At 41.3% G+C, this 144,179-nt stretch overlaps 2 protein-coding genes and 1 pseudogene across 7 annotated transcripts in view; 1 reads left to right on the forward strand and 2 right to left on the reverse strand.

Annotated features, from left to right (window-relative positions):
• Positions 1–5,548: 5,548 nt before the first annotated feature.
• Positions 5,549–6,930, reverse strand: LOC101595070 (annotated as a pseudogene).
• A 34,473-nt stretch (positions 6,931–41,403) lies between these two features.
• Palmd (palmdelphin) lies at positions 41,404–115,655 on the forward strand. 3 transcript variants are annotated; one of them, XM_045138349.1, is made up of 8 exons: positions 41,404–41,929; positions 61,022–61,102; positions 68,625–68,749; positions 98,015–98,129; positions 98,267–98,300; positions 98,417–98,530; positions 102,740–103,819; positions 115,315–115,655. In XM_045138349.1, exons 1-8 carry the CDS (start codon positions 41,885–41,887, stop codon positions 115,326–115,328), a joined length of 1,608 nt encoding a protein of 535 aa, XP_044994284.1. In that variant the 5' UTR covers positions 41,404–41,884; the 3' UTR covers positions 115,329–115,655. The 3 variants fall into 3 exon arrangements, with proteins under 3 accessions (XP_044994284.1, XP_004664008.2, XP_044994285.1); XM_004663951.3 differs by lacking the exon at positions 115,315–115,655 and adding an exon at positions 109,351–109,465; XM_045138350.1 differs by lacking the exons at positions 98,417–98,530; positions 115,315–115,655 and adding an exon at positions 109,351–109,465.
• Positions 115,656–139,076: 23,421 nt separating this feature from the next.
• Positions 139,077–144,179, reverse strand: part of Frrs1 (ferric chelate reductase 1) — a 73,190-nt gene continuing 68,087 nt past the window's right edge. For all 4 annotated transcript variants that reach the window (XM_045138418.1, XM_045138420.1, XM_045138419.1 and 1 more), the window contains 3 exons: positions 142,377–142,520; positions 140,622–140,683; positions 139,077–140,544 (listed from right to left, as the gene is read on the reverse strand). In XM_045138418.1, the coding sequence (XP_044994353.1) occupies positions 140,452–140,544; positions 140,622–140,683; positions 142,377–142,520 (299 nt within the window). In that variant the 3' untranslated portion in view covers positions 139,077–140,451. The remainder of the gene's footprint in view (positions 140,545–140,621; positions 140,684–142,376; positions 142,521–144,179) is intronic.

Raw genomic sequence — 144,179 nt, forward strand, 5'->3', positions numbered from 1 at the left:
ATACCTCAACAAGGAGGGGTCAAGGGGAGGGTAGGTCACAGATGAGTCTAATAATGGTACCAAACTGACTATGTTCGCTGAGTACAAAACTAATTAATACAAAAATTTAAAAAGTTAAAAAAATCATAGGGACATACTATAAAAACATACTCCACAAAGTTTGAAAATCTGAAAGAAATGGATGGTTTCCTTGATTTATATCATCTACCTAAATTAAATCAAGATGAGATTAACCACTTAAATAGACCTAAAGCAAGTATGGAAATCCAAGTAGTATTCAAAAATTTCCCAACTAAAAAAAGTTCAGGCCCAGATGGATTCACTGGTGAATTTTACCAGACCTTCATGGAATAACTAACACCAATGCTTCTTAAGCTTTTCCATAAAATAGAAAAGGAAGGAATCTTACCAAACTCATTCTACAGAGCCAGTGTCACCCTGATACCAAAACCAGGCAAAGATAGAACAAAAAAAGAAAATTACAGACCAATCTCCCTCATGAACATAGATGCAAAACTTCTCAACAAAATATTAGCAACCAAAATACAAGAATATATCAGAAAGATCATTCACCTGACCAAGTAGGCTTTATCCTGGAGATGCAGGGATGCTTCAACATACAAAATCAATAAATGTAATACATTATATAAATGGACTGAAGGACAAAAATTACATGATCATCTCAGATTCAGAGAAAGCATTTGAAAAAAATCCAACATCCCTTCATGAGAAAAGTCCTACAGAGACTGGACATTGAAGGAACATATCTCAACATAATAAAGGCTACTTATGACAAATCTACAACCAACACAATACTAAATGGGGAAAAACTTGAAGCTTTTCCACTAAAATCAGAAACAGGACAGGGGTATCCACGTCTACACTTTTATTTAAACTAGAAGTTTTAGCCATAGCAATAAGGCAAGAGACACACATAAAAGGGATACAAATTAGAAAGGAAGAGATCAAGTTATCATTATTTGCAGATGATATGATTCTACACATAAGGAACCCTAATGACTCTACCAGCAAACTGTTAGAGCTGATACACATCTATAGCCATGTAGCAGGATACAAAATAAACCCACAGAAATCAGTAGCCTTCCTATATGCTAACAACAAACACACAGGAGATGAAATCAGATAATCACTACCATTTATAATTGCATCAAAAAATAAAATAAAATAAAATACCTTGGAATAAACCTAACCAGGGAAGTGAAGAATCTCTACAATGAAAATGTTAAAAAAAAAAAAAAAAGCCCAAGTTTTTTTGTTGTTGTTGTTTTGGGTTTTGTTTTTTTGGTTTTTTTTTTTTTTTTTTGGTTTTTTGTGGGTTTTTTGCAGAAGAAACTAGGAAATGGAAAGACATGCCTTGTTCTTGGATCAGAAAAATCAATATTGTGAAAATGGCAATCTTACCAAAAGCAATCTACACATTTAATGCAATCCCCATCAAAATTCCAATGGAATTCTTCACAGAATTAGAAAAAAACAAACCAAAAACTCATTTGGAAGCACAGAAAAACCTCGAATATCTAAAACAATTTTGAGCAACAAAAATAAGGCTGGTGGTATCACCATACCTCTACCTATATTGCAGAGCCATAGTAACAAAAACAGCATAGCACTGGCAAAAAAAACAGACATATAGAATAATGGAACAGAATAGAGGACCCAGATGAAAGTCCAGGTAGCTGTAACCATCTGATATTTGTCCAAATGCCAAAAATACTCATTGGAGAAAAGATGGCCTCTTCAGTAAATGGTGTTGGGAAAACTGGGTATGTATCTATAGAAGAATGAAAATAGATCCTTATCTCTCTCCATGCACAAGAATTAAGTCCAGGGCTGGAGAGATGGCTTAGTGGTTAAGCACTTGCCTGTGAAGCCTAAGGACCCCAGTTTGAGGCTCGATTCCCCAGGACCCACATTAGCCAGATGCACAAGGAGGTGCATGTGTCTGGAATTCTTTTACAGTGGCTGGAAGCCCTTATGCCCATCCTCCCTCCCTCCCTCCCTCCCTCCCTCCCTCCCTCCCTCTCTCTCTCCCTCTCTCTCCCTCTCTCTCTCTCTCTCTCTCTCTCTCCCTCTCTCTCTCCCTCTCTCTCCCTCTCTCTCTCTCTGTTGCTCTCAAATAAATAAATTTTTTAAAAAAGTAATTAAGTCCAAATGGATCAAAGACCTTAATATCAGACATGAAACTCTAAAACTCCTAAACAAAAAGTAGGGGAAACCCTTCAACATACTGGTCTTGGCAAAGACTTTCTGAATATAACCCCAATTTTTCAGGAAATAAAACCACAGATCAACAGCTGGCACTTCATGAAATTAGAAAGCTTTTGTACAGCAAAGGACACTGTGAATAGAGCAAAGAGGCAACCTACAGAATGAAAGAAAATTTTTGCCAGCTGTATATCTGACAGATGATCAGTATCGAGGATATACAAAGAAACTCAAAAATTAAATAAAAAGAAATCAAACAACCCAATTAAAAATGGGTTATGGACTGTTGTGATGCCCACACAAGTGCAATAGTGGCACACAGCCATGGTGGGGAACCAAATGCTCTTGATTCGGCTAACTGATCCCCTCAGTGTTACGGGACCCATAGCTGGAGCTGGAAAACAAGTCAGAACCATATCCAAAAATAAGCCCACTCTCCATTATAAAGCTACCATCAATCAATCATGGGCTACAAGAGGGCCTACACCTATTAAATTCTCTATAAAAAAAAAAGTAAGGGTTATCTCATTTGTCCTGGTGCTAACTTACTCTCCGCTGGAGAATCTGCTTCTCTTTTTCAGATAGATGTAGACCCTAAGGAGAGAGCCACCCCATCATACCTCAAAAGGGCCCCGGCTGAAATTAAGAAAAATTGGCGAAACAAGCAAGGGTGCTGTTTTCCTGATGAACCAGATACCAACACAAGAGTGAAGGAGATCAACACAGAGAAAAATCAGCTCCTACCAAATGAGAGAGCCAGAGCCCCACAGGCCCCCACATCTCATCACTGAAGTAGACCAAAAATGAACCCAACATGGCTCAAGGAAATTTTTTGGAAGAGGGGGAGGAAATAATGTCAGAGCCACATGTTGTGTCATGATATGCAGAGATATTTATCTTCCCCATAACTGTGGGCTGACTCCAGAATGTATGACCCATATACCTCAACAAGGAGGGGCTAAGGGGAGGGGGTAGGTCACAGATAAGCCTAATAATGGTACCAAACTGACTGTATTTGCTGAATACAAAACTAATTAATAAAAAATATAAATAGAAAATGGGTTATGGAGCTAAATAGAGAGTTCTCAAAAGAAGAAACACAGATAGCATGTAAACATCTGAAAAAATGTTCTACATCCCTAGACATCAGGAAAATGCAGACTAAAATTACATAGAGATTCCATCTCACTCCTGTCAGATTGCCTACCATCATGAAAACAAATGACTGTAAATGCTGGTGAGGATGTAGAAAAGGTAGAACCCTTCTACACTGTTTGTGGGAATGCAATCTGGTCCAGCCAATGTGGAAATCAGTGTGAAGGTTGCTGAAACAGCTAAAAATAGATTTACCATATGACCCAGCTATAGTTAGGCATAGATCCTAAGGTACTCACTACTTTAGAGATACTTTCTCAAACATATTTATTGCCACTCTATTCATAATAGCTAGGAAATGGATCCTAGATGTCTCTCAACTGATGAGTGGATAATAAGATATGGCATATTTACACAATGGAGTTCTACTCATCAGTAAAGAAAAGTGAAGTTATGAAATTTGTAGGAAAATGGATGGATCTAGAAGGGATCATACTTAGTGAGGTAACCCAGGCCCAGAAAACCAAACATCACATATTTTCTCTTATATGTGGATCCTAGCTACAAATGATTGGACTTTTATGTGAATTGAACTAAAACTCAGTATGACAGGCTAGTAACTTCTAAAGGGGGATATAAATGGAATAGAAGAGGAGGGCAGGAGCACTTAATAGTATGTTATTGTATATGTGTAAGTAGAAGAACCTAAGTGAGGTCAGGGGAAGAGACTGAGTAAAGTAAAGGTGCAGGGAGAGCTAATCAAAATCTAAGAGGGTATGAATACGTCATATGTAAACCTACTTCTTTGGACAATGGAACATCCAGAAGCCATAGTGTTACTAGAAAATTTTCAGTGCCAGAGATGGGATACATTCCAGTGAGTTGTTATCCAGGGAGGTTCTTGATGCTTCCAAAACATTATAGGCCATTGAAGAGGCTCTTGGTTTCCCACCAGGAAGCGGTGGTAAGACCCTACTGCTGAAGAATCCACATACTTGGGCCACAAGGTCACTGAGAGATCCTGCTGGAGCAAAGCTGAAAACGTCCTTCATGTAGACAAGCTGACAGAAAGCTGAAAAATGCTATGTTGCATGTAGTTCAATGGGAGAGAGAGAAATCACCAGTGGTGATACTCAACAGTGGATGCTACAAGCCTTACATTTGGCCAGCCAGGCCAAATGAGCCAACAGGTGCAATAGTGGCATGTCTACTATGGGGAAAACAAACCACTCTATAATTGGAATGGAGGCCTACTCCAAGGAAGGGAATACATGCCTGATAGTGAAAACCTACAACAGGGGTAGTCATGAGCCCTAGGGGTGTAAGGTCTGTTGGTGTCTCCCTAAATGCCTGGTAAGCACTTTTTTTTTTTTAAGGCTAAAATGTATTTTAATAAGGCAATGCTGCATTACTGCTCAATTTCTCAGAAAAACTCCAAATGTAAGGTATCAGAGACAAATCAAACATGGTACACAAATTAAAAAAAAAATGCACAGCAAGGCTAAGAGCTACTGTCAGACCTTCAGTACACAGCAACCCTGTTCTCAAGATTGTAATAGGCCTATCAAGAAAAGCTGCGAACAGCAACATCATAGACACAAAAGGGTCATTCTTGGGTGCTTATCACCCAAGAAAAGGATGGAGGCAAGTTAAAACAAGATTTTTTTAAAGATATACTAAAATGAAAATCTAAGAGAAAATGTCTTCCTTAGGACATGAAGGGGAAATACATGGGAGATAACAGAACCGTGTGTGCTGAAACCTCTGTGGACAGTTGTCTGAATTCTCACCTGGGAGCAAACGGAGGAATGCAGGTAGGTCATGGGAGATGTTGATTTTGTGGCTTATGTGGCAGTGTCTCTGGGGCTCAGGGGTATAAAGATGGAAAAGCAATTAAAACATGGTGGACAAAAAAAGGAATGATTATTATTACTGGGGTTCTGAATCCACTTTGCTATGGTTCCTCAGCCCCTCAACAATGACAAAACTTCAGGAATGCACCACACAGAAGTGATTGAACAGTACCATTGAGCACCATCCAGATCTTGGTTTGTTACATACCACCCTCCATTGCCCTCTGCCTCCAAGCATACTCCTTAGAGTAATACAGGCAGGGAAGACCTATCTATTGGGAGGAATCCCTAGCGTTTTTCCAGGGTAGAATTCTAGATAGTCCAAAGAGGGTCCTTCTTGTAAGGGTTTTGGGAAACTAGACACTGCAACTTTATTAGTATCTGCTACATTTGTTTGGAGCAAATTCGGTTCCCGGAGCTGCACGGTTGAATGCAGGAGGAGTTCCACCAATTGCCCCAATTCCTTCTATTATAGCAGCTTGGCCAAAACATTCAGTTGTTGGTGGAGTCAATCCCAAGGTTCCATCCGGCATCATAGTGGCAGGTCCTGAAGGAGCTGGGGTACCAGTTGGCCCAGGAGCAGGAGGCATAGCGCCTCTATTGTTTATTCCCATAGCACCTCCCATAGCCATCTGGCCCATCCGTATCTTTTGCTGTCTCACATCAGGGAAGGTTCCTTGAATCCTTGCGGCTGTCGTCGCATCATTTCTTCTTGTTGCTGTGGCATTTCTTCCTCAAGGGCCTGCACTCCTCCTCCTGCCTGAGTTCCAGCTGCTTTCGCTTCTGAACTTCTTGGTTATGCAGCTCTTCCATTCTCCTAGGTTCTTGTTGGCGCCTCATCAAGTCCCGCCTCATTAGCATGACCTGGTGCTCATGGCGAGCTGCTTCCATCTTCATCTCCAGCTTCTCACGAGCCTCCTTGATATTGCCGTCCCCCTGGTCCTGCTGCTGCGTCTCCATCTCAGTGAGCGCTGTCCAGGGCAAGGCTACTCATACCCAAAGGAGCCAGGCTGAGCAAATCCGGGTGGCTGCTCTCGCTCCTTGTGAAATTGTTGGTTTTTAATAAGTTTCTCTGGAAGTCCCTCTTCATCATCTTCTGGTCCGTGGGCTCCACAGTCACAGGGCGAGTTCATGTGGTTAGCAGGAAGGAGCTTCACTGCATCTGCCAACAGCTTTCCCAGCAGCTGCCTTCCCTGAGAACTCAACAGTGCCTTTTCCTGAGGGTCTTCCTCAGTCGTCCACAGTAACAACAGCCCTCACGACCTGGCCCAGCACAGAACAGGCTTCTTCCAACAGTTCGCAGGCGCGTGCAGAGGAAGACTGCGCCCTGTGGCCGCAGGGCGCGCACGCCACTGCCTTCCACGAGTGGCGTCTCGTCCAGCTCCACCTTAGCAGCTTCTGCTGGGGTTCTTGTTTCCATGCGAATAAAGGCAAGTCCTTAACCCTTGTGAATGAAACCTTCCCCTGCCTTCCCATATTTCTCAAATAGTTTCATTTCCTCCTCAGTGATGTCAGGGTGAAGATTGCCCACAAACAGACGGCTACGTTGGGTGAAGGTCTTCTCTCCTGGTTTCCTGGAATTCTTGAGGTCCATATTCAAGCCTTCATTTTGGCTGCCGGCCTGCTGCCCATTTGCAGGTATTGCGGGTGGTGGTGGCTGCTGCTGCCGCTGGTGCGGCTGGTGGTGGTGGTGTTGAGGGTGCTTCCTTGGAGTACGGTTCTGCTTTTCCAAGTTAAAAGCCTTATTGCTGTGCATTTTTGCAACCATCAATTGAGTACAACAAAAGTGCCTCCCAGTCCTCTCTAAACTCGCCTTCTCCTACCGACAGTTCTCTGCTCAGAGTAACAGCGACTCTGCGGGCCTCTGCCCTCCCGAGAACCCCGGTAAGCACTTTTCTAAATGTTCATACCCACATATTAATGCTACTCTCACTTTGGGTTAGAATAGCTTCTCTTTTCAGATTGTAGTGACCTTGGGATGACTCAGAAGGCACCATGGTGCTGAGAAGAAGTGACAGAGGAGTGCTCAGCACTGAAATATCTCTATCACATTCCAAGGCTCAGGATCCATGAAAGAGGTGGCAGAAAGAATATAAGAGCCAAAAGAAGGGTAGGACTCCTTACAACGTGCTCCTCCAGACACAAAATGGCCTGGATATCCATGACCTCACAGTACCTGACACTACCTACACAGAACCATCATAATAGGAGGAAAAGATCATGACATCAAAATAAAAAAGAGACTGATTGAGAGGGAGAGGGAATATGATGGAGAGTAGAGTTTCAAAGGGGAAATTGGGGGGAAGGAGGGAATTGCCATGGGTTATTGTCAGCATGATACAAAATAAATACAAGAAATTAGTAGCTTTCTTATATCCTAACAATGAACATGCAAAGGGTGAGATCAAGGAATCATTCCCATTAAAATTTGCCTCAAAATAAATAAATAAATAAATAAAGTACCTTGAAATAGACCTAACCAAGGAAGTGAAGGATCTCTACGAAGAAAACTTTAAAACACTCAAGAGAGAAACTGTAGAAGACACTAGGAAATGGAAAAACATCTCATATTCTTGGATTGGAAGAATCAATATTGTGAAAATGTCAATCTTACCCAAAGAAATCTGCACATTTAATGCAATAGCCATTAAAATTCCAATAGCATTCTTCCCAGAAATAGAAAAAAAAATAACTAAAATTTATTTGGAAGTAAAAAAAAAGGAAAGAAAGAAAGAAGAAAAGCCTTGAATAGCCAAAACGATTTTGAGCAACAAAAATAAGGCTGATGAGCTGGATGTGGTGGTCTACACCTTTAATCCCAGCACTCAGGAGGATGAGATAGGAGAATCACTACAAGTTCTAGGCCACCCTGACACTACATAGTGAATTCCGGGTCATCCTGAGCTACAGTGAAACCCTACCCAGGAAAATAAATAGATAAATAAGGCTGGTGGTAATACCATACCCAGTTATAAGCTCTATTACAAACCCATAGTAGAAAAAAACAGCATGATACTGGAAAAAAGACAGGCACATAGATCAATGGAACAGAACAGAGAACCCAGATGTAAAACCAGACAGCTACAGCCATGAGATTTTCAATGAAAAAATGCCAAAAATATTCACTGGAGAAAAGATAGCCACCAGAAAAGATGGTGCTGAGAAAACTAGGTATCTATATGTAGATGGATGAAAATAAATCTGTGTCTCTCTCCAAGTCCAAATGGATCAAAGACCCTAAAGCTGCTAGAGGAAAAAGTAGGGGAAACACTTCAGAATATTAGTAGAGGTAATATAATCCCAGTTGATCAGGAAATAAAACCATTAATCAAATTACAAATCTTTTTTACAGCAAAAGACACTGTGAGTGGAATAAAGTGGCAACTTACAGAATGGGGAAAAAATCTTTGCCAGCTATACATCTGACAGACAATTAATATCTAGGATATATACAGAACTCAGAAAACTAAATAATAAAGTCAAACAATACAACTAAAAATGGGCTGTGGAAGTAAATAGGGAGTTCTCAAAAGAAGAAATATAGATGGCATATAAACATATAAAAAAATTCTGCATCCTCAGCCCTCAGGAAAATTCAAATTAAGTCTACTTTGTGACTCTATCTCACTCCTGTCAGAATGGCTGTAATTAAGAAAGCAAATGACAATAAATTCTGGTGAGGATGCAGAAAAAGAAGAACCCTTCTACACTCTTCTTGAGAATGCAGTCTGGTACAACCATTGTGGAAATTAGTGTGGAGGTTCCTAAGACAGTTAAAAATAGATTTACCATATGATGCAGCCATAGCACTCCTAGGCAAATATCCTAAGGACTATTCTTATTACCTTAGAGATATTTGCTTAACCATGTTTACTGCAACTCTATTCAGCTAGGAAATGAACCAGCCTAGATGTCCCTCAAGTGATGAGTAGCTAATGAAGGTGTGATACATTTGTTCCATAGAATTCTATTCAACAGTAAAGAAAAATGCAATTTTCAGGGAAATGAATGGATCTGAAAAGGATTATACTAAGTGAGGTAACCCAGGCCCAGAAAGCCAAACATTGCATGTTCTTTCTCGTATGTGGAACCTAGCTACAAGTGTTTAAACTTGTGTGCAAGATGGATTAAAAAACCAGTAGCAGAACCCAGTAAGTTAGAAAAGGATTCTAATGGAGGGAGGACAGGAGAGAATTTAGGGGGATTGTAATGTATACATGTAAGTAGACACACAGATTACTGGGGATGGAATGGCCTAAGTGAGGTCAGGGGAAGAGATTGAGTAACATAAGAGTGAGGGGAGAGTTCATCAAAATTCAAGGTATTGTGAATAAGCCATATGAGAATCTACTTTTATGGATAATGGCACACCCAGAAACCCATAGAATGTTACTAGAAAATTTTCAGTTCCAAGTATTGAATACTTTCCAGTGAGTTGTTGGCCAGGGAGTTTCCTGATACCCCCAAAACATTACAGGCTATTTCCAAGGCTTTTGGTTTCCCACCAAAAATAGATGGCAAGACCCTATTGCTGAAGACTCCACATGCCTGGACAGCAAAGGCACTGAAAAATCAAGCTGGAGCTGAGCTGTAAACCTCCTCCCTATAGACCAGCTGACAGAAATTTGGAAAAAGCTGTACTGCATGCAGCTCTATGGGAAGATGAAGTCATCAGCAGTGAATACAGTGGACACTGCAAACCTCAAGTTTGGCCAGCAAGGCCAAATGACCAATCAGGTGCAATAGTGGCATGTCTGTTATTGGGGAAACCAACTGCTCTACAATTGGACTGGTGGCCTGCTCTATGGGAAGGAATACATACTTGGTACTGAAAACCTAATCAAAAGCCTATGGTGAGGAGGTCATGAGCCTTATAAGCATAACACCTACTCTCGTCTGGCTATATGCATATATTATGCCCACCAAACTTCCCTGTAAGCACTTTACTTAACATTCATACCCATATGTTCATGCTATTCTCACTTTTGGTTAGAGAAGCTTCTCTTTTCACATGGTGGTGACCACTGGGATGACCAAAGTCACTATAGTGCTGAGAAGTGATGGAGGAGTGCTCAGCACTGAAACATCTCTGTTATACCCTCCAAGGCTTAGAGTCTATTGCAGAAGAGGTGGTAAAAAGAATGTTAGTGCCAAAAGGATAGGACTGCTTACAATGCAATTGTCCACGCAGAAACTGGCTTCAATATTCATGAACTCACAGTGCCTAACACTACCTTCATAAGACCCTCATAATAGGAGGAAAATATGATGACATCAAAATAAAATAGAGACTAATGGAGAGCAGGAGAGGATATGATAGAGAGTGGATTTTGTGAAGGGCAAAGTTGGGGACAGGAGGAAATTATGGCTTATTGTCTGTAAGTATGGAAGTTGTCAATAAATTTTTTTAAAAGAAATAGATATTATGGGCTAGAGATATGGCTTTGTGGTTAAAGTGCTTGTCTGCAAATCCTAAGGACCCAAGTTCAATTCCCCAGTACCTATATAAGCCAGATACACAAGGTGGCATATGTGTTTGGAGTTTATTTGCAGTTGCCAAAGGCCCTGGAATGCTCTCTATGTATCTATCACCTATCTAGCTATCTATCTACTGATCTACTTCTTTCTCTCTCTTTCTCAAAATAATGTAAATAAATATTTTTTAAAGAAAAGCAATATATTTAGGCAGGCATGGAGGTGCACACCTTTAATCACAACACTTGGGAGGCAGAGATAGGAGGATTACTGTGAGTTCCAAGCTACTACAGAATGAGTTCCAGGTCATCCTGAGCTAGAGTGAGACCCTACCTCAAAGATGACAAAAAGAAATAAATGGACATTTGAGGTGGCCATGTGGTATCTACAAGACGAGCATTACAGGCAGAGGTCCGAGTCAATAACAGAGATCAGGAACAAGGTGGAATTACTTTTTAATTTCTTTTACCTACTTGAGAATAAAGGAGGAAACATGGGTGCACCATGGCCTCTTGCCACTGCAAACAAACTCCAGATGCATACACCATTTTGTGCATCTGGCTTTATGTTGGCACTGAGGAATCAAACCCTGGCCTGCTGCCTTTCCATGCAAGCACCTTTGACCAATGAGCTATCTTCCCAGTTCCAGACTTCTTTCATTTCGTTAGGGGCAAAGGCCCGAAAGAACCTCAATGCCAACCTGCATATTGTCATGACAAGACTAAAAGAATTTCAGTCTGAACCTAAACCTTATTCAAGATGGCAATAAAGGGCAGCTATTGGTTTTATCCCCTGGTTCTTCCTCCTTCGAGAAATTTTGCACTGGTTTTGTGCCCACTGGTGGGCTCTTCCTGAGTCTTCACTCTTCTCATTAACCACCAGCCAATCAAATCATCCCTATACATTAAATTTTAATTGGTAAAGTTCATCCCAACTCAGTACCCAATTGACATCCCCAAGGTGTTAAGGAAACCCCCGCCTAGTTAACATGTGCATTACTAATTTAGGACCTCTCCCAACTCAGGAGCTTTCTGCTTTTCTTTCTTTCCTAAAATAAATGTCTTAACCTGCTCTTCTTCTTAGTGTGCACTTGTCAATTCTCTGTGAGTTATAAGACACAAAATCAAAGCCACTGGCTTGAGAGGTTTTGTTGCTCTCAAAACCAGTAACATAAAAACCTCAAGGTGGAGCATGCCAGTTTGTGTGAGTGGGAAAGAAAGAACAGTAGAAAGTGAGGTCAGAGATTAATGGGGCCTCTGTCTGCTCTAGGTAGGATTCTGTAGGTCAGTGTTATTTTGGATTTTACAATAAAAAGCTTTCATACAGAGGTGAAATGATATAACTAATGCTTATCATTCCAACTGCTTTGTCAAAAAAGATGGTAGATTCCCTAGTACCCTGCTCAGGAGGGTGCACACAGTAGGCTCAGAAAGGAAGGGGGACTAGAGGAGATAAACTACCCCTGGCACTTCAGCCAAGCCACAGTTGAATCCACAGAGGAATTGGGAAGATGATAAACAGAGCTGCTTCCATGCTGTTCCTGACAATCAGCACCAGGGTGAAGGAGACAGACCCTGAGGATACTCAACACTTACCAAAGCAGAGATCCAGAGACTCCTAAGAGCTTATCACTGAAATAGACTGAAAACTCACACACCACTGCTTAGGGAATTTTGCAGAAGAGGGGACAGAAAGATTGTAAGAGCCACAGGATGAGACATCATGCCCAGAGGCATTCCCTCCCCCCATAATAATTGACTGGTGCTCCCACGACGCATAAACTACAACTCCATGGGGAACACCTGCAACCTCACTGAGGAGCGTCCCCAGCAGAATGGGGGCAGAGATGAAGGAAAGCACATGATGGATCCATACAAAACATCTTGTTAATAATAAACACTTTAAAAAGCTATTATCTGAAAGGTATAAAAGGGGAGGACAGCTATTTAAATACACATAATAAAATTTCATTTCACAAAAAAAAAAAGAAATGTGATAGAATGTTTGCCCAGCATACTCAAGGCCCTGGATTCAGTCTTCATTAATTCAAAAAAGAGAGGGGGAGGGTGAATATGTTTATAAATGTACAGGAAAATTTACAGCTTACTATGGCAAAAAATAAGAAAAACAACACTATCATTTATCATCTTAAAAAAACAGATGGTAAAGGGGCTACAGAATGGCTCAGATGTTAAGGTGCTTGCCTGTAAGGCTAATGACCTGGGTTCCACAATATCCACGTAAACTCAGATGCACAAAGTGGTGCAAGCATCTGGAGTTTGTTTGCAGCAGCTAATGGCCCTGGCAGGCCCATTCTTTCTGTCTTTCTCTCTTCTCTCGATCTCTCTCTGCTTGCAAATAAATACACACACACACACACACACACACACACATGTATATATACCAAAACCAAAGCAGACTAGGAATTGGGAGGGTATATGCAAAGGAGGGGCTGGAATGCTTGAAATAGAACTTGGTCAACATGAAAGGAAGAACATCAGCAAGGTAACAGTGAAAAAGTAGCTAGGTACTACTGAGGAAATTGTTGGGATCATGGCTCTGGGAGGACTGTACTAGAAGCTCAGAAGTTGTGATCACAGAGTGGGGAGAAATTATGGAGTTGTTTCAATTATAGGTAATAACAAAATTCAGATGGTATACTATAGAAAAAAAGCAGTAAGATGTAAGCAGAAGACAATGAGGAATGTTAAGCAGTTCTGTTTGGGCATTTTGTGGGTATAGAGAAAATGATAGGTAGCAGCTAGTATAAGAAAAGGGCACTGCAAAGACCTTATTTCTCAAAAGGGGCTATGTGCAATGATTTTACCAAGTACGGGTTTGTTGAGGTCATTATACTCCTTTTGAAAATATATTTAGCACCAAGGCTCAAGGAAAATTACAGAAAAGGAGGAGAAAGTTAGAGTCAGAGGAGGGGATGAGCGCTTGGAAATACTGTCTTTTGAACATGAAACGGCCACCTGCATAATATTGGGTCCATCATGGATGATAGAGGGGGACAAAAAAAGACATCAAAATCGAAGAGGGACTAGTTGGAAAGAAAGAATGCATTGGAAGGTAGATAGGAGAAGGGGGACAAAAGATTATGGTTAAAGGTGCTTGATTGCAAAGCCTGACAGTCTGAGTTTAATTCCTCAGTGCCTTTGTAAAGCCAGGTACCAGCTGGAGAGATAGCTTAGCAGTTGAGGTGCTTGCCTGCAAAGCCAAAGGACCCAGGTTTGATTCTCTGGGACCCATGTAGGCCAGATGCATAGGGTGGCACATGCGTCTAGAGTTTGTTTGCAATAGTTAGAGGCTCTAGCACCTACATTCTGTCTCTCTCACTCTCTCCTTTATAGGAAATGCTATTCAGGCTGTTGGGGAAGAAAAGTCATCAACAATATTACCCAGCTGTAGACCCTGAGCCAGGTAAGATGTGGATGTGACTACTGATGAAATAGTGTCATGACTGCTATTCGGATAACCAACTATTTTCACTGCTCTCTAATTGAATTTAAGGGCCACACCACAAGAGGGAAATTCATGCCTCGTACTGAGAAATAATGAAAAGCCTATGGTTGGAAAGATCATAGACCCTAGGAGGAAAGCTACTACTGTTGTCTTGCTAAATGGATATGTTGTTTCTAGTTTAAAAGGGAGGCTGGAGAGATGGCTTATCAGCTAAGGTGCTTTTCTGTGAAGCCTAAGGACCCATGTTCAACTCTCCAGATCCCACATAAGCCAGATATACAAAGGTGAGGCAAGCACAAGGTCACACAGCCCACTAGGTGGCACAAGCTTCTAAAGTTTGATTTCAGTGACTGAGGTCCTGTTCCCTCTCTCTCTCTCTCGCTCTCTAAAATAAAAATGATAATTTAAAAAAGAGATAGGATAGGGGAGGGAGAGAGGGAGGGAGGGAGGGAGGGAAGGAGGGAGGAAGGAAGGGTTCATTTAATATATCAGTCACCTACACTGTAGTATGAATTGTGATAGACTCTGAATATTACATTATTCCTAAAATAGACCTGTACAATGAAGAAATAAGAGTTCTCAATAGAAAAAATGAAAATATGGATTGATATTCATATTAGTGTTATTCACAATAGCCAAAATGTAGAAACAACTCAAACGTACATCAACTGATGCACAGCTAAACAAATTATTTAGTAGTAAAATATGTGAAGTTCTGACACATGCTACATGAATGTAACTCTATGCTAAATAAATGATAATGAGCATAAATCAGGCCACAAATTGTGTGGGTTGATTTATGCAAAATGTCAGTGACAAAACTGTAAGACTGTGGGCACAAAGATGGAGAGGGACAGCTAAGGAGCAGGAGGTCCCTTCTGGTGGTAATAAAAATGACCTAGAGTTGGAGGGATGGCTTAGTAGTTAAGGTGCTTTCCTAGAAAGCCTGAGGACCCGGGTTCTATTCCTTAGTACCCACATAAGCCAAATGCACAAGGTGGCACATGAGTCTGGAATTCATTTGCAGAGGATGGGGGCCCTAGCATTCATCCTCTCTCTCTCTCTCTCTCTCTCTCTCTCTCTCTCTCTCTCTCTCTCACTCTCTCTGTCCCTCTCTGTCTCTCTCAAATAAATAAGTAGGATGTTTTCTTTAAGTTCTAAAAATGATTTTGATACAGGTACAGCTCTGAATATACTAAAACAAAGTTAACACACAATTATTTGGGTGGGTTGTATGGAATATGAGTTATATCTCAATAAAACTATTTTTAATAGAAAAGAAGCTTGAAGCTGAGTGTGGGGCTCAGTGGTAATACATGCTTAGCATGCCTGAAAGCCTGAGTTTAATCCCAAGAGCTAAAAGGGAAATAATTGAAGGAAACTGAGTTGAGGTGGGCTTTAGAAGGGTAGCTTTAAAACAGAATACAGGAGGGCTAGAGAGATAGTTCAGTGGTTAAGGTGCTTACTTGCAAAGCCTGATGGCCTGGGTACAGTTTCCCAGTACCCACACAAAGCCAGTTGCACAAAGCAGCACATCTACAGATTCTTTGCAGCAGTAAGAGGCCCTGAAGTACCCATTTTCCCCCTCCCTCCCTCTCTCCCTCCCTCCCTCCCTCCCTCCCTCCCTCCCTCCCTCCCTCCCTCCCTCCCTCCCTCTCTCTCTCTCTCTCTCTCTCTCTCTCTCTCTCTCTCTCTCTCTCTCTCCCTCTCTCTCCCTTCTTGAAAATAAAAATCTTTTTTTTTAAATTATTTATTTATTTATTTGAGAGTGACAGACACAGAGAGAAAGACAGAGAGAGGGAGAGAGAGAGAATGGGTGCGCCAGGGCTTCCAGCCTCTGCAAACGAACTCCAGACGCGTGTGCCCCCTTGTGCATCTGGCTAACGTGGGACCTGGGGAACCGAGCCTCGAACTGGGGTCCTTAGGCTTCATAGGCAAGCATTTAACCGCTAAGCCATCTCTCCAGCCCAAAAAAATCTTTTTTTTAATATTATTCATATATAACACATCATGGAGATATATTTGCACAGTTAAAATTCAAGCAATTCAGAACTATGCAGAGTAAAAGGGAAAGAGCTTCCTTATACTTCCCTTGAAATTCTTCCCAATTTTAACACATGGGACTTCTTCCTTCTATTTGGAAAAGGGGCAGAGATGAGGGAAAGGATGATACCAACATGTGTTGTTTACATACTAAGAATTGCATACTAAGTATGTCCAGAACTAATAAAAATAAATTTAAAAAAAAACAGAATATAGGGATGGAGATTTGGCTTAGCAATTGAAGCACTTGCCTGTAAAACCTAAGGACCCAAGTTCAATGCCTCAGAGCCCATATAAGCCAGATGTACAAGGTGACATATACATCTAGAATTCATCTGCAGTGGCTCTGGTGTACCCATTCTCTCTCTCATTCTCTATCTCTCCTCTCTCTCTCTATCTCTTTCTCAAAGAAAGAAGGGAGGAAATCAAGAAACAGGAAGGAAGGAAGGAAGGAAGGAAGGAAGGAAGGAAGGAAGGAAGGAAGGAAGGAAGGGAATTAAAGAAAAACAGAATACAGGGAAGACCTTGTAAAACACTAGGAGAAGTTGAGCCTTTCTTAAAATTCGACCTAGACCCCAGTCAGAACATCTGCTAAGTGAGCTCCACCACAATCTTGGACCCATAACTTCCAAGGTGACTAATGCTCCCCCAGCAGACACCCCAGACTAGCCTCAAAGTTTCACAGCACAATGTTTACAATGAGGTACCTAGTTTTAGGCAGAAATGAATTGAAATATTGACTCTGCTACAGTCTATGTATGTGATTTTGGGAAAGTCTCCTTATTGCTCTTAGTCTCAATGTCCAGTGGTGCTGGGCAGGGAAATCTAAGTGCCTGTTTTACAGTATCATTGCAAAAATTATACGACAGGAGAAAAGTAAGGCACTTGCTGCAGTAGCTCTCACATAATACCTGTTTAGTCATAGTAATTATTAGTTTTTATGAATTATAGTGAGGTGGTTAGAGATTCAGTGTATTTGAAGGCATCTAGAACAGGAAAATGAAGGAACAAAGAAAGATGAAAGGAGGAAGGAAGAGTAAAGGAAATATGTAAGTAGAAGAACAGTTTAATGGGAGTGGAAAGGCCTAACTGAGATCAGGGGAAGAAATTGAGTAAAGGAAGGGAAAGGGCTATTCAAAATCTAAGAGAGTGTGAATAAATCATATGGAAACCTACTTTTTTGGACAACAGAAAACTCAGAGACCATAGATTATTACTAGAAAATTTTCAGTGCCAGGGATGGGATACCTTCCAGTGAACTGTTGGCCAGGGAGGCCCCTGATGCCCTGAAAACATTACAGGTTGTTGTCAAGGCTCTTGGTTTCCCACCAGGAATAGATGGTAAGAGCCTATTGCTGAAGACTCCATATACTTGGGCTACAAGGTCACTGAGAAATCCTGCTGGATATGAACTTAAAACCTCCTCCATATAGACCAGCTGACAGAAACCTGGAAAAAGCCATGCTGCATGCAGTTCAGTGGGAGAAAGAGAAATCACCAGTGGAGATACTCAACAGTGGACACTGCAAACCTAAAATTTGGCCAGCCAGGCCAAATGAGCCAATGGGTACAATAATGGCATGTCTGTTATGGGGGAAAGCAACAGCTTTCTAATTGAACTGGAGACCCACTCCAAGGGAGGAAATACATGCCTGATACTGAGCACCTATGATAGGGGTAGTTATGAGCCCTAGGGGTGTAAGGTCTGCTGGTGTCTGGTTAAATGTATATACTATGCTTGCCAGACTGCCCAGTAATCACTTCTCTTAATGTTCATACCCATATATTAGTGTTACTCACTTTTGATTAGAAAAGCTTCCCTTTGCAGATGGCAGACACCTTGGGATGACTCAGAAGGCACCATGGTGCTGAGAAGTGACAGAGGAGTGCTCATCACTGAAATATCTCTATCACACCTTTCAAGGCTCAGAGTCCATTACAGAAGAGGTGGCAGAAAGAATGTAAAAGACAAAGGAAGGGCAAGACTCCTTACAATGTGCTCATCCAGACACAAAGTAGCATGGATATCCATGACCTCACAATGCCTGACACAACCTACACAAGACCATCATAATAGAAGGAAAAGATGTTGACATCAAAATAAAAATTGAGAGGGAGAGGGGATATGATGGAGAGTGGAGGGAGGGAGGAAATTACCATGGGTTATTGTCTATAATTTTAGAAGTTGTCAATATAAAAATAAATAAATAGAAGAAAGAAGGAAAGAAAGAAAGGGAGGAAGGAAGGAAAAAGAAAGGAAGGAAGGAAGGAGAAAGAAGAAGGAGGGAGGCAGAGAGCAAAGGAAGAGAGGGATAAGGGAAAGGAAGGGGAAAAGGGAAGGGAAATAGTATGTTCAGTGAAGCCTGATCCCCACCCCTTCCTTCTACACCTACCCAGCGCTTCCCCTGTGATACACATTCTTGTATTTCAGTGTATTTGATACTTACCATCAAGAAGAAATGGTAATGTTACAGGAACCAAATACCCAGATCCAATGCATAACTGTTGTTGTATGAGTTTGATATTAATTTCAGTAGGCCAACAAATATTTGCTGCCAAGTAATTATATCACTTTCAGAACTTGTAGTGGATTTAACAATAAAGACATTGGTTGGGTCATGTTTTCTCAGGAGGCTGGTAACTCTGCTATAAATATAAATTACCTAAATTTCTTTTCACATAACTAATTTCTACAAAAAGCTGAGATGAGTTATATGATAATTTCTTTGAATGAGAGGCCATCATAATAGAATAAGTATATAGAATTACTAAAAACAAATTAGCTTTTCATTGGGGAAATATCTATTATCTCTGAAATAACAATGCTGAGATAGATCAAGGCTATTATAGTCTTGAGTCAGTTTTCTTAACTACCACTCTAAGGAGGTGCTTAGGGTCCAGGAAAGTCCTTGAACACTAAACCCTAGGTTTGCTTCTAATTTTAATCAAATAACTGAATAAAAAATATTTAAAAGGACAATTACTAAATTAGTATATTTATTGAGAAAAGTACAGAGATAGAGATCCCACATGAAGTCCTGGAAAAACTGTGGAAAGAATAAAGAAAAGAAAGTTCAACGAGCTCCTGACATGTTCAGAGCTGTAGAAAGTAAAGGCTAAGGGGATTTCCCTCTGGCTACCCTGGGCTCAGCTGAGGGAAAGCTTACTAGTATCTGGAAGCTCCTGAGTGGTAGACAGCTCAGAAAGCTTGACTTCCCCTCCCAACGGTATTTATAACCTTGTGGTGGTAGACCTTGTCTTCTGGCTCAGGTGAGCCACAGGGACAGCTGATTGGCTAGGGCTAGAGGTTGTCTCAGAAAGAGGCTAGCCAAGTTCTGGGGCCTAAGCTTGACCAACCACAGTGTAAAGACCTCCCTCCCAAGGGGGGCCCAGGTTGCTTGTGGAAAAACAGGTCTAGGGAACTAGCCAAGAGATAAGAATCCAGATCATCCTTTGATCTGTAGCAAATGCAGATTTTCCTGCCTTTTTCTACTTTCAGGGGCTCAGTAACCCCAACTGCCTACTCCCTCTCATTACCAATGTAACAGACAGCTTCAGGATGCTAGAATGAGCTTCCAAACCAGGTACAGTTATGGAGGAAGGGATTTATTGAAGATAGAGGGGAAGTTCCATAATGGCAGAAAAATTTGACCTTCTTTCTCAGGACCAAGCAGAGAGAGAAAATTGAAAAGCCACAAGCCACACCAGATCCATAAGCAAGCACACTTAGGAACTACAGGCAAAGCTCAGGCACTTTACATATCTTCACACTGGAATTCCAAACCCACCCCTACACCTTAGGGCTGGACCCTAGAATCCACCCACAGTGACACCTCTTATAGTCAGGTGGATGCAAATCTAAATTACAACTTTAATAAAATCCTGACTATATTGGAGACCACCCATTCAAACTACCACAACCAATATCCTGGAAATAATCTTCTCTAATTGTGAAATATTTACTGCCATTCTTAAAGGGAAACAAACTCCCTTATGTTCACTTGGCATTCTTTAGGAACTGAGCAGGGGTGAGATTGCCTATATTTGAAAGGCATAAATATATGGAAAGAATTTAAGAGCCAGAGGATGGGGAGGAGTGCTGAGGAACAATGCCCTATGGATATGAAGTAGCCATTGTATTTGTGACCTCACAGTATGACTTGAGCAAGACCTGCCTAATATTTAACTCATTAACATTTCATCCTGCATGATAGAGTAGGTAAAAAGAAAACTTTTAAGATATCAAAATAGAAGAGGGACTATTTGGAAAGAAGAGGTACAGTGAAGGGAGACAAGGGATGGGGACAAAATAAAGTAATAAGGGATTATGATCAAAATACATTATGTACATGTATGAAAATTGACAATAAAAAGTTGTTAAATAAATAATAAAAATCAATTAAATATTTAGATAAGAAGATTCTGGGGCTGGAGAGATGGCTTAGCGGTTAAGCGCTTGCCTGTGAAGCCTAAGGACCCCAGTTCGAGGCTCGGTTCCCCAGGTCCCACGTTAGCCAGATGCACAAGGGGGCGCATGCATCTGGAGTTCGTTTGCAGGCTGGAAGCGCTGGCGTACCCATTCTCTCTCTCTCCCTCTATCTGTCTTTCTCTCTGTGTCTGTCGCTCTCAAATAAATAAATTTTTAAAAAATTTAAAAAAAAAAAAGAAGATTCTGACTCAGAAATAAACCATGATTTTATCTTGATACTATTCAAGAAATATTAACTTCAAAGACACCCTCCTTGGCCTCCCTACTAGATTACATCCTTGCACCATCCCTGCTCCAAGCCATCAACTCTGTCAGGAACTCCTGCTTTGTTTTCTCAATGGCATGCAATTCAATCTAACACTTCATTTGTTTGTTTTTCTCAGGCCTTTTACCACAAAAATCTGAGGTCCAACAGAGCAGAGACAATGGCCTTGTGCTCAGTATTCAAGCACCACCCACTTATCCAGTACCTGCCTAGCTCATGGTATCCTGTACCTGGCTGATGGTATGTGTGCCATAAATATTTGCTGAGTGTATGAAAGCAACCAGTCCACACCAATAATGACTTTACAATGTGTAGCATTGAAAGGTTTCACTTTGTGAACAGGGTTTAAGAACTCAGAAGGCTTTAACATTTGGTCCCCAGTAACATGTTTGAAACCAAAATTATATTTGTTACTTCAGTTACTTTATCCTTTCCAAATAACTACGTGGGACATGAACACATAACTGACACAAGGGTGTTAGGTAGCATGTCCTTGCTGATTTCAAGCTACTTCCTTATGGGGGACCCCTCCTTTTAATATAGGAATTGGCTGCCCAGTAAAGTATGTATGCTTACTTAAGTACACATCTCATTTAGACTACAAGAAGTGTTTTCACCCCTAAATTTGTCATTCAGGTTGGCCTAAGTAGTTGAATACATGGGTAGACTCATAAACATGCCTAGACTCAGTTGTTTGCCCCAGGAATGACAGTTCTGTGGTTAAATGGAGAAAGGGACTTCATGGAAGTAATGAGAACACATATAATTCACTACCAAGGACTCTATGTGCATTTTTATAAAAGGAAATACATGAAACTGGTCATAATATGGGATTGATTATGTATACTGCCTGAATCAGTATGTTAGTTCCAAGCTCAAAATGTCTTAGCACTTTTTCATTTGGCAGAAAGTACAAAGAGCTATTCACAGAAATGTGAATAGAAGCAGTAGTGCTTAATTTACACCTTGATATTGCAAAGTTCATTGTCCACTAAAATATCTTCCTCAGGTCACAGCCCAACAAGCAAGATATTGTAAAGGATCTCATCTGACCTCATAAGCTAATCACAGTCAGGCCTGGTTAGTAATTAGATGAGAGACTAGTAGTTACCTTAGCAATCACCTTAGATGCTCCAGCTCCTAGCCAGTGGGGATACACCACATCTAAATATCCCAAGCCCTTTCTTTTCATCCCAGAGACTCTAACACTCACCTACTCCTTTTGGGGATTTCTCCTTGTCCTCTGGTTATATTTTGTTATAGCTACTGACTCAGTGATTCTGGGCCCTTCTGCTGGACCTTTCTCTGTTCTCCACATAGTTCTACTCAGAGCTCACTGATGGTGGTGCAAAATTCTCACTGCCTTGGTCTTTTCCTTTTCTGTGTGTACATGTGATATAGATGTGTAAATGTGTGCTTATGTGTGTGGTACATATGTGTGCAGGTATATATACACCTGTACACACATAAGTGTGGAAACTGGGTGTCTTCCTCAGTTTCTCCCTGTTATTTTTTTATTGAGACAGTGTCTCACATGAAATCTAGAGAGCTCCCTAATTCTGCTAAGACTAGCTAGCCAGGAAGCCCAAGGTATCCACTAGTCTCCACCTCTCCAAAACTGGGATTATAGGTGTGTACTGCAAATCCTGGTATTTTATGGAGGTACTGAGGATCTGAACTCGGGTTCTCATGTTTGTTTGGGAAGCACTTTATCCACTAACAAACCTCCCTAGCCTGGAGACTGCACTTATTAGTGTCTAATCAGTGCATCATGTATTGGTTTGGTAGCTCTTTTTACTCAAGATCTGAGGACAGGTTCCTGCAGAATAAAATCTGAGGGTCACACACATGGCAGGCTCCTCCCCGGTGGGTAGGTAGTGCTGAGGAGGGACCAGGCCCACTGATTCCTCCCAAGGGGTTGAGAAAGAGGATAAGCATCAGATGACTCAGAACCTAACCTAGTCACCAGAGAAAAACCACACTGAGTTGGGAGTCTTGTGGTAGCAAGAAGTCACAGGAACTCACTTTATTGTTACAAACAGTTGCCTATTGTGGTGGTTTGATTCGGGTGTCCCCCATAAACTTAGGTGTTCTGAATGCTAGGTTCCCAGCTGATGGATATTTGGGAATTAATGCCTCCTGGAGGGAGTGTATTGTTGGGGGCGGGCTTATGGTCTTTATAGCCAATTTCCCCATGCCAGTGTTTGGCACACCCTTCTGTTGCTGTGGTCCATCTTATGTTGGCCAGGGGGTGATGTCCACCCTCTGCTCATGCCATCATTTTCCCCTGCCATCATGAAGCTTCCCCTCGAGCCTGTAAGCCAAAATAAATCTCTTTTTCCCAGAAGCTACTCTTGGTTGGGTGATTTCTACCAGCAATGTGAACTGGACTGCAACACCTATATAATGTTGAGGATGAAGGTGGGGATTTTAGGATGGGGCAAGAGGTAAGGGCCAATAGTAAACTGTGACTATTGAAATGATAATTCCAACTCCTGCACGGAAGTAGCAGGCAAGAAGCCATTAGGCATCTTTCTGAGTCCTACCTGGCCAGAGACAGGTTGCCAAACTTTAGCTAGGCTCAGGAAGTTCCCCTAGGCCTGATGCCTGGGCCAAGGCCCAATATCTCCCCCTTTTGTTTTTGTAAGAGCATTAGTTACCATGGCCCCTGTCTTAAGTTGTCCCCCTCTGGGCATCTTACCCATCACTGGGTACCATGTGTTTAGCTCACTGAGAACTCACTCCATGGCCTGTCTTATGTTGTCTCAGTCAGTCTGAGATCTTACCCATCATTGGTCATATCGAGGGCAGAGGAGGTGGCAGTGGGTCATCTGAGGAACTTAATTCCTGAGTTGCCAGCCTGTGGTAATGTATCTCAACCTGATGGAGTTTTATTGCCTCTAGCCGCTGGTGAATGAATTGTGTGATTTTGTTAATTACACAAGGCCCAACAGTGAGGATAAGGAGGAGGGGAAGGAGGGGCCTAAGCAGAGGGAGAAGGTAGAGTAAGAAGCCACGTAAGCCCGTTCGCAGTGGGCTGTCCTGAAGGTCCCGCCGCCTTCTCGCCAAGTCTTCCTGGAGCCTCTTAATCTTGTCCTGGACGATTCCCAATTTATTGGCATAAAAGCAGCATTTTTCCTGTAAAAACAAGCATATACCTCCCTTTTGGGACATTAGTAGGTCTAGTCCCCTCCTGTTTTGTAGGACTAACTCAGCCAGGGAATCTAGCTTCTAGGAATGATATCTACATCTGGGATTAAGGTGGCTGGGGCACAAAGGCCCACCAATTGGTGGGCAGAAAGTTATAGGCCATCCCACCTCCACAAACATAAACCATTCCAGAAGGCAGGCAGCGTTGAGCACTGGGCTCAGTTGTGTTAAAAGTACATAAGTAAGGATGAATGTACCCCACATCGATACTGGAATTATTAGGGGAAGGTGGGACCCAAATGCAAGTTCCAGAGGAAACACTGGGAAAAGCTGGACAGGGATGGGGAAGGTGGCTGAGCAATTTTTTAAGGTCATATGGGTAACTGTACTGCAATCAGCTGGGGAGGCCCAGATCAGAGGCAAAGCCAGAGCAGGGTGAAGACCATTTTAGGAACAGTCCTCCAGGGTGGGACACTCCCTGGAGAAGTGATTGTCAGTGTCCCCTTGTTGGGACAAATATTTTAGGTCTCTCACTGGTAACCAAATGGGTCTTTTTTCATCTTGAGGGAAGACACATCCAAACCCTCTCCCTGCTGTGAGGAGCGTGTCTGGTCCTCTCCAGGCCCTAGTCAATAGGTTCCTCCATCTTACCCAGACAGAACTGTAGGTAATGGATGAGGACCAATGTTTTTGAAAAGGGGATAATTTTTTATTTTCTTTAGAAATTTTTTAAATATTTAGGGTAAATAATGCCTTTTTTAGTTGGTCATGTGGGGGTAAGGATTCCCCTTTTGTTTTTGTAATTGAGACTTGAGAGTCTGATTATATCTTTCAATGATAGCCTGGCCCCGGGGCGGAGGGGGTGGGGTATGGGATGCCTGTGGAATGTGAGATTTTCCAGGTCCAGAGAAAATCTACAAAGGCCTTGCTTATGAAGCAGGGGCCATTATCTGTTTTAATTGGGTCATGTAGTCCATGGGTGGCAAAGCACTGAAGCATATGGCTAATCGTATGTTTAGATTTTTCCCCAGCATGTGCCGATGCCCAGAAGGTACTGGAGAAGGTATCAACTGAAAGAAAAATATATTTAATCTTTCCAAATGGAGAATAGTGTGTGACATCAATTTGCCAAAGATGATTAGGACAGAGCCCTTGAAGATTGCTTCCTGTAGTTTGAAGCGGGGGAGGGGGTACTTGAAGGAAAGGCTGACAGGACTTACAAGTCCAGACAATTTTTTTAAGGTCCTTGACTGATACCTGTGGAAACCTATGTTTGAGACCCCTCCAGTTGACATGGGTTAATAAGTGGAAGTGTGTAGCTTCTGTAATAGTATAACACTGAGGCATAGAAGCCATTTTATCAGACAAATTGTTTCCTCAAGAGAGAAATCCCAGTAAGTTTTGATGACCTCTGAGATGTTGAAGAAAAATGGGGTTAATTCTTTGTTTGAGTAGGGAACGAGCTTGAATCATCACAAGAAATATAAGGTTGGAGTCCAGTCTAATATGGGCCTCAACCAGGTTGGGTAATAAATTAACAACATAGAGGCTGTCAGAAAACAAGTTAAACAGCTCTTGAATAGTGTCCAAAGCTAGAACAATAGCAAATAGTTCTTTGAATTGTGCTGACCCCTCAACCTCATGGGAGACTGACTTTATGGGCATAGGCTCTTTTTCCTGTTTTAATGGAGGGTAGATGACTAGGGAAGCCCCCAGGTACCCTCCATCAGTAAACATGGTAAGAAATTCAGGGTTAGGTTGAGACAGAAAAAGCCTGGGGAGCTTAAATTCTAACCTGGAGAAAGAACTCATCCATTGGTGGGTGCCATAATGGCATCAGTTTTACCTAGAAACCCCTTGAGAGCCATAGCAACTCTGTTATTATTTCTCTGAAGTCAGGTGAAATCTGTTATCTTAAAGGGAGTGACAATAAGGTGAAGTTCTGTGCCAAACAAACGGACAGAGGTGTCTCTTCCCTTGACAATGCAATCAGCAACCTGGTTAGTGATAGAATAAACTCTGGGGACCCCACCAATTGAGAGGTGGACCCATTGGATGGGCTCACCTTCCTGGGCCAACAGTGCAGTGCATAATGTTTCCCCAGAGAAAATGTAGAGGTAGATGGGCAAATCAGGATTGAACCTCTTTAGGGTCACAGCATTTATAGCCTGTTGTACCTTATGAAAAATTTGTTGATGACAAGAGGACAAAATTACCTGAGAGGAGAAGTTAAGATCCTTTAGGAGGTCAAACAAAGGGGACAGCTCTTCAGTAGTTATGGGTATCCAAGGCCTCATCTAATTAATTTCTCCCAAGATCTTCTGGAGTTGAGGCAAAGTGTAAGAATCCTGAATATAAAGTTGTGGTTTAACAGGTGAAACTGTATCTAGGGTAAGAATCAAGCCCAAGATATTAAAGGGAGGCACAGTTTGAAATTTCTCAGGAGCTACTTTAAAGCTGTGAGTATGAAGGATTGTTAGACATTGGTGGGTAAGGTCCTGGAGTGTGGAGGAATCTAGGCACCCAAGAATAATATCATCCATGTAAATATAAAACAGAGTATTGGGAGATTGATAAGAGAAGAGAAAATGGATGGCAGGTAATATTGACAAATGGGTGGGCTATTAGCCATGCCCTGAGGTAAGACAGTCCAGTCAAATCTCCTATCTGGGCCACAAAAGTTAACGGAGGGTACAGAAAATGCAAATTTTTCCATGTCTTCTGGATGGAGAGGGATAGAGAAGAAGCAATCTTTAATATCAATGATAGTAATATGGTATATATTGGGAATAGCTGGGATCCATGGGAGTCCCCTCTGGGGGGTTCCAAAGCGGATCATGCATTCATTGATCTTCCTTAAATCATGTAAAAATCTCCAGGACCCATTGGGCTTTTTTATGACAAAGACAGGAGAGTTCTAGGGACTAGTGGAGGGACAGATATGTCTGGCCTCCAACTGTTGATCAATGAGTATGTGGAGTTGGTGTAACTTAGAAGAAGGGAGAGGCCACTGCTCAACCCATATAGGATCTCCCAGTCTCCACTGGATTTTAAATGGGGGGGGGGGGCTGGGCAGTGGCGATGTTCATTGGAGTAATTGGGATGACATTCCCTCCCTTCCTCAAACTGTTGTTGATATTCTTCTTCATCTAACAAATCATTATAAAAGGCCTTATGGTCAGTAATGATGAAAGCCTCAGCATCTCCAAGGATGTCTTGCACCAGTAAGTTATCAGTGAGCCCAGTCACCACGAGAGGACGGACTTTTCCCCTGTCCCCACCTAGGTGAGTCCAAGGAAGCCATGTAGCAGTCTCCCAGGAGGTGGACTGCCTGCCAACAACCAGTAGGGGAGGGCCGGGCACAAGCTTCCAGGAGGGGGGCACTTCTTCCTTTCTCAGGACCATTCGGTCCACTCCAGTGTCAATGAGAACTTTGAATTTTTTATTGCCAATATTTAAAATAATTTTGGGTCTAAGGCTGGGGACCAGAGGGATGGTCCAATGGGCTTTGATGGTCTCTTTCCCCTTACTTAATGGGGCTGGGGGGAGCCCCGGGAAGAGTTTAAAGGCTTTCCCTGTATGTCAAACTTCGACCGACACTCCCTAGCCCAATGAAACCCCTTATTGCATTTAGGGCAGCGGGTGCAAGGGGTGTTGGTCATCCCCCCAGAGGGTGGGGGAGGCTTTGTCTCGTTGGGGCACTCCTTTTAAAAGTGGCCCTCTTCCCCGCCCCCAACACACATTGATTTTTAGAATTTAACTGTAATGCACAGATCATAGTGGCCAAATCTCTCTGTTTATTTTTCTGAAGGGTGGCAGCCATAGCCCTAGCCTGATGGGAGATAGTGCCAATGTCCTTGGTGGCTACAATCCAGCTACTCATGGAGTTATCCTTGAGACCCACACAGGCAAGGCAGTGATTGACCATCATCCCAGCCCAGACCAACATTTTAATAAACTGATCTTGTAATGCCCCTGGGGGAAATTTTCTTTGGAGGCTTTTTTCCACCCTATCTATAAATGTAGCCAAGTTCTCAGATGGTTTCTGAGTAATACCCATAAGGGGAGGTTCAGAGGGCCCCTCATCAAGCCTTTTCCATGCTGCCCAGCCTAGTGCCCTGACCTGGTCCCTATATGGGTCAGGGATAGCCACCTGAGAATGACTGTAGCCTACTGATCAGAGATACCGGAGAGCAACCCAAAAGTTATTGGCACAGGGGGCTGTTGACTTTTGTTTCATTCTGCCTGGTATGGCACTCATCTTTAAAAAAGGCACACCACTTAATGTATAGGGGACCCAACAAGACAGCCCTGACTAGAATTTTCCAATCTTGGATTGTACAAGGTTGATGGGCAAGTCCCTGTAATAGGGTCTCAGCCCAAGGAGAGTTGGGTCCATCCTCTGAGATCGCCTTTTTAAGCTTGTTAAGGTCCTGAGCTTCCCACGGATACCATGCAGCAGGGCAATTGCACCCAGGATTTAGATTGATGGGAAATAAAAAAGTAGCTTTATTTTTTGGCGGCTTGGCAGCTGAATATGAAGGAGGGGCCAAGGGGGTTCAGAAAGGGATAATCAATGGAGGAGGTCCCCCAAAAGGCCAGGGAGCACTGTCAAAGGGATCAAGTGAGGAGTATAAAGGTGTACCCTTTTCTGGGGTTTTTAAAGCTGTATCTCCAGGAGGAGGAGCCAAATCAGGCTGTATACTATCTTTTTCCTCTGTCTTGTTTATGATTGGTTGGCCTTGAAGGGAAGCAGTCCTTGAGGGTTGAGATCATAGGGAGGACCCCTGAGGGGAGTGTTTTACCCTTCTCCACATGTGCTTGACAAACAAGGGCCTCTACCCTATCCCACGTGTCCCAATCAAAGAGATTTCCTTCCAGCAGCCATGGTGCCAGCTTAAGAAGGCAATCCCAGGTCTGTCGAGCCTGATTATCAGTTAAATTAAGCCCTGTACTCTTTAGGAGTGCCCTGAGAGATTCTAAGGCAGGATTGGATTTAGAGGTAGACTGTCCCATATTATAAAGTTCAGAGAGAGAAATGTCCATAAAATTAGGGCAATAGCAACCCACAGACACATGAGTACAACACAAGCACAAGGATCCAAAAGATAGGTAAACATGTTGTACAAAACCTGCAGATGCAGCTTGCCTGTGAACCGAAAGTGAAAGGAAAGAGAAAGAGAATGAAGAGATGTTGACAAGCAAGTAGAAGCAAAGTTTAACACATTAAATATGAAGACTGCCTCATAACTCATGAGGGTACGCTCACCAGCACACTGATTGACCTCCTTAATGAATACCTCTCACGGGGCACTAGTCTGCCAGGTTCCTGGAGCCCCATGTTGGGTGCCAGATGGCGGGCTCCTCCCCCAGTGGATAGGTAGTGCTGAGGAGGGACCAGGCCCACTGGTTCCTCCCAAGGGTTGAGAAAGAGGATAAGCATCAGATGACTCAGAACCTATCCTAGTCACTGGAGAAAAACCACACTGAGTCGGGAGTCTTGTGGAAGCAGGAACTCACTTTATTGTTACAAACAGTTGCCTATATAATGTTGGGGATGAAGGTGGGGATTTTAGGATGGGGCAAGAGGTAAGGGCCAATAGTAAACTGTGACTATTGAAATGATAATTCCAACTCTTGCATGGAAGTAGCAGGCAAGAAGCCATTAGGCGTCTTGCTGAGTCCTAGCTGGCCAGAGACAGGTTGCCAAACTTTAGCTAGGCTCAGGAAGTTCCACTAGGTCTCACGCCTGGACCTCTCAAGGCCCAATACACACATAGTAGTGTCCTCCTACCTAACAGCCTATTAGTGTATTCAGCTCACATATGTGTCTTTTCAATAGTCTCTTATATTCAGGTCAGTTTTCTTTTCAGGGTGTTGTTAAATTTCCTAGAGATTCAAGAGTCAAAAGATCCAATCCATGGTTGGCTCCTCATTTCCTAGAAGACTACTGCCAGTCACAGTATCCCTGGGCATTTGCAAATTATATGTTCCCTACTCTTCACTCTGTGTCATCCTTTACTTCTTAAGGAGAAACTAAAGAAGCATGAACTTGATACCTGCAAGGCAAGTGGATATGAGAAGGGTAAAAGCTCAGATTAGTTGCCCAAAGCTCTGTTTATTGAAGAACTTAATATGAAATACAGGGGAAAAAAACCTACTGTTTAAAAAAAATAAGAAATAAACTAAAGTCGGAGGGTGGAGGCTGATTATGAATCAGCTAGTATTTAAGACTTCTTTGTAGGAGTGAATATTTCTCCCAAGTAGAGAGGTCAGTGGGCTGCCATGCAACATCTCTTCTACCAGCTAGAACATTTTGCTCTTTACAATAATGAGGCTTATAAATAAAGCTACATTCTGAGTTGTTTCCCAAGGGAAGATCAAGCAGTGTGATTTGGTGGAATGTCAAGACGTAAGGGGAAAAAAGATCATCAATAAACAAATGCACAGAACTGAATTGTCACATTCTTTTTGTGGACAATTCCCGTCTTTATTTGGAGTGCTGTGTTGGGAAGTCACTGCCTCTTCTCTTTATAAATAACTTGGCATCTGGAAGCTGCCATTTTTAATACTATATAAGGACCTCTCTGTGCATTTCCCCTGCATTACCCATTATGTGCCACTTGTTTGCATTCCGCTTGTCAGCATATACATTTGCCCTTGGCAGGTTTGTGGGAAAAGTGGAACACCCAGTAGTCACACAAAGATTCACACAAAACTGAGAGTGTCTACGTTGCTAGAAAGGCTCCAGTCAATAGCTCCTAAAAACACAATACTCCATTAATCTATAGGAAAACACACTTTCTTGCTTCTTCACACAAATGGATTTGGTAAATTCAAAGAATGACAAATGGGCCTGTCCCACATCCTAAAAAGCTGAGATTTTTATTTCATTTATATCCATTTACAAAAGAGATATGTAAATAAAGAAGGGAGATAAGAATAGAGTTTGATAAGAATGAAACTGTCGCATGCTAATAAAAGCTTAAACAAAAGTAACCAGAGATATTCATCTAGCTTGCCCTCCATTTCCCAAATGAATTACTATTCTTATTCATTCAAGAACTATCTTCAGAGGCTGGTTACAATTTGGTACCATAATAGCTTCAGATTTCATTTTAAGAATATCAAGATCCAAGAAGAGAGCAAAGAAAACTTAGGGGTTTCTGTGGTGGTTTGATTCAGGTGTCGCCCATAAACTTAGGTGTTCTGAATGCTAGGTTCCCAGTTGATGGAGATTTGGAAATTAGTGCCTCCTGGAGGCAGTGTATTGTTGGGGTGGGCTTATGGGTGTTATAGCCAGTTTCCCCATGCCAGTGTTTAGCACACTCTCCTGTTGCTATTGTCCACCTTATGTTGGCCAGGAGATGATGTCCACCCTGTGCTCATGCCATCATTTCCCCCTGCCATCATGGAGCTTCCCCTCGAGTCTGTAAGCCAAAATAAACCTTTTTCCCACAAGCTGCTCTTGGTCAGGTGATTTCTGCCAGCAATGCAAACCTGACTGCAATAGTTTCATTCAGAAGGAAATTTATATTTTGTTTTTAAATTTCCTTTCTGAAGGTATTTTTAAGAGAATAAAATGAAATACACACACAACATACTTTTATAGCTGAGGTTTTCAAGAAGTGAGTGTAAGAACAGGGAGACAGCTCAGTTGGTTAGTGCTTGCCACACAAGCATGAGCACCAGAGTTGAATTCTCAGCACCCACTTAAAAGCGAGTATGATCGCGCACCTATAATCCCAGCACTGAGGAGGAAGAAACAGGAGGATCCCCAGGACTTGTTGGCTAGCTGAATCAGTGAGCTTCAGGTACAATGAGAGACACTGTCTCTAAAAATACGGTGCAGAGCAATTAAAGAAGTCAACTGTGGAAGTCAACCTGTGGCCTTCATGGGCTCATGAAATCATTACACACATACATGCACAGCATGCTCACACCACAAAGTGGGTCATGTACAGGTGACAAGGATATAAAGGAACAGCTACCTCTGTCATGACATTTTAAGCCTTCAAACTCCACAGGGAATAAAGACTATGATTAACCACCATCTCTACAGGAGTTCCTTCAGATCTGTGTGTGACAGCTATATTTCTTAGCTCTGAGTGTTTTTTTGGAAATCCCACCCCACCCACACCACTGCATGACTGCATAATACAATTCTTTCAGTCTCTGCCCTGAGCACACATAAGCAATCTAACTCCTACACTCAGAGTCTCACCAGAAAGAAACAGGAAAGAAACGGATAAGGTGGGGGCAGGGAGAAGAAGGAGGGGAAGGAAGGAAAGCAAAAGTATGGATCCAAAAGAATTTCACTTGGTTTGATAGATGTAATGATGAATTAACAAAGAGATTTAATTCTATGTTAAAACAGTAAAATTTCAAAATGGGAAATGTTAGTACTATTTTTGTGAGGGGTTCTTTTTCAAGGTCTGAGGCATTTAGTAAGCACTGGCAAAGCAGCCAACTCTCCAAAAACAGACCTATTAAATATTTTGGAAGTAAATCTTCAGTTGGCATCTTTCAAAACACTTATTTCCAAAAGTGTTCAAGCTAGAATTACAATTGTCTGGGACACAATCTGTCAATAAGAAAACCTCATAGCCTTCATTCTTAATAGTGAAAAGGGATGAAGGGTAGACATACTGACAGCTGCCCACTTTCTTGCATTGCCATGTAAATCCACTTTAACATAACGGGCTCACACCCTAGCTTTTACAGTGATGGCTCTGCCTCGAAGCTGATCTAATTGGATAAGCTTACAGAATATTTCCATAATGACAAAGGAACAGATTCAGCCATCCAAGACTTCCATAGCTATTCTGATGGACAATCTGTTGGATACCAGTAAATGAACTGGCACCCTGCCCAAATCAACTAGGACATCTGGCCTCAGTTTTCCCACATTGAAAATAAAGATATTTCGTAACTTCTGGGTAATGGGAAATGTTGAGTATGCCCTTTGTCCTGAGCAAGTCAGTTATAGAACTGAGTTATATATGTATGAAGAGGCATTCCACAAGAGTGAAAACACAGAAAGAAATAGCAATACACCTGCATAATAGGATCATTAAATAGTAGCAATGGTGATTGTAAAGTTGCCATTTGTGAGGTACCTGTTATGCTCCATGACCATGGTTATCTGCACATTCATTTGTCTAAATATATATTTGCTATTCTCAACATGTTAAGCAGTCTTCCCAAGTTCATTCATCTAGCAAGAGAAAAAGTTGAAAAATAGAAAGAACTATGTCTGATTCTAAAACCACCTCCATTTATTAATTTTCACATGGAAGAAAACCAAGATTTTGATGTGCATGACTTAGCTAAGGATCATTAATAAACATATAAAGATTAAAGATTAATACATTTATCATAATTATGTATTACATATATGTGTATACACACATACTTTGAACACCACATGCCTTACATAACAAATGGGATTCATAAGGCAGCTTGGTAGCGTGTCAGCCCTAAACCTGCTAAAAAATTTGGAAAGACTATTCAGCTTGTCTACAATGATCTAGAAAACCAAAGGCTCTGATCACAAGATGTCCCCTTTGCATCCCCACCCTCGTGTATGACTCATTCCCTTCAATACACGTATGTGTCCAAGTCTAAACCTTTCAAACACATCTCAGCTGTCCACTCTGCTAGCATGACTTGACTGAAGGTGGCCTTGCCTCCACCCCGACTCTAACTTAATGGTCTTTTCATTTTTCTCAGAGTGTTTACTTATCTTCTGTTTACTCCTGTCTCTCCACTACAATGAGTTCACTGTGTAATCTACCTTTGTTTCTTTCACATAGTGTGTTCTTAGTGACATAGTCCATAGATGTATAACCAGTGTGTGATGTATGAATAGAAGAAAACAGATAATCAGAATTCAATTCCCTGCTTCCATACCTTCACATACCTATACCACATTTCTAAATGGCATGCCTGTGAGATAGACAAACTGTTGTTTGAAACTTCTAAGGGAATACAAGCATTTGAGACCTAAATATTAATACCAGGAATCCCCATGTCCAAATTTGGTAGGCTAGCAGAACCAGCAAATCAAAAATTTGGTCATGGAGATGGCAGCTCCTCAAAGATGCTTTTCAATTTCTCTACTGGCAGTTATGGATCCAAGCACAAAAGCAAGTGTGGTGCTTTTTCTATAGCAACAGAAACTGAGATTCAATCTTAAAAAGAAATTAAGAAGGGAATGTAACAACTTGAGTAAGTAGGAGGGACTTCACCCAGTATCACTTTTTGCAAGTCTAGAGCCAAAACTTCCAAAAATTCAAGTGTCCAAATCTACAATTGAGGATGAAGAGATGGATAAGGTTCACTGAATAAGAGTATTTGTTCTAAGTAGGGTCCTGAGTTCAATCCCCAGAACTCACTTAAAAAGCTGGCATAACTGTACTTGCCTAAAAGCCCAGTGCTGAAGCAGGTAGACAGGAGGATTGCTGGGGCTCTCTGGTCAGTCTAGCTGAAAAATAGCAAACTCCAAGTTCAACAAGACACTCTATTTTGGAAAAATTGGCTGAAGAGCAATAGAAGAAGACAGCTAATATGCACACATGAGGCTCACACTTCCACAGATATACTGTACATATGCTACTTACAAAATAAAACCTTGCAATGAGTAGAAATCACTTTACAAAACAAAAAGCAAAGAAAGACAAAATTTTTCAAGTTCAGAAAAGCAGTTGAGTCCTTAGAAGCAGTCAGGGTCATTTTAAACATATTTTAAACAGTATAAGCTATCATATATTATAGATACTACTTAAAGTACTTTTTTGATTTATGCAACATTTTTGATTGGGATAGTTTAAATGTTATATTGACTTGGCTGGCTAAAAATGAAAGTGCCAAATACAAGTATCAGTGTGGAAAACAGAGTCTCTGAAACAATGCTGAGGGAAGGGCGGCTTCCTTATGCTGTGAACAAAGGAAGGAAAATGAGTAAGGCAATCTGGCCTCAGTGAATGCTCCTTCTCAAGGCAAATACAATTAAAGTTAAGCCCCCATGGTCCTTTGCATCCTCCTTTTTGATGCAAACTGTACAAGAGTATGAACTCAATTAGGTTTGATTGTGAGAGTGGGAACTTTATTGGGGAAAACACGCTCTGCTTAAGTGCATGTCCTCTATCTTTGTAGAATGATGGTTATGGACATTGTTGCTTCCTTCTTTTTCTTTTTTCTTTTTCTTTTTTTTTTTTTTTTTGTTTGTTTGTTTTGTTTTGAGGTAGGGTCTCTCTCTAGCTCAGGCTGACCTGGAAGAATTCACTATGTAGTCTCAGGGTATCTCTGCCTCCCAAGTGCTGGGATTAAAGGCATGCACCACCATGCCCGGCTAACCTTCTTTTTTTAATTTAAAGCTAAAATGATATTTTTATAATGCTGATGATTTTTCCTGTTCACTTGTAAACCAAGAAAAAAGAAACTTCTCCTTTTTTGTTTGAGAGCAAAATCTCAAAGAAGTTAAACATTAACTTCTCATGTGGACATGGGAAGAGAAATAAATTATGGAACATGTTCAATTAGCTTCATGAGTTTGGGAGATTTCTGTGTGTTGATGGTTAATTGGTTATGATTTTTATCTGAGTTTAGTTGGGTAGGGTATTAGTTAACGAAAGCTGTGTCCATCTTTTACCTATACAAAGTCAAACAAGTGGCTTAGCTGAATCTCCTCTTCCATTAAATGAAGCAGTCTGACCTCTAGGACACCGACTTTAAAACACTACATAGATATTCAGAGAAAAGACTCTGCTTAGCCACACTCTATTCTACTATTTGTGGTAGAGTTTATTTTATTGCATAATAGCCTACCTTTGAAATACTTACACAAAAGTTACAGTCTAATCTACAAACAAATTTCAGAGAAAAATGGTCATAGGGCCGGAGGGATGGCTTAGCAGTTAATGCATTTGCCTGCAAAGCCAAAGGACCCAGGTTTGATATCCCAGGACCCATGTTAGTGAGATATACAAGGAGCACACATGTCTGGAGTTTGTTTGCAGTGGCTGGAGATCCTGGAAGCGCCCATTCTCCCCCCCCCCCCCTCTCTCTCTCTCTCTCTCTCTCTCGCTTTCTCTGTCAAATAAATAAATAAATAAAAGTAAAAATATTAAAAATGGCTATAGAGTGTGTCCAACCTTAAAAAAATTCACAAATCACCAAAATGATCAAACCTGCATGCCATGTATAACATATTATTCTCAGCACATGACTTATGTGGTTTAACCTCATGCTGTAAAATCTTATTACTTCAAAATAAAACTAAAATGAGGGATGGGTTGTGGCACTGAGGTGAAGCTTTGGGGATAGAAAGTCCTAGATTTAAATGTTGATTTCACAACTTGGTATATTAATAACCTCTTCATAAGTTAGGTAACCTTTTTACAATTTTTTTAAAAAAATATTTTTGTTTAGTTATTAAGAAAGATAGACAGAGAATGAGAATACCAGGACCTTCAGATGCTTCAAATGAACACCAGATGCATGCACCACTTTGTGTATCTGGCTTTAAATGGGTACTTGGGAATCAAACCTGAGTCATTAGGTTTTGCAAGCCAATGCCTTAACCACTAAACCATCTCTACAGCCATTTTTTAAAAATATTTTTATTCCTTCCCTGCCATCCATAAACTGTGAGCAAAAGTAAAGTTGCTATTGTCAGGTATTTTGTAAGTTACACAAAAAGTACCTGATGCAGGATACAAATTGCATCTTTTTGTTTGTTTGTTTATTTGTTTTGGTTTTTTGAGGTAGAGTCTCACTCTAGTCCAGGCTGACCTGGACAAATTGTATCTTTTAACTGTCTTCATTCCCACTTAAAGTGGTTGGCAACAAAAGATTTAGTAAAACTCACTTAAGATAATTGAGAGCAGCTAGAGTGTAATTGCATACCTGTTTTATAAAGGTTGAATCTGATCATAATCATATAGTTAATACTTGGATGATACTAACTCACTAGACTCTAATGTTTTGTGAAAGAGAATTCTAGGTATCTTTTGATTCAACTTACTTCTAGAGATACAGTAAATATATAAATCCACCTGAGACTTCTTTCCTAAATTCCAAAATCCACACCTAACCACCTAGTTTACAGATCCATGTGGATAACAAATTGATTTGTTGAAAATTAAACTCTTGGTATTTATCTTCACACTTCCCCCTGAAGAAAACTATTTCACCAACTTGCCTATCTCAATTGATAAATGGCACCTTCTATTGGATCAAGTTAAGAAACTCAGACTTAGGAGCTGGGATAATAGCTCAAATTCTAAAGTGCTTGCCTCATGAGCATGAGGACCTCACCTCAGTTCAATTACAGCCCACACAGAAATGGCAGGAGTACTGTTATCTGGCTAAATGGATGGATTATGCCACCAAACTATTTTCTAAACATTTATATCTATGTTAGCAGTTAGTTAGTTAATGCTACTCTCACTTCTGGTTAGAGAAGCTTCTCTTTCATGTGGTGGTGACCACTAGGGCATCTCAAAACTCATCAAAGTGCTGAGGAGAACTTACGGTGGAGTGTGCACTACTAAGTGAGACATCTCTATCACACCCTCTAAGGTTCAGTGACCATTACAGAAGAGGTGGTGGAAAGAATGGAAAAGCCAAAAGAAGGGGAGGAATGCTTTGCAATGCTGTCATCCAGACACAAAGTGACCATGGTACTCATGACCTCAAAGTGTCTGATACTTCCTACACAAGACCCACATAATAGGAAAGGAAAATGGGAAAATGATGACATCAAAATAGAAGAAACCTGAGACTACAGAGTGAATTCCATGTCAGCCTGACCTAGAACAAGATCTTACGTTAAAAAAACAAATAAACAAAAAATACCTAGAAGACCAGTTAGGAAGAAAGGATTCAGTGGAAGGGGGATTGAGGAGAGGGAAAATGGAGGGTTGTGGGGTTGTGGGGGTAGACTATCTATTTACAGAGCTAGTCAATAAAAACATTTTTTAAAAAGATAGCAGGAGCCAGACATGGTGGTGCATGCCTTTAATCCCAGTTCTCAAGAAACTGAGGTAGGAGGATTGCTGTGAGTTCAAGGCCAGCCTGAGACTACATAGTGAATTTCAGATCAGCCTGGGCAACAGCAAGATCCTACCTTAATAAATACAAATCGCAGGAGTAATGGCTTGTGTCTGTATTCCCGACACTGGGAAGGCAGACAGGAGGGTCCCCGAGGATCACTGGCTAGACAGTCTCCCATAATTTGTGAGCTCCAGGTCAGTGAAGGACCTGGTCTCAAAAAGAAGTGGACATAGCTCCTAAGGATGAAAGCTGAGGTTGCCCTCTGGTCTTCACATACATGTTGTACACAATGCATGTGCACCCACACATGCACACATGGACCTGCACATACTGAAACATGTGCACTCATATGCACACACTAAAAAGAGAAAATAAACAAGCTCGAGTTATCCAGAACCTCCTTTTTTCTCTCAAGCCCCATATTAAATCTTAGGAAGTCGCATTAGTTCTACTAAGATTAAAATATATACACAGTTCAAACAATACACACCACCCTCTTTGTCACCACCTTAGAGCCACCATCATCTCTTAGCTTGGTTACTGAGATTGCATTCTACTCACTCTCCCTGTTTCCATCCTAGAAAAATTAATCATATTATGACTGGTCATTCACATCACAGAGTAAATGTTATAGGACTTACAATGTCTTACAAGATACAGCATGGATTGAGATCTGTTATATGTCTACCTCCTTGTTATTTCCTTTCCTTCAGTACCCCTCTCACATCACATTAGCCTAGTCCTACAACATGTATGACCCAGCATGAGGCTTTTGCAGAAGATTTTTATCTTCATGGCTATCTCCTACCTCTACTTAGACCTTCCCCAAATTCTCCTTCATATTGAAGCTTGTTTATGGGCCAATTCTGAATTGAAATATGTATTCTCTTCCCTTGCTCTTTTTCTCTATAAAATTATCACTGTGATTGTCATGAGAAAGTATCTCTTACACATCAAAGTCCAGAAGTACAGCTGACCAACAGTCCCAGATGCTTCACTCTGAACTCAAGCTCCATATCTGCATCCAAGCCACCATTCCCAGGTGCTGCTCCCAGCCAATGACCGGGCATGGCATTTACACTACAGTGAGCTAATCTCTGAGGGACACAGGACCAGTCTGAAGCTTGACTCCAGGACTCTCAGATGGTATGGCCAAAGGCCCTTACACTACACTGCAGATTCCATTGCTTTTGCTCAACTCACCCCCTTCTCCCTTCCCACTTGGGTCTACCAAGCTCTCCCAGCTCCAGCTGTGTCTGTCACCCTCCCTATTGTCTCTCATATGTTCATTTCTCCTGATACAGTTTTTTCCACTGAACCTATCTTGACATTTGTTTCTCAAAGGACCCAGAATAGCATAATCATCTTCTCACATACTGCAGTCTGCTTCCATAGTATGTCTTTTGCTGTTTTCCAGAATAAAGAGGAGAAATTTTCTTCTTTTATATATCCAAACACTTAATGCCAGGTCTGACATGTACTTAATGAATAAACACATGATGAGTGACTAACAAATGTTTTGAAAATATGAACAATGATTAGTAGTATCAATTGTACAAATGGATAAACACATGATAAGACCTATCTACTCTCACCGCTTTGCTCCCTCCTAAATTTCCTGATGCTCTTACTTTCTCCAATCCTTTTCTATGGTAGAAAACCCCATGGGTTGTCCTACAACAGAAATGAAATTTGAGAAATAAATTGAATGAGAGAAAGATCCAGATTAATAACTGTATGTTTGCCCACTTGTCCTGGGTAGAAAATATATAGTTCTGGCTGAGATATTTATCACGACTACTTTCTTGTTGTTAATTTGAGCCAGGATCTGCAAACAAATAATATCAAAAGCTTTGAATATTTGATTTTTTTTTTGAGTTTAAATATCCATCCAGTAATAATCAAACTTGTCCCAGGCATGATTCAGTCTCCTGATCTCTGGTCTCCCTAAATTTCTCTCAAGTATGATTTCATACTCTTGAAAGAGATGAACTACATCTTACAGTGACTGACTCAGCATGTGACCTCTGGTTGGGGACCTACTAGTGACAGTATGGGGCCATCTTATTACACTAAGTCCCCTACTTTCTAGAAAAGAGAATCACAGAGTTTGGCCTGAGGGTCTTACATCCCACTGCAAACATTCTGGGAGCTCCGTGGAGAAGGATTCTGGGGTCTAACTCTCTCATAAAGACTGATTTAAGTTTCAGCCTGTATCTCACCTTGCCTGTGTCCCTGGGCAGGCCTTGATGAATGGCTGTTACAAAGTCAGACAGCTGAGGTTCCAATCCTGGCTTTACTACCTATTAGCCATATGGCAAATTACCTCCCTAAGCCTGTTGCCTCATATTAAAAATAGGAATAACAGCACCAATCACTCAACACCTCCTAAGATTAATGGGATGAAATGCATTTGTCTGTAGAGAGTGCTCAGTAAATATTAGCTATCACAGTTACCAATATCAAAAACACAAAGAACTTTGACACATGTATTCAGGGTTTGGTTTGTCCTTTTAACCTCTTCAGCTGACATGAAGGGGCCGATAGCATCCAAACACATAATGATGAAGTAGACGGTAATTAGTACTGACTACATCAAAATTTAATTAAAGAACTCGTAAGGAAAAGAAAACAAAGTCAATTGCAAAGTTCCCTGGTCTCTGCTGTGACATGAGTTTCTCTGGGCCTCAGCGCCTTCCTGGGAGCTATAAGAAATTACCCACCCAGTGCCCAGCCGCAGGCAGTTATAGAATGCCTCATCACACTTTCACAGCTAACTCATTTCGCTTGCGCAAGAGCTGAGGTCAAAATGGGCACCTTCCAAAAAGCTGAGTGTCATTTCTGAATGAGATCCAAGAAAGAGCTGCATTCCATGGAAACGCCAGTGGGGCACCATCGGAGGGTGGCACTGGCTGTGTAAACCACACCAAGCACTCCTGGCAGGCCAATTTTTAAATATTGTCACTTTAACACCTTTCATTTTTCTGTGTATGAACTCAGATTCCAAGGTTTGCAACAAACGACTGGGGGTGGGGCATCAGAAGGGAAGGAGAGCCAAGTGTACGTAGACCACCGAAAGAAGTTATAAGGTGACTAAAGAAGCCTCTGCTACCACCTAGAGCCAGGCGGGGTGGGGGGGGAGAAGGCAAACAAGTGACTTGGTACTTCTCTCCCCTCTCTCTCTCTCTCCCCCTCTCTCCTCTCTCTCTTCCTCTCTCTCTCTCTCTCTCTCTCTCTCTCTCTCTCTCTCTCTCTCTCTCTCTCTCTCTCTCTCTCGCCCTCTCTCCCTCCTTCCAGGTGAGAGTGGGCTAAAGTAACTTTGAACCCACACAGGGATGGAGAGTTGCTGAAGCAGTGGCTGATTTTAAGCTTAGCATGTGACTCCCTGATGCCACTCCTGGGAAACAATGAACTGGGGAAGGAACGGTTAATAAGAAACTGCGTTGCTCACCACGCACACAACAAAGGGCTGGCGCTCCTCAGGAAAAGGGCTGGTGCTGCTGCTGTTCAAACTTGTCCGTCCGCTCGTGCCAGCAGCCCGGCGTCTGCCTGCTCGGCACACTCTCCTTACACGTGTCTGCCTGGCCTGATCCGAGCATCTGCTCAGAGGCGCTCCTGACAAGCCAGGAATTTTTCCTTTCTCCCTGGTGCGAAGAGCTGACTTCTCCCGGTGTCTCTTCTGTCACCCTCTCCCCAAAGAGGCACCTTGATTTATGGTAGTTTCGGAGTTTCTTCAGCGCCTGCCAGTCCTTGACTTCTAGAATGGAAGAAGCGGAGCTGGTGAGGGGACGACTCCAGGCCATCACAGTAAGTTGCTCAGAGCCGCAGTCATTAAGTCATTACTTGGAAGAACAGCACTGTGGCTAGCTGTCCCTGTCGCTGAGACAGAAAACAGATCAGACTTCATGGGCTCAGGTCTGCTTCTCTTAACCCTTGTAACTCTCTGTCACTCTTTGTTTTCTGAATCTGAGAGCAGAGCAAATAGTCCTGATTTTCCCATAATGTCTGCATTTTTAAATACCTATTAAGTTTTAAGACTGTTTGGCAGACATTCATCTTCTTTGGGTGTTAAAAATGCAGCTTTTCCTTCAAATTCTATTTGAAAGAACTTAGACTTTAAAAATTGCTCAACTTAGTAACTTTTAAGGCAATATGAATGCAGCAAAAAGTTGAAAATTTCTTTTAAACAGGGAGAGCATGAGAAATAAAATCTGTAAACTTTTATTCATAGTTTAGTTCCAAAAAGGCTAACAGAATTAAAATAACTATTGGTATATTTGAGCAAAGTGCTAAACAAGAGAAAAGTAGGAAAAGCAAGTATCAGAGTAATTCTCAGAGATCAGTTTTCCAGTACAGGCAGAAAACGAATAAGACCCTGATAGAGGAATGCAACACACACAATGGATTTGGAAAATATTTGCTTAATGCCAGGAAAAAAATAGTGTGCTTTCCATGTTTGTTCTGAGAATGAGTCAAAGCAAGAAATGAACTACTTTTCTTAAATGACCCAGCCTATACCTTTATTTTATAAAAATGCTGCAGTTGACAGTAACCTGGGAATATGTAACAAGATCATATCTCATTAGCTGCAATTTTGACATAATTTTTTTAAGGAAAAAAGAACTTTGGAAATCAATACCTCAATGTCTCACATTTTCTGCCACATTATCTGTATTGATTCTTTTTATAAACTGATACTAAATCAGGGTAGGTAGGAGGTTATAATTCTCCTATAACGAATAAAGCCAATCCTAGTTTAGGATTTTTTTAATTAAGTGAATATAGTGTCTCCTTTTCCCCCAAAAAGGATTCAACACAAGAAAATGTTTTCTTCACCTTTGATTAGGGACAAGGAGTCCACTGATGAGCTTGCCACTTTTCCATAAGACACTTTTTTATGTCTCATTATTCTATTTTCCTTCATCAAAAAACCTCTTATTTGTTTTGTTTAGTTGTTAACCTCCGCCACAGTTTCAGCTGTCCTTGGAAGGACAGGAACTCTACTGTGTTCTCTGTTGTTCTTGGCATTGGTCTTTCACATTACAGCTGTTGTCTAAAGGTTATTTCACTAGACTATGTGAACTGCGTAGTCACCAGCCCACTTTTTCTAAGGCTTCTATCTCATAACTAATCAAATGAAATTACTCACTCAATAAAGTACCAGCTGGGGCTGGAGAGATGGCTTAGCGGTTAAGCGCTTGCCTGGGAAGCCTAAGGACTCCGGTTCAAGGTTCAGTTCCCCAGGTCCCATGTTAGCCAGATGCACAAAGGGGTGCACATGTCTGGAGTTTGTTTGCAGTGGGTAGAAGCCCTGGCGCACCCATATTCTCTCTCTCTCTCTCTCTCTCTCTCTCTCTCTCTCTCTCTTTCCCTCTCTGTCTGTTGCTCTCAAATAAATAAATAAGCAAAAAAATTTTTAAAAAGAAGTACCAAGTATACCATTCCATATTCCCCCTTTTGAACTGGACACATCATAGTTTAGATTCTTGTTACCTCAAGAGCACTTTAAGCTTCCTACTGAAGCAGTTCTTGGCCTGAAAAGATGGCAGCATGTAGTTGTTCAGGAAGACTAAGGTCCAATTACAAATAGTGATGAAGTGTTAAAATGCCTTAAAAGGAGTCAAAGTGGGTAGGTAGGTGCCTGTATGGACATGTGCTTTCTTGATTATTAAAAATAATAAACTACTTTTAACTTATTCTGTGTGCTCAGGAATATCCCACTACAAAGAGTTAAGCAAATCTCCAAAGATCAGAAAATAAGTATAGCTTAGAAGTAACATACTTATATAGAGATGATAGGAAAAAGTTTATAAGAACAAATTTCCATTACCCTACACTCACCAGGCTAAACTCAGTCACATTTGTCACCACCTAGAGAGAAAATGGAGCAGTGATGTGTCCATGGAAACAACATAACCCTTCTCCTCCCTCCTGAACACCCTGGGAAATGCCAGCTTTTTCTGTCCTGGACTTACCGAGAAAACCACCTCTGCTATCCTACCTCTTCCTATGCATAGTATCTAAAGTTTTGAAAGATTGTCTCATGTTTGGAAGTCATTAAAATCACCAGAATCTCTGACCAAAACTAAAACTCAGAGAGAATCTTCTCTTTTTAACAAACATTTTCCTACATGGAAATAATTTTTGTAAGCTTCAAGGACAAAATCAGAAAACATTTCCTAATGTATAAAGGCATAGCAACTCAATACTTTGAAAGAAAACATTTTTACATTATGAGATCTGTTTGATTTTTTAAATTAAAATGTGTTTCTCCAACTCTTAGCTATGAAATAAAATGAACTTCACTACTGTATTTATTCCACGTGGTTTCAACTGCATAGAAAGACATGGGAATATGCAAGCTGGAAAACTCCTGGATCTTAAAAGTCTGGAGTTTATAGACTTGCAAAAACAAAAACAAACAGTCATGGTTGTGGTACAAACTCAGATGAATTCTGAGACCTAATATCAATTTGCAAAGAACAGATTTGACTGAAGAGATGAGAGATAAGAGAGCTAGCATGTTTATTTTCAATAATGGCTTGGCTTTCACAGTTAAGAATGTGTCCATCAACTCCTTCACTCAAGGCTTGATTCAGTTTACAATCATGTGTCAAGTTTATGCATTTAAATTAAAGCAGGGAAATGAGAATCTAGAGCATTAGGACTAAGGAAGAAAGAAGGCTGTGGTTTGAGTGGAGTGGGCAAGATAGTCTGAGAGAGGGAGATGCCTGAGTGCAGACATACAGGAGGTAAGCTCTGACAGAGGTTAGATCAGAGATGCCTGTGAGCCTCCCTCCATTTGGAAATGAGCCACAGCAAGTCCTGGCACTGGAATTTGAGCACCAGAATCAGGTTTACTGGCCAAAGCTTCTCATGATGCAAAAAAAGAAGAAAGATGCTCTCACATTTCCCTGGCTCTCCACCCTATTTCTCTCCACTCCCAAAGAGTATTTTCTGAATCTGTAAATATAGGTATTTAGGGGCAGGAAGTTCTTCACATAAACAGAAATTTCCCAATGCAAAAACCAATGCAAAGCAATAACATAAAGACAGATAGGTCCTAGTTACTTCCTTAGCTCATTCATGTTCTCGGTCTCTTTTGGTTATTCTCTGAGATTACCTAACATTTGACCAAATGACAAAGGCAGGACCTGTTGTGGAATTTGTGGAGCTCAAGACATAATCAAAATGCAAATACCTTTGTTCAAAAAATACTTGAGGGCTGGAGAGATGGTTTAGCAGTTAAGGCACTTGCCTGCAAAGTCAAAGGACCCAGGTTCAACTCCCCAGGACCCATGTAAACCAAATGCACAAGGGGGTGCATGCATCTGGAGTTATTTGCACTGGCTGGAGGCCCTGGTGTGCCCATTCTCTCAATATCTCTCTCTCTCTCTCTCTCCCCCTCTCTCTATCTCTATCTCATAAATAAAAATAAAGTAAAATTAAAAACTTGAAATTTCGAATGGGTCCACCTGAGCATGATTTCTCATGTGACTTAACAAGTCACATGCCCAAGAAGCTAACCCTGTCTGTATTCCAGACCCATCATATCCCTTTCTCCCTGTTCATTCCACATGCACAAATGAAAGAGTGAAAACCAGAGCAAACCAAAGTTATTCCCTATGCCTGTTCTGGACCACCACATTATTCAGCATTCCCAGGACTTCTTAAAGTCCCAGTGGTTAAAAGAATGCAGAACACACTATTATTAACCAACATACCTTGTAGTTTAAAAAAAAAAAAAACTTCCAATTTGTCATGAGCATGAAGATGTAGCAATCTCCTAAATAAAGAGGTCCCCATGCCAGGACTTTCAAACAATAGAGCCTCTACACAGTTTTCCATTACACTGTACCAAGATTACATGTTTCTTCCAAGAGGGAAAGGTTTCTTCAAACAAATAAGTTATGCCTCATTTCTTTGCCAAACGTAATAGCCCACCCATACAGGAGACCATGTGATGAAGTATCATAATTATGATACCTCATTAAGGAAGCTGCTTTATGATGATGGGGAGGCTTTTCACATGTGTTACAGAAAGATAATGTGACTTCTCTAGATCCTCATGGACATTACTAAATGATCTAAAGAAAAATAATTTACTCCTGTGAAAAACTATGGGTAAAACAGATGATCATCTAAGCATCTAACTACAGTATAAACAAATGTAGGAGACTTCAGAGCTAATACTAAAATAGCATTTCTACTTCCACATCTCAAAGTATCATACCACCCAGATAAAATGGGAATATTTTAGATCATAAAAATGGGAGGAAAGTCATTTGTGAGGAGATTCTGTGAAAATTTACTACCTTAAGACATCCTCTCAACTCAGGACCTTGTAGGGAATATACTTTCCTAAAACAACCCTGGAGAAGTTTGAGAGGGAGATCTCTACAGTGTTTCCACAAGATGCTAGAGAGCCTGAGAGAATTCAGTCAGGCTCTGGACAGAAATCAAGACTTCCTTCTGTTCTAACCACTAACCTTTCAGTGTGTAGTTGCATCAGCGACTGCCAGTGTGAGGCAACAGTAAAATGAATTAGAACAGCATTTCCTAATCACGCTATACAACCAAGTCTAGGTCATAAAGAACATCTGTAAAGCAAAAGAATTCTGAGATTACAACCAAAATAGCAGCATCCCTATTCTTTTTTGTTTGTTTGTTTTTTGAGGTAGGGTTTCACTCTAGTCCTGGCTGACCTGGAATTCACTATGTAGTCTCAGGGTGGCCTCAAACTCATAAGGATCCTCTTATCTCTGCCTCCCGAGTGCTGGGATTAGAGGTATGTCCCACCACACCCTGATAGCATCCCTATTCCTACATAGTATTTAGTCTTCCAAACAATACAACGTTCACACACATGTTATTTGAATTTTCTTGTTTGTGATTTATAGGGCTATTGGTGGGGGGATGTTTCATATTGTATTTTCTGAGTTGGTAAGATCTTGTACTATAATCCATATCAGCCTGGAATTCCCAATGTAACCCTGGCTGACCTCAAATTTATGGCAATCCTCCTGCCTCAGTCTCCCAACTGCTGAGATTACAGGCATAAGCCACCACACCAGTCTGCCATGAATACTTTCAAAAGCAGGTGCTGGAATAGGACAGATGATTCAATGGGTAAAGTGTTTGCTGTGCAAACATGAGAACCTGAATTCAGATCCCCCAAACCCACCTAAAACCAGGCACAGCACCATACGTGCAATCCCAGTGTGCCTATGGTGAAATGGGAGTAGAGCTAGGAGAATCCCAGAAGTTTGTGGAATAGCCAGATTAGAGCTTGAAATGGTGAACAAGAGACTGCCTCAAATAAAGTGCTCTTGGCACATATGTCTTTACACATAAACCTTGGTATATGTACACACACACACATTGAGAGAGAGAGAGAGAGAGAGAGAGAGAGAGAGAGAGAGAGAGAGAGAGAAAGGAGTATTCTTTAAAACCTGGTATTACCTCTCTAGTTTATACACGGAAAGCATAAAGCCAAGAAAAATGAAGGGATTAGGTCTATGGTGGAATATGAATCTATTCTGTTTTCAGATTCTCTAAACACATCATAATAAAGTCTTTTTGTTATTTTTAAAATGTATTTTTGCTTGTGTGTGTGTGTGTGTGTGTGTGTGTGTGTGTGTGTGTGTAATGTGTTTAGTGTGGGGTATGTAGTGTATGCATATATATGTGCCCTGTGGTGCCCATACATCCCCTGTGGCGGGGGTCAGTCGCCTAGGTGTCTGAAGTTGAATGTTGAGTATCCTGTTCCAACACTCTTCCACCAGGTCTTTTTTTGAGCTGCAGGATCTTATTTTTTATTGATTTCTGAATTTGTGGGCTTGCATGATTCTCAAGTGTCTTATGCATGACTGGGGTTACAAGCACACATGACCACACCCATCTGTTTTACATGAGATCTAGAGATTTGATGTTGGGTAGTCTTGGGCCACTCAGGCCCTCATGCTTGTGAGGCCATCCAGCCCTACAATAAATTCATAGGAACATTAAAACCACTACCTTCCCCCCTCCCTCAGCAGCCCTGACTCCTGTTCATCCTTATAGCTAGAGCTTGAAGTATACAAGCAAAAGGGTCATTGATGTTTCTGCTTCACTGAATGACATTTTCTAACTTAAACCAGTTCTCTACTACCTATAGTCTCCCCATACCTACTCAGCTTTTCAGGAGTAGGAGTGAGCAAAAACAGAATATAGTGACAGTTCAAAAGCATTTGTTAGTGTTTTTAGAGTGTTGGGATGGAATCAAAGTCAATTTTTAGACCATGCAATATTCCAAGTCTTTGTTCTCATCTCGCTTCCATTATACAGTCTGTTTCCTCCAGCCAGGACTTACTAAAGTTAGGACATCTTTGCCTCTTTCACAGTTATCCTAACAACACTGATGTACCAAAAATATCATAGTAATGAGTGGATGAATTAAAAAGCATAAGCTGATGTGGGGAAGCTAATGATCATCTGGCCTGCTAACAGACTTTTTTCTCACTGGAGAGCCAGCCAATTGTGCCATCACCTGTTAATAATTCATGGGCTCATTTGTGCTTATTGTTTGACCTTCTTTGTGTTGTCATGACTCATTAGAAAAAAAAAAAACAAGGATAGACAAAGGAATAAAAGAGCAGAACATACATTGTTATATTGTATTGTAAGGTTGGGCAGAAGATGAAAATTGCAGAATAAAATGGGGTTTATAAAATGTATGCTTTGAATTCTCTTCATAAGTAGTAGTGATAACCCAATGCCAATTCCCATGGCTGCTTTAAGAATCAAGATTCTCAATACTACATGCAGAAATCATCATAGGACCCAAAGAAAGCTTAGAGGTCTCTGAGTCCACCTTCTGACTGTTGTTACTCCTGTTCACTTGCTGTGTGCACAGGTTCTCCTGGGCTACATCATTTCTGGTGTCTGGTGGACTCATACCCAACTCCAAATAAGAATAGCTCTCAACATTAAGAGTTCTCCTATTCACCCATCATGTCTCTAGCCACCAAAGCTATAAACTTCATTTTCCGATCATTAAAGTTGCCTGAAACTGTTTATAACAATAAAATTTCAGCCTCTTCCTACTTCATCCTTGAAATTCTATCCAGAAAGTTATCTCAATATGTTTATATTTGTTGGATTCAATTTCATTTTAAGTTTAATTATATTTTTAGATAGTATACAGAGATTTACCTATCTTTTGTCCTGGCATTTTCAAACATGGTTTGTTTCAGTTATATTTTATCTATCTTATCGTGGAACACTGGTTTTAGAAATATTAAGACAGTCAACTTCAAGTAAATATTCCTTCATGTATCCATTTCCATAAAATTGTAAAAGAGAGTGTTAGACTTTTTCATTGCTATGGCCAAATGCTTAAGAAAACAACTTAAGGGAGGAAAGATTGACCTCAGCTCTCAGTTTCAGAGGCTTTAGCCCACTATTGCTTGGCCAGAATGTCACTTGGGCAGAACATCATGGCAGCTGGACTGTGTAAAGTACAGTTCTTCACCTCATGGTTGAAGGAAACATAGAGAGGAAGGCACTAGAACCATGTGTAACCTCAAAGACTCACCTCCAGTGACCTACTTCCTCTAGCTGGTTCCCACTTCCTGAAGCCACACTACCTTCCAATTTAGCACTACCAGATGGAGATAGTATTAAACATGTGACCCTGTGAAAACATTTAGTATTCAAATGATAACAAGGTTTTTTGTCTAAAGAATAAAAAATCAGAAAACACCACACTTCCTATATCTTGTCTTTATTCCTTAGTTCCTTCACATATGTTACAGAAATAAACACTCAGGTCTGGCTCAGCAGTTAAGGCACTTGCCTACAAAGGCTAACAACCTGGGTTTGATTCCCCAGTACCCACTAAAATCCAGATGCACAAAGTGGTGCATGTGTCTGGAGTTCATTTATAGCAGCTGGGGGACTTGGTGTGCCCATTCTCTCTGTATGTCTCTTTTCTCTCTCTCCCCCCCACTCTCTCTCTCTCTCTCTCTCTCTCTCTCTCTCTCTCTCTCTCTCCTTGCAAATAAGTTATTTATATTGGTTTTTCAAGGTGGGGTCTCACTCTAGCACAGGTTGACCTGGAATTCACTATGTAGTCCCATACTGGCCTTGAATTCATGGAGATCCTCCTACCTGTACCTCCCAAGTATTGGGAATAAAGGCATGCGCCCCCACACCCAGCTGAAAAATTTTTTACAAGAAGAGATTAAGATAAAGGAAGAGGGGATGGAGAGATGGCTTAGCAGTTAAGTGCTTGCCTGTGAAGTCTAAGGACCCCAGTTCAAGGCTCAATTCTCCAGGACCCACGTTAGCCAGATGTACAAGGGGGCGCACGCATCTGGAGTTCGTTTGCAGTGGCTGGAGGCCCTGGCGTGCCCATTCTCTCTCTCTCTCTCTTTCTCTACCTCTCTCTCTCTCTCTCTCTCTCTCTCTCTCTCTCTGTCACTCTCAAATAAATAAATAAAAATGAACAACAACAACAACAAAAAAGATAAAGGGAGAGATGGCTTAACAGTTAAGGTGTTTGTCTGCAAAGCAAAAGGATCCATGTTCAACTCCCCAGAACCCACGAGAGCCAGATGCACAAGGTGGTACATGCATCTGGAGTTCGTTTGCAGTAGCTGGAGGCCCTGACATGCCTATCCTCTCTCTCTCTCTCTCTCTCTCTCTCTCTCTCTCTCTCTCTCTCTCTCTCTTTCTCTTTCTCCCTGTGAAATAAATAAATAAATATAAATATAATATTTTAAAAAGAGATAAAGCAAGCAAAAAGAAATAAAGAGAGATTTGGGGGAAATGAAATAAATTGAACAAATATGAGCCTTAAGTGGGCCTGACACATAGCACTTCTCAATCAATATTAGCCATTATTATCAGCATCATGATCATTACCTCCATATTTTGAAATAATTAAACCACAAAACCAGTGAGTTTCAAATATTATTTCATTTTAGTTTTTTATTTGTTTTTTTGACATTTTCATACATATATATATATATATGTATTACACTTTGACCATATGTCCCCCACATTATCATCTCTTGTCCCATATAGCCTCATTATTTCTTCTTCTTGTATCTTATTCATCACTATATCAAAGAAGAGAATGACCAGTTCCTCCTCCAGACACCTTTAACTGCCATTAATTAGCTCATTAGGTATGGAAATGGACTCCCAAGACCTTCCCTATCTATAACAGAATGTTGACTGGCCCTTTCATGTGCAGGTCTTATGCAGGTAACCACATCTGGTGTGAGTTTATGTCATGTCCAGACACAAGAGTTACACAACACTTCTCCCCATCCTTCAGCTCTTACATTCTTTCTGTAACATCCTGAGTCTGGAGGGCATATAGTCATCAGTCACTTATTTTCAGCTCTTGACCAGCTATGATCCTTTCAGTGACAACCTTCTACTGTAAAAACCAAATTAAAAAAATAAATAAATAAAAACACTTTTTTTTTCTGATAGAGGCCGAGAGTAGAACTGATTTGTGTGTATAAAGATAAATATTTAGAAGACAGTTTGAAGGTTAGGAAGATGGCTGCAAAGATAAAGGCTTTTTCTTGCAAAGCATGAAAGCCCAAGTTTGATTCCCTAGTACACATGTAAAGCCAGATGCACAAAGTGGCACATGCACCTGGAGTTTGTGGTATACCCAGGATATTTTCCTCTCTCTCTCTCTCTCTCTCTCTCTCTCTCTCTCTCTCTCTCTCTCTCTCTCTCTCCTTCTCCCCTTTTTCTAATAAATTAATTTTTTAAAGGTAAGATTCCATAGAATCCATGTAAGCCAGATGCACAAGGTGGCAAATGCATCTGGAGTTCACTTGCAGTGGCTGGAGGCCCTAGCATGCCCATTCTCTCCCTCCCTCTCTCCTTCTACCTCTCTCTTTCTCTCTCTATCTCATAAATAAATAGAAAATTTTAAAAATTAAGAAAAGCAGTCTGACAGCACTCCCATTTAGATATACAGCAATAGTAGGTTCTTTCCTTAGGGACTATATTGTCCCCATTTGACTGGTTTTAGGAAGAGGCATGCACTCTTTCTTAGGAAGCAGGCCTCAAATCCAATCATAGAGTCATTATTCACCCGCATAACTAGCCTTCATATCACTATTGCACATCCTGCATAGAGGATTGGTATAACAGAATTCAGGATTCACTGCTGAGTGGTAATGTTGATGACTTTTCTCCATCAGCAGGCTACATAGCACTATTATCAGCTAGCAACAGAAAGAGTCCATACCTCAGGCAGGCTTGATTTCTCTATGTCCTGAACCCATCACGTGTGATGTCTTCAGCAACAGGCTTTCACCTTCCAGTTCTGGTGAGCAGCCAAGAGCCATGCTAAAAGCTCATATTTACTTGGGTGCCTCAGAGGCTTCTCACTGAAAAGTAGCCCATGCCTGGCCCTTATATTATTGTTTGATAGTTCATGGCTACTAGGAGGAGCATTATCCATCTGGGTATGACACCATCATTTATTTTCTATTTTTTACACAGTAGCAATGGTACCAATGTTATTTTCTAAGTTTTGTTTTTTAGTGCTAGAGATTGAAACTGGCCCTCAAACATACTAGGCAAGCAATTTGCTTTTTAATAATCAACCCCACTTCCTAGACTTTCCTCTCCAAATACACCACTCTTTGGATAAGCACAACTCACTGTACAATGTTGCCAGCAATTAACTAATAAACTCACCAGGCCTCAAATATCCATAAGTTATCTTTATCTTTCCTCTAAAATTTGAGGCATTTGCCATTTTGAGTATTCTATATCTTTCCACTTTGTCCCCAATTCCAAGAAGATTGTATGGTAATAATTTTCTGTCATGTCTATAAACTTTTCTTCTCCCTAAAATGAAGCCATTAGAAAATTGGAAGACTAAAGTTCTAGGGCTGAAGAAATGGCTTAGCAGTTAAGGCACTTGCCTGCAAAGCCTAATGACTCAGGTATCCATTGAAAGTCATTAAAGCCAAATGCACAAAGTAATACATGTGTCTGAAGTTCATTTGCAGTGATTAGAGGCCTTGATGTATCCATTCTTTCTCTCTATCTCTCTCTAACTCTCTCTTTATCTCCTCTTTCTCTCTCACTCCTTGCAAATATTTTTTTTAAAAGTTCTAGGCCTGATGTAGTGATACATGCTCTTAATACAACCACTTGGGAGGCAGAGGCAGGAGGACTTCCATGAGTTCAAGGCCATCCTGACAATAGTGAATTCCAGGTCAGCCTGGGCTAGAGCAAAACTCTACCTCACAAAAGCTATATATATATATATATATATATATATATATATATATATATATATACACATATATACATCTGGAGTTCACTTGCAGTGGCTGGAAGCCCTGGTGTGCCCATTCTCACTCTCTCTCTCCGCCTCTCTCTCTCTCTGGCTCTAGTAAATAAATAAAAAATTTATAAAAGTTCTTTCTTAGAAGACTTACTTCTTCTTAGAACATCAACCTATCTACCAGTAGATTTCCTCCACCCTTCCCATGATCAAGACTTTCTTCTTAAAAACAGGATAACAAAATGAAAATAGAATTGTCCTGTTTTATCTCTGGCCCTTAGGCGAGGGCCTTAACCTCTGAGTCATTTCTCCAGCCCCTTCTCTGGCCCTCAGTACCTGCACACAGTGTGTACAGCAGTGGTCTGCAAGCCTTCATCACTTTGTTGTCAGCATAAACTCACACACTCCTCAGTGGTTTTTATGTGTTCCCCCATCTACACATCATCCCGGATGTTCACCTTACTGACATCATTACAAATAAAATGCCACCCTCTTATCTGTACCTTTAGTGATGTGAGGTCATTGGAAAGGTCACAGTTAGATACTAAACTACTACACTTGTTTATTTGTTCATGGTAGTTCCCTTATTTTCTTTTCTGAGATTGCGTGTGTGTGTGTGTGTGTGTGTGTGTGTGTGTGTGTTTTCATTTATAAATTCTCTATATTCCATGATCTGTCCTCCTTTATTAGATGTTTGTTCTGTTTTCAATAAACCTTTTCCAGTGCAGAGGTCAAGCCCAGGGGCTCATGCAGGCTGGGCAAGTATTCTTACCCCCACCCCACCTCAAGAATTTTAAGAACTTGTTCCAAGATTTTTTTAAAGTCTATTTTCACTAAATGCTAAGAAACTTCTTACTGTGGTTAGAATTTTTCTCTAGGAAATATGTGTCCTTACATGTCTTCTTTTTCAAAGTCACCATTATTAGCCAGGCATGGTGGCACACGCCTTTAATCCCAGCATTCAGGAGGCAGAAGTAGGAGAGGTAGAATTTGCTGTGAGTTTGAGGCCAGCATGAGACTACATAGTAAATTCCAGGTAAGCCTGGGCTAGAGTGAAACCCTACCTCACAAAAATAAATAAATAAATAAAAATAAAGAAGAAGAAAAAGTTATCATTACTTACATAGCATCAGCCAGCTGGACACGTGTTGGTCATACTTAAATTCAAATAATCACCTTCTGCTATTGTTCTTTTTCAGATGCTAGGAAAGAAAGTATTAGTAAAGCCAGTCACAAAGTCATAAGATAACTCAGATTCTAATCAAATCTCCCATCATTGCATTAACTTGCCTCTTCCAATTTCTTCAGTTGGTTTAGAAAATTTTCTTTGGTAGATATAAAACTTCTAGTGTAATTCAAGACTATTCTGTGTTTTTCTTTTATTTTTCTGACCATAAAATATGTATTAAGGTATACTTTAAGGAATATATTGAAATTGCTTCATATTGCCAAAAAATCTGCTTTTCTTCATTGTATCTAAATTTTAAAATTGAAAACATGCTGCCAACAATGCTTTTCCGTGTGTGTGTGTGTGTGTGTGTGTGTGTGTGTGTCTGTCTACAATGAACAAGAAAAAAGAGCCAAGGGCTGCAATACAGAGCACCTGATGACTAGTCTTGGCTCTGCTTCTAAATACCCTTGTAAACAAGTCACTTTACCTGTCATATGTAAAATGAATGATTTAGACCATATGAGAGCAGAACTGCTTTGAACTTACAATATCACAACACAGTGATTGTTCTGACTTCCTCCTTAAAATGAGTTTATCTGAAATGACACATGTTCCTCTCAGTCACGTGACCTGCCGAAGTCACTAAGTTATAAATAATACCCTGAGCCCAAACTAAACTTGCATGTGAAAGTTTCTACTTGTTATGTATAAGTGGTTCACAAAGGAAGTCCTTAGCTTTTCTTCTCTTTTCATGAAAATACCCCTGATCTTGCTCTCATCCATCCCTCCCAAAATCCCCCATCTTTATCTCCAGCTTGACTCATTTCTCTGCATCTCACACTCCAACTATCTAACACATAGCTACACCAAATTGTCCCAAGGGCACCTCAAAATTGCTATGAATTCCAAACTGGTTTTCCTTCACCCAAACCACCTGTTTCCCTGAGTAATTCTGTTCTCCTGTTACACTATATTCCATTTCCTCTGTTCCTTTTTCATCTGTATGTCATCGGGTGTCAGGTCTGGACAACTTTAACTCCTCACTCTCTTGGGCATCCTCTCTGCTCCTCCAGTCTAAGCATCTGTGGCCTTTTGTCCTATTATAGTAGCCTAACCACATTTCCCCAACTTCTTAAAAATGTGATTTTTAACTATGTCATTCTTTTCTCCCCTTAAACCTTTCATTGCTCCCTATCACACTCAGCACATAAATAAGTTCCAATTAAATATTATCTGTTAGGAATCTAGCCTCATCCTGTTATTCTTAGTTTAATTCTCCCTGGATGGAAATTTAGATTACAGATTTGCCCTTCCAATAATGTCCCAATGTTCTGGTTCCATACTGAACTCTTGTGTGCCCTTCCCGCCCTGCCCCAGCATCAGCAGCTACTCAACATGCCCTCTCAGATGCTGTTCCAAAGCCTCTTGTAATTATGTCAGCTACAACCAAACTTTCCCTGTCACTTCTCAACCTCATAGGTTTCTTGTGCCCAAGTAATGGTCTGTATCACTATAACTCAGACTACAGTTACACACACAAATGATTTTCTTTATGAGAAAGTAAGATTTTAGAGAAAATATCTCCTTTTGAATTTTTCTTTTTAGGTAGGGTCTTCCTCTAGCCCAGGCTAACCTGGAATTCACTATGTAGCCTCGCGATAACCTCAAACTCATGGTAATCCTCCTACCTCTGACTCCTGAGTGCTGGGATTAAAGGTGTGCACCACTAAGCCTGGCATTTATGAATAATTTTTAAGTATCTTATTTTTATTTATTTATGTGAGAGAGGGAAAGAGGCAGAGAGAGAGAGAGAGAGAGAGAGAGAGAGAGAGAGAGAATGAGCATGTCAGGGCTTCCAGCCACTGCAAATGAACTTCAGATGCATTGCCACTTTGTGCATCTGGCTTACATGGGTCCTGGGAAATCCAACCAAGGTTATTTGGCTAAGCCATCTCTCCAGCCCTATGAATAATTTTTAAACACTGAAAACCCCTTAAAGTGAACATGACTATAACATTGATATGAGTCCCTAAGTATTGGAAAAAATAGTAAATAATTTAGGGTAGGTGCTTGTTTGACAGAACTAAGCATATGTGAATATTAACTAACTGTTAATAGCATCTCCAAAGTGCTTTCTTAATAATGTGCTTACTTCCTCAAGTAGTCATATCTTTATGTCATAAATGGCCCTAATGGCTTTCTGTTGCCCAAAGTGAACAGTTAATTTTCAAAATATGAGGCAGTCTTTTCCTGACTTGGAATTTGTGTATCTCAACTCCTAAAAAAGGGTAAACAAGACAGCAAAAAATCCAAGCAGCTTGTTCCTGAACAAAAAGCCCAGCTGAACAAGGGTGGTTGAACACTGATGAAGTAATCGACAATAAAGGTTACTCAGAGTAATCACAATAATAAATGTCTGGTGTGCTAAGTCACAGGAGCTGTCTATGGAAGTATTGTAGATCCTGTAGACATTTGGAGAAGCAGTGAGATTTCACATCTATTCATGCAAGTTTGGGAAGTTGGAATATGTGTGTGTGTGTGTGTGTGTATGTATGTATGTGTGTATATATATATATATATACATACATATATATATACATACATACACATATATACATATATACATACATATATATATATATATGTATGTGTGTGTGTATGTATATATATGTGTGTGTATATATATATTCCTATCAAGCAGCAAAGGAATAATAGCTTACTGCTTATTAATGTGAGGAAAAAATACTATTTAAAATAGGACCAAATCTACATTATGAAATTACCTTCCCACCCACCTAGATTGATAGAAGCAAGGCATCATCAACATTGCCTCCAAGTGACAAAACACTGGAACTACTTAGCAACACTTGCATAAACCCAATGTTGCCAAAACACTTCAAAGATCCTGCTTTTACCCACTGTTTCCACTACCTGATTACTAACCCCAAGATAAAATCTGCCCAAACCAGCAGCCAACTCGGGTTGGGAAGCATTGCTAGGCTCAGCAGTCACTGCCCACTGCACATCCTGTGGACCGCTCTGCAGGCTACTCCTGTGGAAGTGTGGTAACTGTGGTACCACACCTACGAAACTAAACATGTGTTCCCTTTAATGATGGGTCCTCTCCTTCCTCCCACTCCTGGTGCTGCCTTCAAGACTCAATGTTTTAGAATGAGATAAGAGGATCTGGGACTTGCTTAATTTCCCACTCAAATAAATCTACAGTAATTTGACCAAAAATGTGGTGGTTTATCTCAAATTTCCTGGATTCAGATCCTGCCTCTACAACTCTGAGAATTTAGGGAGTTAATCCCTCCAAAACTTCCATTTCCTCTTTCATAAAATGAAAATTATTATGGTATCTATTTGTTGTTATAACTAAGTGAGGGAGTGCCTGTAAGTACTTAAGAAAATGTTTGATGCAAACAAAGTTTACAAACATTTGCTGAATAACAGTGGAGAAATGGCTTGCAGAGATGTCTAGAGTTTTTCTAAGTAATGACTAAATTTTATTCCTAAAAAAGTGATTACAAAAGCCTATGCTGGCTGACTAGGGCTTAGTGGTTAGCTAGTCCAGCAGGAGTCAATGACAAATCTTGTCTCGAGAATAATCAGGAGGCCAGAACTGAGGAAGAAATCCAGCACTGAACCTCTGTCCTTATATGTACAGCTGCACAAGGTACATTTGCATATATGTGCACATCGCATGCACAGATGTATGCACAACTCAACTAACTAAACTTTTAAAACAGGAATGAAGAGATGGCTCAGCAGTTAAAATTATTTGCTTGCAAATCCTGATGGCCTAGGTTTTATTCCCCAGAACTCACATAAAGCCAGATGTACAAAGTGGCACATGCATCTAAAGTTCATTTGCAGTGGCAAGAGAAAGCCATGGAGAGTCCATTCTCCTCTCTCTCTTTCTTTCCTATTCAAGTAAATAAAAAATTTTAAATAATTTTTTTGAAGAAAGAAAAAGAAAAGCCATACTTAGTGGCCATGTAATCCCAGTACTCAGGAAGTACTAGCAGGAGGAAGAGAAATTCAAGGTCACCCCTGGCTACATCATCAGCTTGAGGCCAGCCTGGACTACCTGATACTCTGTCTCAAAAAAAAAAAAAAAAATTAAGTCATGCTGTGTGGGGGTTGGAAAGATGGCTCAGCAGCTAAAGTGTTTGCTTTCAAAGCCTAATGGCCTGGGTCTGATTCCCCAGTACCTAGTACATGAAGCTGGACTTCATTTGCAGTGGCAAGAGGCTATGGAGTGCCCATACTCATTCATTTATTCATTCATTCATTCTCTCTCTCTCTCTCTCTCTCTCTCTCTCTCTCTCTCTCTCTCTCTCTCTCTATCTCTCCCTTTCTCCTTGAAAATAAATTAAAATATCTTTTAAAAGTTATGCTGGGCCTGGGGAAATAGCTTAGCAGTTAAAGGCACTCATTTCTAAAGCCTGATTGCCTGGGTTCATTTCCCCAGTACCCATGTAATAGCCAGATGCACAAAATGGCACATGTGTCTAGAGTTCATTTACAGTAGCAGAATGCCCTGATGCACCTATACTCACTCTCTCTTTCTCTCTCTCTCTTTCTCTCTCTCTCTCTCTATCTATCTTTCTCTCTGTGTGTGTCTCAAATAAATAAAGAAATATATTTTTTAAAAATAAAATGAAAATTAAAGGTGATGCTAATGGTATTCCTTTTACCTACAAAGGGAAATGCACCATAAAGTTGGAGAACAATGTGTTGTTTTTCTTCAACACATGCACCTGAACTTACTCATCTAAAATCTTCAAAGGAACCACATCACATCAGGAAGCTGTGTTACTTTTTTTAATAATGCTGCCAAATTCTTTTGGAACTCTTCCTCCTAAATTATCTTCTTGATCTGCTTCAAATTCTCTTAGATGCCTTCATGGGCAACAAAATTTTATGCATTGGGAGTTTACAATTTTGAAAGTAGATTCAAAACTAACTCTTATTAATTGGAAAAAAGGGATTCAGTGGAGGAGAAATTCAGGAGGGAGATAAAAGAAGGTGGTCAGAGGGAATTATGATCATGGTATATTGTCTATATGTACAGAAGTTGTCAGTTAAAAGTTTTTAGCAAATTTACTCATGAGTAAGATGGAGGATAATGTGACATCTGTGGGGTTTTTTAATGTGAGAAGATGATGACATATTTTATTTATTTTATTGGTCTGGCTAGTGAAAAGTCACAGTTCCAGTCAGGAATGTCTAAGTCACTGGAGCCCACTAGAAGCAGTGTGTGAATGAGCATGTTGCTTTGTGTGTGAAAGAGCTATGTGTTTAGTTACTGAATTTTATTGAACGAATGTGTCCCGAGTGCTGGGAACATTCACGTATACTAGCTCATCTCATGTTTATATCTGAAGAGACGGCAGCTCTCAGTTTCCCCATTCTATAGAGGAGGTCACTGAGACACAGAGCTGATAAGTGGAGAAGCCTGAAATCAAACCAAGATTGTCCAGTATGTAGGCTGTATTTTCTTTGCTATAATTTAATTATTTGTGTACAGAGATAAAGAGGAGGAGAGAAGGAGAGAGTACGCCAGGGCATCTCGCCACTGCAAATGAACTCCAAATGCATGCACCACTTTGTGCATTTGGTTTTACATGGGTTCTGGGGATTTGAGCCCAAGCCATCAAGCTTTGTATGCAAGCACCTTTAACTACTGAGCAATCTCTCCAACCCCAATATATGCTATATCTTGTAGAAAATATAACCCTTATTAGTGATTCTGTTTTTCTTCTGTGGGGTGGGTTGTTTGTTTTAAAGTGTTGTATTTAAGCTTGCTGAAGAATAGTATACCTCCCTGGGAGTTCGTTTTTACCTTAGCTAATGTAAAGAAACATAATCTCAACTCCCTTTTTCTATTGTCTGCTAGTCCCAGGAGGAGGAAACAGCCTGCTTTCTAGCTTCCTACATCTCTAAGGACCCAACTCCTAGGCTATCCTGTTTTCCACATGTGCAGGCCTTTCAAAAAACCCAGCAGCTTCTTTGACCTGTGCCAGAACAATCTCTTTCTCACAGAGCCTCCTCAGGCCTGTTTCAAAATTCCCTCCTGAAAATTCATTTTTTCCATTGCTTCACTCTAGGTTGGTTTCATTAGACTAATGGAGAAGATGTTATCTCCCTTAAGGAAAATCTTTTCACCAACTCCCTTTTTTCTCCTTTGTTTTGAAATATAAATTTCCAGAGCAGTTAACAATGCCTCTTAACAATGCAGAAAGTATATCATTGCCAGACCATTCAGTTAATGATAATCCCAAGAAAGCATGCCTAAGCAAATGTTTAAAATTAGTTACTATGTTGGAACTTTTGTGTATGTATTCTAATAAAACTTTACTTACAAAACCAGACTGTTGGCTGGATTAGAACTTCTTTTTAATTTCAGGATAAAAGAAAAATACAAGAAGAAATCTCACAGAAGCGTCTGAAAATAGAAGAAGAAAAATTAAAACACCAGCATTTGAAGGTAACTTATGACTTTAATGTTATTTCACTGAAACAAAATAATATAATAATATACTCAAGTGTATTTTTTCAAGTACCTTAATAACAATCAAATTTCAACAGTAAAGATGATGTAGGAAAGAAAAGAAATTCCCAACACAGCTCTCCTAACACTCTCATCACTAGAGAAGAGCACAGCATATTTCCAGTAATATTTGCATATGAGATTAATGCCTACTGGCAAACCTGTGGAAATTGCAAACATGGTTTTATTACATCTAGCATTTAGTACTGAATTTCCTAAATTTTCAGTAACCTTGAGAATTCAGCCTTCAGAATTTGGCCCAGACACAGTCTTGCTTAACATCCCTGGGGAGTGGATTCAGTAAGGAAGTTCCTTTTGAAATCAATGAAAGGCCAGCCATTCCCCAGGGGATGCAGGCAGACAGTGTCTAGCCTGGCCAAGGATTCTTGTGTTCAAAAGCTGGACGCAATGAATGCAATGTTGTCTAAGGATGGCTTGGGTTTCTGTTTTATTTTGTTTTGACAGAACATGAGATCATAACCATAAATAAATCTCCATTTTGAAAATCAGACTTTACATCTCTCACTGGGTGTGGTCATTTGGTAACTAAAGCGCCATGAGTTTCAACAGTTTATTTTGTCGCTTAGTCACAGGATACAAGCAAATGGCAAATAGGAGCTCCTTGTGAACAGGTCCAAGCAGGAAACTGTTCTTATCTGCCATCAATAGGTTTACCAAATCACCTCAATGAAGCAATGCCCCCAAACTTAAATTAAACTTGCCAAATTCAGCTGAATCCATTTTTCTAATGGAACAGGAATCCACCTCTGGAAAGAAACATTTAAGATTGCAGTTAGCCTTGGTTCTCGTGATTCTGTTGCCTCTTTGCTCCAACTGACGTTTCTGTGGTTTGATGGATAGCTGTAACTCACAGTTAACCTGCCATCCTTACAAAATGTCACACTGAATTTACATGAGCAATAGACATTCTCAAGAGATGCAGTGTGCACTCCCCCCCCCCAAAAAAAAAATCAATGAAATGAAAACAAAACTTACCAAGGTATTTCAGCAATTCAAATAAAGAGGTGAAATTTAGAACAATCTTTGAGATAGAGCAGTACCAGAATATCTCCTGCCTACCCTCTCCCCTCCCTTTTATTCTCTCTCATCTTACAAACACACATATACACTATTTAGTTCTTGCAGGAACAACCTCCCGCATCTGAGTAAACAGACACATCTCTAACTTTCATCAACTGCTAGCCTTGCAGAATGGAAAGCAATGTAACAGCAGAAATAGAAGACAGGGATTAAATATCCCCTCAGTTCACTTTAGGAAGTAAATTTCACATAGGAAAAGCCTGAGTCACTAAGAGTTCTATTTCTGAGATAGCTCTTCATTTCAGTACTTGTTCAAAAAAGAACAGTCCACAGACAGTACCTGATCCTGCCCACCCTTCCCTGCGGCTGTTTGCTTCACCCAGGGGCTGCTCGAGCCTGCAGCAAGAGCGCTGCGTTTTCCTGTGCAAAGGCACAATGTGCAGAGAAGGAAATACAGCTTGCTTCTGACTTTTGAGAAATGCAAGATTAAATTTTAAAACACAAGTTAAATGATGATGTTTTCACCTAGAAAATATGCACTGATTCTGTAATCTGAGGTGGTCAAAGATGATTCCATTAAACATGTGAAGGCTGCTGGGGAGATGGCTTAGCAGCTAAAGGCACTTGTTTGAGCTGGGCGTGGTGGCGCACACCTTTAATCCCAGCACTCGGGAGGCAGAGGTAGGAGGATCACAGTGAGTTGGAGGCCACCCTAAGACTACATAGTGAATTCCAGGTCAGCCTGGGCTACAGTAAGACCCTACCTCATTAAAAAAAAAAAAAAAAAAAAAAAGGCACTTGTTTGGGAAGCCTGCCAGCCCAGGCTCAATTCTTTAGTACTCACACAAAGCCAGAAGCGCCAAGTGGCTCATGCAGCAACAAAAAGCCCTAGTGTGCCCATACTCGTGTTCCCCTGCTCCTCATGTAAAAATATTTTTCAACAATAAGTAAATAAATAAAAGATGTGGGACTTAAGCATTCTTAACTGGTAAGTAGAATTTATATGAGTATACATAAGTCCTTTTCAGTGAACAAACATGTAATAAGCACCAGTGATGTGTATGGTACCAAGTTGGACACTAAAAATAGGAGGGGAAAGGAAAGAAAGAAAGAAAGAGAGAGAGAGAGAGAGAACGAACGAATGAAAGAAAGAGGACTGCTGCGATAGCTCAGTGGAAAAAGTGCTTACCTTCAACTCTGAGTACCTGAGTTTGGATCCCTAGACGTCACATAAAAGCTGAAAGCTGTGGCAGGCTTCTGTAATCCAAGCATGCTTTCTATGAGAAAAGAGGTGGAGACAGGATAATTTCCTAGACATTGGTGAACCAGCCAGCCTGGTGAACAAAGCAGTGAGCAAGAGACCCTGCCTCAAAATGAATGGAAGACAAGAACCAGTACCAGAAAGTTGTCCTTCTACCTCTACACTGCAACATGGTATGCCTACATATATACCATATACACACACATGCCAAATTAAAATAAAGATTTTTTAAAATAAATAGAAATAGACCTTGGCCTATGCCCTTAAAATGATAACTGACAGGGCTGCAGAGATGACTCAGTGGTTAAGGTGCTTGCTTACAAAGCCTGGCAGCCTGGGTTCAGCTCCCCAATGCTCACGTAAAGCTAGTTGCAAAAAGTGGTGCAATCATCTGGCATTTATTTTCAGTGGCAAAAAAACCCTGGCATACTTATACATATTCTCTCTCTCTCTTACAAATAAACTAACTCCTAAAATTTGTTCTGTAATGACCACAATGTAGGAAGCATTGGCTAGAAGGGGGTACAGAGGAAAGTGTGGCTATTTCACCAGAGAACGTTCTTCAAAGTTTACAGAAATAGTTGGCTATTCCAAGCAGCAACCAGGCACAATTCCAAATCCAGGCTTAAAAATGTGCAAAAGTACTTTAGAAATCAATTATATGATATTTCACAAAGCCAGAAAAGTTCTATTGGCATCTGTCACTACCTACCTGTCTCATCTTCTTCATCCATTTACCCAGGTTTTCATGACTCTCCACTATTTCCCTTGTTACAAGCTACCTCATTACTCTTCAACAGCACACATTAAACCACATAAGCATAAACACATACAAACAGCTCCACCTGTCCCAGTGTTCACACATTTCAGAATGGTTGTCATAACTCATTGTGACCATTCTCTCCTGACCCGGATGGTTGGCCTCATAATGCATGTGCAAGGGAATTCCCAGGGACATTGATCAATATTGTAATATTCAAATGACTCTGACATTTTCACACTGCGGATCTTCATGCCTAGTGAAAATATATAAAAATTATTATTTGTATTATCATCTTTTCTATAACTCCATTCAGTTCCATAGTATGAACAATCAGTTTATCACAGTTGCTGGGTATAATGTAGAAATGTTTCAGGAAAACCTTCCTGTAAAAAACTTCCAAGGGGTTAATGAAATGGGTCAGTGGATAAAGTGCTTGCTGTGCAAGTGTGAGGACTAAAGTTTGTATCCCCAGTGCCCACTTAAAAGCAAATGCAGAAGTGTATATTTGTAAGGAAGAACAGAACAAACATAGAACCAGTTGGCTAGTTCACATGCCCACTAGACTGATGAATGTAGCAACAATCAGTAAAGAGTCCCTGCCTCAACAAGATGGAAGGTGAGGATAGAAGTTGTCCTCTGACTTCCACCCACATGCCATTGCACATGGATAGCCATATACACATACACACACACACACACACACACACACACACACACACACACACAGTACTTGCAGTGCTGTTGATCATTAAATCCAGGGCCTCACACATTGTAGGCAACAGCAACATTGTACCACTGAGCTCCATCTCCAGCTGGCCCCATATGGTTTTCTATCATGAATTTCACTGTAATGAAATAGATATGATTATATTCATGCCTATTGCACAAAAGCATGAATCCAATCTGTGACACAGTAGCAAAATAACCAGGTTTTGGTTATGGCAATAGTTTAAACTACATGATTACTGTACTACACATACAAATAGAATGTTTTATATGTAAATTCCACCAGGAGTAAATGATAATTTGTGAAGTGTGGGGAAAGTTTTAAAGGCTGAGTCAAAGATATTCTTGTTATTCCAGCTTAGAATCTAGAATGTGGCCCTTAACCTCATCATGTCATGAGAACCTTCTAGTCTGCACCATGGGAGGGTTTGTTAGAGATAAGTTTGTCACCAACTGGAGCCATGCTTCTGGCTGATTTTTAAGGATGGTTTGTATCCAAGATTTAAAAGTATAGACACTGATTTCAGAAGATAATCTGGACTCTAGAAGGTTGCAAAGAAGGAAAATACCTGGCTGCTTGAGGTACACCAGTGGGAAAAATAATTTCTCTTTAATATGCCCATTTAAGACCTGCAGTTCATGAGATTTGAACGCAACAGATTGTGGACATCACTGACCAATATAAAGATGTACATGTCTTCTTTATTACACACTAGCTATCTTCAAATTCCACCAACAAAAATAAATTAAACCCCAGGTAAATTCTTAAAATGCTGATATAGTCTGATTTTCTTGGCATCTTGATCACCAGGACTCAAATCTCAACCTATATTAATCATATTTACTGGACCTGTGGGAAAACACTTTCACAAACAGCTCACCAGCTATAATAAAGAACTAAGTCAACACTGGGAAAAAGATCTCAGGCCACAGAAAGGAATAAAATAGACTGCTTCTTGTGTGTACTATTTGCATGGAATGCCTAAATTTCTGAGTTCAACAGCAGTATGATGGTCTGAGAGGTTCTTACTTTATTGAGTGGTATTTTTAGGATGTTCTGAGCATCCATGAGCTCCAGGCTCCTCTTTGCTTCAACTACTGCAGTACAGGTTTTATCTGCCCTACAACCATCACTCCAGATCATATCTATTGTTAATTGATGTGATATTAGTTTTCTTTTTTTTTTCCTGAGGCAAACCCAACAGACTGGCCTTTTTTTATGTGAGAGAGCAAGAGAGAGAGAGAATTGGCATTCCAAGACCTCCAACCACCGTAATTGGACTACAGATGTGTGTTCAGTGCAACCTTGAGTGCTTGTATCACTTTGTGTGTCTGGCTTATGTGGGATCTGGAGAGTCAAACATGAGTCCTTAGGCTTAGCAGGCAGGCACTTTAACTGCTAAGCCATCTCTCCAGCCCTAAATTTTCTTTTAAAAAAATATTTGAAAACTATTGCCTTAGCTAAAATAACCATTCTTTGGTAATTATCTCATACAACCAAGCTTAATTTCTTTTTTAATTCAGAGACATTCCTATCCCAACCATATTCATCTTTCTATCCTTTTTTAAAAAGATACAAAATTCTTTTTACTTTCTGTCATTTATTTTATTTTGGATTAACAGCATAATTTGTATGGCTACATCAAGTGTGGGTACCATCTTCTCCCTCCTCCCTGCCCCCATTCCACTGAGAGTTCTCCTCCTTGGAGTTGCTGGTATTCCCTATGGGGTTGTGAGTTATGCAATGTGAGAGCAGCAAAAAGTTAGTCAGGTGGGGACTATGCTTCTGGGTATGATGTCCCAACCTTTACCTCTTACAACCTTTCTGCCCCCTATTTTAATTGTAATGTAAGAGAAAGTTCCCATTCTTTCCTCACAATTGTAAACTTAGTAAATCCCCAATGAATAATTTACAATGAATAACTGAGCTAATAATTTATAAAGGGTGATAGAATACATAAAATAGCCTTTTTCTTTGGGAAAAAGGAGAACCTCAAATTCCTTAAAAATAATATAACTATATATTTATTGATGCACTGACTAGAAGCTACATAATACCACTCCATAATTTTATCTCTTTCACTGTTCTAAGTCATCTGAGGCTCAATTCCAAGAGTTGTGTTCTTCCATGCAAATTCAAAAAGATTTTTTTCTCATATTGCGAAGCATAAATCTTTTGTATTGTAAAAATGTACAAAACTATCAATTCATCAATATTTTTCACCAACATTTAGACAGATTTGTAAATTTTGTGCATCATATTTCTGGAACAGGTAGGAAGCTACCCTTAAGGATGTCTAGAGCCGGGCTGGTAGCCCAGTGCTTAGGAAAAAGAGGTAATAGGAATGATGTGGGTTTGAGGCCAACCAGAAACTACGTAGTGAATTCCAAGCATGCCTGAACTAGAATGAGACCCTACCTCAAAATAATAAATAAATAAATGTCTGGAACCAAAGAGATTTGGAGAAGAAGGAAATGGTACTGGGTAGGCAAAACAATAAACATCTATCACATCGACTAAGCCCAACACCGATTGGTTTAATGTACCTACCATTCCAATTATTCTTTTTTGTTTGTCTGTTTGTTTAAATTTTCTGTATTTTTTGTTCATTTTTATTTGTTTATTTGAGAGTGACAGAGAGAGAGAGGCAGATAGAGAAAGAGGGAGAATGGGCTCCTGCAAACGAACTCCAGACTCGTGTGCACCCTTGTTCATCTGGCTAACATGGGTCATAGGGAATCGTGCCTTGAGCCAAGGTCCTTAGGCTTCACAGGCAAGTGCTTAACCATCTCTCCAGCCCAAACTTTCTCTATTTTTTAATTGACAACTTCCATAGTTATAGACAATAAACCATGGTAATTCCCCTCCCCTTCCCAACTCTGCTCTCCGTCATACCCCCTTCCCTACTCAGTCAGCCACAATTATTTTTTATACATGTTTCCAAGGAAATCATGCTACATGACTACATATAGTCATTTATGCTGTCATTTGAATAAAAAATAATGGGGCATCAAGTTGCTTTTAACTTTGCTATGGACATAAAGCCTACACACATCAACCAAAGAAATATCAATAAGGACCTCACACTTTTAAAAATACTTTTTATTTATTCATTTGAGAGAGAGAGAAATGGACAGACAGTGAGTGAGTATGGACACACCAGGGCCTCCTTCCATTGAAAATGAACTCTGGATGCATGCACCACTTTGTGCATCTGGTTTTATGTAGTTACTGGAGAATCAAACTGTGACCATGAAGCTTTGCAAGCAAGTTCCTTTAACCACTGAATCATCTCCCCAGCCCCAGGATATCACACTCTGAGGTCTTTCTGTGACAGAGATAGACAAGTGTAGGTTTTAAAAACAATAGCCCACTAACAGTGAGGATGGGGGCTTTAGGGTGGAGGATAACAAGGGTCTTCCTATGTATGAATGATCCTGGACTAGATTGAAAAGAAAAATGATGGGGTTTAGATGTATAGAAACTGGCTTTAGACAAGGATCAGGAAGTTGCAAAGGAAAACATCAGCCTCATTTAGGCAAGACAGTGGGAGAAAATAATCCCTTTTAAACACACCACTACAGCAATTCATAAAATTTGAAAGCAAGAAGAGATCTGGAAATTGTTGTTTCATATATGAACATTTGTTTATATTCCCTGATATCAGAAAAAAACCTTGAGGGAGAAATGGCTCTTCGATGGGATCAGCAGCGGGAAGGATCAGGAAGAGATCAAGAAGCAGAGCCAACAAGACCAGCACCAGATCGAGGTTCTAGAACAAAGTATCCTCAGGTACAGCCCTTGCTGAGTTGCCCCACAATGACTTATATTTTGGCCTCGTCCCATGTTGTAGAAGAGCCATTCACTTTTCAGGAGCAATCTCATATCTTCCATTTGCTTTCTGTGTAAAACTAGAAAGTTTACCAGGAAGTAACAGACATTTTTCAGAAAATGTTATCTGGCTATATCAATACTACTTTTATTTCTGAAATGCATCCTGGCAAGTTGTCCATACCTTCCTGAGCATGTTTCCTAAAGTATGTATCCCTTAGGGTTATTAAACAGATTAGTAAGTACTGAACTATTTGAACCTACCTGGTACATAGTGAACAAAATCAATCCTACCCAGCCCTAGTACCCACCCTCAACTTAGGACAAGGTATATAGACTGTCCTTCCATCTACTTCTCTCATGCCATCCTCAGTCACAACCATGACATTGTAGAAGGGAAGACACAATATCTAGGAATACTCCACTAACATCTTCCTCCTACTTGCATGATTATTTGGTCAAATGTGTTCACTATATTTCTCTGTGTCCTTTCCTTTCCCTCATGCAGTTAGTAGTCAGACAACTTCTAGAATAACAGATAAAGTTTTCAGATTACTTTGCCTTAAAATAAAAGCTGGAAAGTTCAACTATAATAAGATGGGGGTGCTGGAGAGATAGCTCAAGGGTTAAGGCACTTGCCTGCGAAACCTAACAACCTGGGTTCAATTCGCCAGTGCCCATGTAAAGCCCAGATGCACAAAGTGGCTCATTCATCTTGAGTTGGCTTACAGTGGCTGGAGGCCTTGGCATGCCCATGTGCTCCACTTTCAATCCCTACCTCCCTCTCTCTCTGCAAATAAATAAATAAAATATATTTTTAAAAGATGTGATTCTTGCGCTGGAGAGATGGCTAGTGGTTAAGCACTTGCCTGTGAAGCCTAAGGACCCCTGTTGGAGGCTCGATTCTCCAGGATCCACGTTAGCCAGATGCACAAGGGGGCGCACGCATCTGGAGTTCATTTGCAGTGGCTGGAAGCCCTGGCGTGCCCATTCTCACTCTCTCTCTCTATCTGTCTCTTTCTCTCTCTGTCACTCTCAAATAAATAAATAAAAATGAACAAAAAAAAAAAAAAGGATGGGATTCTTGGTATTATCACAAAAAATACATAGCATTTGGGCTCGAGAGATGGCTTAGTGGTTAAGCACTTGCCTGTGAAGCCTAAAGACCCCAGTTTGAGGCTCGATTCCCCAGGATCCAGGTTAGCCAGAATGCATCTGGAGTTCATTTGCAATGGCTAGAGGCCCTGGCGTGCCCATTTTCTCTCCCTCTCTTTCTCTCTCCTTCTCTCTCTGCCTCTTTCTCTCTCTGTCTGTTGCTCTCAAGTAAATAAATAAAAATAAACAAAAAATTTTTAAATACATAGCATTTGAGAAACATAGGAAAAGCAAAAGTAGTCATTTTCTAACCTATACATGGAAGAAAGATGGATTTTTTATAGTATTATCATGACATTAATTTTAAGTCTACCCATCTTTGAAATATTGACAACTTTTAAAAATCTCACTCACTCTACTTGGCAATCTTTAGTGAGAACAGTGGGAAAGCCCTGAACCATCAGAGTCAGCAGCAGCTGCTCCATGGCCAACACTCTCCCCACTCACCACAGCAGACAGCATTTCTCAGTAATTCAAAAATGGACAACACTAGAAAGGGACTTCCTTTTTTTTTTGACTGATTTCATTTACTTGCTTACTTACATACACTTGTATATTTAACAGGTAAAAACATTGACTGTTTCCCCCTTACTTAGATGTTGTTGAAAATATCACCTCTTAAAAGGTTATGTAATTGAAATTTTTGACTTATATAAACTTCGTAGTTGTTTGCTCAAAACTATGAAATGCTTCCAAGCAGTAGATAATAAGCACTTTAAAGAATAAACAAGAACGAATTGCCTCTATGCGTTGGAACACCCTGTTCTCTATACACATCCCTAAACTAGAGCTTCTGACAGAGTCTGCATAAGTTGATTACTTTCTTCACACAGAGGACACTTATCTCTAATGACTCCGTGGCTAATGCCTGTTAGCCTTTCCCTCTATAAAGACACCTCCTTTCTTCCCCTCAGAATTGCCTTTCAGTCTTTCCACACAATGAACACCTACAACACTTCCTGTGCCTGTTGATAACTGAAATAGTTACGTATACTCAGGCTCTAGTGGCAGGTTTGGGCAGCACTGAGTAATCTCAGGGTGTTGACTGGGATCCTCTTGTCGCCTTTAGACCCTGCCTGAGCGCTCTGAGAGGCACATAAAACTTCCAGCAGCACTGATAGTGGCCTGTCTAGACAAAGATCCTGTCTGACCAAAACTTGGAAACAGGGAGGAGATATATTATTATATCATATATTATATTATGCACTAATCCCTTTACATTTGTCCCCATTTAGTTTGATAACCCTCGATGGAAATCTACATCTTAAATTTTGTTTTTTGCAGAAATACCTCAAGAAGGAACAGATTAGGAGGAGGTGGATCAGAGCCTCCCTCATCTGATTCTTACTCCCTATAAAATGATATCATACCACAACCCTCTGAGGACTAAAAGAGAAATATCTATCATAGAAATTCATAATCTATGGCTGGGGAGATGGCTCAGGGATTAGAGATGCTTGCTTGCAAGCCTGGCCACCCAAGTTCCATACTCTCTAGAACCCACATAAATCCAGATGCAAAGTGGGGCATACATCTGTAATCCCAGTATGCTTAAGGCAATGAGGGGCAGAGCCAGGAACATCCAGAAGCTTGCAACAGCAGCAAGAAATATCCTGTCTCAAAAGAATGTAGAAGAGAAACACACCAAGGTTGTCCTCTGACCTCCACATGTACGTGTGACACATGTGCACCCATACACACACATATACATAAACACATGAATAATAAAAATAGAAGCGACATTTTTAAAAGAAAGGTATATTGGGCTGGAAAGATGGCTTAGCACTTAAAGCACTTGCCTGCAAAGCCAAAGGACTCAGGTTGAAATCCCCAGAACCCACGTAAGCCAGATGCACATGGCACATGCATCTGAAGTTCTTTTGCAGTGGTTCGATGCCCTGGCATGCCTATTCTCTCTCTTTCTATCTCTCTCTCTCTCATAAATGAATAAATAAAATATTTTTTAAAAAAAGAAAGGTATATCTCTCATGGAAAGTCTTTGAACCATGTTCTTTCTGTCCCTTTGTTCCTTCTCCAAAATACCTCCTACCACATGTTCCAATTATATACCCAATTTCCAGCTTCTCATGGATTTAATTTTAGACTTTCAGGATGCCACTCACATGTTAATGAGCACCAGATGAGTTTTGTCCACAAATATCTGTGTGGATCTGTGGATATGGCTCAGTGGGTAAGAGCTCTTGCTGTGCAAGCATGAGTACCTGAGTTTGACCCCAGCACCCACATAAAAAGTTAGGCATGCTGTGGGACATATATGAGATTCTATTAATAAAGAGGTGGAATCTTGAAAAGGTGGGGCCTAGTGAGAAGTGATTAAATCATTCCTTAGAAAGAATAATTGCTAATCTTTCAGTGTAAACTATTTCCCATGAAAATGGGTTGTTATAAAATACCAAGTCTCAAAATAAATTTTTTAAGCCTGGCATGGCTGTGACTCCAGCGCTGAGTGGGGCAGAGACAGGAGGAGCACTGGGACTCACTGGTCAGCCATTCTCATGCCAAAACAGGAAGCTCTGGGTTCAGTTGGAGAGCTTATCTCAAGAAAATAAATGAGAAGCGCAATAGAGGACACTCAACATCCTCCTCTGGTCTTCACACCCATGCACACAGGTGCACTCACCTGCACACACATGTACTCACATGCATATACTGCACACGCACACATGCCACAGACACATAACCTAAAAACAAGAAAAACAGTGGTTCTATTTAAGGGTTTGTACATTTTATAAAGTACTTATATTTACATTATGTCACTTAATATCCACAGCAAATCCTAAAAAGAAAGTATAATGCTTTTGTTTCCTTAATGAGGAAATGAGGAAATGAGGAAAAACAGAGAGCAAATGTGGTGCTCATGGTGTTTCATAGCTAGACAGTGCTGAGGGTTGTCAATACAAGTGTTCTGGAAATAGAAGACAGCTAACGTGAAGAAATATCGCTAATAATCACAGCCTGCTTTGTTCAAAGACCCCCTAAGAGATGTGTGTGCAAAGAGTCAGTAAAGCATTTGCTTCCTTGTTGGCCACTGCTTTAAAAAATGTGCAAGGAACAGAATGTTCCAAAACAGCATATGAACATGGGAACTATCTGCCTTGCATTAAGCAGTCTCCGCAACAGCTCAGCATTCTCGGCATCACGCTGCCAAAACAGCCTTCCTTGAAGACTGAACATTTGCCTCTTAGATCATCTTGAAGCTGGTAAACAATAAGGTGCACGTTTTAAATTCAATCTTTTTGTATGCCAACTATCCACAGTGCTGAAGCAGGGCTTTTTATTGGGCTAGAGAAATGACTCAGCTGTTAAGGCGCTTGCTTGAAAAGCCTAACAACCCAGGTTCCACTCCCCATTACCCACATAACGCCAGATGCGCACAGTGGCGCATGTGTCTGGAGTTCATTTGCAGCATCTGGAGACCCCAGCACATTCTCTTTGTCTGTCTCTGTATCTCTCTTCTCTCTAGGTCTGCCTGCAAATAAAAACTTTACTTTAAAAAAAAAAAAAAGAAGCTTTTATTACTGACTAAATCCATACAATTCCTGTTAGTTCTGAATGGCCAACTGATGAAGATGAGCTAAAGAAAGGACCCAAGTGCTCACTGTGTTATTGCCTGACTTAGGTGTCTGCTCTGAACTGACATTTGCCATCCTGCCCGGCCTCTCAGCACAAGGATAAGAGATAAATAGGAACATCAAAATGGGAATGTTGCTGGACATGGTGGCGCACACTTTTAATCCCAGCACTCAGGAGGTCACCCTGAGACTACATAGTGAATTCCAGGTCAGCCTGGGCTAGAATGAAACCCTACCTAAAACCAACAAACAAAAAAAAAGGGAATGTTGTGATTGCTTCAGAGTCCGCAACGGGGCCAGAGGTTTTGCTCTTAGACACCCACGCTCCTGTGAGAGCTGGGCCTTCAGCACACACCTCTGCTGCTCACCGCAGCCTGTGTGAACCGAGCCACTCCACCATGCCCGTAAGAGTGGGGAATGTCAGAGCCACTTCACAAAACTTTTGTTAAATAAAATAATTTTCAGAGTGACTGGGACATAGTAGGGGTCCGAAATACCAAGTGCTATCCTTTATTAAGTCAAAAGTGAGACCAGAGGTTGTGGCACACACTGGTAATCCCAGCATTTGTGAGGTTAAAGAAAGATCAGGAATTCAGGGTCATCCTTTGCGGCATAACAAGCTGACGGCCAACCTGGCCGTCACAAACCTTTGAGACCTGTGAGACCTTTTCACAAAATAATAATAATTAAGATCAAAATCAACATATTTCCTACACAGGTAGTTTTATTATTTGGTCAAGATCTCTTACTTCTTGGAGTACAAAAAACACTTGTATTTGAGTAAACTGAAAATACCGCCTGCGATAGTTATTTTTCCTCATTTCTGTGAAGAAGCAGTTTAAGGAAATTGTTCATTTCAGGTGGCGGTTCGAGGGAGTACTTTCCATCACAGCAGGGAAGGCATGACAGCAGGAAGCTGGCTGGTCATATGTCATCCAGAATTAAAAGAACAGGCAGCAGGAAGCGGGGCCAGGCTATTCAAGCCTTAAGTCCTGCCTCCAGTGACCCACTTCCTCCAGCAAGTCTCCACCCTGTAAAGGTTCCAGTCTGCCTAAACAGCAGCTAGGGACAGAGTATTCAAACACATGAGCCTCCAGAGTAATTTCACATTCAAACTACATGCTCCCAACTAGGACTCTTTCCATTTGGAAGTATCTGATAAATTTTCTTTATGGCTTACAAGCTAAAATGCTAGTAGGATTTAATTTTTCTAAGGCATTTGATCTGCTCCATGTCCTATTCTAAACACTTTGCACATTTATTTCATTGAATCTCACAACCACTCTATGAGCTAGGCAACATTCAACAAACAGAAAAATACTGATAGACACTAAAGAGAGACAGGATTTTAATCTTAATTAAAAGTGCTAATCATGGGCTGGAGATATGGCTTAGCGGTTAAGCGCTTGCCTGTGAAGCCTAAGGACCCCGGTTCAAGGCTCGGTTCCCCAGGTCCCACGTTAGGCAGATGCACAAGGGGGCGCACGCGTCTGGAGTTCGTTTGCAGAGGCTGGAAGCCCTGGCACGCCCATTCTATCTCTCTCCCTCTATCTGTCTTTCTCCCTGTGTCTGTCGCTCTCAAAAAAGAAAAAAATAAAATAAAATAAAATAAAAGTGCTAATCATGAAACAAAATTGTGCCTCAGATCCTAAATAAAATTTTTTATAAAAGTTAAATATTAGCCGGGCAAGGTGGCACATGCCGTTAATCCCAGCACTCAGGAGGCAGAGGTAGGAGGATTGCCGTGAGTTCAAGGCCACCCTGAGAATTCAGAGTGAATTCCAGGCCAGCCTAGACTAGAGTGAAAACCTACCTCAAAAAAAAAAAAAAAAAGAAAAGTTAAATATTGAAAGTTCTACCTTTAGTATCATTTTTAAATTTCTAACCCATGCCATGATTTCACTCTTAAAGGTATTTTCAAATGTAGGCATTCACCTGAATATTTAACATATTTCAAAATGTTCAGAGGGTTCTCTGACTCACACATTGCCTTTAAGTACAGTGTGTCTCATTATTTATCCTCATGTCTTTTCTTCTAAAGAAAGGCAACATTTCACAAATGAACTGGGTTTCCATGGTTTCTGTCCCTGAATCACATTTTTAGCCTTGGAACAATATTCCTGAGTACTTTGCCTGGTGCCCTGATTAACACCTTAGGAGGCAATGTTCCCAGAAATCTTGATGAACATCTTCTGAATCATTTTGCTTAAATGGAGCTTCAATTTGCCTCCCGAAAGAATCCTGCTCCTCCTGTGACCACGGAACCAGTTACCTCACGACTACAGGCACAGGAGCACTGACTTCTCAGTCCAAACATCCAGGCACACAAATGTGTAGGCTGGTTGAGAAGTCCTCCCCTGACACCACTCTGCTTCCTTCTCTGCTATAGCCACACCCAGTGACACCCCAGGAAGTTTCCAAAAGAACCATGACCTCAGCAACTTGTCATTCACTCTCTAGTACTGTTCCTTCATGTGCTCAATAGCTCCTCATGACCCACCCACTCTGCCAAACTACCTTACATCAGGTTCTACCTCTGCTGCTTGAGCTGTGTCCAAAGACCTCTGGCTCCAGCTGTCTATCACCTTAATCATTCGGCCACCTGTCACACAGATCTCTGACTTAATCAGAGCACCCACAGTGCCTGACAGAAATGTCATAAACATAAAATGGAAAAGGTTAACAGCCCAGGAGAATGATGCAAATTCACCGCGTTCCCTTTGAGAAGGATAAGCTACTTATGATTAAATGTTCTCTTAAGGACTTTTTCACATTCCCAAGTACCCTTCTGACCTTTTGCCTTCTGTTAATGAGCTTTGCTTTATCTCCAAATAGTTAAAACTGCTTCCTTCTCATGGTACATGGGCAAAAGTTCGTATGAAGACTTAGATTTCTGTGTGACTGTATTTCACGAGAAAAGCTGATACGTGAACTGGGACAACAGCTGAAGCCACATCCCACATGACTTTAAAAAATCCCTCCACAAAGGGAGATGGAATCTGAGAGCATGAATTCTGTCTAATATCATATAGTGATAATCCACTCTGTGAACTCAAAAGATAGCAGGCAGCATTTAGCCTAGAAATCCAAATTGTTGATGAAGAAATATGAAGTTGCAATCCTTTGTTAGTAGTAACAACTTCTCAAAGATTTATCTGCTGTGCAAGTTGAACCCAGGTTGGATGCTCTTATCTACCTGTGCTGTGCACAGCAAGTGTGCCTTAATGACACAATACAAACACAATACAAGTAAGATGTCTGTATGAAATAACATGTTCTAAAAGATTCTGCCTTCCTTTTTTTTTTTTTTTTTTTTTTTTTTTTTTTTTTGAGGTAGGGTCTCACTCTAGCCCAGGCTGACCTGGAATTAGCTATGTAGTCTCAGGCTGACCTGGAACTCATGGTGATCCAATACCTCTGCCTCCTGAGTTCTGGGATTACAGGTGTGTGCCACCATGCCCAGCTATGTTTTTGTTTTTAATTTTAGAGAGAATTGGCATGCCAGGGCCTCAACCACTACAATCAAACCCCAGATGCTTGTGCCACCTAGTGGGCATTTGTGACGTTGTGCTTACCTCACCTTTGTGTGTCTGGGCTAACATGGGATCTGGAGAGTAGAACATGGGTCCTTAGGCTTTGCAGGCAAGCACCTTAATGCCTTAGCCATCTCTCCAGCCCCTGTTTTATTATGTTTTGAAGTAGGGTCTCACTGTAGCCCAGACTGATCTGGAATTCACTGTGTAATCTCAGGCTGGCCTCAAATTTACAGTGATCCTCTACCTTGGCTTCCCAAGTGCTGGGATTAAACATGTGTGCCACCATGCCCAGCCCTGTTTTTAAAAATATTTATTTATTTTCAAGCAGATAAAGACAGACATACACAGAGATAGAAAAAGAGAGAATGGATGTGCCTGGGCCTCCAGCCACTGTAAATTAACTCCAGATGCATGTGCCACTTTATGCATCTGGCTTTATGTGGGTACTGGGGAATTGAACCTGGGTCATTGCTTTACAGGCAAGCCCCTTAGCCATCTCTCCAGACCGTCTGCTTTCTTATTTTGTTCCAACTAACTATATTGAATACTACCTATTAGGGAGACTAGATAAACTGTTGTTTGAGACAATTGAAGAACAGAGAAGAGAAAGAAAAAAGAGAGGAAAAACAACTCCACCATTTGCTTTTTTATTAACTTTTTTGTTGTTTAGGAACACTTAAGAAATTATTCTGAGGCAATTATATGAGTCAAAATCATTTCAAGCATGTTTTTCACTCTCCATATTTGACTAATTAGCTTACCAGACTTGTTATAGTTCATCTGTTGTTTTTAATTCCCTAGTTAGTCAGATTATTTTTAATTCTAGAGCCTCATGTTTATTTTAACAAAAAAAAGGCAAGTAAGCCAAACTTCTAGCAAAGAAAGGATAAGTCTACCAAGAAACACACACATATACCTCTAGTCCAACGCTAGGTGTAATAGGACTGTGTATGTATTCTGTTTACATGTGCACCTAATGGCAAGCACCAGGGAAACTTCTGAATACCTAGGTCAATAGATAAGTGAATAAGGGAAGTAGGGGGTTGATTGATGCCTGGATGAATGAATAGAATTAAGATGTTCCTTCGTTAAGTACTTCCATGCCCTCTGTATTGCTCATATATAACAATCTCACTTGTGTGGCTGCAGAGGTAAGAATTAAGTGCTAACTGACCCAGAATAAATACCTGCCTCCACCGCAATAGGCTGACAGAGTAGAACATCATCTTGGGGTCCTTCAGCCACCACACTTTAACTCAACAAGAAGTACCTTGCTTTGTGGGACACAGCATATGTCCCAAGCATTATTTTGAGAATTCTATGAAGGAAGTTTGAACCTCATTTTATTCATGAGGACACTAAAACATAAAAAATGATATATCTAGTAGCAGTCATGCCTTGAGTCTTTCTGACTTTGACCCACTTGTTCTAAATTTGTTCACTCACATGTCTTTTGATCTTCTACAGTGCATTCCAGCATCATAAGTGCCCTGCAAAGCAAATTTGTATTTGTTTTGCACCCCCCCTTTAGATCCTTCAACCCTTCAAGGTACTTTTACATTTATTTTCTCATTCAAAATGATATTTAAGTCCTGAGAGGTGGCTCAGCTGTTAAGGCACTTGCCTGCAAAGCCTAATGTCCTGGGTTCAATTTCCTAGTAAATAACAGATGAACTATAACAAGTCTGGTAAACCAACTAGTCAAATATGGAAAGTAAAGCCAGTTGTGTGGTGCATGCATCTGGAGTTCATTTGCAATGGAGGTCTTAGTATGCCCATATTCCTATTCTCTCTGTGTCTCTCTCTGTCTTCTCTCTTCTCTCTTCTCTCTTCTCTCTCTCTCTCTCTCTCTCTCTCCTTACAAGTAAATAAATAAAAATATTTTCTAAAAAATGATATTGAGTACCTTCAGACACAAATGTAAGCCCATTACATGGATTTTCTAGGTCTTTGGTTTTGATGACATGAGAAGAGAAAGAAAAAAAAAAACTAAACAATTCAGAAATCAGGAGATGGATTGATTGCAGTGATCCATCCTCCAAGTCTTGGTCACAAGGAAAAAGTCTTCAAAATCAGTGACACATTGCAGAAAGGATTTCTGCTACCACAGGACCAGACTTTTCTATTTTCCCAGAGATGTCTCTGTGATCAACTTTACCAACTCAGAAGGCAGCCACAGCCAGCCTTTGCAATGTATTCTTTGTCTTCTATAAGGCAAGTCCCTGTTCAGCAGCCCACAGTGAACCGGCCCTTATTGGCTATTCAATGGTATATTAGCATTGGAATTTATACTTGTTGCTCTTCAAATAATGAAATTCTGTTCTTGGAATGATACAAGAACAACTAATACTAAGAAGCAAAGTAAAAATGAGGTGCATGGAAAATATAGAGGCTGTTCTGCAATGTGGCTAGTGATAAATGTTAAGGGTTACAAGGCTCAAAGCCAGTGACTATAATGAATGGAGAAAGTCAGCGGCAGTCTACATCAATGAGTATCTTTGACACTTGGTTATATGGTTACAAGTGCTTCACTTACTAGAGGATTTTTCTCCATGTTTTTGTTGTTGCTCTTGTTGTTGTTTGGGTGGAGGGATTGTTATTGTTTTGCTTTTTTTTTTTTTTTTTTTTTTTTTTTCCTTTGGTAGCATCTTGCTCTAGTACAAGCTGACCTGGAATTCACTCTGTAGTCTCAGGGTAGCCTTGAACTCATGGCATTCCTCCTACCTCTGTCGCCCGAGTGCTGGAATTAAAGGTGTGCACCACCATGCCTGGATCCATGATTATTTAATAAGAAAAAAGCTTACTTACTAGAGGATGGGGAATGCATTCAGTGGATAAAGTGCATGTCAAACAAACCTGAAGTCAGAGCCCTGAAACCTACGTCCAGACCAGATGTACCAGCAAGTCTTTATAACCCCAGCTCTCCTCCAGGAGCTTGTCAGCCTGGCATAAGCAGTGTTGAACACGAGACTCAGCCTCAACGAAGGGAAAGGGCAAAAACCAAAGAAATGGTTCTCCAACCTTCACATGTTCACCATGGCATGTGCATGCCTACACACACGCACACACACGCATGCACACACACAATGATTTAAATTTTAAAATAAAAAATTAGCTTACCAGGGCTGGTGATTGCTCAGTCAGTTAAGAGTTTGCTGTCCAAGAATGAGGCCTGAGTTTGATCCCCAGAACCCACATAAAATCCCAAGCATGATGACATGTGCCTGTAACACCAACACTGGGGAGACAGAGACAGAGGATCCCGGATGCTCACTGGCCAGGCCGTCTAGCCTACATGTTGAGGTCTAGTCCAGTTAGAGACCTTATCTCAAAGGGTGTTGGTGGCTTTCCTGAAGACTACACTTGAGAATCTCTGCCCTCCACACCTAAATGCACACATGCATGTACGTGTACCTGCACCTACAGCAACATGTACACACACATATACACACTCACTTTTAAAAAGCTGGCCAAACTCATGGATGAGCAATCTTCAGTTAACTTGCCATGCTTTAGGTAGAATAGTTCTTGAAAGTCTAGCATTTGGGAAATTCACAACATGTGGTTAGAGTTCAAATTGAATTATTGTTACAATTATTTTGCTCTTATTAAATATTTGGCATGTACACTAGGTTCTTCACATGCTCTAATTAAAATTCCTACGCTCAGCTTCTGACCTGCCAGAGCATTTTAGAAGCCCAAAGCTAACCAATTCCCTTCACCATGCCAGTCTCCAGGGTGTTTATGGGCTTTCACTTGAAAATAACATTTCTAACTTGTATATGATGATGGCTGACTCTCTATAAACCAGTTTGGCTTCTTATATTCTCTGACAAATGGTGCTCTTAACTTCTAAAGCATTATTGTTATGGAGAAGGATGACTAGTCTATGAAATCATTGTCTTTTAATGCTACCTGCCTACGCGGCAGCTTCAACCCATGCAACCATCACCGCCCATCTGAGGTCACATGGCTATACAGGGTTTTATTAGGAGATGAGATTTGCCCCTGAAAAAGCTTTCCACTCAGTGATAAGTGACTCAGCTCTCTAAGCAGCTGGTCCCAGTCATCAGTGCAGACAGACGTTTGTGCCAATGTTATTGTATTACTTCAAGTTATCTTTTTTAATTTGCAAGGGGGGACATGCCAGTGCTTCTTGCCACTGCAAAAAGCTTCATCCAGATGCATGCATGATGTTTTGCATTTGGCTTTATGTGGTACTAGGAAATTGAACCTAGGCTGTCAGGCTTTGCAAGCAAGCACCTTAACCACTAAGCCATCTCTCCAGCACTAACTCCAAGCTATTTTAGAGCTGTAGCACTGTGCTGCCTGCCCTGGTCTTAACAGCTCAGGATTAAAGGCAACAGATCTGGCTCAGTGAGACATTCGTGTTTGCTCTGTGCCCACTGTTCTTTTCATTCCCTGCATGTGATTGCTTACTCTGTAATCTTCTTTGTTATGCAAACGGCCTTTGACACTGGCTAGTTCTAAAGCAATGCCCTTTTGGGGGTGGTGGTGGTGAATGTGTGTGCATGTGCTGTGTGTGAGTGTAGTACATGCATGTCATGGCATGTGTGTGGAGGTTAGAGGACAGTGTCGCATGTTGGCCCTCGCCTTCCGCCTTGTTTGTGAATGCTAGGCTAGCTGAGCCTCAAGATTTCAGGTGATTCTCCTGCCTCCACCTCTTCTATGTCTCATATGCTGGAATTACAGATGCTAGCACTATAGCATCTGGTTTTTTGTGGGTTCAGGAGAACCAAACTCAGGTACTCATACTTATGATGCTGCAAGCACTTTGTCTAGGGAGCCATCACCCCAGACCCAATACCATTTTTATATTTACTTTTAAATGTATTGAGGGGAGTGGACATATATACACACTCAAATATGTGCACCAGGATCTCTTGTTATTGCAAACAGAACACCAGGCATTTACAGCCTTTATGTGGGTGCTGAGAACTTGAATCAGACTGGCAGGCTTTGCAAGCAAGCACTGATCCTTCCCTCTAGCTCCCACAATACATTTTTTGATATGCTTTTATTTCATTTTGATGAAACAAATGTGTGTAATCCAGTCCTTAAAAACAGGTTTATTACATGTTTGATGAAAATTATTAGGCCTCCTCCTTCTTTTTTTCTTTTTTCTTCTTTTTGCCTTTTGGTTTTCAAGTAGGGTCTCACTGTAGCTGAGGCTCACCTGGAATTCACTATGTAGTCACATGCTGTCTCAAACTCATGGCAATCCTCCTATCTCTGCCTCCCAAGTGCTAGAATTAAATCCATGCACCATCACACCTGGCTTTTAAAAGACATATTTTTGTTATTGATTTGCAAGCAGAGTGAGACAGAAAAGGAGAGAGGATGGGCACACCTGCCTCCTGCCACTGCAAATGAATTCCAGAAGCATGTACTGCTTTGTGCATCTGGGTTTACTTGAGTAATGAGGAATCAAACCTGGTTCATTAAACTTTGCAGGCAAATGCCTTCACCTCTGAGCCATATTTCCAGCCCTAGTCCTCAATTTTAAAAATGAAATAAATATTTTAAATTACCATCTTTTCTAGATTATAAACCCTCATTTTTTTTTTAGGGCAGAGTCTCATACTGTAGACCAGCTGGCCTCAAGTTCATGGCAATGCCTCTACTTCAATCTCCTGAGTGTTGGGATTACCAACATGAGCCGATACACCCAATTAATACTATCAATTTTATTGAGAAAACAAAGCTTGACATTGTAATATCTTTAAACTCTGGCCTATCAGTAATACTCATCTGCCCATCCATTTCATATGACTACCACCCTGAGGTCAAGATTGCCTAAGGTTATCAACTAAGTGTGCTCAATAGCATCTTTAGACTCTCCAACGATATTCACTGAGATAAGCAATGATTTTAAAAAAAGAAGAAGAAGAAGATCTTAGGCTGGAGAGATGGTTTATTGGTTAAGGCACTTACCTGCAAAGCCTACAGACCCAGGTTTGACTACCCAGTACCCATGTAAACCAGATGCACAAGGTGGCACATGCGTCTGGGGAGATAGCTCAGTCAGTACAGTACTTGCCTTGCAAGCCTGAGTTTGATTCCCAGAACCTTCGTGAAAATACTGGGTGTGGTCGTGTATGCCTTTAATCCCAGAGACAGACAAGCCGAGCCCTGGGACCTGCCAGTCTAGCCTAATTGGTGAGCTCCAATGAGAGACCGCATCTCAAAAATTATAAAAATAAAAAAATTAGAAAACTAAATCTTGGAGAGGTCAAAGGATTAATTCAAATGTTGCTTTGGATATGAGCACATTTTCCATTTCTATTTGTTGGGTTGAAAGAGTCTTTCCTTTTTCTAAAAACACATGCCTTCACACAAAAACACAAAATGCAGTCAACTGCCAAGAACTTCCTGCTCTCCCAAGATTCACCGAGCTAGAGGAGGCAGTCTCCACCTAAGAGAAGATGAAGGTACGATAGCTTCCCACTGGAGATGAAGTCATTCTGAGAGCCTTTGAGCCCCAGAAGAAACTGGGCCCTTCTTTGTTTACTTTTGGAGAAGAGGCAAGGTAGTAGGCAACAGTGGTCCCAGCACTTCATCAGCTCATCTCTGAGGTAGAAGAGTTCAGTAGAAAGTGGGTGTAACCCTCACAGACTCAGGAGATCCCAGAGAAACAGTCATTGGCAGTCTCTTTGGTATCCCCTGACTTAAGGGGAGAGCTTAATGGGTAGGGAGATTGCTCAGCTGTAAAGCTCTTGCCATGCAAACATGAGGAGCTGAGTTCAATCCCTAGAACCAGGCATGGAGGTGCACATCTGCAGTCCCGGGGACTGTGGGAGTAGAGACAAGAGGATCCCTGGAGCTCACTGGTCAGTTTAGCCTATTCCAGGTTAGTGAGAAACTGCCTCAAAAAGAGGTGAGATAGACCTGGAGAAATGGCTTAGTGGTTAAGGAGCTTGCCTTCAAAGCCAAAGGACCAAGGCTCCATTCCCTAGGACCTGTGTAAGCCAGCTGCACAAAGTGGTTCATGCATCTGGAGTTAATTTGCAGTGGCTGGGGACCCTGGCACACCCATTCTCTCTCTCTCTCTCTCTCTCTCTCTCTCTCTCTCTCTCTCTCTCTCTCTCTCTCAAATAAATAAAAATTAAAAAGAGGTGAAATAGTTACAGAATGAGTAGGAATATCCTGAGGCACAGTCCCCCCACAGAGAATGATTGAGGCCATCATGACCCCACAGTGAATGCCAACAACACCACTGAAGAGGTTCCTCAGGGAAAGGGGAATGAGGTGCTTGGATGAAGGTATATAAACTTTAACCTTTTACAAAATAAGAATAATACCAAGCCGGGCATGGTAGTGCACACCTTTAATCCCAGCACTCAGAAGGCAGAAGTAGGATGATCACCATGAGTTCAAGGCCACCCTGAGACAACATAGTGAATTCCAGGTTAGCCTGGGCTAGAGTGAAACCCTACCTTGAAAAAATAAGCAAACAAAGAAAAAGGCAAGCCAGGTGTGATGCAAACCTTCAATCCCAGCACTCGGGGGGCAGAGGTAGGAGGATCGCCATGAGTTCGAGGCCACCCTGAGACTTCATCGTGAATTCCAGGGCAACCTGAGCTAGAGTGAGACCCTACCTCAAAAAAAACAAAAAAACAAAACAAAAAAAAAGCAGACGGAATCCTCTGGTCTCCACAGACATGTGCATATATATACACACACATGCACCTGCACACATGTACGCAGACACATACTCATGCACACACACAAAAAAAACTGTTACCAAGAATAAAAGTTAATCATCTAAAAAGAAAAACTAAAACTATAATGTCTAAAGTTGAGTCCTGATCAGACTGATGGGCTCACTTAGAGAAAAGTTCCCAGCACAGGAAATAACCCCAATGAAAAATGCACAGCAATATCACCTTCCTGTGGGGCAGATCAGCACTTTTACATGATAGATAGCCTCATGCACCCCATTCTTCACTTTATTGTCATGAAAATTAAGGCTGCCTTCTATAAGATGAATCAAAATTAAGTTTATGCTGAAGTTCATTAAGAATAATTTTTTTTTAATTTGGGCCAGATGTGGTGGTGCATGCCTTTAATCCCAGCACTCAGAAGGTTGAGGTAGGAGGATTGTCCTTAGTTCAAGGCCAGCCTGAGACTACATAGGCTGGTGTGAAACCCTACCTCAAAAAAAATTTTTTTAAATAGTAGTAGAGCTATAGAGATAGGTTAGTAGTTAAGGAGCTTGTATATGAAGCCTAAGGACCCAGGTTCCATTCCCCAGCACCCACGTAAGCCAGATGCACAAGGTGACAAATGCATCTGGAGTTCTGTAGTGGCTGAAGACCCAAGTGTGCCCATTATTTCTCAGAGTGTTTGTGTCTCTCTGTCTTTTTTGTTGTTGTTGTTTACTTTTATTTATTTATTTGAGAGCAACAGAGAGAGAAAGAGGCAGGTAGAGAGAGAGAGAATGGGCACACCAGGGCCTCCAGCCACTGCAAACGAGCTCCAGATGTGTGGGCCCCTTTGTGCATCTTGCTAACGTGGGTCCTGGGGAATCAAGCCTCGAACTGGGCTCCTTAGGCTTCACAGACAAGTGCTTAACCACTAAACCATCTCTCCAGCCCTCTCTGTGTCTCTTTATTTATATCTCTCTGCTGCAAATGATTAAATTTTTTAAGTAAAAAAAATAATTCTTTTAAATTTGTCTTGCTTCCATGGTGATTAACTGGGAAGGTGTGTAGTTAGATATTTGCTTTTAAATCTCATCCAGGGGCTACAGAGATGGATCAGTGGTTAAAGAAGCTTGCTCCCAGATGAACAAAGGTAGTTGGGTGGCAGTAGCAGAAAGTCTTGGCATACCCATACAGATGATAAGTAGCTATAGATAGGTGGAAGATAGATGATAGATGGACAGGCTACCTGTGAACCTCAGCCCATTGTCTTTCCAGGTACCCAGGTTTCTCATATGACCACTGGAACTAATAAACTGTTCATAGGGCAACTATGAGGACTAATCAGGCCAGAGCATGGTACAGTGTCAATGTGCAATACCTACTGAATGTTGTTCAAATCACCAACATACTCAGTCCTGAGAAGTTGGGTGTAAACTTTGAAAATAAGTTGATAGGTTCCTCCACCCCCATGAATTCTAGACTGCTTGGGCCCTGATGGCAAACTCGATCAGGCTGTTAGTCCTTATTAACTCCACCAAAAACTGAGAGAGCTAAATGGACCCTTAGCTGCAGAAAAATTGCTTTCTGAAATAACCTCTTCTTGACACATCCAACATTGAGGTGCTATCCTTTTCTCTAAGACAAAAAAATTTAATGTTGGAATTGGACTGGGGACATTATGTCATGATGACTAAGGAAGATTATTACTACCACAGTGCATGAAATGAAAGCTACCTGCTCTTACCTAGGGAGCTCTTGAAAATAACTCTTTTCTCCCCAGCAAATAGACAAGGGGAAGAAAGATTCCAATAATGGATAGCATTACAAACCCTTTCTCAAGCTCTCCACTTCTCTACATTGGTGCCTGCCCACCATCTCTGGGAAGCTGTGAGAGGTACTGACTCATCAGTCAATCAGGCCCCACCTACCAGCAGGTGGGGGACAGGGCAGGGAGGAGATCTCTTTCTCTACAACCTGCTTCTCTTCTCACAAAACTGCATCTCAGTTTCAAGGAGCTCAATTCCCATTTTGAAAGCTTATACTTTCCAAAGAGGGGATGGTAGCACTTAGGTAAATTCTAAGCCACCAGGTGAAGGTTAAGATTTAGGACACATGGGTTGGAGAGATTGCTTAGCACTTAAGACACTTGTTTGCAAAGCCTAAAGACTTAGATTTTATTCCCCAATACCCACCTAAGCCAGATGCAAAGGGTGGAGCAGGCATCTAGAGTTCATTTGCAGTGGTTGGAGGCCCTGGTGAGCCCATTCTCTCACTCTATCTGCCTCTTTCTCTTAAATAAATAAATAACTTTTTAAAAAAAGAATTAGTACACAACAACATCCCCCAAAGATTTCTTCACTAAAAAAAATAACTTTTGTGTATTTTTTTACATATACAAACATATTTGTACACATATAAGTTCATAGAGGTATGTGATCTATAAACATATATGTGTATATGGGTATAGATGCATATTTGTATAGCTCCCAGTACCTCATGGTAATACTGGATACTTCCCCAAACTATCTTTGGAAATGGCTTGGGAATGAGCCTTTAATTTAAGCCCTACATTGTATGGCCTTATATCAAAAGCTAGTATTATGAAAGGCCACTGAACCAGGGGATGGAAAGAAGATACGTAGACCTACATATATTTGAAAGGAAAGAAATTAAAAGAGAAGAAATAATGAAGAAAAAATTGTAAATAACAAGAGAGATGGAGATATACAAACCTATCATAAGGCATAAATCAAGAACCCATGCTACACCAAGCATTGAGTTAACCAGGGTTTCTCAACCACCACCTAATTCTTTGTTGTGAGACAACTGTTCTGTGCATTGTGAAAAATTTAGAAATATCCCACTACCAAGTTAAGCCAAACAAGGCATGTCTCCAGACTTTGCAAATGTCCCAGAGAACAAAACCACCCCTTTTTAAGGACCAGGACACTAAGAATTCAAAGAAATCACTTGCCTTCTACTTATAATTTTAATTGTCACATAATGGTCCATAGAAACTTGACATGTGGGCTGTAGAAATAGCTCAGTGGTTAAGACACTTTCCTTTAAAGCCTAACAATCTGGTTCAGTGCCCCAGCACCCATGTGAAGCCACATGCACAGTGGTGTATGGGTCTAGAGTTTGTTTCCAGCACTGAAGGCCCTGGTGAGTCCATTCTCTCTGGCTGTCTTTCTTCTGTCTCTCTCTTAATTAATGTTTTTAAAAACTTGACCTGTTATCTGGATATTGTCAGACCCCTCTCCTCCTATCTTTAGGCCATCTCTGAGTTCTGACTCTGAAAACATTCAGAACCTTACTCTTAGTTACTGCTCTCCCGCCGCCCCCCCCCACACAACACTGTCATTCTGATCTTTTAGAAAGATTTTTTTTAATCTTTATTTATTTACTTAGAGAGAGAGAGAGAGAATGGGCACGCCAGGGCCTTTGCGCCGCTGTGTACGAACTTCAGACGCCTGTGCCACCTTGTGCGCACGTGTAACATTGCATGCTTGCATCCCATTGGTGTATGGCTGTGTGGGACCAGGAAATTCGAACAAGCATTCTTAGGCTTTGCAAGGCAAGCGCCTTAACCGCTGAGTCATGTCTCCATCCCTAGAAAGCTTTTTTTTTTTTGACCATACAACAAATTTTACCTAGAAAGCTTTTTGAGAACCACAAATCTCTAGCACTATCTCTTCACAATATTTATGTTATCCAGAAATAGTAGACATAAGTGGGAAATCAAAATACAATAATAAAACTTGAGCTTTACATTGAGTGGAAACGTCAGTTGAGGAAATTAACTGAAGTGTTCCACAGAAATGTCTCCTGAGGCTTCTGACTCTAATTAGCACCAGGATGTTTTAGTGTCCTTGTAAACTGAGAGTTGACTAAAACTAAGCTACCAAGAATGGGAAAGAAGTGTTTGTTTTTGCTTAGTTTTCACAAACATGTCATTAGACTGGAACTTGACATTAATGCAACTTTCACCCAGTGAGTTAAAGATTCAAAACCATTTATTAACAGATACTTTAATGAGATTAGCAAGCTTCAAGTCTCGAACTCTTTTCATATTAGTCTAAAAATATTCATGAGAATCAGATGACATTATATTATCCTCACTTTTTCTTCAGAGGGAAATAACTACAAGCCCAGTACACCTCATAGCTCCCAAGACCACACTGCCAGCAGACTGAGAACTCCAGAATGGAAGGGGCAGACGAGGAGAAAGTGCCATTCCTTCTTCCCGCCTTATCTAAGCAGTAAGGAGTAGTTAACATTGACGAGACCTGTACTTATTGAACTTGGGATTTTCATCTACGTCTTACTTTCTAGGAAACTTTACCTACCTACCTATGGCTATACATACCAACTATCAAATTCTTACCTTCAAACCTAGTCTACACTGAGCTCCAGAGTTCACACACAACTATCTCTGCCTTTATTTCATACTTGACTGTCTCAAATTTAACGTGCCCAACCAGTCTCTGGCCTTCCCTCTCAGATTTCAGATTCATCAATTACCTTTGCAGGTTCCCCTTTATTCAAGTTACAAGCATTGGAATCCTCCTTCTCATTCCCCACCCCAATCAACAATTTCTGCAAGCTTTTCCTTTTAAAGATTTCCAGAATCCAATCATTTCTCGCCCTCCTAACAGCAACTACCCTGGATTAAGCAAATTCCATCTGAACTATTAACAATTGACCTCCACGCAGGCCCCTCCTGTCTGTTCCCAACACAGCATTCAAGGTCACTGCTTAAACCTCAAATCAGAATATGTTTGTTCTCTACTCAGAGTGTCTGATGGCTTCCCAAGCCTTTCTATGCTCAAGGCCTTGCATATCCATACCACATCCTCATTCTCACTTCTCCCCTTCTTGCTCAGTTCATACATCAAGTTTTGTACATGCTCTGCTATCTCTCTGTGGAGAACTCTCCTTGTGTTCTCAGTTTTGTTAAGTTAATAAGTTCTCTTGTGTCCCACCTTCATTTCTTTTCACAAATAACTCCTGATTAGCAAGACCTTTCTGAACCATGTTATGTACCCCCTCCTCTTGGTGGTAAATTATCCTATTTTATTATGGAAACATTTTTCCTCATAAGAAAATGTATATGTACATATATACACATATGTTTATTAATGCAGGAACTGCTAAACTATGACCCAGAACCAAATTCAACACTAAACTGTATTTTTATAGTCAAAGCTAAACATCGAGGGGATTTTGCTTTGTTTTTAACTTTTTATTGGGAAGCTTCATATATATACACAATGAACCCTGACCATAATCACCTCCCACCACCCTCCTTTGTCTCCCCTCTCCTATCACTCTCCATTGAACCCCTTCTTAAGAATCTATTTTTATGAAAAAATCACATTATCAAAAAAGGGATAAGAATGAATGAATGAAAGAATGAATGAAACCACATGTGGACTACAAGGCCTAAAACATCTTTCATCTGACATCCTACAAAGCAAGGTTGCCAGCCTGCATACAGGCTCATTACCCCCCGCTAGAACATAGGCCCCTCAAGGACAGGGGCTCGGTTTGGTTGAGCATTAGCTCCCTCCACATAGGATGATTTCTAGTACACAGGAGATGCTCAATAAACATTTTTCATAATTGCATGTGTAAAGGGAGACAATGTGTCTTGATGAAGTCTGTGAACTTCTTAAGAGTCACACTGTATTGGTAGGCAAAATAGATCTCAAACCCCAGTTGTCCTCATGAGAGAGACGTCTGCAACAGTTTTACTTTTTTCCCTTTTCTACCAAAACGCTCCCCATTGTAGTATGTCTCTAACATGCATATTAAAAAGAGGATCCTGTGATGCAAATAAGAAAAGGAAAAAGAGATATAATGTGCTGCAGAAAACCTTGACATTTATCTCATAAAAAGCTTATGTAAGTCTGATATCAGTCGTATTTAATGTGCTTTCATATTCTCCAAATGTGTGACAAGACAAGTATTCTTATTCTCACTGTACACATTACAAAACTGAATTTCAAGGTGGTTAAGGAAACTGGCTATGGTGAGAGACAAAGGCAACAGAATCTGTATCTGTCAATTTTTTTTTTTTTTTTTTTTTTTTGGAGGTAGGTCTCACCTAGCCCAGTTTGACCTAAAATATACTGTGTAGTTTCAGGTTGGCCTCAAACTCAGAGATGCTCTTACCTTTGCCTTCTGAGTGATGGAATTAAAGACATATGGCCATGTCCACAGAGAGAGAGAAGCAATGGACATGCCAGGGCTTTTAGGCACTACAAAAGGACACAAGATGCATGTGAAACTTTGTGCAACTGGCTTTACAGGGATGGTACTGGAGAATAAGAATCTAGTTATTAAGCTTAATGAGCAAACACCTTGACCACTGATCTATCTCTCCACTCCTCTCAACTTTTATGCATGGGAGTGTGTGAGTGTGGGCAGGTGCGAGTCACTTGCGTGTGTATGGGAGTGTGGGAGTGTGGGCAGGTGTGAGTCACTTGCGTGTGTATGGGAATGTGGGAGTGTGGGCAGGTGTGAGTCACTTGCGTGTGTATGGGAGTGTGGGAGTGTGGGCAGGTGTGAGTCACTTGCATGTGTATGGGAGTGTGGCAGTGTGGGCAGGTGTGAGTCACTTGTGTGTGTATGGGAGTGTGTGAGTGTGGGCAGGTACAAGTCACTTGCGTGTGTATGGGCGTGTGGCAGTGTGGGCAGGTGTGAGTCACTTGCGTGTGTATGGGCGTGTGGGAGTGTGGGCAGGTACAAGTCTCTTGCGTGTGTATGGGCGTGTGGGAGTGTGGGCAGGTACAAGTCACTTGTGTGTGTATGGGAGTGTGTGAGTGTGGGCAGGTACGAGTCACTTGCGTGTGTATGGGCGTGTGGCAGTGTGGGCAGGTGTGAGTCACTTGCGTGTGTATGGGTGTGTGGCAGTGTGGGAAGATATGAGTCACTTGCGTGTGTATGGGCGTGTGTGAGTGTGGGCAGGTGTGAGTCACTTGCGTGTGTATGGGAGTGTGTGACTGTGGGCAGGTACGAGTCACTTGCGTGTGTATGGGAGTGTGTGAGTGTGGGCAGGAACAAGTCACTTGCGTGTGTATGGGAGTGTGGCAGTGTGGGCAGGTGTGAGTCACTTGCGTGTGTATGGGCGTGTGGCAGTGTGGGCAGGTACGACTCACTTGCGTGTGTATGGGCGTGTGGGAGTGTGGGCTGGTGTGAGTCACTTGCGTGTGTATGGGCGTGTGGGAGTGTGGGCAGGTACGAGTCACTTGCGTGTGTATGGGAGTGTGTGAGTGTGGGCAGGTGTGAGTCACTTGCATGTGTATGGGAGTGTGGGAGTGTGGGCAGGTGTGAGTCACTTGCGTGTGTATGGGCGTGTGTGAGTGTGGGCAGGTACGAGTCACTTGTGTGTGTATGGGCGTGTGGGAGTGTGGGCAGGTGTGAGTCACTTGCGTGTGTATGGGAGTGTGGGAGTGTGGGCAGGTGTGAGTCACTTGCGTGTGTATGGGCGTGTGTGAGTGTGGGCAGGTACGAGTCACTTGCGTGTGTATGGGCGTGTGGGAGTGTGGGCTGGTGTGAGTCACTTGCGTGTGTATGGGCGTGTGGGAGTGTGGGCAGGTACGAGTCACTTGCGTGTGTATGGGAGTGTGTGAGTGTGGGCAGGTGTGAGTCACTTGCATGTGTATGGGAGTGTGGGAGTGTGGGCAGGTGTGAGTCACTTGCGTGTGTATGGGAGTGTGTGAGTGTGGGCAGGTGTGAGTCACTTGTGTGTGTATGGGCGTGTGGGAGTGTGGGCAGGTGTGAGTCACTTGCGTGTGTTTGGGAGTGTGTGAGTGTGGGCAGGTGTGAGTCACTTGCGTGTGTATGGGAGTGAGTGGGCAGGTGTGAGTCACTTGCGTGTGTTTGGGAGTGTGTGAGTGTGGGCAGGTGTGAGTCACTTGCGTGTGTATGGGAGTGTGTGAGTGTGGGCAGGCGTGAGTCACTTGCGTGTGTATGGGCGTGTGGGAGTGTGGGCAGGTGCGAGTCACTTGCGTGTGTATGGGAGTGTGTGAGTGTGGGCAGGAACAAGTCACTTGCGTGTGTATGGGAGTGTGGGAGTGTGGGCAGGTGCGAGTCACTTGCGTGTGTATGGGAGTGTGGCCGTGTGGGCAGGTGTGAGTCACTTGCGTGTGTATGGGAGTGTGGCAGTGTGGGCAGGTATGAGTCACTTGCGTGTGTATGGGAGTGTGGGAGTGTGGACAGGTGTGAGTCACTTGCATGTGTATGGGAGTGTGTGAGTGTGGGTAGGTACGAGTCACTTGCATGTGTATGGGAGTGTGTGAGTGTGGGCAGGTGTGAGTCACTTGCATGTGTATGGGCGTGTGGGAGTGTGGGCAGGTACGAGTCACTTGCGTGTGTATGGGCATGTGGGAGTGTGGGCAGGTACAAGTCACTTGCGTGTGCATGGGATTGTGGCAGTGTGGGCAGGTGTGAGTCACTTGCGTGTGTATGGGCGTGTGGGATTGTGGGCAGGTACGACTCACTTGCGTGTGTATGGGAGTGTGGGAGTGTGGGCAGGTACGAGTCCCTGCGTGTGTATTTGAGTGTGGCCGTGTGGGCAGGTGTGAGTCACTTGCGTGTGTATGGGAGTGTGGCAGTGTGGGCAGGTACGAGTCACTTGCGTGTGTATGGGAGTGTGTGAGTGTGGGCAGGTACGAGTCCCTTGCGTGTGTATGGGATTGGGGGAGTGCAGGCAGGTGAGATTCACTTCTGTATGTATGGAGTACTGGTCAGGGGGCAACCTCAGCTGTCATCCTCTGCCATGTCACCCTCCTCTTTTGAGACTGGGTCTCACAGACCTGGAGCTCACCACTTAGGCAAGACTGACTGGCCACTGGGCCCAGTGTCCTCCTGCCTGCACCTCCTCATCACTGGGAGTGCATGCACTCATCAGCATGCTGGCCATTTTACATTGGTAATGAGGAACAAACCGGGGTCCTCATGTTTACAAGGCAAGCACTTCTATCTTATCTCCCTGGCCCCTACCTCTATCACTTTTAGTATGAGTTTCCCACTCTGCCAATTGTGCTGATGGAAAAATGAACTACCACAGACATTGAGTACTGTAATAAAGTGGAAGACACAATTTAGTAACTCTAAACACCAGGAGTACCATATTTATTTGAAGTTCTATGATATGCAAGAAAACTCCTTAGCTATAAATGGCTACTACAATGTCCCAGAATCGGAATCCATTTCAGAACTGTGGAACCAAAGCAATGAGTAGGCAAATGGCCAAGTAAATGATACTGTGGGTTTTTACTGCTGTGACAATAACCCAAGATTGTAGTGCAACCAAGGCCATGACCATCTTCAAGAAGGAAGTCAAAAGAACTGACTTATGTTTGCTGACATCATGTCTAGGACCAGCTGTTGTGTCTAATCAGCCATCCTCCATGGCAGCTAACCTCAGTGCTTAGAACATCTGCCTGTGACACCACAAATCTTTCATGGCTGTTAAGGGCCAGCTGAAACCACCATGGCTGTGGTCTCAAACTGAGCAGAGGTCATGGTGATACACTCGGGGGTTCATTTGGATCTGACATGTATGGGTCAGCTGGTTACAAGCTGACAAGTCTAAATGTACCTCTTTGTTTCTATAATTCCTTATGCAATGTCGGGCCACATGTGCCCACCTGTCACCCAGGCTGGCCTTGAATGCGTGATCCTCTTGTCTCAGCCTTTTTCTTTTCTTGTCTTTTCTTTCTTTCTTTCTTTGTCTCTTTCTTCTCTTTTCTTTTTTTGTTTCTTTAAGGTAGGGTCTTGCTCTAGTCCAGACAGACTTACTATTCACTATGTAGTCTCAGGCTGGCCTCAAACTCACAGCGATCCTCCTACCTTGGCCTCCCAAGTGCTGGGATTAAAGGTGTGCACCACCATGCCCAGCATCATAGGTTCCCATTTTGGCACTCCACCCCTGTGGTAGTTTGAATGTATGTCTCACATACACTCATGTGTTTTTGTTGATTTTTATTTATTAATTTGAGAATGACAGACAGAGAGAAAGAGGCAAATAGACAGAGAATGGGTGCACCAAGTCCTCTAGCCACTGCAAATGAGCTCCAGACGTGTGCGCCCCTGTGCATATGGCTAACATGGGTCCTGGGGAATCAAGCCTCAAACCGGGGTCCTTAGGCTTCACAGGCAAGTGCTTAACCGCTAAGTCATCTCTCCAGCCCAACACATGTGTTTTATTAAAGCTTGTAGTTTGGATCTCCAGCCACCTGGCTAGAGGAGGTGTCACTAGGGGGAGGATCCTGGGGTCCAGCCCAAAGGTGTGTTTGGAGGCAGATCTGAAATCCAGCCCAAAGGTATGCAGAGAGGTCTGAGTTCTGGGGTCCTGATTTTTGGTGTTGCTGGCTGATGGTGGTGTTTCTCTCTGCTTGGATGTACAGAAGCAGCTTCTTTTGCCATTGATGGATCTTCCCCCTGGGTGTGTAAAGTAAAACAAACCCTTCCTCCTATAAACTGCCTGATTTGGATGTTCACCCCAACAACATGAAGTTGTCTGCAACAACCTCCAACCCCCCACAGAAAATGTAGTCTCTATAACAGCAGCAGTTGAGGGCACTGTACTGGGTTGTGTCCATTTCCCTATGTCTTCACCTTACTCTTACTGACAGCTGTGTCCCTTACTGCTAGTGCATCTTTACTAGTGTCACTTACTCTACTAGTAAGGGACACAAATGTCAGGGAGCTTAAAACAGTGCCATGTTATAATACACAATGATTATGTATTGAATGCATAGTATTATATCACGTTTAACCATTGTAACTATTTATTAATAACATATGGATATATAGAGTAGACCATACATCTGGACTTTGTTTGCAGAGGCAGAAGGCAGAAGAAGAATGGCATTCTCTCTTTCTCTCTCTCTCCAAATAAATAAATAAAGATATTTTGGGGGCTAGGACAAGACCCTACCTTGAACCCCCCCCCAAAAAAAAGAGTTTAAATAGAAATTGCTGAAGGCTGGGGAAATGGCTCAGTGATTACAAGTGCTCACTTGCAAAGCCTCCAGCCCAAGTTCAATTCCCCAGTATCCATGTAAAGCCATATGCAAGACCCTGGTTCACTCATTCTCTCTCTCTCTCTCTCTCTCTCTCTCTCTATCTCATAAATAAAGGAATAGAGCCAAGTGTGGTGGTGCACACCTTTAATCCCAGCCCTCAGGAGGCAGAGGTAGGAGGATTGCCATGAGTTCGAGGCCACCCTGAAACTACATAGTGAATTCCAGGTCAGCCTGGGCTACAGTCATCAAAAAAAACATAAAATAAGAAAGAAAGAAATATAGGGGCTGAAGAGATTGCTCAATGGTCAAGGCACCTGCCTACAAAGCTAATGACCTGAGTCCAGTTCCCCAGTACCTAAGTAAAGCCAGATGCACAATGCAGTGCATGCATCTGGCGTTCACTTGCAGTGGTTGGAGGCCTTTGCAGTCAGGTCCATACTGTTGTCAGATATCACCTGACCAAGAACAGCTTTTGGGGAAAAGGGGTTTATTTTGGCTTACAGACTCAAGGGGACACTCCATCATAGCAGGAGAAAATGATGGCATGAGCAGAGGGTGGACATCACCCACCCCCTGGCCAACATAAGATGGACAATAGCAACAGGAGAATGAGCCAAACACTAACATGGGGACACTGGCTATAACACCCATAAGCCCGCCCCCAACAATACACTGCCTCTAGGAGGCATGAATTCCTGAATCTCCATCAGCTAGAAGCCTAGCGTTCACCTAACTTTATGGGGGACACCTGAATCAAACCACCACAGAGGCCCTGGCACACCCATTATCATTCATTCTTCATTCTTCATTCTTCATTCTTCATTCTTCATTCTCTCTCTCTGTCTCTTCTATTTATCTGTGCTTGCAAATAAATTAATTAAAAGTATTTTTAAAAAGAAATAAATACAAAAGAAATCACTTTCTCATTTGGAAGTAACATGAACACTCACTGGGAAGAAAATATGGCAAAGGCAAATGCTTTGCCTGATGTATCAGTTGCTTTACTGATCCCGTGACAAAGTACCTGACAAGAAACAATGGAGAACAATTTATCTGGACTCATACTTTGAGGGGAGATGGTCATCATGGTTGGGATGGCACACCTGTGGGAGTCTGAGGTGCCTGGTCACATTGTATCCACAATCAGAAAGCAGAAAGAGATGACTGTGAGTTCCTAGGTCCTCCCTCTGGGCTGACTGTGCCCCCTCCCAAGGTACCCAGGCAACTGTGGTGGTGAGTGTGAAAGTAAAGACTGTCAGGAGACAGTTTCCATTTCCGTGAACAGCTCTCTGTTTATTGCCAGGGAAATGGGTGTATAAGCAGTTGAGGGTGTGAAGAGGATCCTAAGGGGATTGGATGTACAAGGTTGCTTGCTGATGTCTAATTAGCATATGGGGCCCTACTAAGGCAATGGCAGGGGGATGGACTGTGCAAAGTTTGCTGGCTGATACCATAAGGAGTTTCCTAGGCCACTGGCCAAAGGCCACAGGGTTATGGGCAAAGCCTAAGTCTTATCTGAATGTCCAGGTATCCCATGCTTGGAGAGGGCGTGGCCTTACTTCCTGCCCTTGTCAGGGTCCAACATTTTGTCTGGGGGGTACAGGCTCACTATGACCCCCAAGCATGGGGGAAGGATCCTGGCTCACTGAAACCCCTGAGAATGGGTGGAGGAGCTCCCCTGAAGGTCCATCCCTAAGATATTACCGGCAGTTCAGGCTGCTGCTACTCCTCCATAGCCTGGGGCCTTCAGTGTCAGACAGCTTAGGTTTGCTTTAACCCAGGGCCCTTCCTATGTTCAACAGGGGGTATCCAGTTGGCTTCCTCCTTTTTATTCAGTCTAGAATCCCAGCCCATGGAATGGTGCCCTCCACATTCAAAATGGGTCTTTTCTTCTTAGTTCAACCTCTCTGGAAATACCCTCAGTGATACACAAACAGCGCTTGCCTCATTAATGCTCTAGGTATCTCTTAATCTAATTACAAGTAACCATCACACTTCCAAAGTACCGCTGTCAAAAAAAATAGGACTTGGATGGAAAATTGTTCAAAGAAAGATGTTTAAAACCATCTGTGTATTAAGTGTGATACCTAGCATGATGCTAGACACAATGCTGTGGTCTTAGAGGATCTCCTGCTACTTATGTGCAATATTCCAAAACTATGTGGGGAAAGATACATTTCATTACTCTGCATATATGCCACAGTAAGCAATAAAAAATATATCTTTTTGTTGTTAGGCTTGAGAAAGAGATTCAAGACCTTGAAAAAGCTGAACTGCAAATCTCAACTAATGAAGAGGCAATTTTAAAGAAATTAAAATCAATCGAGAGGACTACAGAAGACATAATAAGAGTGAGCATTACCTAATTTTAAACTATGATCCCTTTCCAAAATGAATCCACAAGTATTATCCAACTTTTCAAAGTATTTCCATATTTAGATTGCATTTTTAAACTGAATTAACCATACAGAATTCTCTTTTGTTACAGTCTGTGAAGGTGGAAAAGGAAGACAATCCAGAAGGTATGTTTGGGGGAGCAAACTCATGTCTAAATAATATTTTTTAATAAGATCACTGAACTTTTTCCATCATTACAAATATATCCTGAATGTATTTTTAATTCATATCAATTTTACAGAGTCAATTCAGGACATCTATGCTAATATCCCTGACCTTCCAAAATCCTACATACCTTCCAGATTAAGAAAAGATAGAAATGAAGGAATAGAAGATGATGATCAAAACAGAAAAGGTATATGAGAATCTATGTTCCATTTCTCTCTCTCTCTTTTTTTTTTTAACGCAAGGGAGCGAGAGAGAAAGAGAGAATTGCCATGCCAGGGCCTTCAGCCACTGCAGTTGAACTCCAGATGCGTGCACCAACTTGTGCAGATGTACAACCTTGTGCACTGTGTCACTGAGCTTCTGGCTTACATGGGACCTGGAGAGTTGAACATGAGTCCTTAGGCTTCTCAGGCAAGCACCTTAACCACTAAGCCATTTGTCCAGCCCAAGTTCACACTTTTCAATGTCAAATATTCACAACTCACTACACTGTCCTATGCTACCAGGTTAAGTAAAGGTTATTTTACATTTCCAGAGCTATGAGAGTCAATTGCATAGTTACAATAATTAAGTTACAGCATAGGTTTATAGTTTCTATTCTATGCACTGCATTACCTACCAGTAAAATTAAAAAAAAACAAACAAACAGGGAATATAAAGGCCTGAAAGAAACAAGAATATCTTAAAAGCAATTCTCCAGCATATTTCAGAGCTGGAGAGATGGCTCAGCAGTTAAAGGCACTTGTTTGCAAAGTCTGGTGGCCTGAGTTCAATTTCCCCAGTACTACAAGGCAGAACAACACAGTTCATTTACAATGGTAAAAGGCCAGTGCACCCAGTCATTCTCATATATCCTCTCCCCCACTTCTCTTTCTCTCTCTATTCCTCCTTCCCCCCTCCTCCCTCTCTCTTTCAAATAAATAGTTTTTTAAATATCTTTTTCAACATATTTTATCAAGGATATACTCTTGAGTTACTAAAATATATTTTCTATATTTTTTCTTTTTTATTTTTATTAATTAGTTCTGTACTTAGTGAATACAGTCAAGTTGGTACCATTGTTAGCCTCCTTTCTGTCCTCCCACCCCCCCCCGCCCCTCCTTGTTGGAGTATATGGGTCATGCATTGTGGAGTTAGCCCTCAATTATAGGTAGAGGGAAATGTGTCTGTGTATCATGACCAAACATGTTGCTCTGACATTCTTTCTGGCCCCTCTTCCGCAAAATTTCCCTGAGCCATGTTGGGTTCATGTTAGGTCTGCTTCAGTAATGAGGTCTTGGGAGCCTCTGGGTCTTTAGCTGTCTGATTTGGTAGGAGTTAATTGTTTTCTGTGTGGATCTCCTTCACCCTTGTGCTGGTACCAGGTTTACCAAGAAAACAGCACCCTTGCTTGTTTCACCAGTTATTCTTAGTTTCAGCTGGGGCCCTTTTGAGGTTTCATGGGGTGGTTCTCTCCTTAGGATCTGTGTCTTTCTTTCCCCGGGAGGTGCAGGGCAGTTAGGCAGTCGCCATCTTGACCACAAGTCCCACTAAAATCTTTTTAAAAATGAAAATGTTCCCTTGGGAATGCTATGCATTATTTACCTTCATGGGATAATAATTTTCATAAAACTGAATTTCAACCTCTGCGAATAAAGAAAGCTAATTAGGGCAGAAAGGAAACCTGTAAATTTGAGAATGGAAGGAGAAGCTATGCTCTATCTGCAGGTAGCAGTCTCTCATTCACTGAACAAATATTTAACAAGTACATAGCAAGCTCAGACAATCATAAATAAATCCCATTAGGAAGTACAATGTGGAACAAAGATGTCAAGGTAGAACAGGGACTAGTTGAAAAGAAGAGGATTGCATAGAAGGAGAGTAGGGGCTGGGTACAAGAAAGCCTGGTAAGAGGAGATTATGACCACGGTACATTGTGTATATGTATGGAGATTGTTGATTTTTAAAAAATTTAAAAACGAAGTAGAAATGTGAGATGAGACAATGGGTAATGAATCTTGCAGATTTTTAATGTATTTCTTTTATTAGAATGCAAAATGTTTAGTTTCAGGCTTGGAAGATGGCTTGGCAGTTAAAGACTCTTGTTTGCAAAGCTTGCTGGCCTGGGTTAGATTCCCCAGGACCCATGTAAATCAAATTGCACAAAGTGGAACATACATCTGGAATTTGTTTGCAACAGCAGAAGGCCCTGGAGCACCCATACTTATTCTCTATCTATCTATCTATCATTCTCTCACTTTCTCAAGTAAATAAAAATATCAAAAAATAGAATTCATTACAATGTTTCTAATGCAAATTTTGATTCGTTTCCCTTCCCCCAGTTTTTTGCCTCCCCTACCATAGCCTGCTTTCTATTTCAGTGTTACATTTTTACTTTTATACTGTCTCCCCACTTTCTCAACACTTCATCTTTCCCTCTCAGGGTCTTTCTCTAGTTTCATAACCTATACCTGCTTATCGACCCCTTATTTACAAACATACAAACATTAAGCATTGGGATCCACATAGGAAAGAGAATATATGATATTTGTCTTTCTTGGTTCTCCAAGGAAGGCCAAGAACCACTCGGTAATAAAGGAGGAGGTGTGAAAGTAAGCGTGCAGATGGAACACAGTGAAGCACCATCACGTCATTTTACTAAGAATCAATCCCATTAGCTTCATCTGTTAAAAATCCAGTAGGCATTCCCTGCCTGGGTCATGAGACACATTTCAATTTCTTCCAAGTGCACCATTACCTGCATCACAGTTGTCTCAGAGAAGCTTAGCCAGGCATGGCAGCATGCACCTTTACTCCCAGCACTCGGGAGGCAGAGGTAGGAGGATTGCCGTGAGTTCGAGGCCACCCTGAGACTCCATAGTGAATTCCAGTTCAGCCTGGGCTAGAGGGAGACCCTATCTCAAAAGAGAGAGAGAGAGAGAGAGAGAGAAGCTTGTGATTCTGGACTGCCTATTCACTATCAGCTCTACATTTACATGCCCACCATGTTGGGAACTTTTAGGACGTTCTATATTTTTACCGGCAGATGGCTATGAAACAAGGACGTCATTTAATGAAACATACTATGCTACACAATCTACAGGGTGACAATTCTTTCTAATGGAAGAAGAGATTCCTCCTGATATGTAATATAAAAAAGTATAGCCAGGCGTAGTGGTGCACACCTTTAATCCCAGCACTCAGCAGGCAGACGTAGGAGGATCACTGTGAATTCAAGGCCACCCTGAGACTCCAGAGGGAATTCCAGGTCAGCCTGGGCTAAAGTGAGACCCTACCTCAAAAAACCAAAAAAAAAAAAGTATAAATCTGTCTGGTAGGGAGGCTGCGGAGAGGCTTCAGTGTGTAAAGCACGTGTACAAGTGTAAGGACTGAAGTGTGGCTCCCCAGCAACCACTAAGTGCTGGGCAGGCCTTGCAGCCTGCCAGTAATCCCAGCACATGGGAAGTGAAAATATGGCATAGGACCAGCTAGATTAACCAGACTGCCAAGACCTGGATTCAAGTGAAACCTTATGTCAAAATAAGTAAGACAGAGACCAAGGAAGACACCCAACATTAACCTCCAGCCTCTGTACCTGCATACACGAGTCCACACATGTATGAACTGGTACACACACACGCGCTCACACACACGCAAAAAAAAAGAGAAAAAAGTTATCTAAATTGAAAATTTTTACAATTCAGACTTACCTTTTTCTATTTTTCAGTCCTTCAAATTTTTCCAAACTTTATCTTAAAAACTCTTATCGTAAAAGTAATTTGGGGCTGGAGAGATGGCTTAGCAGTTAAGCGCTTGCCTGTGAAGCCTAAGGACCCCGGTTCAAGGCTCGGTTCCCCAGGTCCCACGTTAGCCAGATGCACAAGGGGGCACACGTCTGGAGTTCGTCTGCAGAGGCTGGAAGCTCTGGCGTGCCCATTCTCTCTCTCTCCCTCTACCTGTCTTTCTCTCTGTGTCTGTCACTCTCAAATAAATAAATAATTAATTAATTAAAAGTAATTTTATTTTGATGTTGGTTGTTATATAACTAGTTGGTAATTTTTTTTAATTTGAATGTGACAGAGAGAGAAAGAAAGAGGCAGATAGAGAGGGAGAGAGAGAGAGAGAGAGATTGAGAGAGAATGGGCGCGCCAGGGCCTCCAGCCACTGCAAATGGACTCCAGACGCGTGTGCCTCCTTGTGCATCTGGCTAACGTGGGTCCTGGGGAATGGAGAGCCTCAAACCCGGATCCTTAGGCTTCACAGGCAAGCGCTTAACCACTAAGCCATCTCTCCAGCCCTAGTTGGTAATTTTTAATGTTACACTGTGGCCACGACCATCAAAGGGTATAAAAATAAGCAAGCTAGTTTATGAAAGGAAAAGTTAACTAAATGAAAAATCAAACTTGTCTCTTAACAGCGTTGTATGCCATGGAAATCAAAGTTGAAAAAGACTTGAAGACTGGAGAGAGTACAGTTCTGTCTTCAATACCCCTGCCATCAGATGACTTTAAAGGCGCAGGAATAAAAGTGTATGACGACGGGCAGAAGTCAGTCTATGCAGTGAGCTCCAACCACAGCACAGCCTACAACGGCACCGATGGTCTCGCACCGGTGGAGGTGGAGGAACTCTTGAGACAGGCCTCGGAGAGAAATTCTAAATCACCCACAGAGTATCATGAGCCTGTATACGCCAATCCGTTTTGCAGGCCTACAACCCCTCAGAGAGAAAAGGTAACCTCCGGGCCAAACTTTCAAGAAAGGACAAAGACGAAAGCTAACGGGCTGGGGGGCCATGCAAGTGACAATGGGCTTTGTGAGGCACAGGGCAATGGCCTTGGCCACATGAGCCCCATTCGGCCAACACCGCATCCACGATCAGTGGCTCCACCTGCAGAAGAGATGGCCCACAGCCCACAGAAGAGGATGGTAACTCCTTGGGAAGAGTACCACCTCGCCCAGAGCCCAGAGGAGGCCTCTCCGAGGGCCAGAATGAGCCCCAACAGAGCGACCCCTGGGAGGTCAGCAGCCCCGAGGTCTTCCTCACCCACATTGCAGGACGAGGAGGAAGATGTCAGATATAGCATCGTTCATTCCCTTCCTTCTGACATGAGCAACATGGAGCCTGTAACGATGATCTTCATGGGGTATCAGCAAGCAGATGATAATGAAGAAGAGAAAAAGCTTTTGCCAGGGTATGACGGCGTCATCCATGCCGAGCTGGTGATGATCGAGGACGAGGCGGAGGAAGAGGCTGAGAAACCATCCTTCCATCCCACAGCGCCTTGCAGCCAGGTTTACCAGCCCGCCAAACCGATCCCGCTTCCAAGAAAGAGGGAGGAAGTGAGTCCGCATGAAAACACAAATCATACATCTCCACACAAAAATCCCACGTCTCTGAAAGAGCAGGAGAAAAACTTAGGCAGCACGGCCCATGCCCGTCGATCTCCCCTGAGCGCCCCCGTGACTGGCGATGGCACGGAGGACCCGTCGCTAACAGGTAACAAAAGTGGCAAGGCGTGCCACTGCTGTTCAGTCATGTGAGCGTCTTCTCTGTGTCAATGAACACGTGCTTTCAGCTTCTCTGACCACCTCATAAATACACAGTCGCAGCTTTTATTAATGCAAATCTGAATCACTACATTTACCACTGCACTAAAGTAAGTCACTTCAAAAGACAAAGAAAGCCAACATAAATTGTTGCTTCGTTTAGATACTGCTTTGATTGACCTCAGCGACTGGAAGTTTGTCTTCTGTCATGGTGTCATGTGTATGAGCTGTGTATGTGTTTGGATGGCTGGTCATCAGTAACATATCTTCTCTCATATAATCTGACGACAGCTACTTGTTTGTGCCTCGCTATGACTTAAACTTTCTATATAAGTTAAGAAATTGCCTTAATTTTGCAAAGAACAATATGAAACATTATTTTCAGTATATTTTGTTACTTCAGCATAACTTGTTTCTCTACACTTTTATAGTTTTATTAACTTTCTTTATTTTTCTGTATTTTTTAAATACAATGTTAGTTTATCCTATGTCATCTGTAACTTTGAACTTTTCTGTCTTCTTCCAACTCTGCTTATTTATTTTTTCCTGTTTATCTTTGCATTTCTCATTCTCTATGAAGCTTTTATAGCTTTGTAGCTATGTAGATAGCTATCTAGCATTGAAGGAAAACTAATTTTAACACTTTTTTTCTACCAAAATTATAGTTCCTCAATTTTAGTTGCCTTGGTACCACTTCAATATAGCATACTATCATCGTTGGTAACAAAATAAATAACAACTTAATAAAACCAATTGCAATAACTGTGCCTACCTTAGCAAAGATACAAGTCAAATTACCCAGCCATACAGATTATACATGTTAGAAAGTGACCATAATTTTAAATGTCTCTGTCAAAGTCAACTTCACATTGCTGGAATGAACTTCCAAACCAGGCACAGTTAATGGGAGGAAGGGACTTGTTGAAAGATCCAGGGGAAGTTCCATAATGTCAGAAGCAGCTGGGCCCTTTACAGAGGTTCATGCAGAGAGAAAGTAACCACCCAACAGCAGCAAGCACACTCTAGGAACCCAGGCAGAGCTCAGACTCTGCATATCTTAGACTATAATTCAGATCTTCCCGCAAACACACCTTAGGGCTGGACCCCAGGATCTGCCCACAGTGAGACCTCCTGCAGCCAGGCAGCTAGAAATCTAAGTTACAAGCTTTAGTAAACTCCTGAATCTATTGGGGGACATTGATTCAAACTTCCCCAGTCACTAATCAAAGAATTATCATTAAAAAGTAATAAATATTAAATACCAGTCAATCCAACAAATATAACTTTAAAAATTTCTATAGAAGGATGTTAATACCTATAAAAATGAAGGTGTTTCTTCCCCAGCAAACTATAAGCCCAATCTTGTGCTGCTTGCTAATGACACCATAAAATGGTATTTCTCCCCTTCCCTCAAGTCATTGAGTTAGGTGTACCAAGTGTAAAGTTTATCATCTAAAGAATTTCTAACCTTTTGAGAAATGTTCACTTGTATCTTCCTCAATCATTTTGGAGAAATGTGCCTCCACAATGGAAACTTGCAGATACTAAGTTCTTTTCTATTTTGAGAATAATGTTTATTTGCTGATCAGGTTTTTCCTTTTAAATTCATTCTTAAATCAACTCAGAAGATTTGGGGAAAAAAAAAGACGGGGACACACTGTTTGTGGCTAACAACAGTGACGTCACCCACTGTGAAACCTCCTTTTAAACTCAAATACTAGCTTCTTCCCATACTCTTATTCTTCCCCCATGTTAACACACTTACCCTAAGAAAAATTACAGGAAGTGACTAATGTTTCCAGACAACACTAAGCATGCTATTGAACTAAAACTGTGAAAACAGGAAAACCTATTCCAGACAAAGTAACAATACAAGAAAAGTTTTGTAAAAGTATTACATTAACATTGCTCCATATTCTTTATCTTCCATCATAACATTGTTTCACATTTCTGTTTTCTAATTCATCACATACATTATAAAGCCAATGTTTGTTCAAAGAGGGCTGGAGAGATGGCTTAGCATTTAAGGTGCATGCCTGCAAAGCCCCAGGACCCATGTAAGCCAGATGCACAAGGTAGTGCATGTATCTGGACCTCATTTGCAGTGGCTAGAGGCCGTGGTGTGCTCATTCTCCCTTTCTCTCTGTCTGTCTCTCTCCCTCTTTCCGTCTGCCTCCCAAATAAATATTTAACTCTCTGATCTCTCTCAAGTAAATAAAAATAAAATAATATTAAAAGAAAACCCTGTATCTGACCAGAGTGACCAGCTCGGTTTTGCAAAAACCTTCAAAATCATAGTTATGAAAATAAAAGAAACATTCCATGAAAAAAAATCTTTATCTGAGGCAATCTTTATTTTGGAAAACAATGAAGATGGAAGAATGATGAAAAGTAGTGGAGCCTGGAGACTATAAAAGCAAGAATTTTTAAATGAAAGTTTGAATACAGTAAAACATGACAGAGAAAATTAGGCAATCTTGTATCTATTTGCTCACATAAACATAACATGGTATGGTCTAGTGTGCATTTCCGCCTACAGCCTGCAGGCCACACATGTTTCAGGACAGCTGTGAATTGGCCCAACACATTTGTAGATAACAACGTCTTATTGTAATGTCAAAAGGCTGGGCATTCCTGGAAAGTATAGTACAATGCCAGATATGTCCACTAACATTTGACCCTAGCAAGCTTTTTGTGGGATCCTACCCCCATCAACAAAATGGCTGGCTTTTGGGGGGTATAACTCACATACCTAATCTTTTTCTTAAAAAAAAAAAACTGTCTATTCACAACTTCCATAAGTATAGAAAATAAACCATAACTCCCTCCCACCACTCCCATTTTCCTCACAAACCTACCCTCCATTGAATCCCTTCTTCTTTCCAATTAATCCAGTTCTTCTATTTTGATGTCATCATTTTTTTCCTCCTACACTGTGTGGTCATGATTATCAGGCCACTTTGTGTCTGGAAGACAGTGTTCTAAGCAGTCCTTCCCTTCCTTTGGCTCTTACATTCTTTCTATAACCTATCACATGATGGACCCTAAGCCTTAGAGGGTATGCTAAAGATGACCCACTTAGTGCTAAACACTCTACTGTCACTTTTTCTCAGCACTATGGTGGCTTTTTTGAGGTCCCTCCACTAATCACCATCATCTGAAAAGAGAAGCTTATCTAACCAAAATGAGAGTAGCATTAATATAAGTGCTTAAAGAGCAGTCTGGTGTGCATAATATATCTATTTAGCCAGACAACAGTCATCATGACTCCCGTAGGGCTTATGACCTCCCAGACCATAGGTTTTTGACTAGGTTTTCAGTACCAAGCATATATTCCCTCCCTTGGAGCAAGCCTCCAGTCCTATCAGAGAGCAGTTGGTCTTCCCCATAAGAGGCATGCCACTGTTGCACCAATTGGCACATTTGGCCTGGCTGGCCAGCCATAAAGTTTGCTGGGTTCACTGCTGGTGGACTTCACATACAAATTCTTATAGTTCCAGCTCCATTCTGCCCTTTTAGAGATGTCAGTAGTATTTAAGGATGAAGCGGTGAAAACTCTTAATTCTTCACACACTATTAGTGCTAAAACTATCAAACTATAACAGCCAGTAGGGGCCAAGAGATACCAAGTAGAGAGAAACTCTATTTTAACAAGTTTAAGCATCTAAAACTATGTGTCAGGGTTGCTGTAGGGTGCTGGCATCAGAGAAGAACAGAAAAGGGAAGCCAAAGGGAGAACTGAGCCGGGCGTGGTGGCGCACGTCTTTAATCCCAGCACTCGAGAGGCAGAGGTAGGAGGATCGCCATGAGATGAGATCGAGGCCACCCTGAGACTCCATAGTGAATTCCAAGTCAGCCTGGGCTAGAGTGAGACCCTACCTCGAAAAAACAAAAAACAAACAAACAAAAAAAAAACCACAAAAAACAAACAACAAAAAAATAGGGAGAAGTGGTAGCCCAAGATTTGGGGGTGCTGTGCCTTCATTGTCAAGATGATCTGTCCCCACACATCCACCTGGAATTCAGATCATATTACTTGTACAAAGGAAGAAAGCAAACTTGAGCAAACTATTCACTGCATGTCATGGCACACTGGATATGTGCCCCATGTATAGAATCAAAAAAGTAAAAGTAATTAATGGGAAGAGAACTTTCTCCCACCCTTAAATTATTCCTGTAAAATGTCCCTGACCCAGGGTCTCTTTAAGCATTGGTAACACAGAGTTCCATAAACCCAGGATTAGAACTTCATACAGCCTTCCTTCTACCTTCCTTTTGCCTTCTGCTGTGTAGCTCCAGGTATCTCCTCAGATTCACACCCAACAGCTTCCACCAATACAGACCATCAGGCTACCACAGAGACAGGGCATGCTCTCAATGCATCCTGCATTCAAAAGAATATTCTTGGCCTTACCACTAGGAAATGACCATTCCTCTTTAACTTTTGAGGGAAAAAGGGTGCTTTTTAACTTAATCGAAATGAAAACACTTCAAGTAAGTGGAATGACAATGCTCTTGTCATGGTAGTGGGCATCTATCCCTTCTCATATGTTTAGGAAAGGCTTCTTAATGATAGAGCTGCTTCCTTTGTTAATAGATAACTAATCTGTGGCATAGAAAAAAAAAGAAATGTCTTCCCTTTTAGTGTTTTATTAAACAAAATTGTGCAATTAGCTAAAAGCTGCTTCTTGGGCCATTTTACACATGAATGTAATATCACATCATTAACATAATGATTAGATCAGTGCCTTAAAACCACACTCAACTTTGGGAACATGATTAAGGCAGCTGTACATTAGGATATGTGTCCTAAATATTAAGGCCTCATACCAGACCACCAAAGGCATATTATAAATTCATATTCTACATTTTAACAAATGCTTTTGGCAGCCAACATATCATTAGCAATAGAATACACTTTCAAAAATACACCTGTCACTTGAAAGTATAATAATATTTTGATAAGGGCAATTTTTAATCACTCCAACTCTTGATTATTAGCTCCCATTGTCTCATACAGTAATTTATTTTTCTCATTCTATATGAAATGGTCAAAGACCTTTTACACCATGTTTAATGAGCATAAAAGAATCAGCCAATCATTGAACATAGTTTAAATGTTAATACCTTTTTAGTCATACATAGCTAAGAATATTCACAAAAGGCAATAACTGACTTAAAGGAGTGTCTACCTGTGGCCAGTAGTAAGTCACCTTCTGTTTATTCTGTTTGCTCTTTTCTGGACTTTTAACTTTTCTGGTCTTTATAGAAATAAGTTCCTTCTGGTTCTGAGCCTACTTCTGCCCTAAGTTAACCATAGCTTATTATTTCTACTCTCTTTGTGCTACAAAACAATGCTCACACTGTCGGATAAAACTATCGGAGGTATGCTCTCAACTTTCCTGCATTCTATGAAATAATCGTTCACAGTAAAAAACTAAGACTTTTTTATAGCCCAATTTTTTTTCCTTTAATTTACAGCTTTAAGGATGAGAATGGCAAAACTGGGGAAAAAAGTTATCTGAGAGCTATGCCACCTACACACACATCCTTTGGAGAAGAAATGAAGAAACGCCTGCAAATTTCTCTTCTGGATGTTTTTATTTCTTTTTAATGAAAAACTAATTTTATATATATATATATATATATATATATATATATATATATATATATATATGATTATATTATATATACATATTCATATTAAGCCATGTGAATAAGTAGTAGTCACTATTTGTGAAAATTTCTCCAAAAGTTGGGGAGAACAAGTGCTTAACTTTTCCAGTTACTTGACATGATTCAGTGGGGAAGGGAGTATATTTTTATTGTGTTGATACCAAAGCATTTCTAATAAGAGCTTGTTAAATTTAAGAATAAAGTTATTTAAAATATCTTGACTATATTAACCAACATTGTACTTTTGCTAACACTAAAATCACAGATGTGCCTTCTCATAGCAATATTCACTTTCAACTCTGACAAGGACACATGTCACCAGAAAATCAATAATTCCTTAAAGCAACTGCATCCTCCTGCTACAGGCCAATTCAATTGGCTTTGCAGAGACTCCAAAGCATCACACACACACACACACACACACACACACACACACACACACCAATGGTACATGTGACAAAAAGGCTAACATTTTGAGAGTGTATAGATAATACTACCAGTACCCATGACCTTACAGATAATAACTGGCACATTCATTCTTGTGAAATTATCACCCTTCCTTATACTCAATTCAGTGTGAAATCCATCATGTGATGACTGACTATAACCTAAGGGTGTTAATTTAAAAAAAACTGCCATATTGTCAAAGGACACACATCTGGTCCGTACAAACAAATGAGAACTTTAATATTAAAACTAATAAGAGTGAGTAATATAGCATATCATTCCTAAATATTCTTGCCAAGATGTTAAAAGGTAATTGTTCTGTCTCCCACCCAAACTCCATACTTTCCCCCAGACCATACCCAGGTCCTCCAAGTTGTTCCGTAATGAACCTGTTTGCTCCTGGGTCAGACACTGTTAATTATTGGTCTGACGGTCATGAGAGTTAAAATAATTGGATCATTGGAAGGACAAAGATTCATCTGTGAGGCAAGGGGCAGCTGTTTTCTAATGGAACAGAGCTCCTTCTGCTGGCCTGGAAGGACTTGGGAAATTTATAGATTTACATTTCAGTAAATACCTAATACCAGTCAATGAAACTCCTTCCTTTCCTAGTTCTGGCTTTAGTATCAGGGACCTGCAACCATTTCTCTATGGTCACCTTCATGCTTATAGCATGGGTTTTATTTTCACAGTCTGCTCTCTGGATTCAGGATACTTGAGACTAGTCACACCATAGAACCTCTCTGGGATACCCTAACAGTTGACTGATCTGAGCACCATTTCTTTTCTTCAAGGTTTCTAAGTCACTTGTCAAAATGGAGCCAACTTCACAGTATGTCAGTACATAACAATCCATTTGCCCCCACCAGTCAAGTTTAAGGAAGCTATATACATCTAATTCTTCCTTTTCACCCAGTCATCCCAATCCAGTGTAGATGAGAGCCTTGGAAATTGTCATAGTCCAGCCTGACAAAGGCTGTCACCATCCACATATGGCTCTTGTTGCCATCTGACCAGAAAGTGGACACTCTAGTTCCAGAATGTCATCTATCTGACTTTTGGGCCACTCCTGGTTGGAACAAGCAGCAGAGCCTGAAATTAGGACATGGATTCAAGTGAGTTCTCCAAGCAACGATCTCAGAAGCAGAAGAAAGGGAAGGGAAAGAATGACAGCTGCAATGGGCCATGAGCAGGTCAGAGTTCCAGGCAACTGGGACTGATTCCAACCATAACCTCTAAACAGTGCATGAAAGCTACACAAAATCTGTCTTCCTGAAGAGAATGATGCTGGGACATGTATCCACCAGCTCAGCTTCTTCACTGAGCTAGCATCAACTGTCCACACTAGTGGAGTGCATTTATGCAAGAACCACACAGGCTCCTGCAACCATAGGGACTGTCCAGAGTGAAGGGAAAAGGTAGAGGCACTGAACTTCTGGAGGGATGGGATAAGTCTCAACATATTCAGTACTGTTCACTGCTGCGGTGGTGCCACAGACATGATCAAGAACCTCTGGCACTGGCACCAAGAGCGTCTGCCACATTTGCTAGACCATTTGAGGCAATTAACTTACCCAAACCTGGTTTCTTATCCTCAAATGTATTCTATGTCCGAGTTACGTGAGGACTTGATTTGTCAGTGAATGTACCATCTCAAGCACCCTTGCCATTGTCAAATCTGGTTAAGTTACACACGAAGGCTGCCTGCCTACTCCTCCCCCCGGCTCATCTCTCACCTTGATCTTTGCTAGGCTCACTGCTTATGCTTATGCCACACTATTAGCCACACTTAGTCATTCTGAGTTAAGTGAAGAGAAGAGAATGTTCAGACTGAATGAAATAAGGGTGAGCCAGGCATGGCAGCACACACCTGTAATTCCAGCACTGTGGAAGCCAGGAAGGAGAATCACAAATTCAACGCCAACCTGGGCTATCTTATGAAACCCTACTCCAAGAACTAATAGGCACTGTGCTGGAGAGATGGCTCAGCGGTAAAGGCACTTGTTTGCAAGTCCTAATGGACAAACTAGGGCAGGTATTCTCCAGAGCTCTTCAGTTGCTGCAGTTCTATTGAGAAAATATGTCTCCTGCATTGGATGACCTCAACAATGTGCTACAAATCAATTTGCTCTTTAAGCACTGATCTATAGACAGACTCTGTGCTCATCTCCACATCTGTAGATCTATCATTCCAAAACAACAATTTTCCTAGGGTTAATACTGGATCTTTGTAAAAATTATTGATATCAAATAAAGTAGGTCTTTCAATCATAACTCATTGATGATATTTTGGTATGTGCATGTGTGTGTATGGGGTATCTTTTAAATAGACTTTAAAACTAGTTTCATATCTGGGAAGATGGTTTAGTGGCTAAAGGCACTTGTTTGAAAAGGCTGCCAGCCAGGTTCAATTTCCCAGTACTCATATAAAGCCAGACACACAAAGTAGCGCATTCATCTGGAGTTTGTAACAGAAAGAGGCCCAGGTGCACCCATTCTCACCTCCAACCTTCAGCTTGCAAGTAATTTTTTAAATATTTTATTTATTTATTTGCAAGAAAGGAGAGGGAGAAAGAAAATGGCCATGCCAGGGCCTCTTGCAACTGCAAACATTCTCCAGATGCCTGCCCCATCTGTGCACCTGGCTTCCCCTGGAAAAGAGGTACTCAAACACAGCTTGTTAGGTAAACACCTTAACCATAGAGCAGTCTCTCCAGCCCTGCAAATAAACTTTTTTAAAATTTTTATTTATTTATTTGAGAGTGACACACACAGAGAGAAGGAGGCAGAGAGCAAGAAAGAGAGAGTGGGCACACCAGGGCTTCCAGCCACTGCAAACGAACTCCAGACGCATGCGCCCCCTTGTGCATCTGGGTAATGTGGGTCCTGGGGAATTGAGCCTCGAACTGGGGTCCTTCAGCTTCACAGGCAAGCACTTAACTGCTAAGCCATCTCTCCAGCCCCTGCAAATAAATTTGTTAAAAAGACTGGTTTCAACTTAACAGAAAAACTGAAAAAAAATGGAAGTTACTTCATACCCACAACTAGTTTGGGCTAACTTCTTATAATTAGCATGGTACATTTGTTATAATTAATAAACTAGTAATAACTAAAGCCCCACAGAGTGTTCAAATGTCCTTAGTTTTTGTACATGAGTATGTGTGTAACATACATACATGTTCAAATGTGTAGGCACATGTGTGCGCAGGTGCATGTTAAGGCCAAAGGTCAACATCAGGTGTCCCCCTCTATTGCTTTCTACCTTATTTCTGAAACAGGGTATCTCATGGAGCCCAGAGTTCACTGACTCAGCTAGCCAGTTGTCCTCGGGATCTACCTGACTCTGCCCACCCCAAAGGCCTGGAATTACAGTATCCACCACCATGCCTGGCATTTACATGGAGCTGGGAATCCAAACTCAAGTCCCTGCACAGCAAGCACCTTAAAGCACTACCAACTGAGCCATCTCTGCAGCCCTGTCATATCTGTTTGCATATCAAATTCCCCTCAATAACCTTAGCTTCCTCTTGCCTGTGACCATTTTTCAGACTTTCCTTGTTAATGACCCTGACAGTTCAATATTTATTGGCTGGATATTGTGTAGCGCATTCCTCTGCTGCATATTCTCTGATGTGCTTTTTCAAGTTTAAACCAAGATCATGAGTTTTATAGAAGAAGCCCAAAGAGATAGAACACCATTTTCATCACATCATATCAACAGCACATTCCCTGTCTCAACATGATTTCTCACTGTCAATGTTAACTTCGATCACCTGCCTGGAAGAACACCTTCCACATGGCTGACATGCCTCATCCTTTGCCTACCATCCCCTTTGCGAGGAAGACAGCCAGACCCACATTTAAGGAACAAGAAGTGCCCTCTCCTTGAGAATCTACAAAATTATTTATAACTCTTCTGAACACATTTATCTATCCTCCCCTAATTATTTGTTGGTTTGTTTGTTTGCTAATTTATTTAAATTGATGTGGACTAATATGTGATTTATAATCCAACACAATTTGTTGCTCAAATTATTCAAGCTTTGGACAGTGAAAACTCTTTTATTGATGTCTTTACCCTTTGACTTCACTTTTTTCTTTTTTTCTTTTTCTTTTTTTTTTTTTTTTTCTCATTTTGTGGTGCTATGGATTGAATCCAGGGCTTCTCCCATGCTAGACAAGCCCTCTATCCCTGAGCCACAGTTCGCAAACATGTTTTTTCTCTTTCCTTTCTGGCACAGTGAGATTATCCTGGATCATTCTGTACATTCTCTGCCCCAAGCCTGAACCTAGCAATTTCCCCTAAGGGTTTTAATTTTTTTTTTATTCTTTATTTATTTGCACTCACACATGTATGTGGGGAGGGTGTCAGGGTCTTTTGTCATTGTAACATATGCTCTCTCTTGCTTTTACTGAGGCAGCTGGGGAATTGAAACCCAGGTGGGGAGGCTTTGCAAGCAAGTACCTTTAACTACTGAGCCATTTTCCCAGCTCCCAGGAATCTGATTTACCTTACTGGAGAACATTAGAGAAGTCAAGATCTGGGCATTAAATTTGTGTACTGTTACCCAGTCTTTAAGGAAAAAAGAAAGGTGAGATAAGGAGATGATTCAGTGGTTAAAGGAGCTTGCTTGCAATGCCTTCAGGCCAGAGTCCAATTCTCCAGTGCCCATGTAAAGTCAGATGCACGAAGTGGTGCATTCACCTGGAGTTTGTTTTGCAGCAGCAAATGGCCTTGGCGTGCTTATAGTCTGCCTCTCTCCCCCAGCTCGTGTGTGTGTGTGTGTGTATGTCCCTGCAAATAAATGAATAAAAATTTATTTTTAAAAAGTAGAACATTGAGTATATGACCTGGTATTAAAAATGGGGGGGGGTGGCCATTTAAGGTGCTTTATTTTGGTATGAATTTTATAATTCTTTTGTCAGCCCCTCAAATGAGTCTGCTCACATGATGATCAGGATTGAGTTGAATTCATAGATTTATTTGGAGTGTGTGCAGTGTGTCAAATCATGACAATGCCAGTTTATTTTAGATCAATTGAACTTCCCTCAACAATAATTTATAATTGTGTAGTAAATAAATCTTGCATGCTAATCATTAAATGCATACTTAAGTTTTTATTATTTTGATGTTACTAAAACTGGAAGACTTCAACTTGTCCCACTTTTTAATGAAATATCTAGAAAAATAATCACTGCTTTTTAGCATTGACTTTGTATCATAAAATTCTGATAAATTCAATTTGTGCTAGTAGAAGAATTTTGTAGGGGGTGGTCTATTTTTCCTTTTTCTTTTATCTTTTCTTTATTATTATCCTTTAGGGTTTTCAACGTAGTGACCAGTACTCCACCAAGAAAAGCAACTCCTTCCTTCTACCTGATTCTGACATTATTTCAGCTTGTCTCATTGTACTCAATAGGACTCCAGTACAATGTGGAGTGCACCTGTTTAGAACAGACATCTGGGCTAGGGAAATGGTTCAGTGGATAGAGTATTATACTCTGAGTACCTGAGTTTGGACCCCAGACATCCTTTGCCTTGCTCCATAGGAGCGCACGAGTTGTAAAATTTTCATGGATTCTCACTACAACATGAAGTTCCCTTTCCTACTTTGCTGAATGTGTTTTGAATTTTATCAAGTGCTTTCTCTGCAACCACTGAAATGATCAGGTGGAATTTCTCTTTTGTTCTTCAACATAATAAATTTCATTAACTAGTCAGATGTTATGCTAACAGTGTATTCTTTGAATAAAACTTATTTTGGTTATAACATATTGTTACTCTTTGGGCAAGTTATTGGTTTTAACTTGCTAAGGTTTGATTAAGTATTTTTAAAATATTTATTTATTATTTATGAAGAGAAAGACAGAGACAAAGAGGCAAACAGAGAGAATGAGTGTGCTAGGGCATCTAGCCACTGGGAACAAACTATAGATGCATGGGCCACTTTATGCATCTGGCTTTGTGGGTAATGGGTAATCAAACCTGGGTCATCAGGCTTTGCAAACAAGAACCTGAACCTCTGAGGTATCTCTCCAGCCCTCATTAAGGGTTTTTTATGTGCATGGCACACGTTGTTGAGGATGAAGCCCATGGCTTCAAGCATGCTAGACAAGCACTCTACCACTGAGCTACATCCCCAGCCATTGAATGTTAGAGCACATCTCTCTGGAGTTCAGTCTTGTCTTGACTCTTGATCATCCTGCCTCTGCCTACTGGATGCCGGGAGAACAGGCATGTAACCATACCCAACAAAGAGGGTTTTTTTAATCAAAGTATTAATGTCTGTGTTCATATGTAATATTGTCTGTAGTTTTCAAATAATGTCTTTGCTTGGTTTTGCTTGGGTATCAGGGTAATACTAGCTTTATTAAATTAGCAGCCTAGGTGCTCTTTTGTCTGAAACAGTGTGTATACATTAGTGCCTCCTCAAAGGTTTGCTGGAATTCAACAGTGATGCCATCTGGTATCGGGATTTTCCTTCTGAGAAGAATTTTTAACATATACTTATCCCAATATATTCATTTCTTTTTCTTTAATTATTAAATTATTATATTCATTTTTATATCTTTTTTAAATATATTATTTTACTTATTTATTTATTTAACAGAGGAAGAGAGAGAGGGAGAGAGAGAGAATGGGCATGCCAGGGCCTTTAGCCACTGCAAATGAACTCCAGAATTGTGTGCCCTCTTGTGCATCTGGCTAACGTGGGTCCTGGGGAATCAAACTTGGGTCCTTTGGCTTTGCAGGCAAATGTCTTAACCACTAAGCCATCCCTCCAGCCCCAAATTATTATGCTTATTTTTTGTTTATTTTTATTTATTTATTTGAAAGCAACAGAGAGAGAGAGAGAGAGAGAGAGAGAGAGAGAGAGAGAATGGGCGTGCCAGGGCCTCCAGCCACTGCAAACGAACTCCAGAAGCGTGCGCCCCCTTGTGCATCTGGCCAACGTGGGACCTGGGGAACCGAGCCTCGAACCTGGGTCCTTAGGCTTCACAGGCAAGCGCTTAACTGCTAAGCCATCTCTCCAGCCCTTATTATGTTTATTAAGGGAAGTACAGAGCTCTGGAAAGGCACCCACATGGCCAGAGATCCCAGTGAAGGGCCTGGAAAAACCATGGTGAGAGAAAAGAGAAAAGAAAGTTCAAGGAACTCCTGCCATGTGGGGAGCTGGAGGGGATAAAGAACCCATATGGAGAAAAAGGAGGGCTAGGGGCCCCCTCCTGGCTGGGCCTGAGCCTGGGCCTGGACCTGAGCCAAGCCAGCCCAAGCCCATCTAAGGAAAACCTTACCCACACCTGGAAGGTCCCAAGTAGTCTGAGACCCTGTCCTCCCCTTGTAAATGTATTTATAACCTTATAGTGGTGGGCTGTCCTCTGGCTCAGGTAAACCAGAGGGACAGCTAGTAGGTTAGGTTTAGGGGCTGTCTCAGGAAGAGAACAGCCCAACACCAAGCTCCAGGGGTTGAACTTAACCAACCACAGTGTTTAAATCCTGTGAAAGACTTCACTCCTAGAAGGGGTCCTGGTTACTTGTGGAGAAACAGATCTAGGGAACTAGGCAAGAAAAAAAGAGTCAGGTCATCTTTGATTTCTAGCAAGTACAAACTTTCCTGCCTTTTTTACCTTCATGGGATGCAGTCACCCTAACTGCACTTCCCCTTATCCCCCCTCTCATGAGAAGACACTCTAATTGCTGTTAGAGGACAGGGGATGATGACGTCAGATCTGGAACTACTTTTGGCTAAACAGGGATATAGAAACGTGGCAGTTAGAGAGTCTCTCCCAGAGAGGGTAACTATTCTAAAAGACCCTGAAAGTGTATTGATGGAGCTCAGGAAGATAGTCTTGGAAGAAAATGTTAGGGAGAAAGAATAACAGTAAGGAGTTAATGAGAAGTGGACACACAGCAAACTGGTCACTTTCAGGGTTCCCTTCTTGGGGACTTTCAGGCCTTGGGGAGCATTTGAGGGAACTCAGGTAGACAGAGTTGGATTGTATCCAGATATCTGAGCAAGAGGTGAGCTGAGATTTTTTTTTTTCCCATCAAATGGCACAGTAGGGTTTGACATAGCCTGAATCAGTTTCTGTATGGCTTGTAAAACAGATGAGGTATTAGCAGAGCTAACAGGAATATATGCACAACATTTAACCTTGATAATGGTGAATATACCATATTTTGTATAATAGTCATCCAGAGTGTACCTTTTTTAGTTTGTCCTGGGGGTAGCCAGGGCCAAAGGTTGGTACCATAGAGTCATTGAGTGCCATTAAGGGCTATACAAATATATTTTTTGGCCTTAGGACTTATTTAATATGTCCTGGCACAAGTTAAAAGAGACTCACCATTGTTCCCAGTATTCTGAATTAAGCAACCCTTGGTCAGAGTCATACAGATTTTACATTTGAAAATAACCATTTTCACATCTATGGTTGCTTCTCCTTGTTATAGAATTAAAATTACTAGAGATAGGGACAACATGCTTCAAGGCCTTGTTTGTTTCCCCTCTTGTAAAGCTCTTGTTGTATTACTTAAGAGGTAGGTCACTCATACATTTGAGGTATCCCTTTATCTTTGGTTATACATTTCTTTCTAAGTGTTTAAGACCAAGCAGGTAGCCAAAATTTAACCAAGGAATAATTTTAGAGGTCACTGATGGCTCTCCAAAGGAAACATTAGGAACCCAGGAGTAGCCCTATTGCTTCTCCAATAATGGTGTTGTCTGTTAGGTTGAGTCACGGCCATGCTGGTCAAGTAGTTTTTCCTTCTTTGGGAAGCCAAAAGGACTGATATTTCCTCAGTTGTGACCCTCTTGTTTCATACTGTACACTGACTTTTTGATTCTTAATCTCCATATCCTCTCTGAGCAGGAAGACAGGTGACGTGCCAGGGGCCAGCATAGAAGTGTCTCATCACCTCCAGTGGCCTCATGACCTCAGAGCAGGGGCCAAAATGTTGACCTTTATAGTTCTGGCGAATCCAATTGGCTTTGGCTTCTATGTAGTTATTAAAACACTTAGAAAGGATATTACACCAACCTGGATGTATGTATATATATATAACTCATTTGATTACTGAAATAGATCTATTTCAAGAATGGTACAAGCTTAAAATCATTTTGTCCAACCTTTTTAAGTTTAGTTGTCCTGTGGCAGTGTAGGCCATATCTGAAGCACAGAAAGTATGCACATCATATCCTGTAACTATCTAATAGCTATAAATACAGGCAGAACCTGTTGACAGTCTTGAAAATAACATACATCTAAACCAATTAATTTAACCTAGAGATTATCAGCAAAAAAAAGGAAACAAGTAAGACAGTATAAAGTCTGAGCACCTGTGTTTAAAAATATCTTCAATTAGTCCAGATGCCTGTGTGGGTACCAATTACCCAATGAACATTGAAAATAGAACCACCAGGCTTGTAATTATTTTTCTCAGGTGAGGACCATTGTTTGAGTATGAGGCTATACCCTAAAGTAGGGAATATGTCTCAAGAGTTAATTTTGTTATAAGCACTGGACTTGAGATGCCAGAAATGAGACAGTTACTTTACATATAATAGAGCAGAATCTGGTCATTGTTGAGCCAAAACAGCTAAGCTCTAACACAACCCTTGACATATTTGTTTTGAAAGAGAAAACACTATTTGAAAATCAATGATTTTTAGCTTACTTTTTGATAGCAATTAATCTTATGTATAATAGGAATTTTCATTAATACAAAACAATTTTGTCTTACCCATGACTTAAAAGTGATAAAGCTTAGGCAAGCTATCCCAACATATTTTACAGGAGGATTAAAGTTATACTGACTGAAATTAAATCATTTAAACCTAAGTGACTAAACATAGTGATGACCATTTGATAGAATTTGCATAAATAAAACAGGAGCTATCTTTAAAGTAACAATGTCTTTATATATGAGTACCTCATCCTTGGAAATTAAAAACTTATATGTGAACCTGTATCTTAAGACTCAGTTTCTCCAATAGTTAAAACCTTGAGAACTAGAGGAACCTAATTTACTTTATTGAGTCTTAAAGCCAGTTTTCATAGCCCTTAAACAATGAAAAAAAAATTGACACTGTGAACTGCTGGACTCAGTTTTTCTTTCTGGTTATAACCTTGGAATTAAGTAAACATATTTTAGATTTTATCCAATTAAATGTTTCAATGACGGGGTCCTTCCCTGAGCCACCTTCATTACCATTGTGATGTCCTAGTGACATCTAGCCTCAAAGGGTTAATTATCTTATCGAAAATTTGGAGAGAAACACCCTTAGCAGAAAAACTTGGAATTTCATTATTGTTATATTAACAAAAATCTCTACATTTTAAATGAAAGTTAAGAAAAATGACAGCAAGACTTGCCTTATAATACCACTACATATACCTAAAACTTTATATAACCCATTGATTTGTGACATCTCCTGTTTATAAGCTCCAGGAAATACATTTTTTAAGGTTATAAGCCTCTGAACATAGGCAAAATATGACAATTGTTTTGGGGGATAATCTTTATCAATACCTCTAATACACTTGGAAATTATTTTATTAAGGATAACTAAGACAGGGCTGGAGACATGACTTAGTGGTTAAGGTGCTTGCCTGCAAAGCCAAAGGACCTGGGTTCAATTCCCCAGTACCCATGTAAGCCAGATGCACAAGGTGGCACATGCATCTGGAGTTTGTTTGCAGTGGCTGGAAGCCCTAGTGTGCCCATTTTCTCTCTCTGTCTCTCTCTCTCTCTCTCTCCCTCATTCCTTCTTTCAAATAAATAAAAATATTTTTAAGTTAAAATAAGAATAAGGCAAATTTTTGTTTTTTGTCTTGAGGCAGGCTGGCCTGGAACTCGGGTCAGTTGCCTCCTACTTTTAAGTAACAGAACATTACACTCTTTTGTAAATACTTTTTATTTATTATAAGGGAGAGAGACAAAAAAAAAGAATGGGTGTGTCAGGGCCTCCAGCTACAAACGTACTCCAGATGCATGTGCTCCTAGGTGCATCTGACTTTATGTGAGTCCTGGATAACTGAAGCTGGCTCCTTAGACTTTGCAGGCAAGTGCTTCAACCGCTAAACCATCTCAACGCCCTACACTCTTAATACTGGTAAATTATGAGCCACCACCTCAGGGAGAATTTTGTTGTTTTCAATAATCCTCTATGTCAATTGAAGTTGACCTAGAACATAAACTCAGTAATTATATTTATGATCTCATGTAACAAATTATGGCCTTTTATGTAAAATTTCAGCTCACTGTAGGCTTCAGTTAAATCTGAACTTCAGCAGTGGTCCTGGATCATGAGAGAAGTGACTAGCTCCCTACCGCCATTTTCCTTGTACCCCTTTCTTTACTCTTATGAGGCAAGGAGGTGGCATTTGTCTCCCAATGACTGTTCCCTAAGGAGATGCCAATGTGATTCGCCTTGTTAGTGTGAAGGAGACAGGAACCACTCACTACCTCCCAGAGTGTTCAGCTGATCCTCCTACACTGTCCTTAGCTCTGCTTCTCAGGACTTTGAAGGGAGATGGGTCAGTGAGGTTGGGGTATTTGGGCTTGTGGGATAAAAGCATGGGATTGGGGAAGACCTTGGGTTTTCCATCATCATTCTCTTTTTACTAGAAGGTGAGGCATGGAAGAGTCTTTTCCTGCCTGCCTGTGCTCCCTCCCCTGTCTTCTGCCCTTGGAGGCTGGGTCGTTCCATCTGTCCTTTGTCAGAGGTCTTCTGCTGGCTGGATGAGGACTGACTGACTGGTCTAATGACACATGGAGTGGGGACATAGCCGACTTCAATATCAACCCTCACATTTTCCAGGTCTCTATCTTTCTAGTGCCTGACAAGCTAAAGTGTGGGGATTTTCAGTTGCTGTCAGGCCCTGTTCCCGGCCCCTTCATTTCAGCAGCGTTCCATGGCCCCCGCACATAGGTCCCATAACCGGATCTGGGGGCTGGACTAGAGGAAATAGGACACTAAGTGGTTGTTCTGGTGGGTTGCAGTGATTTTCAGGGTCCCCCCCCATTCTGTGGTTGTTCAGAAGCTGCTACTACTGCGTCTCTCTACGGGGAGCCTGTCCCACACCTGGCTTTTGCCATGGCTGTGAAGCTGAGGGTGCTCTGAGGGCTCGGTGCCTGCGCCCCAGCTCCGAGACAGCTGCCCTTCCCTTTCGGTGAGGTTAGGATCGGGGTTCTGCACAGCAGAGCTGCGGGGCTCCTCCGGAAGGGCTGCCCCAGGTGGTCAGGCTTCCTGCCGCCCCCTGTCTACCGCAGGCCGGCAATTATGCCCAACCCACCCCGGCTGAACTGAGAAGGGCTGCGGAGGCTCCCCCGGTGCCAGGTAGCTATGCTGGTTACTTAAGCCGATGCGGGGGCGTATGGCTGTCCCCCCAGGCCTGTGCGGGGCATAGAGGGTGGGTGCTGGAAGTTCTGTTTCATTTTAAGTGGATTCGTTCCTGTCAGCATGTATCCATCCGTCCGCACTTTCTTTGCTCCCCTGACTTTTTCTCCATCCGCTGCCTCTCCTCTGAACTCGTTCCTTTGCCTTCTCAATTCTTTCACTGCTGCTGCCTATTTGTTTTTCTTTCCTTGCTTTGCTTTGCTATTTATGCTCACCTCCTCTGTATCTTTGTGATTGGTAAGGAGTCTCTACCTTTTTCTTCTCTCTCTCTCTCTCTTCTCTGGTTATGCAGTAGCTCCAAATAGGTTTTCCTCATTTCAGGCTTCATTCCACATCCCTCCCCCTCTGCATCTCATTTTTGGGGGTTTCCAGGGATCAATCTGGACCTAAGGGTGTTAGGAAGCCGCTTTGGGCGTTGCCTCTGTGTGGCTGTAGATCTGTCCAGCAGGGGAAGTAAGTGATCTCGATGTCATCCAGGCTTCTAGGGCCTTTCTTCCTTCCCAGTCACTAGCCGCTCTTCCTGGATGGAGGTTCATTTTGTTTCTGCCCACTCCCTCTCCTGGTTTCCTCAAGTTAGCTCAATATTATGCTTGCGCTTGTTCCGCTACTCTTCCTGAGTACTTCCTCTCTCCCCACCTCCAATGTTGTGGTGTTATAGTGGCAAATGAAGTTCTGTTTTTTCCTCTTTTCTTCCTCTGAAATGCAGACTGTATGTTTAATAACTCACCTTCTCTATCCTTGCTTAAAATGTGGGATAACGCAGTGACTGTGACCCTGATTGGAAACATATTTTATGGGCGGGAACCTGACCTTTTAAAGACAACACCCCCCAAAAAAACCTTGAAATAAATCAAATGCCCACAAAAACTTTAGGAGAGGTCTGTTGAACTGTTTTTATTAATAAAGAAACCAAAAGGTGTTTATAAACAACATCCTGTTAGTAAAGCCGAAACAAAAGAGAAAATATCAAGCATAGTTCAAATTTTTACCAAGCAATTTAGAAGTCACATGGTTTCGAAATGTGTGCTCACTATCACGATAGAACCTTGAATTGGAGATCCTCATGTCTCAGCTTCCCAAGTAGCTAGGATAATAGGCCTGTGTTAAAAAAAAAAAAAAAAACTTCCAGCCACAGGCCTAGGCTCAGGACTTGGCTGGGGCACATTCAGTCCCCCCCTCACTTAGGTGAGCAGAGACCCGCAGGCTCAGGCTGGCAGTTCCCTCAGTTCTGGAGGTGAGATCTCAAGGCTCAAATTGAACAGGGCAGAGGCCGGGCTGCAGGAGGGGCGGAGCCAGAGCAGGAGTCCGTGCTCCATCCTTCCCTCCCCCCATGGGCAACCATGGGGCTTATGGCAGGCATAGTGGCTTGTAATGGAAAAAAGAAAATAAAGCTTAGAAGACATTCAGGCGGGATGTTCCTGGGCCTCCACGGGCCACAAGGCCCCACCTTTAGGCTCAGCAGAACCAGCTCGCAAGCTCCAGAGTAGTTCAGCCTTGTTAAGTGTGGCTGGGATGGGAAAAGCTCAATTAAGTGCATTCTTTTCAAAAGCTCTCAAAAACTGTCACCTTTACAGAAGAGCTCAGCCTGGTGCCATCCCAGTTTGGCCTCGGGCAACAGCGCACATTTTAATAGGACAGTAAGGTGGAGCAGGCCAGGCGACAAGCTCTGGCAGGAGGTGACAGGATTCCAGTCCAAGATGCCTGCCTGGTCAGCGCCAATGCCAACGCACACGCCATTCATTCCCCTCAGCTCAGCCAGGCAGTGATCTTGGCCTCCAACAGGAAAAGAAAGCCAGCCAGTTTCCCCACCAGTGAAGAGCAGTAGAAACACCCCACGCTGTGCTCACAGCTGGAAAACGTGCTTCCCATTCTCTCCCATAATATAATAATCATAATTGTCCTTCTCAAGATTGTCCCACCAGAGTTGCCAACTGTAATGGGGTGTTAGAGGTCCAGGAAAGTCCTTGAGCCACAAACTCTAGGTTCGCTACTAAGTTTAATCAAGTAATTGAATTAAAAAAACTAGAAAGGATAATTATTAAATTATTATATTTGTTGAGGGAAGTGCAGAGGCAAGGAACGGCACCCACATGGCTGGAGATCCCACGCAGAGGGCCTGGAAAGAAGCATGGAAAGAGAAGAAAGTTCCAGGAGCTTCTGCCATGTGGGGAGCTGGAGAAGGTTTTAAAATTTTAAGTGCATTTGTGTGTGTGTGTGGTAGAAAACACATAGCTGGTGGTGCACACCTTCAATCCCAGCACTGGGGAGGTAGAGGTAGGAGGAACACTGTGAGTTCAAGGCCATCCTAAGACTACATGGTGAATTCCAGGTCAGCCTGAGATAAACTGAGACCCTACCTAAAAAAAAAAAAAAAAAAAAAAAAAAAAAAAAAAAAAAAAGTACATAATGGAAACTTTGCCATCTTAACCATTTTTGAGTGTGCAGTTTGATAGAACTACATATATTGTGGAGCAAAATTGCTTGAACTTTTTTTGATCTTGCAAACTGAAACTATTCTCAGTGTGCTCCCTCTCTCCACTCTTCCAGCCCTGATGGCCACCGTTCCACGTTCTGTCTCTGTGAGTTTGTCATGAATGGACTTGTACAGTTGTGACTGGCCATTTCCCTCAGTTTCAGGTCTTGAAGTTCCATCCATGTGGCAGCATGTGACAGGACTTCTTTTTTTTGGGGGGAGGGGGGTTGAAGCAGAGTCTCATCCAGCCATGGCTGACCTGGCCTCACTCAGTAACCCAGGCTGGCCTACAACTCGGTGATATTCGTACCTCAGTCTCCCAGAGCTAGGATTAAAGGCAAGTGCCACATCGGATAGGACTGCTTCATTCGTTAAAGATGACTACTACTCCACTATGTGTATGTTGCGCTTTCTTCACCCATCCACACATCTATAGGCAGATGAGTCGTTTCTACTTCTTGGGTATTGTGAATAATGCTGTAATGAACATGCTGTTCTAATGTTTCTTAATAATCCTACTTTCAGTTTTTAAAATATTTACCCTGAAATGATAGTGCTAGATCACATAGAAACTCCACTATCAATTTTTTGAAGGAACTTCCATGTTTTCCATAGCAGTTACATTATTTCAGACCTCTGCTAACGATACACAATGGTTTTATTTTCTTCATAGACCCACCAACACTTCTTTTCTTTTTCTCATTTATAACAGCCATCCTAATGAATGAAAACTGACTTTCATTGCTGTTTTGATTCTTATTTCTCCTATAATCAATAATGTTAAATATCTTTTCATATGCTTGTTGAACATATGTACACTTTCTTTAGAGAAATATCAATTCAAATTTTTTGAGCTTTGTGTTATCTTAAGAACTGAACTAGGGCTGGAGAGATGGCTTAGCGGTTAAGCGCTTGCCTGTGAAGCCTAAGGACCCCGGTTCGAGGCTCGGTTCCCCAGGTCCCACGTTAGCCAGATGCACAAGGGGGCGCATGCGTCTGGAGTTCGTTTGCAGAGGCTGGAAGCCCTGGCGCGCCCATTCTCTCTCTCTCCCGCTGTCTTTCTCTCTGTGTCTGTCGCTCTCAAATAAATAATAAATAAAAATAAAAATATGGGCTGGAGAGATGGCTTAGCTGTTAAGCGCTTGCCTGTGAAGCCTAAGGATCCCGGTTCGAGGCTCGGTTCCCCAGGTCCCACGTTAGCCAGATGCACAAGGGGGCGCACGCATCTGGAGTTCGTTTGCAGAGGGTGGAAGCCCTGGCGCGCCCATTCTCTCTCTCTCTCTCTCTCTCTGTCTTTCTCTCTGTGTCTGTCGCTCTCAAATAAATAAATTAAAAATTAAAAAAATAAAAATAAAAATAAAATAAAATAAAAAGAACTGAACTAGCTGGGCATGGTGGTGCACGCCTTTAATCCCAGCACTTGGGAGGCAGAGGTAGGAGGAGTGCCATGAGTTCAAGGCCACCCTGTGACTCCATAGTGAATTCCAGGTCAGTCAGAGACCCTACCCCGAAAAACCAAAAAAAAAAAAGAACTGAACTACCTAAGGCCTCATGTATGCATGCTAAATGTGCATTCTACCACTGAGTTATGCATACAAACTCTGCCTGTTGTTTTTTATTTATTTGAGAGAGACAGAGACAGAGGCAGAGAGAATGTGCACACCAGGGCCTCCAGCCAGTACAAACTCCAGATGCATATGCCGCCTTGTGATTGGGCTTACGTGGGTCCTGGGAATCAAACTTGGGTCCTTTGGCTTTGCAAGCAAGTGTGTTAACCACTTAGCCTTCTCTCCACCCCTCCCTGTTTTTCAACAGGGATTACTTGGTCTTTGTGATTGTTGAGTTGTGCTAATTCTATCTGGGGACAGTGCATGCATAGAAGTGCAAGCCAGGAGAAACCAATGAATGTCCTCCAGTAGCACTCATCCACAGGTTTTATTTCTATCCTTGAGCCTGGCTGATCAGTGAACCCCAGCAGCTCTTCAGTCTCGGATTCCCACAGGACTGGGTTGCAGGTATGGTCATGCCCAGCTATTTGTACAGGAGCTGAGACTTGGCCCTCGTGCTTGTGCGGTAAGTGCTGTCACCTGTGGAGCCCCCACCCCAACTCAAGTTGTAGGAGTTCTTTATACAGTCTGTGTATTATCACCTTCTCGGACATGTGATTTTCAAGTATTTTTTCTCATGTGGAAGTCTGTTTATCAGTGGTGAGGACTGAATCTCAAGTATGGGAGACAAGGACTCTACCAACTTCACTATGCACCTTGTATGCTGCTTTTCCAACATTTTCTTCTGATAGGCAGAGGTTTATTGGTTGATTGGGTATCTTGTGTTTTGTTTGCTTATTGTTGTAGATTTTTGAGTTGGGGGCTCATTATGTTGACTAGGCTGGCCTCAAATTCCCCAGCTTAAGTAATTCTCCTGCCTCAGCTGCCTGAACATTGGTACAAACACCTGACGCCATGCCAGCTCAATACACAGAAGGATTTCAGTTTGATGTAGCCCTATATGCCCACCTTTGCTTTTGTTATCTGTGTTTTTTGGAGCAGCCAATTTTGGTTGCACTGGCTTACCCGTAAGACCCAGCTATTCTCCAGTCTCTGCTTCACACAGGACTGGGGTTAGATCATGTGTGATCACATGCAGCTGTTTACATCAGGGTGAATCAGACCCTTATGCAAGTGCAGCAAGCATTTTTATCCTCTGCGCCATGTACCCATCTGCCAGTATTAGGAAATTCTTACTGATTACCACATATCAGCGTCTGTCTGAAAGTCTAATTTTTTTTTATTAAGAACATAGATACATGGATATAGCATGTGTTGGTACCATCTTTCCCCTCCTCCCTGCCCCCATTCTGCAGGTGGCCTTCTTCAGTGGGGTTGCTGATATTCCCCATGGGGTTGTGTGTTAAGTGTTATGGGAGCAGCAGTCAGTTAATTGGGGGGGGGACAATGCCTCTAGGGATGATGTCCCAACCTATGGTTCTTACAGTCTTCCCACTCCCTCTTCCACAAAATTCCCTGAGCCATGGTGGGCGAGTTTTAAGTCTACTTCAGTGATGAGCTCTTAGAAGCCCCTGGATCTCTGCTCTGGTGGGTGTTGAGTGTCCTCAGCATCTCACCATGGAAGCAGCGCTCATGCTCATTGCTCCACTTCCTCTGCGCTTTTACCTGAACCTTGGCTGAGATGAGAGGGGTGGATTATCTCCTCAGGTCTCACTACCTTCTAAAAAAGAAAAAGAGATTCTCCAATGGAAAGTGAAGTTAGCATTGGTTAAATTGGATAGACATGATTAATTTAGGGAGATTTTGATGGCTTTTAGCCAAAAAACTAATGGGAGCTTGACACTGGAGAGCATAGTCTTTGTCTCCATGGGATTCTAACCTGGTTGCCAGTTCCAGATACAGGTTCCTTTCCACTGACTGGATCTCTTAGCCAATCAGAAATCCATTGGTTACCCACCTTGGCTGTATGCCACCATTGCCCTGGTGTGTACTTCTTGTCAGGCTGGTGGCTTCTGAGTAGCTTAGACCCCTGCCTGCTCACACTGTTGGCCACTTTCCCCAGTAGCTCATGTAGCACTTTGCAGCACTAAATGTGCTGTCTGAGGAGTGGCGTCTTCAGCAATAGGGTCCTTCCTTTTACCACAGACTGGCATAAAATCAGACACAAAGATCAATGGGATAGAATTGGAGACCTGGCCCTTAAGTCAAGGAACTGAAAATCTAATATATTATTTAGGTCCTCACAGGTAACCAGAACACAGTATAATTTCCTTTACATGTGAATAAGCTATTGTATGAAATGAATAAACTTCTCCGTGTATTCTGTAGAACCTGCCTCTTCCTAAAACAGAGGTATAAGACCATGCATCATGTACAACTATGCTAACTTCCTTGACAACAAAATAAGAAATTGAATGGACACAGAGTTTATGAGTACCGAAACCTCCAGGTCTTCCCCAAGTGTCATCCCTGAGCTATGAGGTCAAAGTCAAATCATAAAAGTAACCAGTTTTTAAAGTTACTTATTGATTTTATTTGCACATGTGTATGTATGTGTGTATGCCAGGGTCTCTTGCTGTAAATGAGTACCTGCCTGGCTTTATGTGGGTAGCAAAGGAATTGAACTCAGACCAGCAGGTTTAGCAAGTAAGCACCTTTAACTACTGAGCCATCTCCCCTGCCTCCCAAAATTAATCAATTTAAGATGGAAAATTCAGTGGCATTTCTTACATTCACTATTTTATGTAATTAACATCTCTATCTCACTCCAAAATATTTTTAAAAATTTTAGTTTATTTGTGAGAGAGACGACAAATAGACAGACAAAATAGAGGGTGGTGTATGCAGCTGCAAAATCCAGATGTCTGCACCACTTTGTGCCATCTGCCTTTACATGGTATTGCAGTCAGGTCCACATTGCTGGCAGAAATCACCTGACCAAGAGAAGCTTTTGGGGGAAAAGGGCTTATTTTGGCTTACAGACATGAGGGGAAGCTCCAAGAAGGCAGGGGAAAATGATGACATGAGCAGAGAGTGGACATCGCCCCCTGGCCAACATATTGTGGACAATAGCAACAGAAGATTGTGCCAAGCACTGGCATGGGGAAACTGGCTATAACACCCATAAGCCTGTCAAGGCTTTAATTCCCAAATCTCCATCAGCTGGGAACCTAGCATTCAGAACATCTAAGTTTATGAAGGACACCTAAATCAAACCACCACACATGAGTACTGGGGAATCAAACCCAGGCAAGTAGGCTTTGCAAACAAGCACCTTTAACCACTAAGCCATCTTCCCTGCACTCATTGCAAAACATTTTTTTATATCAGCCCCAAATAAAACTTTATACCCAGTAAGCAATTACCTCTCATTAGATTTCCCTCTCTCGCTCCCTGCCACATACCCAGCCCCTGGGAGCCATCAATTTGTTGTTTCTGTGGACTTAACCACTCCTAATATTCCATGCATTTTGGAGTTTCATCCACATCACGGCTTGTATCAGAACTCCTTTCAAATGTGTGCATTCCACTGCTCATGTATGTATCAATGAGCATGGAAATGGTTTCCATCATGCTACTATTATGAATACTGCTGCAATGAGTATTTTCCAAGTTTTAAATTATTTATTTATAACCATTTTGATCATGGTTAAGAATACAGTTCAGTGCATTAAATACATTCACAGTGTTGCACAACAATCACTACTACCTGGCTCCCAAACAAAAGCTCTGTGCTCAACATTGACTCCCATTCCCCTTAACTACCCCCTTCATATCCCCATGACCACCATTCCCCTTAACTACCCACCTCCTATCCCCATGACCACCATTCCCCTTAACTACCCACCTCCTATCCCCACGACCACCATCCTATTTTTAGCTTCCACAGATGTGATCACACTGGGCCCACCTATAGTGGAATCATACAACAGTTACCCTTTTGTTTCTGGATTATTTCATTTAGCACAATATTTTTCACAAGAGCATCACATATTCTTCTAATAAATACACATTTCATATGCAAAAAAAAGATTGCAGTCAGACATGTACAAAGCCAGCACCTTGGCATCACTCACTCAGTCCTCACAATGCTCAATGCCTTGGACATTACAGATGACCGGGAGCGCTCATGTAAGAGAAGTGACTGCTGTATAGCAGATTCCTCTAAATTGACAAGAGAAAGGAGGCTCTGGGGACTCAGAAAGTCAAGTCTGGGAGACTTGAATCTTAATGGTCACACAACCACTTCCTAAGGTTATGTTAGCTAGAAACTGAAACATCCTCAGACAGGAGGGGCGGGCAGGAAGGAAGTTGCAGAGATTCAGGAAATCAACAAGTCTGGGAAAGGGTTGCAAGACCCCACTCTCAGGCTATATAAAGGGTAAATTCCACCCTGTAAAAAAAACAACTGCTTGAAGAGGAGAGACTTTCCAATTGAGCTGCCAGCCAGTGGTGCTTCTGAGAGTCTTCCCCTATGGGCTTTCTGGTGATGCAGCCACCTTTGAGTTACAGCAGCTATGGGTAGGTTGTCATTCAAGATGGTGTTGTACAAATTTTGTGGAAAGATCACTCCAGCATCAGTATGAGTGAAACCAGAGGAGTTTATTTCCTGGGGACCAAGTTGAGGGAGCCCTCCAAAGCAGCTCTGGCTCAGAGCAGAGATTTTATTTCCATTTTGTAGTCTTCATAACCAAGAGGAGGGGTAAGTGAACAAACAAGATGTGGCAATTTGCATATCAATCATTTCTGTAGTCAGGCCACCCTAACAATGAACTCCATTTTACTTTGTTTTAGCCTAAACTTTCCCTTTGGGCCCTTTCTGGACAGTTCCTTCTTTGGTATTTCTCCATCTGCTGACAAAGGTAAGTTTTGGCTCCTCAGCAGTTAACTATTACAGTAACTCAGTGAATCAGTTCAACTTTTTGCTTCTTTTCTACCACATTCCTTCCTCTTTATCATCATAACATCTTATGATTTTGTATGTAATGACTGGTATACCTGGTGTATCATGTTTATTTATTTTTATCTTAATTGGATGAACCTGGACAGAGTATTTAGAATACAGGACTTTAACATAAGTCTCAGCATAATTATTATGAGAGGCCCCGCTGATGGAGCTACTTGGGTGTTCCCATGTAGTCTACATAGGGGGCAGGCCCAAGGTCTGGGGTACATCAGCTGTAAGACCTCCAGAGTCTTGGGTAAGCATGACCTTGGGGGCCAAGTGTGTATTGGTTGTCATTGGGAATATTAACATTGTTATTATTAAATTTTTGCATTTAATTTTTAGTAGCAGGAAATGGTTTGTCATTGTCCTTGAAAACATGGATGGCAACACACAAAAAAAAATTATTGTAATAAAATAAAGCCAAAGAAAGAGAACTGGGTGTGGTGGCACATGCCTTTAATCCCAGAACTTGGGAGGCAGAGGTAGGAGGATCACGATGAGTTCGAGGCCAGCCTGAGACTACATAGTGAATTCCAGGTCAGTCTGGACTAGAGTGAGACCCTAACTCGAAAAACCAAAAAAAAAAAAAAAAGAACTATATCTGTTCAGGCATGAAAGATATAAAGGTCCCTTGGAATTAAAGTTTTTTTGTTTCGCTTTTTTTTTTTTTTATGGATCCCATGAGGTTATTAAATGAGTTGATCAGTCCAATAAATGGAAGGAATTATGATCTTATCTATGTGTCTGATTTTTTTTTTTTTTTTTGTATCTCATGTTGAAGTTTTTAGGCTCTTATCATGTGTGAACCAGCTTTCAGGACTGACTGGAGCATGGCCACAGTCTTTTTGGCAGGCGCAGATATCCTCTAGAGCTTGACTTAGAGGAGACCCTCTGGGTCCCTGGATCTGTTAGCTGTTACAATTGGCTGAGGATATTGTTATCTTGATTATGATGTACTGAGTTTATGTCTCTTGTCTGATGGGCATGGGCCAAATTTTTCAAAGGTATGTAGGTCCCCTTGTGTTACAAATTTTAAGGGAGCATCAACAGTGGCAGGAGAATCTGGCTTATCTCGTTAAACCTAAGCAAAGAGATGCCATCAATCAACCAGCACCATCAACATTAGCAAGTATAAACAGCCAGAATTTTAAATTGTTTTTACATCTTAGGGCTAAGCTTTAGATTTGTCCTAAATGTACTTTAGGGCTTGATTTTGAGATCTGCCATTAGTGATATACTTTCTTTTAATAATACATGTCAAGGAGAGACTGAACTAATATGAATCAATAACTATTGAAACAACCTCTGGTGAACAGACATAAGGGAAGCCATCTTGACATTCTCAAGGAGCCATAGAAGATTAAAGATTAGCACAGAGCACAGAGCACTCATTACAAGAATGAGGATGTGGTTCCAGTAAAGGCATCTGGTGTCTGCTCTTGTCCTGAGGTCAAGATGTCCTGATATTTGGTATCTGCTTCATACATGGTGCTAACTAAAAATTCTGCTTTCATAATCATGCTTGCTTGCTCTTGCTAAAGACAGTTATGGGGGAAGGGGGGACTAGCTGGGGGGGATTTCAGATCATTGTAAAGGAATGTGGGTTTTGCCTTTAAAAACTCACTGTAAAAGTAGTATGGGCCTGCTCTCCTCCTACCTGTGAAGAGACAGCCACTGGCAGCTTAATCAAGACTCTCCTTTTGAATTTTTATTTGGATGGTCTTCTATTCACTTCTGGACTGGGACTGGCAACACTATTAGGTAAACATAATTAGTAAGGATAATTTTGGGGTCTTTGATTTAAAGGCAAACAGTGCCTGACTAATCAGGGCCAGGCAGTGGCAGAAGGCATGAGTTAATAGCTTAGTATTATAAGCCAGCATCAGGCAGGGCAGTCTATTTGTCTGAATCATCGTTTATATTGTTATATCTTGTAGTTATATTTTTTACCATGCAGGCAGCCAAAATTAACTATGTATTATATTTTAGAGGTCATTTCTGGCTCTGTAGGAGAGACTTTAGGGACCTGTGAGGAGTTTTCTGACTCTCAGCATTGTCATCTGCTAGAGTAAGTCAAGGCGCGTTGACCTAGTGGCTACCCCACTGCTGGGAAGCCTGGAGGACTGACTTTTTCCAGTGTGATTTTCTTGTTGTAGATACATTGACTTAGAGTCCATTTCTTAGTCCTTGTGTCTTCTTTGATCAAGAAGACAGACCAGAGGCTAGAAGTAAGTAAGTGTTCCATCATCTCTTGTGGCCTTCTGACCTGGGAGCAGGAACCAAAATATTGTGTTGTTTTATTAATTTTGATGTTTTTAGTTGACTTTGGGTTTTATATGGTTATTAATCACTCAGAGAGACTGTACATATCTGATTAGCAAACGTGATTTAGTTAAAAAGGTGTAGAACATATCTGGTTAACAGAATGATACAATAGTTTAAAATCATTTTGATTAGCATTTAAGTTTAGTTGTCAGGTGACAGTGTAAGCTACATCTAGAATATAGAAAACATACACATGTTCTTTTATGTATCTATTCATTTTAAATACAGGCAGAAAAATTTAACAGCCCTGGAAACAATATTTTATTTACAATTTTAAATTAATTGATTTGATCTAGAAATTGTAAGTCAGGAAAAGACAGGACAGTATAAAAACTTGGCATCTGTGTTTGAAAACAACTTTGGCTAGTCGGTACACCTATGTAAGTACCAATTATTCCCCAAACTCGACGCAAAACAGCAGTTTATTTTTTTTACAGCAGGGAACATGTCTTAAGTATTAATATATCTATAAGCAATGAACTTAAGATACCAGAAATGAGACAATTACTTAAGTAAAACCTTGACTGAGACTGATTTTACATAGCTTAAGAATAAAGTCAAACCTGGTTACTGTTCAGCTAAAGTACTCTGATTTTAACACACATTACAGACATTATGACAGACATAAAGTGATTTTTTAATCAAGTATCTTTAATCACTTAACCATTTTAAAATTTAACATAAAGCAATATTTATGACTGGTAGATTATGTGAAGCTTAAACTATATTAACATTGTTTGTATACATCAGGCTTTTCTAGCACAGGAGACTTTTTTGTTTTAAGAATAAAGTCATAATGGCTAAATCATTTTTTGTAAGACTTAGACAATAATCTCAGTGATAATCATCCAGTAAAACAGTATGAACATGACAGGAAGTATCGATCTTAAGGTTACAGTGTTTTGTTTTGTTTAAGACATGATAGCTTTATTAAATATTAAAAGGTTGACAAATAGAGGAACATAGCTAACTTGGTTGAGAACTTTAAAGCTAGCCTTTTATAACCTTATAACTATTATTATGACCAGATTAACATCATTAAGTTAAAGTTTTAAATTTACAACCTGAACATCATAACATCTTATAGCCAACTAAGGCCATCTTTTGTTATTTTGATATAAGTTCTAGGCTAATAGTCATCTGATCCCCTTTTATCCCCCTTTCTGTGGCCTTAGGTTTTGCCAATTTTAAGTTTTGCCAGCCAGTATCTCCTTGTTGCAGAGTGTGTTAGAAGGTAGCTATGTGGAGTGATCTTTGGTCTCGAAGCTTCTCGTCTGACTTTATCTGAGCTGCTTTTTTGTTTTTCCCAGGAAGTCTTGGATTTTTTTTAGGGCTACAGGGCAGCTCCCTAATCTTATCATTTTATAACTTTTTTAAAAGAGTAGGAGATCTTGTATTGTTTTCTGTCTATAATCTTACTTTTATTGTTTCTTTTGGGGGCCATTCAGCATTAAAAGCTGACTTTCCTAAGTTAAAGAGGCCTTTAATTTTCTTAGTGTCATCCTAGTATTATAACCCCTTGAGTATTTCCTTTTGAAGTACAGTTTGTTTTTGACCATGCAGTCTAGGACACTGGGCTTGGTGGAGGACTTTCCCCACAATGAATTTCCCACTGTGTCAGCGCTGCAGAACAGACACAAAGACAAAGCCTTCTTGAGCACGCACTGCTCAGGACAGAAGTCCTTCTGCAGCCTTGGGGCTGACAGCCACATACATACTTGTACATACATTCATATCAAGTGCACTTTCCATATAGACTCCAGACGGCCATCTTCACCTTACGCATTTATTCATTCATTCACTCAGAGGTTAAATAATTTTTTAAAAATTTAATTCCATTTATAACCCTGATTTAGTTAGTTACAGAGACCAGAGCAACATTGGTTCTTACCTACCTAGTTACTGAGACCACAATACCATCTGTCCAGGCCAGACCAAAGAGAAAGAGGGCCATCACCTCAGAATTGTATTGAGGTTTGGGGATTCCTATTGTGTGGATCTGTCCCTGCTGGCTCCTCCAGACCTGACTCGTCATAACCCCACTTTCCCTGGGGAATTCTTACCTGTTCTGGATATCTGACTCAGTCTCATTTTCTTCCACTCAGGAGCTCTGGTCCAGGGTTCCACAGTTTCCTTGAGCAACCTGGAAGGGCACAGGCTTCCCAGTTTCAGGAACCTTGGCAGGCTGGGAGGCCCAGTAGCAGCAGTCCTTCCTGACCAACAGGAGTTGGGGTGAAGGAAACTCTCACTGGAGCCTCCAGAGATGTAGAAATTCTTTGGAAAGATCACTCCAATGCCAGTGTGAGTGAAAGTAGAGAAGTTTATTACCTGGGGGCCAAGGAGCTTGAGATGGCCCTCCACAATGCCTCTGACCCCAAGCTGAGATGTTATTTCTGTTTCACAGTTTTCATAGCCAAGAGGAAGGATAAATAAACAAGATTTGACAATTTGCATACGAATCATTTCTATAGTCAGGTCACCCAAACCATAAACTCCATTTTATTTTGTGTTAGCCTAAGCTGTCTTTTCTTCTTATCATCCCTTTAGGCCCTTTCTAGACAGTTCCTTCTTTGATATTTTTCCAACTACTGACAAAGATAAATTTTAACACTTCAACAATTAACGCCTATAATAGCTCAATAAATCAGTTCAACTTTTAGCTTCTTTTCTACCACAATGGAATGAGACTTCTGGTGCAGCTTTGTTTGAGTTCTTTTGCTCCTATAAACAACCCCTCACCCTGCTCTGTAAGTAACCCCAATAAATTCATTGGTTCACCAAACTAGTTTTGGTTTAATCATCCTTTGGTCTGTCATCTGTGCCCGACCTGGGGGAGAAGATGCGCGGTTTCGTCACCCCAGGGAAACAACACTGTCCCATGAGCATGGAGCAAGGAGGGTACTTGGGTCTCCTGATTCCCAATCCTTTCTGATTTATAGGATCTGCTGCCTCCTAACTTCCCACCCACTTATAAGGATAGTCAGGACAAGGAGAGACCTGTGCTAGTCATAAAGTCAAGGCAGGCTCCAAAGAGATGAAAACTTGAACTAACACTTCATCATCTAACTCTTTCCAGAACAAACAGAACAGAAAAGGCATTCTAGGTCAGCAACTCTCAGAGCTCTGGGCACAGAGATGAGTTTCACAGGGGTTAGACAAGGAAGGAAGAATCAAACAGGGTAAGAACAGTGCGTATCCTAACATGGTTTAGATAGAACCTAGAAGAACCTTTCCTTTCATTCCCACCAACAAGGGATTATCTTAAACAAAGACCTTTGTTCTTCTCTTCCCCTACTTCACCAAAGTATATAGATAAATGGGATTTTAGCCAAGAGTCACACGACCTCCACAGCTCCTAGTTGGCATCTGCTGTGTGACCTTCCCAGGGCATACTAGACCGGAAGCATTATCTAACCACATTACAGTCAAAATCTCGATTCATACCAAGTCACTACTCAAAGTGAATTTGATTTGTGTATGGAATAACTCATTTGCTAAGCCACCTGTGCCCTTATTTGATTTCTTCAAGACCCAGAAAACAATAAAAACAAAAGATGGACTCAAGCCAGGCATGGTGGCGCACACCTTCAATCTCAGCACTTGGTGGGCAGAGCTAGGTGGATCACACTGAGTTTGAGGCTACCCTGACACTACATAGTAAATTCCAGGTCAACCTCGGCTACAGTGAAACCCTAGCCTAAAAAAAAAAAAAAAAAGGACTGAGTTATGAATGCTATCCTAACAATTTTCTAAGCAATTACTTTTGTTTATTTTTTAAAATATAAACTGGGCACAGTGGTGCACATCTTTAATCTCGGCACTCAGGAGGCTGGGGTAGGAGGATCACCATGAGTTGGAGGCCACCCTGAGATTACAGGGTGAATTCTAGGTCAGCCTGAAACTAGAGAGGGAGGAGGGGAGAAAGGTTGGGAGGGAAGGAAGAAAGGAAGGAAAGAAAAAAGGAAGGGAGGGAAAGAGAGAGGCGAGGGACAGGAGAAAAGATAGAAAATGTTTTTATCTTTATTTCTTAGATCATCCCTTCTTTAAGAAAATACATGACTTTGCTCACTGGTTTTGGCAGCATTCCTAAACACCTAGTTTAACAATCGTTCCTACCAAAAGAAATAATTTTTTTAAGTAGTTAGGTTGTTTATTACAGAGACAAGAAAGACTGGAAGGAAAGAAGAAAAAGCCTTTACAGTGGCGGACACGAACCACTCACCAGCAGAAAAGGATGAGGGATCCCAAGATAAACATCAAGTCTGCATGTGAGTTGATGAAGGGTCAAATAATGCCACCGTGTGACTCAGAATAAACTGCAAAGTTGGCCTCCACACCAGACATCCAGCAAGCCCACTTACATGAAAATCAAACACAACCACACTTCACCTTTCTTTTAAAAGATTTTTTCTTGGCCAGATATAGAACATAAATTATTAAGACAAATTTATCAACCTGTATACCCCTTATAGTGGAAAATTGTAGGAAAAATTTTTGTATGCATTGCATTTGCTACGCTAAATGTTTTTCCCCAGTGCTGGGATAGAACCTGGGGCTCAAAAATGATAAGCGAGCAGTCCACCCCTGAGCTACATCACAAGGCAGTTCTTTTCCAAAGGTTAACTTGAGACAATAAGCAGCCTGGTGTCTATAGAACACAGAACTGGTAAACTCTTATTTAAACCCTAAGCTACTTATACTAAACCCCTACCTAAAAAATAACACAAGATTTTCACATCATTTCACCAGTGAAAAGTATGAGATGTGGTGCTGAGGACATTGTTTACAGATAGAAATAGGTTTCCTACACCAAGTAGAAACCATACCATAATCCAATAGAATATCCAAAGGAATAAAGTATAAACCTCCCCAAACGTTTTTATGCTTTATTTTAGAATGTCCAATTTTGTTTGTTTTCTTTGAGATAACTACTTTCATTTACTACAGAGTCAAGGAAATATGAAAGAAAAATACCAAACAATTGTCAAAAATAATCAAAGAAACAAAATTAAACCAAATAATAATAATAATAATAGTCCCAAGTTTAAATTTCTAATACCTCTAATAGCAACACATAAACAAAGTGAGTTTAAAAAAAAATAGAGAGAGAGAGAGAGAGATAGCCCTTGTGAGCCCCACGTGGTGGCACACACCTTTAATCCCAGCACTTGGGAGGCAGATATAGGTGGATCCCTGAGTTCAAGGCAACCCTGGGACTACATAGTGAATTCCAGGTCAGCCTGGACTAGAGTGAGACCCTACCTTAAAAAAACAAAAAAAAAAAAAGAAAGAAAAGGAAAAGAAAGAGAGAGAGAAAGAAAGGAAGAAGGAAGGGAGGGAGGGAGGGAGGGAGGGAGGGAGGGAGGGAGGGAGGGAGGGAGGAAGGAAGGAAGGAAGGAAGGAAGGAAGGAAGGAAGGAAGGAAGGAAGGAAGGAAGGAAGGAAGGAAGGAAGGAAGGAAGGAAGGAAGGAAGGAAGGAAGGAAGGAAGGAAGGAAGGAAGGAAAGGGAAAAGCTTGTAGAACATAAAGAAAATACCATACCATGTTACCACGTCTTAAAGTGAATGACTGCCAGCTCACAGGAACAAATGAGTTCGTCGATATTATAGCGCCACCTACTGGCAATAAATACTCATAGTAAATAATAGATTACCACAAAAAAAAAATTCCTGAAATAGGAAGGAATGCTAATTCATGAGAGAAACAAGGATGTCCTAAATAGAAAACCCCTCCATGTTATTTTTACAGATGAGAATACCTTTTTGAAATACTCACAAAAGTGAGTTTTATTAAGTTTGAAACAATAAAATAAAAATAAAATCTATATTCTCCAAATGCTATGAGGACTTAAATCTAATAACTGAAACAATAAAAAATTTTGAAAACACCATTTCCCTCTGTAGCTGAAAAATTAATAAATTCTTAAGCAAATGATACCTGTTTCCATTTCATGGCTAACAAAGAAAATATATAATACAGCTGAATGTTAATGAAACATATAAAGGGGTCAACTCCCATATCTACCTTTTAAATTTATTTTATTTGATAAAGAGAGAGGAAGAGGCAGATATAGAGAGGGAATGGGTGCACCAGGGCCTTCAGCTGCTGCAAATGAACTTCAGACACATGCACTACCTTGTGCATCTGGCCTACATGAACCGTGGGGAAATCAAACCTGAGTCCTTTGGCTTTGCAGACAAGCACCTTAACCACTAAGCCACCACCCCCCCGGCCCCCATTTCTACTTTTAACCAGAGTATGGAAACACACAAAACAAAAACAAAAGCAAATGTAGCCCTCCAAAAACACTTTTTTGTGCTCCACCACTAAGCTACACACCCAGCTCTGAAAAACATACTTTCTTGAAAAAGGTCTCAAAGACCATTCATATAAACTTGTAAAAAATAAATGTGTTCTTGAAAGCACTATATCAGCATCATTATAAGGAAAAAATATATATTTACCTTAACAATGTACTCTTACCTAAGGACATCTATTTTCCTTTTCCTAATCATTCTAGTTTACTGTATTAAAGGCTAACATTCTTAAAATTATCTCATGGAATATTTGAGAGTCATTTCTCTTCAAGTTCTATGTTGCCTTGAACACAGAATTACTTATAAGTCCTTGACATCAGTTTCTTCTGTATGACCCTCTTGAATTTGATCTAGAAAAACCCGCCTTCCGAATTCCTGCACAGAGAGGCCTCTGGGTCCTACACACTGGAATAGGCTCAGGCTGCCAGCACGAGTGTCACGTTTCTTTGTTTGGTGATAACTGTAGACCAAGGTCTTTGCTTGTTCATCGGTGGTTGATTGCAGATAAGAATATGATGAGAAAGGTCACATTCCCACAGATATAAATTGTCAACACCACCTTTTTGAAAACATGCCCCTGCAAAGAAAATAAAGATATAAAAGCCAGTACCACCATTAAGGCTTGTATCAATAAACAGGAAAAGAAAGACTTACCTCTGCTTCGGCAACAGTAAGTGACTGAAAGATCTGAATTCTGTCATTGTCCAATATTTCCACTGTCAAGAACAGCATAAGTTTATAAGGATGATGACATGCAGGCAAACTGTCACAAAAGTAAAACCTGATAGCTGGACCTAGTGGCGCACGCCTTTAATCCCAGCACTGGGGAGGCAGAGGTAGGAGGATCGCTATGAGTTCAAAGCCAACCTGGTAGCATGTGTGTGTGTGTGTGTGTGTGTGTGTGTGTGTGTGTGTACCTAATTCCTAGTGTTCACTAATTTCTAGGACGTAAGCCCTCCCTCTCATTTAAATCTATTACATTACTGCAAACATTCTGAATCTTTAAGGCTCTCACAAATTTGGACAAGCTGACTATAGCTCACATTTGTTAAAGGACTTAAAATGGCCCCTCTTCTTCTAGCCACTACCATTACACCAAAGTCCTAACAATCTTAGTGTTATTTTTTAAAATTTCACTTTTCTAATTAATGAAAATTTGTATATATGTATGTAGTACCATATAATGGTTTGATATGTATATACATGTTGAAATTGTTAAATTGAGTTAATTAACATATGACAACAATCTAAGTTTTGAATATACACTTTAGACAATAAGCCATAATTTAGTGGTCATCAAAAACCTGTATATATAACCCTATCAAGAACCAAAACTTTAGCCAGGAGTAGTGGCGCACACATTTAATCCCAGCACTTGGTAGGGGAGGACGACGTAGGAGGATTGTGAGTTTGAGGCCAGTCTGAGGCTACATAGTGAATTTCAGGTCAACCTGGGCTAGAGTGAGACCCTATCTATTACAAAAAAGAACCAGAAACTGAACCTGAAAAGATGCCACCAGCTGGAGACTAACTGTTCAAATAGGCCTATAGGGGACATTTTATATTCAAACCACAATAGGACTGAAAAGTAGGTGGGCAAAACAGGGCACTTTGCCTAGAAGACAAATTAGTACAAAACACCACCCATTCTCTATGAAGTTTTCTACACAAAGGTAACCACAGGGATCTTAACCCTACCTGGCATTAAGTTAAAATCACACTTTGCCACTAAAGAACAGAAGCAAAATTGGTTCCCTCTAGCTACGTATGTAGGTAATCTGATAACCTGAGTAACAGCGTGCAGTATGTGTGTCAAACTGGCAAAGTCCCTGTGCTTTGTCCTATGTTGACTCTGGGTCTCTCTTTCCCTGTTTTGGGGTCCCCTCAGTCCCTCATTCCAGAGTGTGCAAATACCAGGTCAGATCAGGTTGCAGTCAGGTTCACATTGCTGGCAGAAAACACCCGACCAAGAGCAGCTTGTGGGAAAAAGGAGTTATTTTGATTTACAGAGTCAAGGGGAAGGTCCATTATTGCAGGGGACAGGGATGGCATGAGCAGAGGGTGGGCATCACCTCCTGGCCAACATCAGATAGACAATTGCAACAGTAGAGTGTGCCCAACACTGGAAAATAGAGACTGGCTATAATGCCCATAATTCCCAAACTGCCATCAGCTGGGGCAAGAGCACCTTAGCTTATGAGGGACACCTGAGTCAAACCACCACACAAAGTAACAGTACATACAACTGACAACCATAAATGCCAGAGGCAGAAAATACTCACCACCTCCAGTACCAGGGCAGTCACAAAGAACCAGTGAATAAACTGCCATGTTGAGACCAGGGAGCTAGTTACATTACAACAATTTACATGAAAGTGATTCTGCAGAATGACTTTTAAGGCCAATTACCTTTCCGAGAGAGTCGATAGGCATGTATCTCTAGAATAATCTCGGTCCCAATGTGCCAGGTCACAAATCCCATCATTGTGTAGGTCTTCTGGGGACTTGGAAGATCCAGTCCTGGCAACTCCATCCCCAGGAACATTGCTGCCACTAAATACAAAAGAAAATGTATATGCAAACATAGTTCCCAATAAAAGAAATAACTGTGCATCATATCAATTAACACATGCTCAAGAGGGCTGGATAGATGTCTTGGCAGTTAAAGCACCTGCTTGCAAGGCATGCAGGACCAGGTTCAATTCCCCAGTAGCCATGGAAAGCCAAATACACAAAGTGCACATGCATCTGGAGTTCTTTTGCAGTGGTGGAGGCCCAGACTTGCCCATATTCCCACATTTTCTCTCCCTCCCTCCCTCTCTCCCTGGATGCACAGGGCAGCACATGTGTCTGGAGCTCATTTGTGGCAGCTTGAGGCCCTGGTATGCCCTTTCTCTTTCTCCTTCTTCCTCTCTGTCAAACAAATAAAATAACATAACATAAAATAAAATAAAATACTTTTTTTAAAAAACATACTAATATTTAGTTGAGGTGGCATATGCCTTTGATTGCAGGACTCAGGAGGCAGAGGTAGGAGAACTGCCGTGAGTTCAAGGCTACCCTGAGACTATACAGTAAATTATAGGTCAGCCTGGGCTATAACACCCTACCTTGAAAAACCAAAATAAAATAAAATACTGAGCTGGAGAGATGACTCAGAAGTTAAGGTGCTTGCCTACAAAGCCTTACGACCTGGGTTGGAGTCCCCGGTACCCATGTAAAGCCAGATGCACAAAGTAGTGGTGCATGTGTCTGGAATTTGTTTGCAGTGGCTTTTGGCCGTGGCATGCCCATTCTCTTTTTCTGTTTGTCTGTCTTCTCTTTGTTTCTCACCTTGAAAATACGTAAGTAAAATATTTAAAAACAAAAAATCATACTAAAGGGTTAGAGACATGACTCAGTGAGTGAAATGCTTGTGCAAGCGCCAGGAAGCCCAGCACGCGCATGAAAGCCTGGCGTTGCATGGGCGCCTGTGATCCCAGCACCCGGGAGGCGGGCTGAAAGAGTCCTCGGGACAGGTTCACGAGTTAACCTCTGTCCTTCACACGCCTGTGCACTCACACACATACAACCTCACAAACATACATGTACATATATTGCATATCCACACATGCAAAAAACAGACTAAAAGTTTGTGAGAGGAATACGATTAATATTTAAGAGCAAGAGTTAATTTTTTCTTTGTAAAAAATTTTCTATGTATTTATGAGAAAAAGAAAGAATGGGTGCACCAGGGCCTCTTGCTGCTGCAAATGAATTCCAAATGTCTGTGCCACTTTGTACATCTGGTTTTGTGTGACAACTAAAGAGTCAAACCCCAGGATGACAAGCTTTGCAAGCAAGTGACTTAAACCACTGAGTCATCTCCCCTGCTTCTAATTTGATCTTTCTTGATTGGAAAGCTATATATAGCAAAATAGGAAATCATAATTTTTTTTAAATTTTATTTATTTATTTATTTATTTGAGAGCGACAGCCACAGAGAGAAAGACAGATAGAGGGAGAGAGAGAGAATGGGTGCGCCAGGGCTTCCAGCCTCTGCAAACGAACTCCAGACGCGTGCGCCCCCTTGTGCATCTGGCTAATGTGGGACCTGGGGAACCGAGCCTCGAACTGGGGTCCTTAGGCTTCACAGGCAAGCACTTAACTGCTAAGCCATCTCTCCAGCCCAGGAAATCATAATTTTTTAGACATTTTATTTATTTTATTTGA

The sequence above is a fragment of the Jaculus jaculus genome, chromosome 19, assembly GCF_020740685.1.
Source record: "Jaculus jaculus isolate mJacJac1 chromosome 19, mJacJac1.mat.Y.cur, whole genome shotgun sequence".
NCBI lineage: Eukaryota > Metazoa > Chordata > Mammalia > Rodentia > Dipodidae > Jaculus > Jaculus jaculus.

What these genes read in the sequence shown, in the direction of transcription:
- Palmd (XM_004663951.3), top strand. Translation starts at nt 41,885, where the DNA reads ATGGAAGAAGCGGAGCTGGTGAGGGGACGACTCCAGGCCATCACA. An exon ending in AAAGGAAGACAATCCAGAAG is followed by an intron (nt 98,301 to 98,416) that starts GTATGTTTGGGG and finishes TCAATTTTACAG; the next exon opens with AGTCAATTCAGGACATCTAT. An exon ending in TGATGATCAAAACAGAAAAG is followed by an intron (nt 98,531 to 102,739) that starts GTATATGAGAAT and finishes GTCTCTTAACAG; the next exon opens with CGTTGTATGCCATGGAAATC.